The sequence below is a fragment of the Pan paniscus genome, chromosome 6 (genome assembly GCF_029289425.2).
Source record: "Pan paniscus chromosome 6, NHGRI_mPanPan1-v2.0_pri, whole genome shotgun sequence".
NCBI classification, from domain to species: Eukaryota; Metazoa; Chordata; class Mammalia; order Primates; family Hominidae; genus Pan; species Pan paniscus.
This window is the reverse complement of record NC_073255.2, coordinates 60147198-60291376: the sequence shown is the minus strand read 5'-3', so window position 1 is coordinate 60291376 and position 144179 is coordinate 60147198. Positions and strand designations below refer to the sequence as shown.

General features: G+C 43.3%; 1 protein-coding gene across 1 annotated transcript; it reads right to left on the bottom strand.

The window, feature by feature from the left end:
* Window positions 1–27027: 27027 nt before the first annotated feature.
* On the bottom strand, window positions 27028–93340 carry LANCL2 (LanC like glutathione S-transferase 2). The gene is made up of 9 exons (XM_003815820.5): window positions 92247–93340; window positions 66896–67013; window positions 60189–60396; window positions 58711–58858; window positions 57497–57643; window positions 48715–48897; window positions 35341–35517; window positions 32323–32395; window positions 27028–29547 (listed from the first exon to the last, which is right to left on the bottom strand). Exons 1-9 carry the CDS (start codon window positions 92448–92450, stop codon window positions 29453–29455), a joined length of 1353 nt encoding a protein of 450 aa, XP_003815868.2. The 5' UTR covers window positions 92451–93340; the 3' UTR covers window positions 27028–29452.
* Window positions 93341–144179: the final 50839 nt, after the last annotated feature.

The window sequence follows — 144179 nt, the reverse complement described above, 5'->3', positions numbered from 1 at the left end:
AAAAAGATATTCCACACATTTCACACAAATGGAAACCAAAAGTGAGCAGGAATAGCTATAGTTATATCTGATAAAACAGACTTTAAGTCAAAAACTATAAAAAGATAAACAGGTCATTATATATGACAAATGGATCAATTCAGCAAGGGGATATATTAGATTGGTACAAAAGTAATTGTAGTTTTTGACATTAAAAGCAAGAACTGCAATTACTTTTGCACCAACCTATAACAATGCTTGATATACATGTACCCCACACTCGAGCACCCAGCTGTATAAGGCAAATATTACATCTATAGGGAGAGATAGACTTCAATACAATAATAGTTGGGGACTTCAACAGTCTACTCTCAGCATTTTTAACAGATCACCTAGACGGAAGAATCAACATAGAAACATTGGATTTTAACTGGATTTTAGTAAGAACAGAAAATAAATAAGCTGGACTTTAGATCAAATTTGACTTAACATTTACAAAACATTTTATTTTATCCAAAAGCTGCAGAATACACATTCTTCTCATCAGCACATGGAACATTCTCCAGGATAGGCCATATGTTAGGCCACAAAATAAATCTCAACACATTTTAAAATTAAGATCAAGTCAAGCATCTTTTTAAACTACAATGGAATAAAAGTAGAAATAACAGGAGCTTTGGAAACTGTACAAATACATGGAAATTAAACAATATGCTCCTGAATGACCACTGGGTCGATGAAGAAATTGAGAGGAAATTTTTAAAAATATGTTTAAACAAATGAAAATGGAAATGCAACATACCCACACCTATGGGATATGGAAAAGCAGTGCTAAAAGGGAAGTATATAGCACTAAATGCCTACATCACAAAAGCAGAAATATTTTAAATAAACAGCCTAGTGATACACCTCAAGGAACTAGAAAACCAATGACAAACCAAACCCAAAATTAGTAGAAGGAAAAGTATAGTAAATATCAGAACAAAAACAAAATAGAGACTAAAAAACAATACAAAGGATCAAGAGACAAAAAGTGCGTGTTTTAAAAAAAAGATACACAAAATTGATAAACCTCCTAGCTAGACTAACCATGAAAAAAGGAAGAAGAGTCAAATAAAATCAGAAATGAGAAAGAAGATATTATAACTGATACCACAGAAACACAAAGGATCATCGGAGATTACTATGAACAACTATAGCCAACAAAATGGAAAACCTAGAGGAAATGGGTAAATTCCTGGACACATATAACCTTCCAAGATTGAACCTGGAAGAAATAGAAAACCTGAACAGACCAATAACTGGTAATGAGATTGAATCAGTAATAAGTCTCCCAACAAAGAGAAGCCCAGTAGTGGATGACTTTATTGCTGAACCCTACCAAACCTATAGAGAAAAACTAACACCAATTCTTCACAAACTGTTTAAAAACAATTGAAGAGGAGGGAATTTTTCCTAACTCATTCTACAAGGCCAGCACAACCCTGACACCAAAACCAGAGAAGGACACAACAAAAAAGAAAGCTACAGGCCAATATCCCTGATGAACACAGGCATAAAAATCATCAACAAAATGCTAGCAAGCTGAATTCAACAGTACACCAAAAAGGTAATATACTATGGTCAAGTGTGATTTACCCAAAGATGCAAGGATGGTTTAACACATGCAAATCAATAAATGTGATAGATGACATCAGTGGAATGAAGGAAAAAACTTTATGATTATCTCAATAAATGCAGAAAATTGTTTGATAAATTCAGTATCCCTTCATGATAAAAAAAAACTCTCAACAAATTAGACATACAAGGAACATACCTCAACATAATAAAGGCCATATATGACAGATTCACAGCTGACATCATACTAAATGGGGAAAAGCTGAAAGACCTTCTTCTAAAAACTGGAACCAGAGCAGGATGCCCACATTCACCACTCTTATTCAACATAGCACTAGAAGTTCTAGCCAGAGCAATCAGGCAAGAGAAATAAATAAAAAGCATCTAAATTGGAAAAGAGTAAGTCAAATTGTCTCTTTCTGTAGATAGCATGATCTTATATATAGACAACCTAAAGACTTTACCAAAAAAAAACCGTTACAACTGATAAATTCAGTAAAATATCAGAATATAATATTAGTAGTATTTTGATGCATCAATGATGAAAAAGCTGAAAAAGAAATCAGGAAGACAATCCCATTTACAATAATTAAAAGATAAAATACCTCAGATCTAACCAAAAAGGTGAAAGGTCTCTACAAGGGAAACTACAAAACACTAATGAAAGAAATAAACAAATGGAAAGACATTCCATATGCATGAATCAGAAGAATTAATATCATTAAAATGTTTACCCAAAGTAAACTTGATTCAAAGCAATCTCTATCAAAATACTATTGTCATTTGTCACAGAAATTGAAAACAAAAATACCAAAGTTCATATGAAATCAGAAAAGAATCAGAATAGCCAAAGCAACCCTGAGCAAAAAAGAAAAAGCTGGAAGCATCACACTACTTAACTTCAAAACATTACAGGGCTATGGTAACCCAAAGACCATAGTATTGATATAAACAGACACACAGACCAATGGAACAGAATAGAAAACCCAGAAATAAATACATATATTTACCACCAACTGATTTTCACCAAAGGTGCCAAGAATGTGTATCAGGGAAGGGATACCCTCTTCGATAAAGGGTACTGAGAAAACTGAATATTCATCTGCAAAATAATGAAACTAGACCCCTAATGTCTCACCATACACAAAAATTAAAATGATTAAAGACATAAATATAAGACCTGAAATTATGAAACTACTGGAAGAAACCACAGGGGAAATGTTTCAGGACATAGGTCAAGGCAAAAATTTTGTGGCTAAGATCTCAAAAACAAAATTAGACAAATGGGACTATATTAAGCTAAAAAGATTCTGCAAAACAAAGGAAACAGTCAACAGAGTGAAGAGACAATCTGTAGAACAGAGGAAAATATGTGCAAACTATTTATCCAACAAGGGACTAATATTGAGAATATACAAGGAATTCAACAGCAAAAAAAAAATCCCTTTTAAAAAGTAGGCAAAGGACATGAAGAGACATTTCTCAAAAGAAGACATACAAATGGCCAAGTATATGAAAAAATGTTTAACATCACTAGCCATCAGGGAAATGCATATCAAAACCACAATGAGATATCACCTTACCCCACTTAGAATGACTATTATTAAAAAGACCAAAAAAAAAAAAATGCTGGCAACAATATGGAGAAAAGGGAACTCTTACACACTGTTGGTGGATATATAAATCACTACAGTCATTATGAAAAACAGTATAGAGGTTTCTCAAAAAAACTGACTACTAAATCAGACTACTAAATCCCCACTACTGGGTATTTACCCAAAAGACAGGAAATCGGTGTATCACAGGGACACTTGACCTCCATGTTTACTGAAGCACTATTCACAATAGCCAACATACGGAATCATCTAAGTGTCTATCAATGAATGAATGAAGAGAGAAAATGAGACATACTTACACAATGGAATACTGTTTCGCTGTTAAAAAAATGAAATTCCGTCATTTGCAGCAACATTAAAAAATGAAATTCCATCATTTGCAGCAACATGGATTGGAACTCGAGGTCATTATGTTAAGTGAAATAAGCCAGGAAAACAAATATCACATGTTCTCAGCAATATATGGGAGCTAAAAAAGGTGATCTCATGCGAGTAGAAGGAAGATTGATAATTACCAGAGGCTGGGAAGTTGCAGGGGTTGGGGCGACATGGTGTCACGAAGAGAGGTTGGTTGATGGGTACAAAGTTACAGCTCGAAAGAAGGAATAATTTATATTGTTCAACAGCACAGTAGGGTGACTATAGTTAATGATATATTTTATAATAGCTAGAAGAGAATATTATTATACTTTTAAGTTCTGGGGTACATGTGCAGAACGTGCAGGTTTGTTACATAGGTATACAGGTGCCATGGTGGTTTGCTGCACCCATCAACCCATCATCTACATTAGGTGTTTCTCCTAATGCCATCCCTCCCCTAGCCCCCCATCCCCCGACAGGCCCTGGTGTGTGATGTTCCCCTCCCTGTGTCCATGTGTTTTCATTGTTCAACTCCCACTTATGAGTGAGAACATGCGGTGTTCAGTTTTCTGTTCTTGTGTTAGTTTGCTGAGAATGATGGTTTCCAGCTTCATCCAAGTGCCTGCAAAGGACATGAACTCATCCTTTCTTTATGGCTGCATAGTATTACATGGTGTATATGTGCCACATTTTCTTTATCCAGTCTACCATTGATGGGCATTTGGGTTGATTCCAAGTCTTTGCCATTGTGAACAGTGCCGCAATAAACATAGGTGTGCATGAGTCTTTATAGTAGAATGACTTATAATCCTTTGGATATATACCCAGTAATGGGATTGCTGGGTCAAATGGTATTTCTAGTTCTAGATCCTTGCGGAATCACCACACTGTCTTCCACAATGGTTGAACTAATTTACACTTCCACCAACAGTGTAAAAGCATTCCTATTTCTCCACATCCTCTCAAGCATCTGTTGTTTCCTGACTTTTTAATGATCACCATTCTAACTGGCACGAGTTGGTTTCTCAATGTGGTTTTGATTTGCATTTCTCTAATGACCAGTGATGATGAGCTTTTTTTCATGTTTGTTGGCTGCATAAATGTCTTCTTTTGAGAAGTGTCTGTTCATATCCTTTGCCCACTTTTTGATGGGGTTGTTTTTTTCTTATAAATTTGTTTAAGTTCTTTGTAGATTCTGGATATTAGCCCTTTGTCAGATGGATAGATTGTAAAAATTTTCTCCCATTCTGTAGGTTGCCTGTTCACTCTGATGATAGTTTCTTTTGCTGTGCAGAAGCTCTTTAGTTTAATTAGATCCCATTTGTCTATTTTGGCTTTTGTTGCCATTGCTTTTGGAGTTTGAGTCATGAAGTCTTTGCCCATGCCTATGTCCTGAATGGTATTGCCTAGGTTTTCTTCTAGGGTTTTTATGGTTTTAGGTCTTACGTTTAAGTATTTAATCCATCTTGAGTTAATTTTTGTATAAGGTGTAAGGAAAGGACCCAGTTTCAGCTTTCTGCATATGGCTAGCCAGTTTTCCCAACACCATTTATTAAATAGGGAATCCTTTCCCCATTGCTTATTTTTGTCAGATTTGTGAAAGATCAGATGGTTGTAGATGTGTGGTGTTATTTCTGAGGTCTCTGTTCTGTTCCATTTGTCTATATATCTGTTTTGGTACCAGTACCATGCTGTTTTTGTTACTGTAGCCTTGTAGTATAGTTTGAAGTCAGGTAGCATGATGCCTCTACCTTTGTTCTTTTTGCTTAGAATTGTCTTGGCTATGTGGGCTCTTTTTTGGTTCCATATGAAATTGAAAGTAGTTTTTTTCCAATTCTGTGAAGAAAGTCAATGGTAGCTTGATAGGGACTGCATTGAATCTATAAATTACTTTGGGCAGTATGGATTTTCACAATATTTATTCTTCCTATCCATGAGCATGGAATGTTTTTCTATTTGTGTCCTCTCTCGTTTCCTTGAGCAGTGGTTTGTAGTTCTCCTTGAAGAGATCCTTCACTTCCCTTGTAAGTTGTATTCCTAGGTATTTTATTCTCTTTGTAGCAATTGTGAATGGGAGTTCACTCATGATATGGCTCTCTGTTTGTCTGTATTGGTGTATAGGAATGCTTGTGATTTTTGCATGTTGATTTTATATCCTGAGACTTTGCTGAAGTTGCTTATCAGCTTAAGGAGATTGTGGGCTGAGACAATGGGGTTTTCTAAATATACAATCGTGCTGTCTGCAAACAGAGACAATTTGACTTCCTTTTTTCCTAATTGAATACGCTTTATTTCTTTATTTCTTTCTCTTGCCTGATTGCCTTGGCCAGAACTTCCAATACTGTGTTGAATAGGAGTGATGAGAGAGGGCATCCTTGTCTTGTGCTGGTTTTCAAGGGAAATGCTTCCAGCTTTTGCCCATTCAGTATGATATTGGCTGTGGGTTTGTCATAAATAGCTCTTATTGTTTTGAGATATGTTCCATCAATACCTAGTTTATTGAGAGTTTTTATCATGAAGGGCTATTGAATTTTGTCGAAGACCTTTTCTGCATCTATTGAGATAATCATGTGGTTTTTGTCATTGGTTCTCTTTATGTAATGTATTATGTTTATTGATTTGTGTATGTTGAACCAGCGTTGCATCCCAGGGATGAAGCCAACTTGATCATGGTACATAAGCTTTTTGATGTGCTGCTGGATTCGGTTTGCCAGTATTTTATTAAGAATTTTCGCATTGATGTTCATCAGGGATATTGGCCTGAAATTTTCTTTTTTTGTTGTGTCTCTGCCAGGTTTTGGTATCAGGATGATGCTGGCTTCATAAAATGAGTTAGGGAGGATTCCCTCTTTTTCTATTGTTTGGAATAGTTTCAGAAGGAATGTTACCAGCTCCTCTTTGTACCTCTGGTAGAATTCGGCTGTGAATCTCTCTGGTCCTGGACTTTTATTGGTTGGTAGGCTACTAATTGCTGCCTCAGTTTCAGAACTTGTTATAGGTCTATTCAGGGATTTGACCTCTTTCTGGTTTAGTCTTGAGAGGGTGTATGTGTCCAGAAATTTATCCATTTAGAAGAGAAAATTTTTAATGTTCCTAGCACAAGAAAAAGATAAATGACTGAGGTGAGAGCTATCCTAAATACCCTGGTTTGATCATTACACCTTGCATAATTGTCTCAAAATATGACATATACCCCATAAATGCATATAATTGTTATATGTCTATTAACAAAATTTTAAAAATAAGGACTGGATGTGGGTGATGAATAAATGAGGATTCGGTATACTATTTTCTCTACTTCTTATGTTCAAAATATTTTATAATAAGTTAAAATGAATAATAAAATAACCAAAAAAGATCCCCAAAACCACTATATTTTGTACATTCATATTACAGGCACACTTTATTGTACTTCACTTTATTGCTCTTTGTAGGTATTGAGTTTTTTACAAATTGAAGGTTTGTGACAACCCTGTATCAAGGAAGTCTATCAGTGCCATTTTTTTCCAACAGCATGTGCTCACTTTTTATCTCTATGTCTCATGTGGTAATTCACACAATATTTCAAACTTTTTCATTAATAAATAACTGTTATGGTGATCTGTGATCAGTGATATTTGATGTTAGTGTTGTACTATAGGATGCCAATAACTCTGCCTATACAAGATGGTGTACTTAATCAATAAATGTGTATTCTGACTGCCTTACCCTCCATTCCCTCATCTCTTTCCCACTCTCTTCCCTGACACACAACAAACAATAATGAAATTAGGCTAGTTAGTAACCCTACAATGGCCTATAAGTGTTCAAGTGAAAGGAAGAGTTGTATGTCACTCATTTTAAATCAAAAGCTAGAAATGATTAAGTCTAGTAAGGAAGGCATGTCAAAAGCTGAAACAGGCTGAAAGCTAGGCCTCTTGCACCGGGTAGCCAACTTGTGAATGCAAAGGAAAAGTTCTTGAAGGAAATTAAAAGCGCTATTCCAGTGACACACAATGCTGATATAGTCTTCAATTCTATGGAGGCTGAAAGAGGTGAGGAAACTGCAGAAAAAAAGTTTGAAGCTAGCAGAGGTTGGTTTATGTGGTTTAAGAAAAGAAGTCATCTCCATAGCTTGGAAGTACAGGGTGCGGCAGAAAGTGCTGATGTAGAAGCTGCAGCAAGTAATCCAGAAGATCTAGCTAAGACCACTGAGGAGGGTGGCTACACTCGACAACAGAGTTTACATGTAGACAAAACAGCCTTCTACTGGAAGAAGATGCCATCTAGGACTTTGTAGCTTGAGAGGAAAAGTCAGCACTTGTCTTTAAAGCTTCAAAGGACAGACTAACCCTCTAGTTAGGGGCTAATATAGTTGGTGAGCTAAGTTGAAGCCAGTGCTCGTTTATCATTCTAAAAATCCTAGGGCCCTTAAGAATTATGCTAAATCTACTCTGCCTTTATCCTATAAATGGAACAACAAAGCTTGGATGACAACACATCTTTTTACAGCATGGTTAGCTTAGTATTTTAAGCGCACTGCTTCTCAGCAAAAACGATTCCTTTTAAAATATTATTGCTTATTGACAAAAGACCTAATCACCCAGGAGCTCTGATGGAGACATAGAAGATTATTGTTGTTTTCATGCCTGCTAACACACATTCATTCTGCAGCCCATGGATCGAGGAGTCATTTTGACTTTCAAGTCTTATTGTTTATGACATACATTTTGTAAGGCTATAGCTGTCATAGATAGTGATTCCTCTCATGGACCTGGGCAAAGTAAATTGAAAACCTTCTGGAAAGGATTTACTATTCTAGATGCTGTTAAGAACATTTGTGATTCATGGGAGGCAGTCAAAATACCAACATTAACAGGAGCTTGGGAGAAGTTGATTCCAACCTTATGGATGACTTGAACCCCTTCATGGAGGGGTTCAAGACATCAGTGGAGGAAATAACTGTGGATGTGGGGGAAATAGCAAGAGAAATATAATTCGAAGTGGAACCTGAAGTTGTGACTGAATTGCTACAATCTCATGGTAAAACTTTAATGGATGAGGTATTTCTTCCTATGGATGAGTGAAGAAGGTGGTTTCTTGAAATGGAATCTACTCCTACTAAAGATGCTGTGAATATTGTTGAAATTACAACACAGGATTCAGAATATATCATAAACTTAGTTGGTAAAGTAGTGGCAGGGTTTGAGAGGTTTAACTCCAATTTTGAAAGAAGTCCTACTGTTGGTAAATTCTGTCAAACAGCGTCGCATGCTACAGAGAAATCTTTCCTGAAAGAAAGTCAATCAATGCGGCAGACTTCATTGTTGTCTTATTTTAAGAAATTGCCACAGCCAGTCCAACCTTTAGCAACTACCACCCTGATCAGTTAGCAGCCGTCAACACTGGGAAAACACCCTCCACCAGCAAAAAGATTATGACCCACTGAAAGCCCAGATAACCGTTAGCATTTTTAGCAATAAAGCTTTTTTGTTTGTTTTTAGACAGTCTCGCTCTGTCGCCCAGGCTGGAGTGCAGCGGCACGATCTTGGCTCACTGCAATCTCTGCCTCCTGGGTTCAAGTGATTCTCCTACCTCAGCCTCCTGAATAGCTGGGACTACAGGCACCCGCCACCATGCCCAGCTGATTTTTGTATTTTTAGTAGAGACGGGGGTTTCACCATATTGGCCAGGCTGGTCTCAAACTCCTGACCTTGTGATCCGCCCACCTCTGCCTCCCAAAGTGCTGGGATTACAGGCATGAGCCACTACATCCGGCCACAATAAAATATTTTTTAATGAAGCTATGTACATTGTGGCTTTTAGACATAATGCTGTTGTGCACTTCATAGACTACAGTATAATGTAAACAACTTCTATATGTAGTGGGCAACCAAAAATTTGTATGACTCAAACTTTATTGCAATGTTCACTTAATTATGGTGTTCTGGAACTGAACCTGCAACATTTCCCAGGTATTCCTGTACTTCAGGTGCTTCTTTTGGCCCCTACCCCATAACTTTTTATTGTAATGTTCCTGTCTCAGATGGGCTGTGCGGAAGTGTCCAGAAAGGATCTCGTTCCACTCCTGTGCCTGTGTGGAAGGGGCCCAGTGCCCTCCTACAAATGGTGTGGTGGGTGCAAGGATGATTGTCAAGACACCCCCTACCCGCAAGAAGAAGGTGAAGGGAATTAGATTTGAGTCCTGTTGAATCTCCTCCCTAGGAGATCTCCCTCTGATGCCAGCCCTGAAGATCCAGGCTTCACTTTTACAAAAAAAAGACGTTTGTTCTTGTGAGGTCTCAAGAGTATAATGAAGGAGGAGCAACGTGGCTTGGTCTGTTTTCAACAGTGACAGGAATGTTGGAGAGCACTGTCTTTGTCTTTCTCCCTGGACTCCAGAAATCACAAACAGTGCTGATATCATTTGCCACAGACCTAGTATTCAGTGCACATGGGAACAGAAGATTGATAACAAGTGTGTACCTGTGAAAATTGCCTGGGCGCAGCCCTTACTAATGACAATCCTTCATGTTTTTGTAGAAGAAAGGAATTTTGCATCTTACTTTAAAGCTTACGTGGGGAAAAGCTTTTAGATGTATATTCTTTACCAGTGCTGTCCACTAAAGGTATGATGTGAACCAGTGCATTGCTTTAAATTTTCATTACAAAGATTAATAAATCAAAAAAATTATTTTAATGATATTCAGCCTAATATATCAAAGTATTATTTCAACATGTAATGATATAAAAATATGTGAGTGAGAAATGTTACTTTTTTCCATATTCAAAATCCAGTTTGTATAACACATACTCATGCACACTTCCACTTGGAGTGGCCACATTTCAAGGGCTATAAGAGCTGGTAGCGCTGGTGAGTGATTTACTGGACAGTGCAGAACCAGAGTGCATAGGGAAATGCCCAGCTCCTGGGTTCTGGGTGGTTACACAACAAGTTCCAGTGCTGGGTGGTCAGCCCTGAAATGGCATCCAGGTGCCGCTGGGGACACCCAAGAGAAGAGGCGGAGGACTGGTGGGACCTCAGGAACACCCCCAGGTCGGGGAGGTAACACTAGGATCAGCCTGAGGTCTCCTGCCCGAAATGTGCCCCCAGCCACAAGTCGGTGACTCCAACCCCCAAGGGGAAGCTCAGGGTCCCTGGAAGGAGTGAGATGTTCTCAGCAAATGGAAGTAGGTGAAATGCAATCGTTGCTCGTCTTTTTCTTTATTACCATCCTTGTCAGTGTGGGTGCACAGAAATGTAAGATGCGGACAGAGGGCAGAAATCCTGGCTTCTCATCCAACCGCATTTCCAAAGGTCTGCTGACCACCTGGGTGCTACGCCTCAAGGGTGACAGGTTTGTTTCTCCCCTCAAGGGTGACAGGTTTGTACTTAAAGGTCTCTGGGACCTCTGGCACCAGTGACATCCCTGATGCCCAGAAGTAGGCGTGTTGAGGGGGCTGCAGGGGCCGCAGGAGGGTGGCAGGACCTACCGAGGCAGGGGCGGTAGAGGGCACAGTGCGGGGGTGGAGGGCTCCTGTCTCCTCGGGAGGCCAGGCTGCTCGCTGCTCTCCTCTCCCAGGACAGGCTCGGTGGCCAGAACGCCTCTGCAGGAACCTGGTTGGAGCTCAGCTGGCTCCTTCCAGGTGACCCCAGCCAGTCACAGGGAGGGGCAGCTTTTCGTCCAACCTTCAGCTGCCTTCAGGGTTCCCCTGCGCCTGGGGAGGGAAGGCTGGGGCGTCGTCTCCCCCTCTGTCCTGCGCCCGCTGGCCGCGCCGTTCTCCGAGACCGGCCCCCCACCCCGGCGTAGTGCAGGCCTGGGCCTGGCGCTGCAGCTGAACGAGGACGGGGCACCGGCAGGCCCCGAAGCGATGGCAGACGCAGGTGGACGGGTGTCCCTGACCTGCGCGTCCCTGGAGAGGGGTTCGGACGAGGCAGGGCCGCAGTGGCGCCGCGGGAGACTGGGATGGGAGGCCTCCCGGGCCCGGAAGGCCGGCGTCCCGGTCCACCCGGGAGAAGCGCGGGCCCTCCCCGGCCGTCCCCTGTGCCGCGGGATCGGGACCGCCTGAGGCACGGGCGCCGACAGGAGCAGGGGACCCGAGGCGCTCCGGGAGCGGACACCTGCCAAGCACTTCAAGGTCTTTATTCGAAACCAAACCCATGCCTTTATTTTTTATCTAATTATGAAAATAGTTCGTGCTCATAGCAGAGAGAGGCGCAGAGAGAGGAAATGCACGCGGCCTGCCACCCTAGCCAACAGCCCGGGACCCACACGGGAGTCTCTGTTTTACTCCAATATTTTTCATGGTATTTCAACGGTCCCCTCTTCCCTGCTAAGGATTACATCGCATCTCAGTGCGATTAAACTGTTCCAGTTTATTTAACCCTCTCTTCCCATTTTGTTTTTCACTTTTAAATAAAATATGTCATTGAAGAGGGTGGGCATGTCCTGCGTGTGGCTGCGGTGGCAATGCTGCTCCTCGCCAGGGGCGCCGCCTCCCCCTCGTCTGGGCCCACCGTTGCCAGCGCCCTGGCAGCGAGCTGGGGCCGCGCTGGGCACTGGAATAGGATGCGGGAGACCTGAGTCCCCCAGACCTGGTCCTGCAGCGCTGCCAGGCCCCAAGGTCTCTCCCTTCCCTTTCTGGAGCCTGGGTGTGGAGGATCCCGCGGAGGATTCCAGGCTATGCAAGATGACGGAGCCTGAGTCCCTGGCTGACTGCGTGGAGCTGAGATCTCCTGCCAACTTCCAGGACCGGGGCTCGAGCGAAAAATCAACCTTTATTGTGGTGCCCCACAGTTTCTTGGCATAATTGTGGATGATGCAGACCAAATACAATAACATGAACACACTGTACGCCCATCCCACTTCAGAAATAGAAATGAGGTCCCTATGAATCTTTCTCATTGCACTCCCATTATTATCCCATATTTTGTGTTTATAATTTCTTTGCTTTTATAATTTTACCATGTGTTTTCATTTTGAACTTTATGATATTGATACATTTCTCCAATCTGTTTTCTTGCTTGCATTCTTGCTAATTTTTCTCTATTATAAATAATTCTTTGCTGAGCATGCTTGTCACTATGTTTTATGTACATCCACATTTATTTCCTCAGAATAAAATACTGGATTTAAGTTGCTGGGTCCAAGTATATATACATATTTTAGGGCTTTTGACAAATATTACCTTCAGAAGAATTATGAATTCTGCCAGCCTTTGCCAACACTGTGTATTATTGGGAATTATATGTGGAAAATCATTATAATGATTATAATGATTTTGAGTGAATGATAATGAATAATGGTTTTTGAATGAATGACAGTGATTTGCCATAATTACAGTGAGTTGTAATTATAATGATTTAGTTCATATATAATTGCCAATTTGAAGGGAGAAAAATCAGCCCCATTTTCTATTCTTTTATTACAAGAGTTCTTCACCACCTACACAAACCACCTTCTTGAAAGGGTCCATGGTTGGCAAAACCAAGGCTGGCAGGATTAAGCTGTCACAGAGAAGAGAGGATTAGGGAGAAAATATGAAACATAGCATTAAATCTGTATTTACAAAATTTATATGAAATATTGCACTAGAGATACATATGTATATGTACACATATATTTATAGCATACATACTGCATTAAATGCATATGTATATGAAATATGGCATTAAACATATATTGAATGGAGAAAATAGTAGTTCTCTTAGGTATCCACTTCCCAACAAACATTCAGACAGCCCTTCTCTTGAATTGCCTTCAGTTCCTTATTTAGGTGGCGGCATCACTCTGGGGTCAGTCTCTCCCCTGTCCTTTGAGGACATACAGACCTCACCTATTCTTTAAGTGTTTGAACCAGCCCCGAACCCAAGCAACACCAGAGTCCTCCTTACATTTCTTCAGTGAGCAAACCTTACTCACTGTGAACTTGGGAGTCAAACCAGCTGTGCCCCTCACTAGCCGGGTAAGCGCAGGGAGGTATTGTGCCACACTGAGCATCAGTTCCCCAATCCGAATCAGGATAGAACAATTCCACTGTTGCTTGGTTTACCCAAATGCTGTTCCTAATCTGACGCCTTGCCTGATTCTTCTATAGTACCTGGAAAAGCCACCTATCATTTTCATTTGTCCAGTCTCCCTTGCAGCAGGGGCATCACGTGACACAGTTTTGGTCGATGAATTGCACATAGAACTCTACACTGGAGCCCCTGGGGAAGATTTCACTTTTTTCATAAATGGGATAAGGGTTGCTGGCATTGCCACAAGCCCGTTCACCCTGCTTTGATCACTGATGTGATATCTAGAGCTGCAATAACTATCCTGTGACAAAGAGGGAAAGGCCAACATAATCACAGAGACATCAGCTTTTATTGCTGAACTTCTGAAGCAGTGAGCCAATTCTAGGTTTATTATCTGAAAGAATAAATTCCTGTTCATCAGTTGTTTTGTGACTAACCTCCTTATGAGATGGTAGTGAGAATCTTGTGAAGTAATGGTTATAATGGCTAGATACTGTGCCTGGCATTGTTAAATACTCATAATTTTATGATTGTTAATAGTACCAACTGATATCAGTTGCCACAAGTTACTTCAACTCTGATATATGAGTCTGGCCAGGGATAAGAAGATGTTTGTTGAAGATCATCCTTGGCTGCCAATTAGCTATCAGTGACCCTGGGCAAGTTTTGAACCTCTATGGGTGTGGTTTCCTCTGCTGTTTATAAAATAATACCAAAGTTCCCTTGCAGCTCTAAAATTATTTTATTTTCCCTAGAATTTTTTTTCCATCACAGGATGTAGCATCCAGGCTGACAGGACCAGAGAAGAATGTCTACAGCAGGGAAGGGTGTGGTATCTCTAAGTTACATGTGCACAGTTTACAGTAGTCCCTCAGGGCACACAGGACTTCCCAGCCAGCACTTCTCATGTGATGTAATATGAAGTGCCAATATCACTGAAGTAGTACTCATATCAAAAATGTATCACCTCGGCCGGGCGCGGTGGCTCACGCCTGTAATCCCAGCACTTTGGGAGGCCGAGGTGGGCGGATCACGAGGTCAGGAGATTGAGACCATCCTGGCTAACATGGTGAAACTCCGTCTCTACTAAAAATACAAAAAAATTATCTGGGCGTGGTGGTGGGCGCCTGTAGTCCCAGCTACTTGGGAGTCTGAGGCAGGAGAATGGCATGAACACAGGAGGCAGAGCTTGCAGTGAGCCGAGATCGTGCCACTGCACTCCAGGCTGGGCGACAGAGCGAGACTCCGTCTCAAAAAAAAAAAAAAAAAAAGTTTCACCTGGATACCTCCACAACAGTGTTATCCAATAGAACTTTCTATGAGGATGGAAATGTTCTACACGGGCACTGCCCAATACATAGCCACTAGCTACATGTGAACACTGGGCACTTGAAATGAGGCTAGTGAGGCCGATGAACTTAATTCTTAAATTTAAGTTAATCCTCATCAAATTAAATTCATTAATAAATACCCATATGTGGCTAGCGGCTACCATATTGGACAGCACAGCTCTAAAGGGTAGACCTAACTTTCTGTTTATAGGAAGTGGGAGATGGCAGAACAGGTTAAATGACACCAGAGGGAAAGAAGCAGACAAACCCATAAAGGAGAAGCTCCATACAACAGTCCTGGAGTCCTGAGAAAGTCAGCACCATTAAAAACAAAACAAAAACACCAGGTTGAGGGGATTGTCCTAGGTTGACAGAGATGAAAGAAACATAAAAGATGTATTTAGACTGGATCCTGATTGAAAAACAATACAGACCTCAAAGTCAATTGGGGGAACACTGAATATGGCTTGGATGCAACATAGTATTATCAAAATCATTGTTAGCTTTCTCAGGTGCAATACTGGTATTATGATTATGTGGCAGTTTATTATTTTTAGAAGAGGCATATGAAGTGTGTAGGAGTAAGGGGTCCCAATGTCTACAGCTTATTTTCAAATGATGCAGCAGGTATGTGTGTCTGTGTGTGTGTGTGTCTGTGTGTGTATGTCTGTGTGTGTGTGTCTGTGTGTGTGTGTGTGTAGAGAAAGTGAGAGAGAGAGCAAAAGAAAGAGCACACGTGCTAAAGCAGATATGACAAAATGGTTTCACCCCCTCTTCTGTTCTGTTATGCAAGATACATCTTCCAAGAGAGAAAATAGAAAATGTACCTAATAAACCCCGTGACTTATCAGGAAATTTCCAGGCAGAAGGTCAAAGATGTTGTCTGGCTCCTCCTCTTTTTACATAAAGAGCAAGAAGAAATGTCAGAGAAAGAAGCCAAAGAGAGGGCTATTAAACATAAAGCAGTCAGGCTGGTTTGAAAATTCTCAGACCTTCCAGATGGCAAATAATGCCAAATTTAAGAAATGGCTTCCAGGCAAAAATAAAATCCAAGGTACTGTCAGAAAAATATGGTATAAAGAGAAAATCAAGGGTATAGCTTGTAAAATCTCTTGTTAAGAGTTTTGTTAAGAGAAAATTCTGGGGTCATGCCTCAGACAACTGTTTAGATTTAAAAAAAAAAAAGAGTTTCTACGAAGCTGGCAGGCATTGTGCCCCCAGCAACTGAGCAGAGGCTGATGCCACAATGGGATGAACGCATGGGAGCTGGGGAGGGCAGAGTGTATTTTTCAGGTGGAGGGATATGAGTCCTGTATCCAGTTTCCAGAGTGGCCCTCAATCCTCTCTGCCTCCTGATATTTGTGCCCTTGTGCAGTCAATTCTACACTGAATACAATGCGGTAGAGGTGATGGTGTGTGACTTCTGATAAAGTGAGTTGCAATTTCTGCCTTGGACTCTCTTGGATCCTTGCCATGTCATAGGGACTCAAGCAGCCATGTGAACAGGCACACATGAAGAATGTACTGGGTTGGGCAGTGTCTCCTCAAAATTCATGTCCTTCCTGGACTCTTAGAATGCGACTTTATTTGGAAATAGGGTCATTGCAGATGTAACTAGTCAAGGTGAGGACATACTGGAATAAGGTGGGCCTATAACCCAACATGACTCTTGTCCGATGATCTCTAACTTAAGCTGATGACATGGGACAAGCCTCCAAACCATCATCAAAGCTCTAGACTACAGTAGATAAATTATAAAATAAAGAAGTTACGGCCGGGTACGGCAGCTGTCACTTATTGGGGTGATTTATCACACAGCAATAGATAAAGGGCCAGTCTTGTTTTATGGATCTACACTCCTTCTGGCCCTTCCCTGCATCATATTGAAGCAAATCCTGAACATTTCATCTATAAATATTTCAGCAGGCAACATATCAATCTGAATTAAAAATTACAATAGGCCAGGCATGGTGGCTCATGCATGTAATCCCAGCACTTTGGGAGGCCGAGGCGGGTGGATCACCTGAGGTCAGGAGTTTGAGACCAGCCTGGGCAACATGGTGAAACCCAGTCTCTGTGAAAAATACAAAAATTAGCTGAGCGTGGTGATGTGCACCTATAATCTCAGCTACTCAGGAGGCTGAGGGAGGAGAATCACTTGAACCCAGGAGGCAGAGGTTGCAGTGAGCTGAGATTGTGTCACTGCACTCCAGCCTGGGTGATAAGAGCAAAACTCTGTCTCAAAAAAAAAAAAAAAAAAAAGGGACAATAATTCCTTCATATCTTTACAGATCCAACCAGTATTTACATTTATCTTTTTTCTGTTTGTTTGTTTTGTTTTGTTTTGTTTTTTGAGACAGAGTCTCTCTCTGTTGCCCAGGCTGGAGCGCAGTGGCATGATCTCGGCTGCAAGCTCTGCCTCCTGCGTTCATGCCATTCTCCTGCCTCAGCCTCCTGAGTAGCTAGGACTACAGGCGCCCGCTACCACGCCTGGCTTATTTTTTGTATTTTTAGTAGAGATGGGGTTTCACCGTGTTAGCCAGGTTGGTCTCAATCTTCTGACCTTGTGATCCGCCCGCATCAGCCTCCCAAAGTGCTGGGATTACAGGCATGAGCCACTGCGCCCGGCCACATTTATCTGTTTTTTAAAAATTGTTTGTATCTGATCCAAATAAGGTTCACAGTATGAGATTTCTATATCTTTTTGAACCTAAATTTTCCGTCTTTGTCCATTTTTAAATCCATTTGCTTTTTATTTTTTAGTTTATTTATTTTTATTTTTTTGAGACAGAGTCTTGCTCTGTCACCCAGGCTGGAGTTCAGTGGCACGATCTAGGTTCACTGCAAGCTCTGCCTCCTGAGTTCACGCCATTCTCCTGCCTCAGCCTCCCGAGTAGCTGGGACTACAGGCGCCTGCCACCATGCCTGGCTAATTTTTTGTATTTTGTTTAGTAGAGACGGGGTTTCACCGTGTTAGCCAGGATGGTCTCGATCTCCTGACCTCGTGATCCACCCTCCTCGGCCTCCCATAGTGCTGGGATTACAGGCGTGAGCCACCGCACCCGGCCTGCTTTTTATTTTCCAAAGAAACCATGTCGTTTTTCTTGCAGCTTCACCCACTCTCTGGGCCTAGCCTCTTGCATCCATCCTCATGGTATTTTCCAGCATGGTCCTCTGCCCTCTGCCACTGTATTTCTTATAAATTGGTAGATAGAGAACCTTGATCAGATTTAGGTTTTTTTTTTTTTTTTGGTCTACTTCAAAAGTGGTGTGTATTTCCATTAGAAGGTACGCACGTCTGCTTGTCTTCAGAGAGCCACCAACGATCACTGCCTAGACTCATTAACTGATGGGGTACAAAGCAGTACCAGTTGCATTCTATTATTCCTTGAGATCCTTGTCAGGTTGAGACACTGACAACCCACTTGTTTGAACAGGCTATAAGACACGAATATATAGCTTGTGTACACAATTTAATGCTTTGACTTTAGCACGTCTTCTGGCGTTGCTTTGCTCTCTGTCCACAGAGCTCTTGATGCTGTGATGTCACTCTCCAGTCCACTCTCATAGCCTGTCTTCCTCCACCCTTCGGAGAATGTAGATTAGTTCCATTTTTTATCCTTGACTTTGAAATGTCTGGATGCTACTCTCATAAATTAAGGTCTGATGGAACCTCTGCCCCGCAACTCTCTAGCTGTGTGACCCTGGGCAATTCTACCCACCCTCAGCCGCCTCACATGTCATAAACTGTGTCTGAGAAGCCTACGTACAGGCTTATAATAGGGCCAAACAGGATAATTGAATGCAATGATGCTTATCAAGTGCTTTGCACAGTGCCCAGCTCAATAATGGCCGATATTATTATTATACATTAGAAATGAAATGCACTCAAGCAATTAAATGCATTAAACATATCAGAGCTTACAATAAAGAGAATGAGGAATCCCTGTTGCTATATCCCTTGAGTAGGCCACTGGGAACATTACTGATGACTCAAAATGTGCTAATTTTAGATTAAATTCCACATCTCCCCAGAAGAGCCAGCCATGTGTGAGGCATGTGTGTGCTGAAGTTGCTTCATCTGAATGGGAAGAGCAGTTCCCTGAAGGGAGGGACTGCTATTCCCAGAAGAACCAAGGAAGTGGGGCAGGTCTGGCAGAAAGAACCAATGACCTGGGGGGTGAGGGTGGGGGTGCGCTACTGCTCTCTGATGGGGCGCAGCTACAGAAGCAAGCAGTTCCATGATTAACTTTTTTTCCTAGAAAACTGTCTGATGTCCATTACTTAATCCTTAATTTAATCTAAAAGTGGCATGTATTGAACATTTGTACCATGCTAAGTGCGTTACTCAAATTATTTAATCCTCCCAATAACCCCATAAGGCAGTATTGAAGGTGGCAAAGCCCAGATTGGAACCCAGAGGGTCTAATGCCAGAGACCACTCTTGCCATGATGAGTGAATCACACCCTCACCTGCCCAGGCACTTTGTGCGCTTGTCTCTGGGTGTGGAATACAGGAGTTTCAGGCATCAGCAGATGATGTCTGTGACGCCCTCATGCTTTTCAAGTTGGGGGAGGTAAATCGGAGAGAGGGTCAAGGCTTTTTGGTTTTGTAGTTGTACCACAGGCCATGGCAGTTCCCACTTCCTCCCCCTTCCCTCCTCCCCAGCCATGTCCTTGAGGCTGTTCTTCCAGGAAGGCTGTGGAGACACAGCCATCTGCAGAGCGGGCGGCTCTGTGCCGGCAAGCAACCTAGAGGCTACCGGGTCTTAGAAACAGAAAATGGTCCCAATTTGTGAACTTTTCCATTTGACAAGATTGAATATAGGCTTTCCATATAGGATAGAATCACAAAATGAAGATATCAGCAAAATAATTCCATGCGAGAAAATTTCAGAAAAGCAGAGTCATCCGGGTGTGTTCCGTGCCCCTCTCTGATCCCTGAACATGGTTTTGGCACAGGACAAGGAGGAGTGAGGGGCGTGGATGTTCTGCTCCATGTGTGATGACGGTGCCAGCGGCGTATACTCAGTACAGCTCAGGAAGAGTCCCAGGAAAAGTACTGAGATGCAAACCCTCATGGGCTTAAATACATCTGGCCTGTCTCTGGTCCTCGAACCCAGCAGGCTATGGGGGCAGCACGTCTGTGTGCAGGCCCAGGGACAGCCTGTGCCGGGCACACGCTTGTGCTCCCTCCCAGGGTCCATGAGACCAGGCAGGCCTGCCGGTGTACCCCACAGACAGCCTGGGGCAAGAGGGCAGGAGACAGCCGCTCAATTGGGGAAGCTGAAAAGCAGAGGAAGCAAGTGGTGACCAACAGCTGAACAGTGAGGTGGTGGGAGGACGGAGGAATGGGTGAGCCCTGAGCCCAGCCGCTGTCAGTCACTGGAAGCGTGGCCCCAGATCCCATGCCTCTGGCTGGCAGTGAGGAGGCTGACTCAAAGGCAGGCCAGATATCAGTCAGCCCCCAGATGCCCTTTGCTAGAAAAAGTAAAACGGATGGTCTCTTGCCCAGAGTGAAGGTCAGAGTGCCACTGTGAAGGACAGGTGGCTGGGAGCCTGCTCAGCAGGAGCTGCCAACCCCAGAAACTGATGCCAGGGCCCGTCTAAAAGGTCCAGCCAGATCATGCTTCACAGACATGAGCCACCCCGGCCAGCATTTCCACTCAGCTTTTGTCCCCACTCACGAATGTTCTGCAGCTTGTCACTATGTGTACCCTCGAGGGTGGCTGATGAGCCCACATGCAGGAAAAAGCAGGTCGGATAAACTAAATGGCAAGCTGAATGCCTGGCAAGGAACGCACAAACCTGCCACCCGCTCTCACCAGCGGTGACCACGGGAGCCCCTGAGGCTACCACGCAACCTGCCTCCAGACCAGTGTCGTCTGGAAGTGTGGGATCCCCAGCCAGCGGCATTAGTGTCATCCTGGAACTTGTTAGAAATACACATTCTCGAGCCCCACCCAGACCTACTGAATCAGATGCCCGCCCAGCAGTCTGTGTTTGGCAGATCCACTCGGTGCTCTCTGGCAGGATGCAGCTGGAGATCAGCTCATTCATTCTCCTCCTGGGTGCTTTCACACTTTCTCTTCTGCCTTCAATCCCAGCACCTCCGCCTCCTCCATCCTCAGGCAGCAGATGCTGCTGAGCTGGCGCCTACTTCACTGAGAACTGAAGCACTCAGAGGCAGCGCCCACTGCTCCTGTGCCAACCGGTGTCTGTTCACCCACAGCGGTGTTGGCGCTCCTGTCGGATCCCTAGTCCCGGGACACCAGCCCCCAGGCCCTTGCCTCCTTGGAGACATCACTCCAGCACTTCCACTGCGTCCTGTGTTATATCACCCCTTCTTTCCAACTGCCCATTTTATCATTCCTATCAAATTACAAACATCCTGTTATTTTTCTGAACTTAAAGTTTTTCTTGACCCTATTTCGCTCACCAGCTGTGACTCTCTTTGTCCTACCTTTTCGATGAAACTCCTGTCAAGTGCTGCCTGTGCTGCCGAGGAGTTCACCGCAGACCTCCACACTGACTCCAATGACCAGTGCTTGGCTTTTGTCTCATGCGTCAGAAGCCTCTGACACAGGCGACCCCTCCCTTCTCCACACACGGCTTCCAGGGAAACAGACTCTTGTCTCCCTACCTCAGTGACTGCGCCTTCTCCTCTTCTCTGCTGCTGTGGCCCAGGGCTGTGTCCTGGCTCCCTTCCCTCTCTCATCTCCCTCACTTCCCTGGTAACCTCATAGGTCTCCTGCCTTTAAATAACATCGATAAGCAAACAACTCCAAAGTGACGCCTCCATCACAGACTTCCCTCCAAACTCCAGACTCGCCCGCCTCTAATAAACCACCTTGAACTCAATGTGCATACAACCGGGTTCCATCTCAGCCCGGCCCTCCCAGTCCAACCTGCATGCCTCAGCCTGTGGCGCCCTGCCAGATGTCCAGCCACTGTGCCTGAGCCATAGCTGACAACTGTCTTACTCTGCCCCTGACTGCCAGGAAGTCCTGCTGGCTCCAGCTCAAGATCTGTCTAGATTCCGACTGCGCTCACCACCTGCACCTGCGTAGCCACAGCCGTTTCCCTCCCAGACCCGCTGCCTGGGTCTCTGCTCCTGCCTGTGCTCCTACAGTGATCCCTTTACAATGTGGGCCAGATAATGCCTTCCTTCGCTCACAGCCCTCCAGAGCTTTCTGTTTCACCTATGGTCAGAGCCAGACTCCTAAGAATGGCCTTCAAGGCCTCTGTGCCTTCTCCAAGGCCTGCGATTCTGCAGCGAGTGAGAAGTGCTTCCCCGGGGCCTCTGCCTGTCCTGCTCTGTGAGGCGCCCTGTCCACACTTATTCACCTGCCAGCCTCTTCACTTTCTCCGAGTGTTGACTTTGGTGTCATGGTTACTGTTCTATTTCAAAGAGCCTCCTCTGTACCTCCCACCATCAGTCTCCCTGATCCTGCTTGCTTTATCCTTTTTCTGTATCATTTATTACCTTATAACATATAAGAAAATGTACACACTTATGTGTACTGTCTCCAACTGCTAGACTGCAGACGCATTCAGGTGAGTGTCTTTGCCTGTTTTCTTCACTGATGGATTCCAAGTGCCTCCGTAATGTCTGGTGCTGAGTAAGCACTTACTCAGTTGGATACATTAACCAGTTGGATAAATTAACATCCTCGGAGAGATAAGACACCAAAACCAAGAAATACAAAGAAGGGCCAGGCGCGGTGGCTCACACCTGTAATCCTAGCACTTTGGGGGGCCGAGGCAGACGAATCACCTGAGTTCAAGATCAGCCTGGCCAACATAGTGAAACCCTGTCTCTACTAAAAATACAAAAAATTAGCCGGGTGAGGTTGGGGGCGCCTGTAATCTGTAATCCCAGCTACTTGGGAGGCTGAGGCATGAGAATCACTTGAACCTGGGAGGCAGAGGTTACAGTGAGCTGAGATCGTGCCACTGTACTCCAGCCTGGGTGACAAGATAGAAACTCCGTCTCCAAAAAAAAAAAATACAAACAGGATACTATATAAAAGATACACTGATATAAAAAATAAATTCCAGAAAAGAAAAACGAAATGAAACATTCAATAGAAGGACTGGAAGATAAAGTTGAAATCTCTCAGAAAGTAAAGTAAAAAGACAAAGGGGTGTAAAACAGAAGAAAGAAAATCAGGGATTATATTAAGAGGCTTAACATCCAAATAACAGATGTTCAAGAAAAAGAGACAAGGACAGAGGGTGGGTGGGGGCAGTAAAGAAGTAACTCAAGAAAATTTCCTAGAATTGAAAGACATGAATTTACAGATTGGAAGGGCCCATTAAGAACCAGGACTAGGCCTATTATCAGATGAAAATCCTACAACTTGCAAAACAATCATACAAAGCAAGATCAAATACAAAGAAATAAGAATCCCAATGGCTATGAAATCCCCACAGGCAGCAATGGAAGGTTTAGGACAGCAGAGCAATGCCTTGAGATATCAGTAGGATAACCAGTCGAGAATCCTTTAAGCAGTCAAACTATGATTTCAGTGTCAGAGCAGATGAAAGACATCTTTCTGGCACACAAGGACTCAAAATAAGTTCCTCAGCTGCTGTGAGGGAGCAGGTACTGCAGATGCTCCCAGCCCTCCTTACAGCTACGAGGCGGCCTCTGTGGGGACTCCTCGGGAGCCAGGCCACCTCTGGCTTGCCAAGAGGATGTGTGTAGGTCACCCTCTCTTATCCTGGGGATCACACCTAGTTTCCAGCAACTGAGCACAGTGTTTGGTAACTTCCCTGCCACCTCCATTAGGAATGGTCTGAAAGGCTGGCCTTGTCAGTTCTTGGAACTTTAGGAATACTTATACACTTACAGATGAATGTGTGATTATGCTGCTCGGGACACATTTTATTCTCCTAGGGCAATACTTTAAGAGTGGGGTAATATCTTTATCAACGTGAGCAGCAGCGCATCTGCTGGATGATCCTATGAAAGCCACAAGTTTCTCTTGTACAGTAAGGAGGAGGGTGGAGGGGGCCACAGAACCAGGGAAAGCTCCCTGGGATGCCCAAGAAAACACCAAAGCAGCTGACACCCTGGTCTCCCTGAATTCCTGGATTTTGAATAAGCCTGAAACTGTGGTTCAGGACATCTTTGCTCCTGCAGCATCTTTTCCTCTTGAAGGATCCTGGGGCAGTTACCAATTCACATATGCATGCACACACACGCATGCACATGCACACACGCACATGCACGCACACACACCCACGCACGCACACACACGCACGCACACACACTCATGCACAATTGTCTGAAAGCCCAGGGCTGCCAGGCAGAGGACTGACACGGAGTTGTGATGAGGCATGAGACTGAAGTAGGACAGATCTGCATTTCCCTCCACGATGCAGGCAGGTGAGTGCTTCCTCACATGAAAGCCAATCACCGGCACCTTCACCTGCCCCATCAGAGCACTTACGCGGACTAGAGGCTTTTCCCATTTGTCATTTAAATCCGCCCACCAACCAAATAAGGTAGATATTACCATTGTCCTGATTTTATAGAGAAGAAATGGAGGCTCAAGAAATAACTTGACCAAGTTCCCACAGGGAGCAGGTGAGCTCAGAGGTGAACACAAGCTCCCAGGCTCCAGAGTCTCTGCTCTTAACACACACCACCCTGGGTTGGCTGTAAAATGTAAATATGTATTTATTACTTTCTTTGTAGACCATATACTCCTTGACGACAGGGACTACCACCTTCACTTTCATGCCCACAAGGTGTCACACTGCAAGGCTGAGCTGACCCCCACTTTCCTTTGGTCCGCCTCCTGCTATTATCTGGAAGAGGCGTACAACATCCTTCACCCAGAAGCTAGCTGTCCTCACCTCACTGCAGAGGAACACTCCGGGGTCCTTCTGAGGGAGGCCCTCTGAGTCTGAGCTCAGCTCAAGGCTTCTGCCGTGCTGCAGAGGTTCCTCAGGCCTGATGCGATGCTGACTGAGGACAGGAGCCAGGGTGGTTTTTCATCATTCCACTCACAGCACTCAGCACAATGCCTGGCACAGTGTGGATGCTCCGTAAGCATTTGCTGAGCAGAAGAACCGAGCCTCCCACCTCCAAACGGGAGAGGGAGCTGGGAACAGTCAGATTTGTGAAGCTGACTGATCTCAGGATAGCCCCAGGCATCTGAGAGCCCCTGAGCCTCAGCCTCTGGGGAGCTGCAGCCTGGGTAAAACAGGATCATAAAGGAGCCCTGCCTCTGACAGGAGACAATGGATGGAATAGCCTTCCAGAAGCACACTGGCCGGCTCGCTCGGGGCTGCGTACTGTGCTGCCTGGACCACCACTTCCTATGCCCACAGCTGTGTACCAGGAAGCAGAGAAGAGGCTGACAGGCACCAGGGACTTGGTCACGCTGGACTTTGACACTGATGTGGAAAAGTCAGGACCTGCTGGCAGCATCATCTTCCACCACAGGAGGGGTCTTCCTAAATGCGACGGCACCTCCTGATCCAATCCTGCTGCCATGTCCGCCTCCCACAGCACCCCCGGCTCCATGCTTTGAAGCCCGGCTGGCCCACACACACTTCTTTACCCCCCAGCCTGACACTTCACCTTTTTCGGGTCACACACCGCTTTGAAGTGCTAATGAAAACTGGGAACCCTCTCTCCAGGTCAGTAATCATATGCACACAGAATTCTGCATGCAGCGTAGTGGGCTCATGCCTCCTGAGGACCACCAATGGTCCCATCCACATTACACATCCAGTCTCTCACCAGACTATGAGGCTCATGAAAGGTAGGGCCATAGAAGTCACAGCGCAGAGCCTGGGCGGGAGTGGAGATGGTTTGTAAAGATGTCTTAGGGAACCTGGACTTTAAACTTGGACCAATGTGAAAACTGCCTAAGTAAGTTAAAAAGCAGTTTCAATTCCGACAAAGGGCTGTAGGGTCCCTACCCACCTAGAAGGCTGTGGGGGAGTAGATATGACAGGGCCAGAGGAAGCAGCCCTATATGGTCTGTCCTGCTTTTCTGTTCACTAGCCATGTGCTCATGGTCATGTCGCAGGGCCCTCCTGGGTTTCCGTGGCTTTCCTTCTGCATCGAGCACCCAGGGGAAGAGGGAGTGGGTGCAACTTAGCACCATGAGCAGCACCTGAGTCTGACCCGACTGTCCCACACGCGGGCTGTGAGATGCTGGGCAAGTCCGGCACTGTCTCGTCTGTGAGAAAGTGTTAATTACAACAGTCCCCCTTCCCAGTGCTGCTGTGAAAACAAAGGGCCCATCACAAGGAGGGAGCTTGATAGATGTGGCTCTTCTGACCCAGGGTTCCAAAGGTCTTGTTGGAATCAAAAAGAATGTACTTATAGATAGAAACCTGCAACTAGGGCTGGGCGCAGTGGCTCACGCCTGTAATACCAGCACTTTGGGAGGCTGAGGCGGGTGGATCTCCTGAGGTCAGGAGTTCGAGGCCAACCTGGCTGATACGGTGAAACCCCGTCTCTACTAAAAATACAAAATTAGCCAAGCATGGTGGCTCGCGCCTATAATCCCAGGTACTCGGGAGGCTGAGGCAGGAGAATCGCTTGAACCCGGGAGGTGGAGGTTGCAGTGAGCCAAGATTGCGCCATTGCACTCCAGCCTGGGAAACAAGAGTGAAACTCAGTCTCAAAAAAAAAAAAAAAAAAAAAGAAAGAAAAAGAAACCTGCAACTAGAACATCATAAGGCGAGCAACTGCCACTTTTTTTTTTTTTTTTTTTTGAGATGGAGTCTCCTTCTGTCACCAGGCTGGAGTGCAGTGTTGTGATCTCAGCTCAGTGCAACCTCCAACCTCCACCTCCCCAGTTCATGCGATTCTCCTGCCTCAGCCTCCCGAGTAGCTGGGACTACAGTGTCCGCCACCACGCCCAGCTAATTTTTATATTTTTAGTAGAGATGGGGTTGCACCATGTTGGCCAGTATGGTCTCATCATCCGCCCAACTCGGCCTCCCAAAGTGCTGGGATTACAGGCATGAACCACCATGCCCAGCCGCAACTGCCGCATTTTTAAGTGAAGAATCCAACCTTCGGAACAGTCGCCATTGCTCCTAACCAATGTCACTCTCAAACACGGAGAAATGAAAACGAATGACGATTCCATAGGTCATCACCACAGAACTGGCTTTTACTAACAAAACCAAAGAACCTCAAACACTTTTTGTGGACATCAAATTCTTTCCTTCAGATTTTAAAATGACATTATGCATGTACATATTTTTAAAATTTAGACACATTTTAGAGAACACAATTGTGAACACAAATCTAAGAAATGAATGAGATGTACTGAAGTCTGATTCAAACACTTATCTTAAACTGACTTCTGTCAATCCTCTGTCCTGTGAAGTAAGTCCCGTTTCTCCTTTGCCTGAAGGGACTGAGCTGGAATTACTGTCACATGTTACAGACATGAGGCAGGGGTTAATGCAGAACCACGGAACAGCATCTCTGATGACATCTAGTGGGTAAGTAGGAAGGTGTCAACCCAGGTGGCTTTTTAAAAAATCTGTAAATAAAATCTCCTCCTTTATTCCACAGATTTTAATCTTTCCCTCAGTGTGTTAGAAAGACTAATAGTGTTTTTCAAACGTGTGTGGATGGACTCACCTGGGGAGACATCCGCATCCTAGGCCACCTTTGTGGCTGCTCTGCAGACACCTGGCTGCACCCGCTGCCTCCTCGTCTGAGAGGGGCTGCCCTGGAGAGCACCGTGCTGGCTGTGTTGCCTACTGGCTTCCCTTGAGAAACGGGGAGGCAGGACCTCTACTGAGTGCTGTGATGTGTTATGTTTTGATGTGGTGGGTGGGGAGGATGGGAACAATGTTATTTGGATGAGATTGGACATCGTGTGAGGTCTTCAGCAAAGCAGCTACCCTCAGCTCATTGACGACAGCATCCTGCCTGCAGGTGTGGGCTGCTGGACTGCCTGCAAAGCCCATCAACAGGCCCTGGAAGCCAGGTAAAATAGGATCAGGATGATTTCTATTCACAGAAGTCATCAATCTAACAAACATGAAAGAAAATAATCATGACTCAGGAGCAAGGGTGTCTGCAGCAAACAGACTCTCCAGGCATCGTTTAGAAGCTGAATGTCACACATTTCGGGTGCCAGCCCCACACATAACCACACAAGTAAAAAGGAAGCTTTTCTCCTAAACTGACATTCTTTTTTCTCTTTTCTGAGAGGTGTGGACACTGGGGCTGGGAAATGCTCAGGCCTCCCCCTGCAGACAAGGACTGGGCTGTTAAGAGAGGCCTCTTGTCTTTCATGACACAAGCCTTAGCTCACAAGACGAGAAGTACCTAGTCCCAGACCACCTGTTCCATGATGACAGAAACCCTTCTAAAAACTGAAATCTATGTGATAGAATTAATGAAGGTAGGCTAACCCAAATTACTGCTCACATTTTTTCAAATAAAAGTCACACAAATACCATAATGTTGTTGGTTAGAACATTATGTTTCTCATATCTATAAATAAGGGCTAGTACTTTTTATCACCCAAAAGTAGACAAAAAAATAGGAAATGCATTCATTCCAAATTTAGATTTTGATAACTTTCCAAAAGGTTGAAGTAAGTTTAATTGCAGGGACATGAGTCCAGTTGAGTGTCTTTCTGTTAATCTGCAATAACCCATCTGGAACTGTATTTGCTCTTCTTAGAACAGTAACTTATAATGTTGATAAACTGAGGTGGAGCCTGTTTTAGTAACATATACCTGGGTAAATGTTCTGGAACTACCAGTGCTTAGTCACTGCTGCCTACAGTGTGGCCATCAAAGGCTTCTTGGGAAAGCTCCCTTTGGGTCCAGAAGTCTCCCCAACAAAGCTCCGGCTGCCCTGGACTCTACACAAAGCACCTGAAGCCTCTGCTGGGAATGGGGCCCTGACAGAGCTGCAATGCACCCTGAGGCTTCTTTAAAACACGAAGGTGAGTGTAAAATCCAAACAGGAAGCGTTCAGCTGTGCACTCCCAAACCACCCCAGCACGCCCCTGCAGAACTGCTGGTCCTGTCCGTCCTTGGAGTGGTCGCTCCCTCATTCTCATCTGGAAGGTGCCACAGAAAAGGCTGACAATGTATTATCACTAGGATAGACCCTAGATAATCTTTCTGATATACAAGATAGACACCACCTGTTCCCTCATTTGTCAATATGGAAGAAACCCCACTTTATACATTTTATACAGAAAAGTGGACACTGCCATACATTCATGCATGGTCAGCTCTGAGCCCTCAGGAATAGAAGGGCCTTCCATTTAAAACAGCTTACACCTGGAGACAACAAACACCAAGAAACATGCAAACACTACAGAGAATCTGTATGTGAAGAAGTCATATTTTATATTGATGAGGGTGCTGTTAGAAAATGTTGATGGATGGCTTCGGTCACTCATGCTAGTCTAACCAGAGGGGCCTGTGACGGTGTCTGCTTCTCTTTCAGGATTCCCAGTTGTTTCTGTGTCAGGCACTAAGCAATCTGGCGGCTTTTGATCCAAATGGGTATTTTAGTTGTCTTTTTGCACCTTTTAATCCCTCTTCGAAGAGTCAAGTTCAAATGCTGGAAACCGTGATGTCTCTGGTCCCAGGACATCAGAGAGAAAGTGAATAGCGCCAGCCATGCCTGCAATGTAAAATGAGGAGCCTCTTAGGAATGGCATAAGGGTAGTGTCTAAAACAGTGACTTTTAATCATTTCCCTTACCAGGGGCTGCAAGCATGTGGGAAAGGTGCTGAGGACTCTAAAGATGACTTCATTAAAAACCAAAGATATCCTTATATTTAGCACCTGGCAGGTAATATAATAACACCAGTTTTCCTCACTATCTTATATTTAAAAAACTGGTTACTGGGCTTTAATCTTATATCTTGAAACTTTAAGGTGGCATCACAGAATCGCTATGGAAGTTATGGATGCTGCTAATTACGATATTCCTACACACGGAGCTTCCCCTCAGAGCCTGTACATGCTCAAAGTTGCATTTTATATCTTCTTGATATTTGAAGAATGTTATTTTTAACAAACCTCAATTTGGTCAAAATCCCCACCCCAAATCACTGCAGTAATTGAGCAGTGGGTTTTCAACTAGACTCACAGCAGCTTAGGAAGGGTGTGGGGTGGAGAAGGTGCTAGTAGCCCACCAAGGCCTCCAGGTCTCCTGTCCCCACTCAAATCAGAACAATCCTCCCTTATAGGGTTTTTGTTTACAGTTTTTCTTTTGATGTAAAATTCACGTACAATAAAACACATAAATCCAAAATGTACTTCTCTGAGGTTTGTAAAATGCATATACATGTGTAAACAAAACCCGATTAAGACCTGGAATATTTCCATCACCCCAGGAAGTTCCAAGTGCCCCTCTCCAGTCCCTCCCATCCCTGTGGTCCCCCCAGAGGTAACCAGCAGCCTGGTCTTGGTCCACCATGGATTAGTTCTGCCTGCTCTGGCACTCTTATGAGCATGGCCACAGTGTACAGCCCTTGTATCTGGCTCCTTCGTCAGGGTTCCTGCAATTCATTCACGTTCTGTGCCTGTTCATAGTTGGCCCCTTCTTACTGCTGAACAGTACACTACAGATTGTTTACCCATTTTTCCTACTGAAGGTCATCTGGGGTGTTCCCAGCCTTCTCTGTAAGTTTTTAAAGAAAAGTTCCAGAAACTTGTTTAAAAAATTAGAAAACCACTGACCTAGGAGTGCCCATGAGAAGTAAACAGGGACCCATAACAAGCCTAGGAGGCCCTACAGCAGGCCCTGCGGGGATGAGCCTGGCTTTCCTGCTCAGGTGTGTGGGCAGCGGATCCACTGGGCGGTGCACTCCAGCAGGAGTGAGCTCCTTCAGAAGGGGTGCCAGGTCCCAGTGAGCCCTCCCAGTGGCTCCTCCAGCCGGCCAGTTTGCCACAATGGCCTGCATTGCTAGGCACACGGCTTAATAATCCCTCCGTCCCCTGACGGGAATTTGGTGAGTGTCCCCCACAGTTCTGTCTGCCAGGCACTGGCGAGGCACAGGGGAAGGAGGTGACCTATTAACTTCCCGCCTTTAGGGAGCTGTACATCCAAAGCTTTTGACCCACTGGGGCTCTGAAGGTGCTATTATCAAGTTGATAAACTCCATTTAGAGTTCAGGCATTAACTCTGTTATATCTGATGCAAATGCATTGCATTTTTATGACATAGAGGACTACAACTTTTATTCTAGTAAGTACTTTTTCCTTATGAGTTCTCTGAATATTAAAAAAGATCATCTTCTGCAAAAGATGTGACACATGCTCTGTTTTCTGCTTGTATTTCTAAAATATGATTTAAAAATATTACCAGTATGAAAACTAAAACAGGACATACCACTACAGACGATGCAGACAGAGGATGATAAGGAATACCAATAGCTTACATATTTGCATTTCACCACATGTACGCAATTAACCAATTTCCCAAAAATTACAAACTATGACAGCTCACCCAATATGAAATAGATAACTTGAACAGCCCTACAACTATTTTAAAAACTGAATTTATTTTAAAAGTCTAGAAAAATAAATCTCCAGACCTAGAAGTTTGTACTGGAGAATTCTACCAAACATTTAAGTTACACTAATACCAATTCTTCCACCAATTAACACAGTCTGTCCCAGAAAACAGAAGAGAAGAAGATACTTCTCAACATGGTGTATTAGGTCAGTATGACCCTGATACCAAAACCAGAGAAAGACAGCACAAGACAGGAAAACTGTAGGCCAATATCCTTCATGAATAGAGATGCAAAAACCTTTACCAAAATGTTAGCAAACAGAAAGCACGCCCATACCCACATACAAATCTAACGAATATCCGGGCCTGTTTGTGGGGCTTCTGTTTGTGCTCCTGTCTTCCCTTCCCTGCGCCCGTGGTGGACTCTGGAATCCTTGTTGCTTTCACTGCCTGCCTATCAGTGCTCCTCTTTTCAGAACTTTCTTCAATATTCACTCTTGCTATTTTTTCTACTTACTAATATTTCTAATTGCTAATATTAATTATTCATACTTCTTTATATGATATTAAATATATTTAAGTAATTACTCAAGCTTCCCATGAATACACCAATATTAAATATGCAACATTACAGATGAAATGCAGAGGAGTAAACTATTTCTTCCATTGCTAACAGCAAGCCTTCTACGTTCTGTCTGCATAGACACCTCACAAAAAACCTAAGAACACTTGGAAGACATTCACAGGAGCAAAAAACAATAGGTACGGTGAAGAGATTCAACATAATTTTCAGCCATAAGCTACTTTGCTGACTTATTTTACAGTTTGGAAGTATTACTTGAGCCAGGTCAAATATGAACAGTGCCAGTCCACAAGGGCAGGAGAACCAATTTCACCCAAACATTTAATCTATAGCATTTTTCTCATTCTTACCTTCAAAGAGCGAATAGGGTCTGTCAGGAATGCGGCACCCGTGTGCTCCGTAATCTAGACACCACTCTGCAAACTGAAAAGAAAGGGATTTCTTTTTAAGACTGGAGTTTCTACCTGGTGAAAAGGCAATAAATGAGAATGCAATGTCTTCACAGGCATCAGGGAAGTGGACCCCCAGCTGTAGGGCATTCAGCGTGGGCTCCATGGGCTACTGCACCCCCTCTTCCAGGGGTGAGGCCCAGCAAGGCTCTGCTTGCGGCTGCCTCAGCTGTAGAGTGGGGTCTGCCTTACAGCTGCTGGGAAGTCCGAGGTGAAAACCGAACGGCTCAACAACACTCTGTTCTCCCTGGCACCTTCCTCCTGCCGCTTCAGCTGACGATTCCAGAAGCAACTCGAAATGCCTGCTCTATCCTGAACAAAAAACCCTGGCTCTAAAATGGCTCTCAGCAGCAGCTGCTGGCTCCCCTGGCCCCAGCTGGGAAACAGCTTCAGCCCTGCCTGGGGCGCCGCCTCTCACCGCAGCCCCTCCACAGCTGCTGCTGCTGCTTGGCAGCCTCTCCACCTTCCCAGCCCCTGGCCCTCAGCCCTCCCTGTGCTCTCCTCTGAGCTCCTTGACCCTTTCTTCTTAGACCTCTTCAATGGGTGTTTCCATATCGTTTTAATAAACTTCCCTTTTGTGCCTAAGCTAACATAATTTGAAGGGTCATTTGTACACTAAGAATCATAAGTAATAAACATGAGGAGTATCAAGTTCAGCACACGTAAAAAGAAACTCACTCTGCCTTTCCCCTCCCAATCTGCTCACTCTTAGCTTGTTTGATGGCCCATCTACCCAGTTTTCCGAGTCAGACAACAGAAAGACCTTCAGATATTTCCATCTTCTCCACATTTAAAAACATGCGTTAAATTCTGTGGGCTTTACATCATAGGTGTTTCTAAATGTCTCATTTTTTTATCCCAACCTATGCTTTGGTTTATGACTCAACATTTCTTGCATTAATTACTAAACCACTATTTGGGGAAACCCAAGCCCGCCTCATTCTTCCTACTGGGACTACAGCAATCTTTCCAAAAGAGGAGTCTGAATATGGATTCCAAACCCTTCCATGAGCCCCCATCTTCCAAATCAGTATCCAGTGCTAGCTGATTATTAAAATTACTGGGGGAGCTTGAAAAATATTAGTGCTGAGGCTTCCTCATTTAACTGGTCTAGAGTGAGGTCCAGGCATGATTTGAAAGCTTCCCAGTGGTACAAGGTTGAGAACTCCTGGCTACAGGGAAGAACTAACTTTCTTTGGCCTCTACCCACCTGTCTGACTTTTACCTTTGGCCACACATTTCCTTCCCTTTGCATCCCAAAGGCTGAAGTGCTTACGGAGTCAGGAACACACAGAGCTGGTTCGTGCTCTGCAGCTCTGCCCAAGCTATTCTCCTTATCAGAACTGCATTCCACCTCTGCAGGCCACCCCTGCCTGGCCCACCTGAAAAACCCCTCATCTTTAAAAAACTGGCTGCGTCTCACCCCTCCTGCGGTCTTCTCGCATTGCCCATATTTGCATAATCATCTACCATCATCACATCACCAAGGCTGGCCCAGGCCTGCGGAATCTGGCTGCTCCCCGCTCGCTGGCTCCTGTTTTGCCCCATCCCCCGTGCTCCAGCCACAGTGTAGTTCACACAGGCCCTGGGTGCTCACACCTCCGGGCCTTTGGAACAGCAGTTTCTTCTCCTTTTCACATCTTTCCTCATCCCCCTTTGCTTAATTTCGAGCTGTCCCTCAGGTCTTGGCTGAGACATCCCTTGCTGACCTGCCATGCCAAGTTGGGCCCTGCCCTCTTTGTTTCCACAGCCTCCTGCATGCTTCCATCAGTGGGGGAGCCACAGATGTGTGTGCATTTTCCAGCGCACCAACAAGGTAGGGCCCATTCCACTGGGGTTGAGAAGTCTTCAGAAAGTAATAGATGTTCAAAAAGTATAAAGAACATATCAGCCGCAATGCCTCCATCTAACAGGGGTCACTGTAAACACTTTAGTGTATTTTCTTCCAATCTTTTTTCTGTGTGCACACAACTACATTTTGTGAAATGTGTACATAATAAAACTACTAGCAAACATTTACTGAGTCTTGCTCTATGCCATTCATCTTCACATGTCCAGTGCATGTTTACTGAGTTTCTACTCGGTGCTATGCACTGCTCCAAGTACTAGTGTAGAATAGTGACCCAGACAGACAAGATCAAGAAGCTTATGTTCTACCAGCCTACACACTCAAGAAACAAGCCAAAACATACAATGAGCAACTGAGTGATCATCCACTTGGGGGGTCTCAAAGATCCCTCCAAGAATGTCACAATTCAGATCAGCATGGCAAGGAGCTGAAGGAAGAGTGCTCCTGAAGGGAACAGTTAACGACAGGTCCAGCGGAAACAAGAGTGACACACTCCGTTCTTAGAGAGGGCAACATGGCTGTATTATGGCGGGCTAGAGGGCAGGGTAAGGCGAGGAGATCGGGCAGAGACACAGAGAGGGGCCAAGGTGCACAGGGCTCTGTCAACCCAGCGGAGGAGCATAGGCTCCATCTGCAGTCAATGGGAAGCCGTGGAGGGTTTTGGCAGGACGATTACAAACAATCTGCACATTAGCTCAGTTCTGCTTGGAACATCCTTAGGAGGTGGGTAGTATTTTTTTTCTGTCTGTACAAATGAGGAAACTGAGGCTTGAAGAAGAGACATATCCAAACTCATAAAGCCAATAAATGGCACAGGTGGTAATTCTCATCACGTAGTGACTCCAGGACACATATTCTTCAGAAGCCATTGACATTTGTCCTCTCCATTCTATAGACAGGGACACTGTGGCCCAGAGAAACCACGGATAAGGCTGTGCCAGAAGAAAAAGAGGAAGCTACAGAACTGGGAGAAACAGGTTAAAAGAAGGAACAGGAGTTGTACTTCTGGACTCTGGATTCTGTGCACACTCGGGGTTGTTCAGAAGCAGTTCCAACAGAGCCACCCTCACCTTGCAAGCTCGGTAGAGGTACTTCTTATCCTGCGTGAGACGGTAAAGGGACAGGAAGGAATAGCCGTTGCCAGCAGTCCCATGGCATATCCCGTAGCCCTTCCGCAGCAAACCTCGCTGCCAAATCACATCGCTACACTCCATGGCCTCTTTCAAGTACTTCTCCTCCTTAAAGACCTGGGCAAATTAAAAACAAAGCAGTGTTAAAAAGACGGTTTCACGACGAGTTGGCAAAATACTTTCCCTTTCTGGTTAGAATATGGCATGATATTAGGAAAACTGAAATGGCACTGGGGGTGAAAGACAGACAAACAAACAAACACCAGCAACATGGTACACAGAATCTCGCAATCTCAATCCATTAGCCCAGCGGTCTCCAACCTTTTTGGCACCAGCGACTGGTTTTGTGGAACCATTTTTCAATGGCCAGGAAGGTGAGTGGGGGATGGTTTCGGGATGAAACTGTTCCACCTCAGATCATCAGGCATTAGTTAGATTCTCATAAGGAGCGCGCAACCTAGATCCCTCGCATAAGCAGTTCACGATACGGTTCGCTCTCCTGCGAGAATCTAACGTGGCCGCTGATCTGACAGGTGGCAGAGCTCAGACAGTAATGCAAGTGATGGGGAGCGACTGTAAATACAGTTGAAGCTTCGCTTGCTCGCTGCTGCTCACCTCCTGCTGTGCAGCCCAGTCCCTAACAGGCCACGGACCAGTACCAATTCACAGCCTGGGGGTGGGGACCCCTGCATTAGCCTATTCCCCTTGTCCTCCTTCTGTTTCACGGTTTTACTAAAGTAATGCTAAAATTTAGTTTTTAAAATTAAAATTAAAGCTGCCATATCTTTTTGGTAAGATGTTTTCCTTGTTTCTTGGCACATACATCCCATAGCTCTAAAACTTCTGCTCTTGTAGAAGGCAATCGAGAGAGTGAGGCCCTGTTAGCAGGGCAAGAGTATCCAATATACTGATCAGTACACATCAACAGGACCCGAGGACCCTGCACCACCAGGCTAGGAAGATCCATCTTCACCCATCCCAGGGAAGCTGGCACAAAGCTTTCTGGGGTCCAGGAGCAAGCACCACCTCCCTGAGTTGTTTATATGGTCAGCTGCAGAGACAGGCAGGCTCAGTGAAGGCAAGAGACGGCAAGAAGCAGCTGTGGGTTTTCACTTCCTGAGATTCCCTTGTACATTTTCTTCTTTCTCCTCACATGCCATGTACTGTTTTCCTGATCCTTTTCTCAGAGTCTGTTCTTAGTTATCCCTACCTGCTAAACTCATCACATTCCAGTGCAAATGGGTTTTGGACAATGAATCAGAGGCACAAAGGTCATCACTACTTGGGTGGCAGGTCAGGTCCCTCTACTTGTGACTGATGAGCTGGATACTCAGCCGAGAAGGGCTCTGAGGCCTCAGGAAAAAGGCGGAGGTTGGGGGGCAGGGCATGAGAACTGCGACCAGTGTCTACAGAGGGCACAGCGGGAAACAGAGGCACAGCAAATCACCAGGGAGATTAAATGTTCCCAAAGTTAGGCTGTTAGGGAATCAGACGCAGGACACCCTCTATCAGTCACAAAGGCTGCTAAGATGTGGGCTCTGGGGTCAGACAGCCTGAGCTGAGTCCCTACTGTCACCTTTTAACTGTGTGACCTTGGATAAGTCACTGAAAGTCTATGTCTTAGTTTTCTCAACTATAAAGGGATGACATTCCTTCACCTCAGTGGCTTGCTATGAAGATTAAAATGTGATCACATCCATGGAGCTCCTGGAACAGTGCCTGGCACATGGGAAGTGCTAGCTATTTCCTGGCTATGATTAACCATTACTCTTTCTACGGTATTGTGCCGGCACACACACTTCATCCTGTCACTTGCATCTTAAGCCTCTGAAAATGAACTGTAAAGGAAAACATGTTTTCCCATCCTAAGGAAATATTTGGTCAAAGCTAATGGGTGAGAAGATATTGTTTGAGAGGCTGTGTTCTGAAATCACACAGTGAGGCCAGCCCTAAAGTGAGCCGGAGCTGCCCCTGCTGGTGGGAGCCTGGGTGAGTGATGGTCCACAGGGAAACCGAACAGGGTTCCTTTATGCCGTCCCTGCGCCTGCGAGGCTGAGGCTGCTAGAGCCATGCCCACAATGCAGCCTGCACTGCTGCTTCTCAGCACCAGCAGCCTACCATGCCCGCTCCTGCCACCACATACACTCATGCTCTAAGCAAACAGCTACTTCTAACAGCGAGACATCCAAGAATTCAGAACTATAGAAAAAAGCTCCTGGACTTAATCACAGATACATCTTCTCCACATTGTATTACAGCAATCATACATGGGCTACAAAATCCACGTACTTATCCACATTACCTCCCCCAAATGGCAAGTTTCCCTGGGCAGTACAGGACAGAAAGTGTGGAAAGACAGCACAATGCAAAGGAAAACCCGAGGGCTCTGGAGTCAGAGGCAGGGCTAGAGTCCCTGTTCCACCACGGCAGACTGTGACTCCCGGCCAGCTGCCGCACCCGACCTGGGCCTGTGCGCCCATGCTACAAAACAGATGGATCCCAAGATGACCCAAACGTCAGAAATAGGGACAAGGGTTTTAGGCAGTTATTAGAAATATCTTCAAAGATGAAAAGGGAACTATACTCATCATCAGTGAACCCTCAGAAGAGAAAGGGAGAATAAGACAGAAACAAAGGGATATTCTGGACCTAGAAAACATCAATAGGTAAAATTACAAAACTCACTGGGTGGGTTTAAGAGCAGGCTGGACATAACAGAAGAAATCATGAATGAATACAAAACCAGGGAAATAGCAATCATCTGATCCGAATTACAGAGAAGAACGAGAAATCTGGAAAACAAAAGCCTCAGGAACCTGTAGGAAAAGAGTGGCCAGTCACCCCAGTGTACTAAAAGATACACATTTACAAATTCAAGTTCAAAGGATCTTAAGCACGATAAATACAAATACATCTAGGCATGTAACAGTTAAACTATTGAAAACCCAAAATTAAGAGGAAACTGTGAAAGCCTCTAGAGAAAAAGCACATGTTCCATACAAGAGAATAGTGCAAAGAATGACCTTGAAAGAACAGAGGTGGACGACGACGGAACACTGCCTTTAAAGCACCGAAAAGAAAAAAAAGTCAACCCAGAATTCCACACCCAGCAAAACTGTATTTAAGAATAAAGGTGAAATAAAAACAAATTTAAGACAAATGAAAATCAATTTGTTGTCACCAAACCTATGCTAAGTAAAATTCTACAGGATGAAAGAAATAATACCAGATAGAAATCAGGATCTTCAGGAAGAAACAAAGACCACTAAAAATGGGAAATACATAAATAAATATCAAAACTATCTTTTTTGCTTGTATCAATTCAAATAAAATATGCAGGGCTATTTAAAGCAAAATTTCTGGCCAGCCCCTATGGTAGTTCACACCTGTAATCCCAGCACTTTAGGAGGCTGAAGCAGAAGGATCACTTGAGCCCAGGAGTTCGAGACTAGCCTGGGCAACATAGTGAGGACCCTGTCTCTTCAAAAACAATTTTTTAAATTAAAAATAAAGCAAAAATTCTAACATTGTATTAGTGGTTTACAACATTCATAGATTTTACAAATATGGCAGATAGAGTGCAAAGCTCTGGAGTAAGCAGAACCACCTGCCTATGAGTTTCTTACAGTTTATGCGAAGTGGCTCAGTGTTAACTCTAAGGAGATTATGAAAAGCTAAGCATATATATTGCAACCCCTATAGCATTAGTAAAAAAAATATGCAAATAGATACAGTTAAAGAGTTAACAGAGGCCCAGGCACGGTGGCGCTCACACCTGTAATCCCAGCACTTAGGGAGGCCGAGGCTGGCAGATTACCTGAGGTCAGGAGTTTGAGACCAGCCTGGCCAACACGGTGAAACCCTGTCTCTACTAAAAATACAAAAATTAGCCAGCTGGGCATGGTGGCACGTGCCTGTAGTCCCAGCTACTCAGGAGGCTGAGACAGGAGAATTGCTTGAACCCAGGAGGCGGAGGTTGCAGTAAGCTGAGATTGCACCACTGCACTCCAGCCTGGGTGACAAAGCGCCACTCCATCTCAAAAAAAAAAAAAAAAAAAAGAGTCAACAGAAAAAAGAGAATCCTAAAAAATTTCCAACTAATCTCTCTACCTCCCTAAAAAAAAAAAGGCAGGAAAGAAAAAGTAGAGGGAGGAAACACACAAAATGTAATTTTAAAAAATTTAAAATGGCAGAGCTGAATCCAACCACATCAATAATTACATTAAATATATATGAACTAATTCCAACTAAAACACTGAGATTATTAGACTAGCTATAACACAAGTCCCATACAGGTTGAAAGCAAAAAGATGTGTCATGCAAACAGTAATTATAAAATGCTGGAGCAGCTGCATTAATATCAGACAAAGTAGACTTCAAGATAAAGAATATTACCAGAGATAAAAGGAACATTCCATGATGATAAAAGAGTCAATTCATTAGGAAAACATAACCATCATAAACATGTATTAGAACAGAGCCTCAAAATACATGAAGCAAACACTAAGAAAATTAAAGAGAAGAAAATAAACAGTTGGGAGACTGTAAAACTCCTCCTCCCATGACTGAGTAAACAAACAGCCGAAACAAATATGTAAGGCAAATCTGTGAGGGTCAGCACACTACAAGCCCACACAGTCTGATCTGTAAACGAAGTTCCCTGGAGTGTGGTCATGATGGTTCATTCACACACTGGCTGTGGCTGCTTTTGTGCTACAATGATAGAACTGAGTGGTTGCAGAAACTGCATGGACCACAAGCCTAAAATATTTACTATCTGGGTCATTACAGGAAGTTCGCTGACCTCTGTAATTGAAGATCTGAACAATACATCCAACCATTGGCCTAACTGACATTTCTAGCACACTATGCCTGACAACTAGACCATTCAAACGCACGTGGGACATTCGTCAAGACAGACTAAATACTGGGCCATAAAATACATCTAAGTAAATTTTAAAATGTTAAATCGTACATAATATGTTCTGTAACAACAATGGAATTAAATCGGAAATCGATGAAAATATCCACACAATTCTCAAATATCTGAAAAACACACAACCCACTTCTAAATAACCCATGAATCAAAAGAGAAATCATAAGGGTAATTAGGGAATATCTAAAACTAAATGAAAATGAAAACAAGACATAAAATATTTGGGAACAGAGCTAAAATAGTGCTTAGAGGAAAATGTAAAGCTTTAAATGCCTGTATTAGAAAAAAAGAAAGGTACAAAACCTAAGATTCCACTTTAAAAAGTTAGAAAAGAGCAAAGTAAATCTAAAGTCCATAGAAAGAAATTTTATTTATTTTTTATTTTTTATGTTTTTTTTGAGACAGGGTCTGACTCTGTCACCTAGGCTAGAGTGCAGTGGCACCACCATGCCCAGATAATTTTGGATTTTTTGTAGAGATGAGGTCTCACTATGTTGCCCAGGTTGGTCTTGAACTTGTGGCCTCAAGCTATCCTCCACCTTGGCCTCCAAAAGTGCTGGAATTATAGAAGTGAGCCACTGGGCCCAGAACCATAGAAGGAAGTTTTAAAAAGAAAAGAAGAAAAATCAATGAAATAGAAAATAGATAAAGCTACAATTTATGTTTATTTCTTTGAAAGAGCAATACAACTTTGATACAGCTGCTATCTAGACTGATGAAAGAGAGAGAGAAAACATAAATTACTAATATCAAGAATAAAAGAGAGGCCAGAGTGGTGGCTCACACCTGTAATCCCAGCACTTTGGGAGGCCGAAGCAGGCGGATCACCTGAGGTCAGGAGTTCGAGACCAGCCTGGCCTACATGGTGAAACCCTGTCTCTACTAAAAACACAAAAATTAGTCAGGCGTGGTACCTCGTGTCTGTAATCGCGACTACATGGAAGGCTGCAGCAGGAGAATTGCCTGAACCCGGGAGGCGGAGGTTGCAGTGAGCCAAGATCGTGCCACTGCACTCCAGCCTGGGAGAAACAGCAAGATTCTATCTCAAAAAAAAAAAAAAAAAAGGAAAAGAATAAAAGAGAAACTATCACTTCAGACCTTACTAAACATTAAAAAAGAGAGATATGAATAACATTATGCCAATAAATTTGACAACTTAGATAAAATGAGAAAACATATTGAAAAACACAATTAACAAAACTGATGCAAAATGATTCTATTAATGAAATTGAATTCATAATAAAAAATTTTCCCACAAACATTTAAGCAAGTAATAACACCAATTGTACACAAAATCTTTCTGAAAATAAGAGAAAACACTTTCCAACTCATGTACGTGACCAGCATAATCCTGATACCTGATTCCTAATAAAAACAAAGATTTTATAGAAAAAGAAAATATGTACTAAGAAACATAAAAATCTTTAACAAAATATTAGCAGACCAAATGTAGCAATATTAATAAAAAGAAAAGGATAAAAATCATGCCCAAGTGAGGTTTATACTAGGAATGCAAGGTTGACTCAACTTTTAAAAACCAATCAATACAAAATCACCATATTAATAAAACAAAAGAGGAAAACCATAGGAGTGTTTGAATAAATCCAGGAAAAAAAAATGACAAAATTCAACATCCCTTCATGATAACCAGTAATAAAAGGAAACTTCTTCAATCTGATAAAAGCCATCTAAGAAAAACAGTTAAAAGTATATTTGATGGGGAAATATTTAATATTTTTTTCTATGATTGTGAATAAAGCAAAGATGTCCACTCTGACCACTTCTATTCAATATTATACTATAGCTCCTAACCAATGTAATAAAAGAGGTAAAGGAAATAAAAGGCACAGAGGTTGGAAAGGAAGAAGAAAACTCACAGATACAATATGTGTACACAGAAAATCCTAAGTAATGTATAAAAAGCTACCAGAACTGATACGTGAATTTAGCACAGAATATAAAGTCAATATACAAAAAGCAGCTGTGGCCAGTTACAGTGGCTCAAGCCTGTAATCCCAGCACTTTGGGAGGCCGAGGTGGGTAGATCCCTTGAACTTGGGAGTTTGAGACCAGCCTGGTCAATATGGCGAAACCCCATCTCTACAAAAAAATACAAAAATTAGCCAGGCATGGTGGTGCACACCTGTAATCCCAGCTACTCAGCTAAGTCAGGAGGATATCTTGAGCCTGGGGAGGTAGAGGCTGCAGTGAGCCGTGATCACACCACTGCACTTCAGCCTGGGTAACAGAGTGAGACTCTATGTCTCCAAAAAAAAAAACGCAATTGTATTTCTATATACTGGCAATACATAATTGGAAAATGTAAATAAATAACATATCTAGGAATAAGTTTAACAGAAGATGTGTTAAGACCTGTGCAGCAAAAACTATAAAGCACTATTGACAGAAATTAAAGAAAATATAAATGGAGAGATATACCACATTTGCGAGCAGAAGGACTCAACATTATTAAGATGTCAGTTCTGGCCAGGCACAGTGGCTCATGCCTGTAATCCTAGCATTTTGGGAGGCCAAGGTGGGCAGATCACTTGAGCTCAGGAGTTTGACACCAGCCTGGCGAACATGGTGAAATCCCCGTCTCTACTAAAAATACAAAAACTAGCCGGGTATGGTGGTGGGCACCTGTAATCCCAGCTACTCAGGAGGCTGAGGCAGGAGAATTGCTTGAACCTGCGAGGCGGAGGTTGCAGTAAGCCAAGATCACACCTACTCCAGCCTGGGCGACCAAGCAAGACTCCATCTCAAAAAAAAAGATGTCAGTTAGTTCTACCCAAGTGGATCTAGAGATTCAATGATTCAATGCACTCTGACTCATAACTCCAATAGGCTCCATTTTTAGAAGCTGACAAATGGACTCTAAAACTTTTATGAAAATACAAAGGACTTGGAATATTCAAAGTGATTCTGAAAAAGAACAAAGTGAGGTCTTAAGTTACCTGATCTCAAAACTTACAATAAATGCAGAATAAGAAAAACAACGTGGTAATATCATGTAGGTAAACAGGCCAAAGTAACTGAATAGAGTCCAGAAACAGACCCAGGCTTATTAGGTCATTTGATTTTTGATAGAGGAACCAAAATCAATCAAATGGGAAAAATAAATGTCTTTTCCACAAAAGGTATGGGAAAAATCAGATATCCCTATGGTTAAAAAAAAACACCTCAGGCTGGGCACGGTGGCTCACACCTGTAATCCCAGCACTTTGGGAGGCCGAGGTGGGCAGATCATGAGGTTAGGAGATAGAGACCATCCCGGCTAACACAGTGAAACCCCATCTCTACTAAAAATACAAAAAATTAGCCAGGCGTGGTGACAGGCGCCTGTAGTCCCAGCTACTCGGGAGGCTGAAGCAGGACAATGGTGTGAACCTGGGAGGCGGAGCTTGTAGTGAGCAGAGATCGTGCCACTGCACTCCAGCCTGGGCGACAGAGTGAGACTCTGTCTCAAAAAAAAAAAAAAAAAAAAAAAAAACCACCTCGTTTGTTACCTCATGTAATATACAAAACTTAATTTGAGATAAATCACAGGCCTAAAGGTAAAATCTAAAACAATAAAGATTAAAGGAGAGTATTATCTATATAACCTGAGGGTAGATAAGGTTTCTTAGACAAAACACAGACAGTAATTATCATAAAAAGAAAACATTGAAAAATAGATTTTATCAAAATTTAAAACTCTATTAGTCAAAAGATACCATAAAGAATATGATTAGGCAAACTACAGACAGGGAGAAATTATTTGTACGATATATATCTGACAGAGGGACTTTAACCAGAATATATAAAGAATTCTTCCAAAAATAAAATAAAATAAAACAATGTAGGTAAAACACACGAAGAGACAGGCTGGGCACAGTGGCTCACACCTATAATTCCAGCACTTTGGGAGACCAAGACAGGAAGATTGCTTGAGTCCACGAGTTCGAAACCAGCCTGGGCAAAAAACAAGACCCCTACAAAAATAAAAAGATTTAGCCAGGTGTGGTGACACGTGCCTGTAGTCCCCAGCTACTTGGAAGGTTGAAGTGGGAGGATCACCTGAGCCCTGAAGGTCGAGGCTACAGTGAGCCAAGATCCACCACTGCACTCCAGCCTGGGTGACAGTGCAAGACCCTGTCTCAAAAAATAAGAAGAAGAAGAAGAAGAAGATATGAAGAGACAGTCAACAAAGGAAGATACACAATTGGCCCATGAGCACATGCAACATTAATCAACCCTGGTCAATCAGGAAGATACAAATAAAACCACAATGAAATACCCACCAAAATAATTAAAATTAAAAAGACTTTCAACATCAAGTGTTGGCAGATGCAGAACAACCAGAACTTGTGGAAAAAGTGGCAATTTCTAAAACTAAACATACACCTACCCTCCGATCCAGTAATTCTACTCCTAGATATTAACCCAAAAGAAATGAAGACATGTGTCTCTAGACAGACCTGTGCAAGAATGTTCATAGCAGCTTGTTCCTAATAGCCAAAACCTGGAAACCGATGAAAAACAATGATAAACTGGCCGCACACAGTGGCTCATGCCCGTAATCCCAGCAGTTTTGGAGGCCAAGGCAGGCAGATCACCTAAGGTCAGGAGTTCAAGACCAGCCTGGGCAACATGGTGAAACCCCGTCTCTACTAAAAATACAAAAAATTAGCCGGGCATGGTGACGTGTGCCTGTAATCCCAGCTACTTGGGAGGCTAACACATGAGAACCACCTGAACCCAGGAGGCAAAGGTTGTAGTGAGCCAAAACTGCGCCACTGCACACTCCAGCCTGGGGGACAGAGCGACACTGTGTCTCAAAAAAAAAAAAAAAAAAAAGAAAGAAAGAAAGAAAGAAAGAAAAACAATGATAAACTATGGTACATTTATTTAAGTGATGCTTAAAATTAGGAAGGTATCAGAATCTTGAGTAAGGAGGAAAAAAAGTATAGCTTAAAAAAACTTTTCAAGTAATTCTGATACCCCTAGAAAAACATTCCATGTTTCAAATAACCAACTTGCAAACAAGCTTCGGGAACAGAATTTGTATGAAAGCATTTTCTGACATATATACAATAGTTGGCCACCAGGGGGCACTCCCAATGCAGTTCTATCTGGGGCTTCCCAGGGCAGGCGTGTGGGCACAAGCAGTGATGCTGTGGCTGCTGCCAGATTCAGTTCAGCATCTAAGGACTGCACTCGTGTCACCCTGGTGGGGGTATTATATGCTTTTTTTGGACATTGCATTTACCTTTCCAAATACAATCTCATTTAACAAATGTATTTGTTTACAGTGGCTAAACCCACACAAATTCCTAATGCCCTAGAACTCAAAACGTGAATAGAAGGAAGAATTTGCCACCATTACCCATGATTTTTTGTCAGATGTAATTTGTTAGAAAATCATTCACAATTAATAAAATTCCTAATACAATGTAGAATATTGTTAAAACCTTGCCTTTTTCTTTTCTTTTCTTTTTTTTTTTTTTTGAGGTAGGGTCTTGCTGTGTCACCCAGGCTGGAGTGCAGTGGCATGATCATAGCTCACTGCAACCTCCGCCTCCCAGGCTCAAACCATCCTTCCACCTCAGCCTCCTAGGTACCTGGGACTACAGGTGCGTGCCACCACACCCAGATAATTTTTGTATTTTTTTTTAGTAGAGACATGGTTTCGCCATGTTGCCCAGGCTGATCTCCAACTCCTGGGCTCAAGCAACCCTCCTGCCTTGGCCTCCCAAAGTGCTGGGATTACAGGTGTGAGCCACAGTGTCTGGCCAAACCTTTACATTTTAAGGCCATCTAAAATACCACATAACTTTAAATTAACAAGTAATACACGTTCCTACACAGAAGAGTATATACCCTACTAAATACTAACACATGATGAGCATCTACAGGGAGGGAAAATAAATTTTGTGAGTCTGGACTGAACTTACAGTTTTCTTTGTAAAGGATAATTAATAATATTTTTTCAAGTACTTGAACACTTTACACCTTCATAAGCATGCCTGAACAACTTAGGACTTCATATGCCAGGAGAAGAAAATGTTAGAGCTTGTTATTACATAAAACTTGAACATTTCCTACCTAATTTTAAGAGACAGCTTTAATAAATGGAGGCCCTCTCAATTTAACTGTAACTTGAGAGAAAACAGTGTAGAGCTGTACTTCCCTAGTTTTGCCTCCCCGACTGAACCCCCTGCCTTAGTCAAACACAAACCTCGCCCTCTGCTCAGAGACGCAAACAGATGTGCAGACTCCACGGCGCAGGGTCTGTTTCTCCGCTGGCAGAGAGCTTTAGTCTACACTTATTTTCTGTAGTTTATACTATGAAGAAGATGTATTTTTACCCCCAATTCTAAGACCATATTACATATGCTTTTTCCTTTTTAAATTTTTCATTGATATATAATAATTGTACATATTTATGGGTGCATGTGATATACATGCATACAATGTGTAATGATGTATTCAGGATGTCCATTACCTTGAACATTTATATTTATGCTGGGAACATTTCAAATCTTCTCTTCTAGCTATTCTGAAATATAAAATATATATGCTTTTTCAAATTACCACTGATGCCTTCCTACCCCCAGAAGATTCTGATATTCCTCCTCGTTCCTCATGTTCAAGAATCTTAATGTAGAGGACAGAATTAAGTTTTAAAGACTAAGTATGGGATCTTGACATCTTTGGCTCTATGCTTTCTGGAGGAGAGAAATTTGTTTTGGAACCAGCAGGGCAAAGCAAGGTGTCTGAATGGTATTCTGTGCAGAAGCCCTGCTAGGAGGAGCTGGCCGCAGCCACCTGCAGCCCGTCAGTGGCAGAGCCGTGCTGGCTTGCTCCCAAGTGGCCAGCAGTGGTGAAAACAGATGGTGGCCACTGTCTGCAGAACTCATGAAAATGGAACTGCCCAGGAGGAAGGGTCCCCACAGGACAGCCTGGTTCCTGGCACCTGCTTGCTCTCCACAGGGCTCAGTTGAAACACAGTGGAAAAGCACACCTGGCAGCAGAGATCAGCCACCGGGAACACCCAGCTGTGTCGGCTGAGCCTCTTTAAAGTGAAGGGAAAAGGAGTTTGACAAAAAGGAGCTTCCACATTTTAGCAATTATATATTTGTTTTAAAAGTATCAGAGGGCCCCTGTCTGTACAGTCAATATTGTGCTCACACGTTATTGTTGGACATTTGTATCACAGATGTCCCTCTATGACACTGAAGTTATAACTGCTCCAAAACTCTAAAAAAGGGAGGCAGTGATTTGAACAGAATTATGTTTTAATGTAAAAGTGAGGGTACTGTTAGGAAGATGCATCTTATTTTCAAAAAATACATTTCATTGTGTTTCACTGACCAAATGTCGTAACTTTCTGAGTTGTTTTCTTGAATGATCATATCTTATATATGATTTGATATTTTGGTATTGTTGTAGGAGGACTAAAAATTTCTGAGAAATTAGCCTAAATCATGAGAGATAATTCCCCACAATTTTCCTAAGTAATTTATTACAGTAGCTGTAAAGAAAAAATAAAATTGACTCAGGTATCAGTTCTTATTATTTCCGGGTAGAAATATGAGTTCCACTCCATTAATTCCACCTATCTATCCTAAACAAAGAGAACTTGCCAAAATACTGTGTTGAACAGAGCAATCATTGTGTTACAGCTATATACTCTGATGTATGAGCAACAATCTCCAACATCAATTATTACAAACACAGATGTGTTAAATACAAAATAAAATTATAAAAGAAGCATCACTTCAACTTAAATGATAAATCTTAAATGATAAATCTTAGTCCAGGACAGAAATCAATAGCGCTCTTAATATTATGCCCAAATATATTTAAAGCCTACTAGAATTAATCAGTGAAGGTTCAGCCAATTTTCCTATAGTACCCCAGACGTATACAAATTTGAGTACCACTATGTCTTGAGAATAACATAACAATTTTAAACTCAAAAGTTCTTGGACAATCATAATCCAGCAATAAAGGCTTATTCAAGCAAGAAAATAAAATTATGTGAAAATGAACAAAAAAGCACTTTGGTTATAATCCTGTCCACTACCTTACTGGATATCCATACTCATTAGAATGAAAATCATCTCACCACTGCTCTGTCATCTAGGTTTTCTTTTACACATGAATATAAAGCCTGTTAACACACACAATCACACACATACACACACACAGACTTGCAGCACTAATGACAGTGGTGATGAGTGGTAAAATACAGAGACTTTATTTTGTAAAAACAATCATTCTAAAAGGTTTTTAGTGTACAGTCAAATGGCCTTACCAAAGCAAGACCCAAAACCTGACAGGGAAACCTGGCTCCCCACACAGGGGACGGCCGTGACGGCGGAAGCACTGACCTTGTACGCCTGCATGAGCATGTGGATGACCCCCGGGGCGCCGTGGCACCAGTGCACCAGCCGGTCTGTTTCATTGCTTAATGATGATGGGTAATTCCCAGATCGGAATTTTTTGTGGCGCACATAATCAATACTGGGTTTCACCATTTCTGTCAAGGTTTCTTGGTCCACTTTTGCTGCCGGCTTTAAACAAACAAAAATAAAACACAAATTATTTTTTCTGAAGTTATTTCTTTTACATTGTATCATGGCTAACAAAACATCAATTACCTGGAAAACAAAAAAGCACATAAAATTAGAATTAATTCAACTATCTGGTTATTTAAGACTTAGGCAAAACTTGTTTCAACTGTTTGAAATCTTAGTGTTATAGTGTATTTTGTCTCTTCTTTGGTGGATTAGGACTACACTCCTAAGAGAGTAGTAAAGGAAATGATTAAATGGCAAGTGAACCTAGGAGTAGATAGGTTTTGTTTTGTTGCTTTGCTTTGTTAAAATACCAATACTTGATTTCCTTCCATGGGGCTCACACCTCCTAAAAAGCCAGGTACCCCTCTTCTCCCAAATCTATATACTGGCTTTGTTACTTGGCCAAATTATTTAACCTCAGTTTCTTTATCTCTAAAATAGAATAATCATAGCACTCAATTCCTAAGGTGTTTGTAAGGAAAAAAGGAGAAAAAAATGCATGCCTCACCCCTTCATCCAACAATTTGTGGCAATACTGCCTTTTATGAACTGAAAGCACTCATTAAATGTTACCTACTAGAATTTATTACTGAGTTTGTGTGTTAAAGTTTTACTACAGGGACTAAGACTAAAAACATAGTTGGAAAATATTTGCTAATTTTGAGGCACTGTTTTTTTTAAAAGGACTTAAATAAAAACATTCAAAGAGTCTCAAGTTACTGTACAGCTTCCCATGAAAAAACCTGGTGAGAAGAGTCAGATGGCAAGGCTGGGCTAAGTGAGCGTCTTAGGGTGGCATGCCAGCCCACATGCCATCTTAGGGTGACATGTTAATGCCACACAATGTCTTTGGGGTGACATGTTAATGCCACAAAATGACTTTAGGGTGACATGTTAATGCCACACAATGCCTCCAGAGTGACATGTTAACATCACACAACATCTCAGGGTGACATGTCACCACCACATGACATCCTTAGAATGACAGCGCCACAGAACATCTTAGGGTGACATGTTAACACCTCACATCTTTAGGGTGACACGTTAGCACATGACATCCTTAGAGTGACATGTTAATGCCACACAATGTCTTTAGGGTGACACATTCACAACACACGACATCTTTAGAGTGACAGGTTAGCACCACACAAACGTCTTAGGGTGACATATTAGCACCACAGAACGTCTCAGGGTGACATGTTAACACCACACAATGTCTTTAAAGTGACATGTTAGCACCACATAAATCCGCATATTGCTAAAGTCTGAGATAGAGAACCCGCCTCTGGCCACTGATTTTTCACTTGGCTTTAATTGCACATGTCAGGGGTGACGTAAAGTACTCTCAAAACTGAAATAAAATATTGCATTGCTTTAAATTCTCATCATTCCATAAGCACCAAAGTTTACAACATGACATCTCCTACAGAATGAAATAAAAACCTCATTTCTTCAACAAAAAGTTAATTTTATTAAAAACGAAGGAAAGCTAATTTAAGGAATATCAATACTTCTAAATTTCATTGAAATAAAACTATACTTAGTAGAAAATCTTTAGGTGTTTTTCCTGATACACACTTAGAGAATATATTAGCTTTTTAAAAACTATAGGTCATGAAGTTTATTTCCAAAAGACTACATGGTACTTTTAAAGTTACTTTCTTACAGGTAATCAATACAGAACCACTTTAAAATGTCAAAAAATGTTGAGGAGCTTATCTCAAAGACCAACAGATCATGTCGTTCCTAGGACACAACTGAGTTCCTTTTTGTTGTGGTGGTTGTTAGCTGCTTATTCATATTACCACAGTATTTCTAAACAATCAATGCATGGCTGTGCCCTGAGTTACTGATTCTAGGTTTCCCCTTGTGGCAGATGAGGGACACTTTCCTTCCTCTGATCTTCCCAAGAGAATTTCACTCTGGTCACCATTTTTAGTTTCACTCTGGTCACCATCCATAATCCTGTGTTCTTTACAGACTATACTATGCAAATATTGTTTGCTCCTGAAACAGGAAATACACTGAATTACAGATATTCTTTTACACCTTTTAGTTTTTCCTGGAGTAACTTTCTCACGTTTTATTTGCTTAGTTTTCTTTAAACCAATACCTAAGCTTTTTCATACCCACCAACAGCTCTGTAAAAAGTCTCTCGATAAGATTTTCCACATGGTCAAATCTACTATGACTTTGTTTTCCCTGGAGGCGACTCTCCATAATTGGCTGCTTTCCAGGTCTTCTGTGACACTGCTGTCCTGGGACTTGCACCTGTCAACTTCCTGGGGATTCTGCTCCCCTGTCTTGTATGGGAGCCCCTCTTCCCTGGATCTGATCCTCCTTCTTAGAGTACTCCCTTGTTGTGGTAGACACCACACTCCAGTAGCTTCCTGAGATGAAGTACAGGGAAATTAAATTTGGGGGACAGGATGTTTTAAACAGTCTTTGCTCTACTCCACATTTAATTGGTAACTTTCTGGGCAGAACGCAACGTTAGAAATCATTTTTACTCAAAACTTGGAAGTTGGCCGGGCACGGTGGCTCACGCCTGTAATCCCAGCACTTTGGGAGGCCGAGGCGGGCGGATCATGAGGTCAGATCGAGACCGTCCTGGCTAATACGGTGAAACCCCATCTCTACTAAAAAATACAAAAAACAAATTAGCCGGGCATGGTGGCAGGTGCCTGTAGTCCCAGCTACTCAGGAGTTGAGGCAGGAGAATGGCATGAACCCGGGAGGCAGAGCTTGCAGTGAGCCAAGTTCGTGCCACTGCACTCCAGCCTGGGCAACAGAGCAAGACTCCGTCTCAAAAAAAAACTTGGAAATCATTTCCATTTATCTTTTAGCTTCAATGAAACTGTTGCAAAGTCCAATGTCATTTTTGGACTTTGTACATAACCTGTTTTTTTCTTTTCTTTTTGTTTGAGACAGAGTTTCACTGTCGCCCAGGCTGGAGTGCAGTGGCACGATCTCGGCTCACTGCAACCTCCACCTCCTGGGTTCAAGCAATTCTCCTGCCTCAGCCTCCCGAGTAGCTGGGACTACAGGCGCATGCCACTACACCCAGCTATTTCCCGTCTAATGTTTTAAGCATTGTCTCTTTATCCCTTTATCTTAAGCTTTCACAATAACGGGCATGATGTGGATTTGTCTGTCTGCACTCATTGTGTAGGAACCTGGTAGGTCTTTCCAATATGCAACTATGCCCCTCATTTCTTTTTTTTTCTTTTTTTTTGAGACAGGGTCTCACACTGTTACCCAGGCTGGAGTGCAGTGGCGTGATCTCGACTCACTGCAATCTCTGCCTCCCGGGTTCGAGCGATTCTCCTGCCTCAGCCTCCCAAGCAGTTGGGATTGCAGGTGCCCGCTATGAGGCCCAGGTAATTTTTTGTATTTTTTTAGTAGAGACGGGGTTTCACTGTGTTGGCCAGGCTGGTCTCAAACTCCTGACCTCAGTGATCCGCCCGCCTCGGCCTCCCAAAGTGCTGGGATTACAGGCATGAGCCACTGCGCCCAGCCTATGTCCCTCATTTCTAGAGCATATTTTTGTGTTATTTTCCTCCCTCCTATTGTGTGTTCTCCCTCACTAGGTCTCCCACTAGTCACATGCTGAACCTCCTGGATTAATCCTCTTTCTTACGTTTTCCTCCCCCATTGTCTATTTCTGCCTGCTTTCTAAGATATGTGACTTTGCTTCCCATTTTCATGAACTTATTAAAAATTCAGCTATTATATATTTTATTTTCAAGAGCTCTCTTTTTCCCTCAAATGTTTGTTTCTTGGATGCAACAGCTTCTCTTATTTCCCTGAGGATATTAATTATGAATTATTATTTATTCGAAGCTTTCTTCCACTTCCTGCTTTCTCTTTGTTTTTATTTCTACTTGTTCAGGTCTCCATCTTTCAAGCTGGGGCTTTTCTGCCATGTCCGCTCATCGGCTACTGGTCTGTGCTCACGCATAAGGCACAGCTCCTTGCTGTCCTCAGTGCACCGGAAGGGCTGCGGAACGGTGGGAATCACTGTGGAGTGGCTGGATGGGGGATTGCCAGGGGTCTCCAAAGAAGTAGATCAACGGGATGTATAAAAGTAGAGAAAGAGATTCACTCCAAGGAACTGGCTGCAGAGGCTTCATGAGTCCACAAACTGCCTGGGGTGGCCAGCAAGCTGGAGACTCAGGAAGGAGCTGCAGCTGGAGTCTGAAAGCAGAGTGCTGGAGAATCCTCTCTTGCCTGGGGGTCCAGCATTTTGTTCTAGTCAGACTTTCAACTGATCGACAAGGCCCACTCACATCCTATGGGGCAGCTGGCTTCACTCAAAGTCCACCAACTTAAATGTAAATCTCATTCAAAAACACCCTCAAAGAAACATCCAGAATGTCTGACCACATGTCTGGGCACCAGGGCTCAGTCAAGTTGACACATAAAATTAACCATCATGGATGGCAGACTAACTTTTTAATGGGGGCTTTCAAATACCTGTACTTATGAAACTTTTATCTGAGCTACTTGTTTCTTCAGAAATGTGACTTCAAGCCCCGAGTGGGGTGGAGGTGGTGCTGCCCCTTGGGGTGAGGGAGAGGTGACGGTGCCTGAGGCTGGCGGTGACAGAGAGGCAGTCTCACCCTGGACCATGGACACTCACTCTCGCCCCCTATTTTTAGTTCTGTGCTTCACTCCAACTCTCTTCTACATCTGGCTTTCCTGAATTGAAAAGAGCCTAGTCAGTTTTTCCAGACCTAACTCCTTTTGTCTCCAGCACGAGTTGAAGGATAGGCAGTTCCCTCCCTGTGCTGGGTGCAGGTGCTCACAGAGGTCCAACCACTGCACATGCTCAAAGAAGCCTCCTGTGCCAGAGAGTCCCCCAAGCCCACGTATGGCAATGCCTACTGGGGACATGGCACTTTCCCCTCCTGAGTTCTGGGGTTCTGTAGAACAAACTGACTTGCTTCTCGTGGGCACCCTCCCCCTCGGGCACTGACGCCATCTTTCATCCCAGCAGGTCAGCTGTCATTCTTTTGCCTGCTTCAGTTCACAGGTTTGCAGCTGGAGCTCCAGATGTCCCCTAGCTTCATCAAAGAACTTCGGTTTCTGTTTTGTTGTTTTTCTGGTTGTTCTGAGATTATTTTCAAGAGGCGAACTGTTTTTATTCTGCTATCATGAAAGTGGAGTTCTTTTTAAGTGATATTTTAAGAGTTTTTGCATATATTGTTCTGATAGCCTTCCAACGACACCCTCCAGTTGAAACTACCACTTTTACATGACTAAACTACTAGACAATGAGAAATAAGAACCAAATTCTAAGCCCCCAACTCACTGAGCAGACCCTTTCTTGGCCAAGGAAGCCTGAGGCAACCTTGAAGCTAAGCTCCCAGTCATGACAGGCTAAGAGGTGGGGCTCACCCTGCTCTGCCCGTCCCCTGCTGACCCCATGAGGCTTTCTGCCCTAAGGGCTAAGCGGGAACCAGATCTTTCAGCCGACTCTGCACTGCCAGCGACAACCACCTGACTGCTCCCCCATCTTCTGTGGCTTCAACAACCCAAGCAGCCAGCACTTGTTCCTGAGAAGGCACCAGGGACGCTCTGGCCAGCCTATGAAGGACATGCAGGGAGGGGTTTTGTTCCTCTGCTTCACCTTTTGACTCAGAGGGTGGAAAATGCTACCCTTGGATCCCGCTCGTGCCACCATTTTCTGAACATGGATCTCAAGAAGGAGCACGAAGTCCAAGTCTGCAGGCACACACTTCTCTAGCAACTACTCCACTCCTCCTGCAGCTCACCGACACATACATTCGGCCACCTGGCTTGGCATATGTTCCTGCTCCCTTTCCACTCCCTCAGAATATTTCTGGCTTCTAGCCCAAGGCTACGTATGATTAGCTGCAGGCTGTAACCCTGTATGAGAAACAAAGCCCTCCTTTCCACATTTCTGAACCGTCGTTCTGCACTGACAACAGCCACGAACCGTGCAGCAGGGAAGAGATGCGGGCAGCTCCCCAGCAGGCTCTACCACGCCACTGCCTAAGAATCTTGAAAGAAAACCTGGCTCAATCTCTAAGTCAAGTACTTACTACATAGTGTTCCAAGTTCCTCACTTTAAAAGAAGATCAATGGAGTATTTTATGATCTGTATTCCTCCCAAGGAAGTCCATAATATACAGCAAAATCAGCCTAAACACATGAAAGACACTGGCATGGTTCTCACATTACTATGTTCCCCTAAGGGAATTAGCATTAAAAAAAAAAAGTTCCGGCCAGGCATGGTGGTGGACGCCTGTAATCCCAGCACACTCGTGGGGCTGAGGCAGGAGAATCACTTAAACCCAGGAGATGGAGTTTGCAGTAGGCAGAGATTGTGTCACTGTACTCTAGCTTGGGCAAGAGTGAGACCCTGTCCCAAAAAAAAAAAAAAAAAAAAAAAAAGTTCCTGAACCACTGTTAAAACATTTTCCCGGGAAAATACGGAATACACTATGATAGATAATTTTATGTGTCAAATTAAACATGGTGTCTGGGTGTGTCTCTAAAGGTGTTTCCAGTTGAGATTAGCATTGAACGGTGTGGACTCAGTCAGGCAGATGGCCCTCCCCAAAGTGGGTGCACCTCATCCAGTCCCTCCAAGGCCTGAACAGAACCAAAGGCAGAGAAAGAAAACATCTGTTCCTTCCTGCCTGCCGGCTTCAACCAGGGCAACAGTCTCCTCCTGCCCTTGGACTGGGATTTGGCTCCCCTGGGTCTCAGTCTTCTGACTCGGAGTGGAGTTACAGCCCTGGCATTCCCAGGTCTTAGGACTGTAGATGACAGATGATGGGGCTTCTGGGACTCCATGGTTGCGTGAGCCAATTCCTTTAAGAAATCCCATCTCATATATAATATTTATCTCCTATTGGTTGTTTCTCTGGAGAACCCTAACACATACACAAAATCTAACTGTTCAAAATAACAGTGCCATTTTTAAATGAGGTATGGAATTCTGGTTACTTTGAAAGCGTGTACCTGCATCATGAAGAAAATTCACAAGCCTGTAATCCCAGTACTTTGGGAGGCTGAGGTGGGTGGATCACCAGAGGTCAGGAGTTCGAGACCAACCTGGCCAACATGGCGAAACTCCATCTCTACTAAAAATACAAAAATTAGCCAGGTGTGGCAGTGCATGCCTGTAATCCCAGCTACTCAGGAGGCTAAGGCAGAAGAATGGCTTGAACCCAGGAGGCGGAGGTTGCAGTGGGCTGAGATGGCGCCACTGCACTCCAGCCTGGGCGACAAAGCAAGATTCCATCTCAAAAAAAAAGGAAAAAAAAAGAAAGAAAATTCACAAAATGAACTATATGCATATATGCATGTTTTACTTTCAACAACAATAAACAAAGACAATAACTAGAAAAAGTTTTAATCCTGTGTAGGTATGAATTTCCTGGTTTCCTTTAGTGAGTGAGAACATGAGGCAGTAGGTTAGATATAAAAAGAATCTGAAGTAAAATTTTAAAAAGTAATATATAGGTTTTCCAGTCTAAGATATCTAAATTCTAATCCATATCCTTTGACTTACTAGTTTTGTAGTTTTGCAGAATAAAGAAAGCTTAAATTTAAAAGAAGAAGAAAGAAGGAGAAGGAGGAGAACAGTGGGCAGGAAGAAAGGTAGAGGAGGGAGGAGGAGGAGAAGAAGGAGGAGGAGGCGGTGGCAGAGGCGGCTGTGCACTTGGCAGGGAAGAGAACTTAGGCCACAGGCTAGGCTGAAGCCCTAGGCTTATGCTCAAGCCAAGCACAGCCTGAAGCAATGTTTAGTTGTGGGGTCTCTACTGGCCTGATAGAAGAGTCAGTACTCTATAGTTGTCAGGGATGTTTGAGAGACAAGATCATAACCACAGCAATAAACTCATCAAAAACACAGAAGACAACTGACAGCAAGCAAAGTTATCAGGACATGACAAAGTCTCTGCCTCAGTTGGGTTCTGCAGGCCCTGTTGCTCCCTGAAGATTTTTCCCCATTAAGAGTTCCTACTGCAATGAGCAGGAAGACAAGCACAGAGGAAAAGGGTGGGCAAGCCAGGCACGGTGGCTCATGCCTATAATCCTAGCATTTTGCGAGGCCGATGTGGGCGGATCATGAGGTCAGGAGTTTGAGACCAGCCTGGCCGATATGGTGAAACCCCGTCTCTACTAAAAATACAAAAATTAGCTGGAGGTGGTAGTGCGCGCCTGTAGTCCCAGCTGCTCGGGTGGCTGAGGCAGGAGAATCACTTGAACCCGGAAGGTGGAGGTTGCAGTGAGCCAAGATCACGCCACTGCACTCCAGCCTGGGCGACAGAGTGAGACTCTGTCTCAAAAAAAAAAAAAAAGCAACAAACAAACAAACAAAAACCCAGAAAAGTGTGGGGAACAGATAACTAATCTGCTTTAAGACTCCATACCAAATGTACTCAGGAACTCACTGGACTCTTAGAAATCCACTGCCTGTGGTTTATGTGGCAGGGTTACGCATCAGCGATTCAAAGTAGGGTATTTCAATCCAGACTGCTTTGTTTATATGCAGGATTCATTTCCCATTTCATGTTTGATCAAATATACTGTAGTGTGTAAGAGTATTCTTACCTACCTGCATTAACATATAGTAAATTCCAGCCATGCCATGGGCTGCTCCAACGTACTGCTTCCGGTGCCACTGGTACAACAGCGGGCAGCGCTCCGTTTTTCTTTCTTCCCTTGACAAAGTCTTACCCGATTCAATAATAGCATTGACTACCTACAGAGATAACAAGACAGCATAAATCTAAAACTGCATATGTACCCTGTTGTAGTCTAATTAACAGTATGTCATATATATATATGACATATATATATAGAGAGGCAGAAGCCTTAATCTAAAAGTCTTTAAGCAGTTAGCAGCTAATATAGTTATATTTATTTTATAAATTAATAAATGCAGGCAAAAAGAAATCAGGAGCCAATGTCAGAGTAGGAAAAGATACTGTCTAAGAAATAAAAAATTCTTTGCATAAAAAGTCAACGAAAAATCTAGAAAAACTTCTTATAAAACTGTTTTGGATTTCTTAGTTGCTTCATAGCTGCAGTATTTTTCCCAAAAGAGCAGCACATACACCTATCAGGAAAGGCTGGAGGAACTGGCTTTATTTATAAAAGGCTAATGATATGAGGTCTGCTGTGGCATGAAGGATTTCAGTTAGATCAACAGAATATCATGTCTGGGATGACTGTTTCCTCACGTCTATCTCCTCTCATCCTTTTTGGGAAAGTATTCCAAGTTTTAGCTGGGCATCTGGCTCCCTAGTTAGAGACAGCTGAACACAGACACTTGATGAAGTTCTGGCACTGGGATGGGAGCAGAAGTAAAGAGGGCAACTTGGAGACTGAGTCCCTAACAAGGAAGCTGTGTTGCCTCCACCTCCTCTTTTCCCTTCATAGGCTGAGGGGCTAAACTAGCCTTGGTCCTGCAAATAAGGGTATGCCCCTAGGATAAGGCAGAATGAGACAGAAGAAGCTGGTCCCCACTCATACCAGCCTGAAATGCTTACCAGCTGAGACATCTCACGAAAGATAAATCAACATTCTAACTTTCTGAAGCTGCTGCTGTTTAGCTCCAGTAAAAACCGATAAATTAATACAAGATGAAAGAGAGTACAGATTTTTTTGTTAATGTTCCTAGAAAAAAGCAGGGACTATTTCTTACTTTTGATGAGTTGCTTTAAAAAAGTAATGCTACCTAGAAAAGTCCAGCTGTTAATACAACTCAATGCTAGCAAATAGGTTTGAATGGTAGAGACGCCCACAGTTGCCCATACCCCATAGTACCTCTTTAATAGCTGACTCACACACGGTGCCTGGACCTATCTCTGTGTTCAGGTACAGTAAGGCATACAGATAACCTGCCCGTCCATAAAGCAGCTCATCAGGAAGGTCTGATTCTTGGCAGACAACCGATCTCTGGAGCTGCAAAAGTCTAACCAATAAGAAAAATTAATTTTTTCCCAGTGGAAGTCTAAAGTACTTCTTCCTGAAACACTAACCCTGTTGCTTTAGGAATTACCTATTATTTATTTTACATTTAAAACAATTATTTTTAAAAATACTCCCAAATCCAGAACACAACAAAAACGTCTCCAGTTTACTAGTCCCCTTTTGAATGTCAAAATTAAAAACAAAACATCTTTCTGTTAATTTCTACCTTTACATCTATTTTAAACCATAAAATTTTATTTTGAAATCCAGAAGTAAAAGAAAGTGATTTAAAATTTAAATAAAAATGGTACTGCAGGCCGGGCATGGTGGCTCACGCCTATAACCCCAGCACTTTGGGAGGCCGAGGTAGGTGGATCACCTGAGGTCAGGAGTTCAAGACCAGCCTGACCAACATGGTGAAACCCCGTCTCTACTAAAAATGCAAAACTAGCTGGGTGTGGTGGCACATGCCTGTAATCCCAGCTACTTTGGAGGCTGAGGCAGGAGAATCCCTTGAACCCAGGAGGCGGACGTTGTAGTGAGCTGAGATCACGCCATTGCACTCCAGCCTGGGCAACAAGAGCGAAATTCCATCTCGGGAAAAAAAAAAAAAGGACTGCAATGTCACCAATGCTTGGGAATTAGACTGTCATTCTGTCTTTTTTTTTTTTTTTCTTTCTTTTTCTTTAGAGACAGGGTCTTGCTCTGTTGCCCTGGCTGGTGTGCAGTGACAGGATGATGGCTCACCGCAGCCTTGAACTCCTGAGCTCAAGTGATCCTCCTGCCTCAGCCTCCCAAGTTAATGGAACTACAAGCACATGCCACTATACCCAGCATCATCCTATCTTTCAACAAACATTAACTGACTAGCACGTGCCAGATACTCTACCAGACCCTAGGAATGAACCGTGATTTCTGCTTCTTCAAGGAAGAACATAAACCAATAGGTGCAATAAAAGCTTACATTCCCTAATTGTTCCATCATTAGCATATCTAATCAGTTACTTAAGGGTTGAACCTAACATCAGTTTAGTTATTATGGTGAATCTAAAGCAGGTAAGCTAATTTTCATGCATTAAAGAAAACAAAAAATTGCTTAGGAAACATGGTTAAAATAAAGAAATATATTTATTCTTCCCAAAATTAAGGCACACACATGCTTGGATAAAAAGAGGGCATATGATCCCACCACTATGCTCAAGATTAACATTTTGGAGTGATCTGTTTACAACAATGGATGAATGGAAAAATAGTTTCCTTTCTGAATATCTTTCTACAGCAAGAGCTTCCACTGGGAATTGGGAGAAAATGTTTCCAGTTCTAAAACTCACTTTGTGACGCATTCCTGGGACTCACAGTCACTTCTGAGTTTGTGATAAATCACAGCTCCAACAGCCAGGGGGCCAGCATCCCCACAGAGGAAGGTGACCCTGCGGCCATTCAGATTCCGAAGTGTTCTTTTTACATAATCCAGGGATCGGAGCAGGTAGGTTTGGTCACATGTGACCCGGTACAACTGCAGGTACAAAAGGGCTATGCCTGGAATAATTTCCCACCCCAAAAGAAAAGCATTATTATCTTTTCCTTTTACCTTCAGGACATTATTTATAATTACATGAAATACCTTCCTCTACATAAATCTATGTTTCCAAACGGGTAACACCAAAACAATACATTTCATATATTTCTTAAAAATGAATAAACAAAATAAAACCAAGACAGAGAAATCAGGGAGGAAAGAACAGAAACCAAGTTTGTACATGTTATCTTGGTGCTTGTCCTGGCACAGTGATTTAATACCTCTTATTCACAGACAACAGAAGATACATCACTTCCTACTCATCCTCAGTTAATTTTCATTCATTCCAAGGTTGTATTCATTCTCCCTTGTAGATCCTAACTTGGATCTTCTTCTTTTTACTTATTGTAAAATCATTTCTCCTATGTTATCCCAAATGATTGCTTTTCTGAACTTTATACTCCCTTCTTCCTATTTTTTTTTCTATTTTTCCCAATTTTTCAATGTTCTTTAGTGAACAACCCTACAACTGACCAACGAACTGGTGAGTGAACTCGCCATTTCTGGAGCAGCCACACAGTACAGAGTAAGGTGACCAGTACAAAGGGCGTGTGTGGTTCACCACCCACCAACCTTTCCATTCTGGATAAAGAACAGACTCAGGTCTTCAAATGAATCTGAGACTCTCCAAAGAAGGGCCTATATGGTTTCTTAAAGAAGCATGTCCTTACATCTGGGTTCGAGAAGACAATATGACAGCTAAGTAAAAAAAAAAAAAAAAAGAATCAGTATAAATATGTATTTACTGAAGTCTTTTATAGGAACCAACATTGACAGAGATGACATGCTGGTGAAAAGGGCAAATGAAATATTTCTTTCATGTTTAAGTTGAGGTTCTTCAATATTCTAGTCTTTGTCTAATATCCTACTCTGACTTTTACTATTTTTCATTTTGCTTTTTTTTTTTTTTTTTTTTTTTGAGACAGAGTCTTGCTCTGTTGCCCAGGCTGTAGTGCAGCAGCACGATCTCGGCTCACTGCAACCTCTGCCTCCCGGGTTCAAGTGATTCTCCTGCCTCAGCCTCCTGAGTAGCTGGGATTACAGGCATGTGCCACCATGCCTGGCTACTTTTTGTATTTTCAGTAGAGACGGGTTTTCACCATGTTGGTCAGGCTGGTCTCGAACTCCTGACTTCGTGATCCGCCCACCTTGGCCTCCCAAAGTGCTGGGATTAACAGGCGTGAACCACTGCACCCGGCCTCATTTTGCTTTTTAAATTTCTCCAAATATCTAGCTTCTTCTTTCTTCAATTCTTCTATTCAGGGTATATAACTTCTCTTTCAAATTAATCCTTAACACTTTTTGAAGTCTTTCATCATTATCCATTTCTTTAAAGATGTTGAGTCAAACGGATATGAAAGTAGAATATTTGGAAGCTCTGAAAAAAAAATTCTTCAGCATGAGTTGCTTATCATCTCCCTGAGAGTATGTTTTCTGTATTCAAAAAATATAAGCTACAGGAAACAGTAAAAGTTAAATACCTACAAATTTCAAACATAATAATCACTATAAAGGCTTACAAATGAGTATTCCCTGATTTACTCAGAAATCTCTAAAAATAGGATGTTGATCTGATTAACCTATGAACCTAAAAACTTACAGTTATATATACTTAATGCTTCAGTATTTTAAAGCAAATGGTAACAGGTAAAGTAAAAAAAAAAGGTCATCATGCTTTGTCGTTTTTTGTTGGCAGGTGGACACGTTGCACTAGGTAAAAGGAGCTGGAATGAACAGGCCCTTAGGGATGTGGTGGGAGGTGCTGGGGAGCACGCGCCTGTGAGCAGGCTCAACCTTCTGGCCAGCCTGTGCCTTTGGACTGTGAACTGCACCAGTGCCTCCCATCCCCACGCCCTCAGTTGGCCAGGATGGCCAGCAGAAGCTGCAGCTGATTATCTCCCTTCCCCAATGCTGAAAGCTAGAACCAGCTGGAGCTAGGCATCTCCCTTGCTCCGGGTAGGCGGGGCTGCGATAAACCCTTTGCAGGAGAGGCTCCGGTAAAGCAATTTCTCCAGAGGGCAGGCTTTGTCAAGAACTGAAGGCTCTGATGGACTTCAGTATGGTTCCTTCCCCCGAACCTATGAGAAGCATGAGGGGAGTTGTCTCTGATACTCACCATGAAGACCTGGTGGAGCTCCTAGAGGTAAAGTTCACAAAAGTGTGAGAGCCCCCTATGACTGGGTCCCCATTGAGTTTTTAGTCTCTCTGGCTTGCCCACACTGAGCCCCCACAATTCATATTTAAAGTTTAGGTCAACAACAAACTGCATAGGCATAGTCCCATAAGATCATAATCATAATACCATATTTTTACTGTACCTTTTCTATATCTATGTTTAGATACAAAAACACCATTGTGTTACAATTGCTACAGTATTCAGTGCAGTAATGCTGTACAGCTTTGCAGCCTAGGAGCAACAGGCTATCTCACAGAGCACAGGGGTGTAGTTGGCTACACAATCTAGGTGTGTGTGAGCACCTCTATATCTGCACAATGAAACTGCTCAATGATGCGTTTCTCAGAACTCATCCATGATGTGAAGCGATGCACGACTGTAATTCTCGGCATCCACCTGTTTCGCCAGATTTTGGTGGAGCAGTTTGCCCCTGTGACCTCACTTCTCTGATGGAGCTAAGAAGAGCTGTTTAGTTTTCACTTTGTTCAGCTTTTTAGTTGCTAGGATGCAATGGTGACTTGTAAACTCTTTATATGCTAGACTGGAAAACTGAAGTCTCTCTTTATCTTTCTTTCTCTTTGATTTTTTTCCTTGATAGTTTCATTTAGTCACTTATTTATTAAGCAAACATTTATGACACCCTTCCTAGACACAAGGACACTCTGCCCCGGTGCTCTCTGTGGGATCAGCTCTTTCTTTGGCTCCTTGCACTTTGGTTTCATTTCTGAAATGATTTTTTATCTTTTCTTTAAATTTCTTTTCTTAGTCTGTCAATTCTTATTTCACATGCTCTTACTGTCTAGCCATCTCTGCTCTGAGTGTCTTTACCTCCGCTTTGTGAACTCACTGCTTAACTAAGTTACAAAATGAATGTTGAAAGTACTGCCAATTTTTCTCCACTTTGTAGTGACATTTTCCTGGTGCGTTTTTCTCCCTCCATTGAGAAATTTTTATTTTTCTTCTTTATATTATGGATAAAATAATTATATTTTTTCTTAAAATTGAATTTTTCTATATCAACTATTAATAGGACAAATCCCTGGAAGGGGAAAATGGTTAATGTAGCTTTCCCAACTTTTATCCCAACGGTGTCCTCTTGCTAAGTGAAGAACAGTGTATGTTACATACAGGGAGTCTGGTGGCCAGATTTCCTGACTCTCAGACCCTTCCTTGTATCAGGAGTGCCCACTGCTACTGCTTCCTTCCTTCCCTACACTGTCAGCGGGGGCCAGCAAGGATGCCGCTCCACCTTGCAAGCTAAACCTGCTTCTCCGCAAGCCATGCCTGTTCTACAGCTCCCCAACCCCATTCCCTGTGCACTTTCCATGCCTTTATTCCCAGCTTCTCCTGGCACCGCCTGCCCGCTCTGCACTCAGATGTGCCCACAGAAGTTCCCACTGAGGCTGTGGCCCACTCTGCCTGGAATAGCTATTTGCTGATTCTGGGAGGGTGGGTGGGGTCGGAGTGATTCAGCCATGCCTGGACCCTGGGCTTCCTCCTTGCACACCATGGCTCTCCACACTTGTTCTGGATGCTGCTTGTTTTTTACCCAACATGACTTGTGTGTTTTCTGTCTCAAAGTTTTGCTAAAGGGATAAGTTGTGGGTGCTTCATTCATTCTTCTTCTTTTGTTGAGACAGGGTCTCACTCTGTCACCCAGGCTGGAGTGGAGCAGTGTAATCATGGCTCACTGCAGCCTTGACCTCCTGGGCTTGAGCCATCCTCCTGCCTCAGCCTCCTGAGTAGTTGGGACTACAGGTGTTTACCACTGTGCCCAGCTAATTTTAGAGATGGGGTCTTGTTATGTTGCCCAGGCTGGTCTCAAACTCCTGGCCTCAAACCATCCTCCCACCTCCATCTCCCAAAGTGCTGGGATTACAGGTGTGAGCCACTGTGCCCAGCCTTCTTCCTATATCGTATACACAGTTTAGGGGAGGTATGGATCTAGGTGGATTCCATACATCTACCTGAACCCCTAAACCCTATTATTTTAAATCACTGAAACCAAATACTTCCATGATGATTCCTAAAGACAGCAACAGCTAGGGATTTTTAAGCAATACTGATTTCTGGAACCCACCTCTAGAGTTCCTAATGTAACTCTTCTGGGCTGGAGGCTGAGAACTGTGGTTTCTTACAAAGCTCTCTTGGTAATTGTGATGCATAGCCAGTTTGGAACCTAACGATCAGGGGTTTAGAAACCCTTTCTCAACAAGCGAAAAAGCTGTAAATAAAAGGCTTGTTAGGGGAAACCTGTTGAGACTAATAGCTATGTTATTTTCCTTCCAAAATATCCTTATTCTTTGTATTTTACTTCAGGTTAGCCACAATTATCTAATTTTATTACATATAAGATATCTTTGGTCCTGTAAGTGAACTGGCTCCATGTCTGTCTGGGTTTATAAGTGTGAAGTTTGAAGTAAGTTTATAAGTTTGAAATATGTAATGTCACTATGTAAATGTTGCATGCATAATAGGCAAATAATAAGCATCACAAAAACGAATGTAAATATAAATACAATATTCACAAAAATGAATGTAAATATAAATACAAATACAATATTATCAAGGGCCCATGTTTGGTTCATGGTGGCTCTAACATGTATATCTCTGTCTATGCTGTTTTTTTTGGTTTTTGGTTTGCTTGTTTTTTTCTTTTTGAGACAGGGTCTCACTCCTGTTGCCCAGACTGGAGTGTAATGATGTGATCTCAGCTCACTACAACCTCCACCTCTGGGCTCAATTGATTCTCCCGCTTCAGCGTTCCCAGTAGCTGGGACTATAGGCCCATGCCACTATGCCCAGCTAATTTTCATATTTTTAGTAGAGACAGGTTTTGCCATGTTGCCCAGGCTGGTCTTGAACTCCTGAGCTCAAGTGATCTGCCGTCTTTGGCCTCCCAAAGTGCTTTGGATTACAGGCTTGAGCCACCGCACCTGGCCTATGCTGTTTATTAATTAAGCTACAAGAATTCAGCAAGAAATCACTCTAAATCTGTATATAAATTGTCATTAGCAATTTGGACTTCAGTCTAATCCCTGAGAACAAGGTTATCTTTTATATCCTTTATATTCCCCGAATAATTATTAGAATGTTCTGAATACTGGGTAAAATAATAAGAATGCAAAGATTAGTTAAGGCAAGTTAATTTTTCAATTACATTTTTTGATGTGAAGTGTATTATTGGTTGTTATCATTAAAATAAAAATAAAAACATTTATGTGCACAAATGAGTCAAATGAGTACAGGCAGTAGGGTAGTTAGTTTATATCACAGAACAGAGAGACCACTCACCACAGCCTGTCACAATGACCAGAGCAGCAAAGAATCCTTTAAAACTGACCCTAGGGAAAGTTTGCTCTTAATAGTTACACATTTTCATAGACAGCTATATATTAGGTTAAATAAATAATGTTATAAAAAAAAAGACACACTAGATATTAAAGTTCAAACTTCAGGAAGAAAGCATTTCTTTAGAAATAAAATTCCAAATCATCTCATCATTGAAGACATAGAGCAAGACCTCAATTAAAAGGTATAAAATCAGCCAGGCATAGTGGCTCACGCCTGTAATCCCAGCACTTTGGGAGGCTGAAGCAGGAGGATCGCTTGAGCCCAGGAATTTGAGACCAACCTCAGCAACACAGTGAGACTCCGTCTTTACAAAAAATAAAAAAATTAGCCAGGTGTGGTGGCATGTGCCTGTGGTCCCAGCTACACAGGAGGCTGAGGCAAGAGGATGGTTTGAACCCAGGAGGTCAAGGCTGCAGAGAGCTGTGATTGCACCACTGTACTCTAGCCCAGGCAACAGACACTGTACTCTAACCCAGGCAACAGAGACTCCGTCTCAAAAAAAAAAAAGAAAAAAAAAGATATAAAATCTTTACCATTTTATTTTTTTCAGATGGAGTCTCACTCTGTGGCTCAGGCTGGAGTGAAGTGGCACAATCTCGGCTCACTGCAACCTCCGCTTCCCAGGTTCAAGCAATTCTCCTGCCTCAGTCTCCCAAGTAGCTGGGATTAGAGGTGCCCGACACCACACCTGGCTAATTTTTGTATTTTTAGTAGAAACGGGGTTTCACCATGTTGGCCAAGCTGGTCTCGAATTCCTAAGCTCAGGTGATCCACCTGCCTCAGCCTCCAAATGTGCTGGGATTACAGGCGTCAGCCACCGTGCCTGGCCAAATCTTTACCATTTTAAAAGAGAAGAAAATTTCAGTCAAGTCTTACATCTCATAATCTAAGAATAAAATGTATCAGTGATTTAGACCCCACAGCCTCACCTGTCCAGCCAGTATAAGCAGAGCAGTCATGGGGATCAGCTGTCTTCAGCCCTTCTTCCATTTGCTGCAGAAGATCTTTAATTTTGGTCTGGATCCGTCTTATGAAATTATGAATGATCTGAGATCCAAAAGAAGAGATAACTTTAACTTCACAAGAATGGGACAATGTTGCAATAAATACTTTAAAGTCTAAGTTGTACAAACATAACAGACAGAAGTTACTTTCCTTGGACCATCTCAGTGCATCATTGGTTGGAGTCTATCTTGGTTTTTATAAGGTTACTTTTTTTAATGAGATAATACCCTATTTAGACTATAACTCATAAGTAGAATCACAAAAAACAACAAACAACTTGCAGAAATCAAAGAATTAAAAAAAAAGGAAAAATGGATGGATTTAACTATATAAACATTTCAACTTCTGTAAGATCAAGAACATCAGAAAGATGGTTTAAAAGTTAATGACAAAGGGGAAATACATGGAATATAAGATATAAATCAACAATAAACATAATACATAACTAGACCCCAAATTATTAACATCTTCATACAAAAGAAAAAACAAATGATAAGCATACACAAAAAAAGTTCAATCACTCAGTAACTAATGAAATGCAAATAAAAACAAGTACCATGGATTTCTTACCAGATTAAAAAATATATATATATAAAAAGAATTAAGTCCCAAGACTAAGAGCAAACAAAATAGGTATTCTTATTCATTGTTGGCAGTCTCTCCAAAGAGAAATACGCAATATTCTTAAATAATGTAGCTTAACAGTGTTGTTAAGATCTTTCCTACCTTTGCTGATTTTTTTTTTTTTTTTGAGACAGTTTTGCTCTGTCGCTCAGGCTGGAGTGCTGTGGTGTGATCTCAGTTCACTGCAACCTCCACCTCCTGGGTTCAAGAGATTCTTCTGCCTCAGCCTCCCGAGTAGCTGGGACTACAGGCGCTTGCCACCACGCCCAGCTAATTTTTGTATTTTTAGTAGAGATGGGGTGAGACAGAGTTTTGCTCGTCACCCAGGCTGGAGTGCAATGGTGCGATCTTGGCTCACTGCAACCTCTGCCTCCCGGCTTCAAGCGATTCTCCTGCCTCAGCCTCCTGAGTAACTGGGATTACAAGCACCCGCCACCACACCCGACTAATTTTTGTATTTTTAGTAGAGCTGGGGTTTCACCATGTTGGCCAGGCTGGTCTTGAACACCTGACCTCAAGTGATCCACCCACCTCGGCCTCTCAAAGTGCTGGGATTATAGGCATGAGCCACTGCACCTGGCCCACCTTTGCTGATTTTTACAAATCTACTTGCTCTATTAATTGGGAGGTTTCCCATTATGATTATGGAATTATTTCTCCCTTTAACTCTCTCTCTCTTTTTGCTTTCATATATTTTGAAGTTCTGTTATTAAGCATAGGCAAATTAATGGCTAGTATGTCTTCCTGACAAACCGACTCAGTTTCATAATGAAATGTTCTTCCGTGAGATTGTAAAGAAAATACTTTTAGGTTTCTGCACAATTAGGGCTTTGAGGGCAAATTCTACTGAAATTTGGGATTCTGGACTAAAAGTAAACCTTAGGAACTAAGGCTTGCAGCGTGTGAACTCCAGAGAAGTTTCCTCAATCCTGGATGTGCATGTTTACATTTCAAAGTGCATGAGGCCCCAGAACCAGGAGACATTTCTGACTTGTAAAACTGAAGACAATGGGCTCATCTTTTCCATACAGATATTTATGTACATTCTGAAAAGATTAAACAAAGATGATGCTAATGAGACTCTCTCAGAAAGGGAAGGGGAGACAACTGCCTTTTCCCCTTTTATAAAAAAGCACAGACAATTTACTTTCCTTCTTTCCTTATCTACAATACTGGCTTTGCCGATGAAGGCCATCATACCCTACCTGCACTGCATTGTACCACAGATAAGAACTGGGACCCGGGAACTGCCCACTGGTTATTTGTTGTCAGGTAAATAGGAAGAAATTCCTGATTCAAAAACCTTTTGCTACACTCTGGACAAAATTAATTAACGTAAGTATCAAAACCGAACACCCTCTTTACCTGCTCGCCCTAAGAGCTATTTTATGGGACATTTCACACAGTCACTAAGTTTTCAGATGCCCACTGCTTGCTTACTTGGCCATCCATTCACTTTCAACCTTTTTCTTTATATTTAAAGTCCATCTCTTGTGTAACATACAGTTAGGTCTTTGTTAATTTATTCTGATAGTCTTAGAGTCCCTCAGTGGACATAAGCGGAACCCTCTTCATTGGCAGGATGACCTAAGAGAAACTGCAGTTCAGTCAACCCCGAACTGCAGTTCCAGTCCCACTGTGGGACAGACCCCATTTATTCCTGCAGACTCACCTCTAGGCTGTATTTTTTAAAAACTGGAATGAATTCAACCCCCAGATCCTCAAAAACAAATGTCTAACTTTCTTGTGTAACACAGCATGGCTCCTATGCAGAAAAACATCAAATTCGCTTCCTTAGTCTTTTATAACCAAAAGCAGCATAAGGAGGACAGGGCAAAGAAAAGAAAAAGGAAGAAAAAGAAAAACATAGAAACAAGAAGCACAGGCAGGCTCAACTGTTGGCTGTTCTAAAGCCCCCAGCCCCCTCCAGGTTTCCCTAAGGATACTCCTCCAAATGACTGCTACCAGTGGAGAGGGTCAGGCCACTCAAAGGCAAACGGCCCTCAATGAGATAAACGGGAAAAGCCCCACTCGACTTGTGCCCTCTGCCACAAGCTCAGCCACTGTAAACGAGGCCTGAGGACCAAAGGGCTCCCAGGACAGAATCCCAACCCCTGAAAGCCTTGAGCTGAAGGGGCTCTCTGCTCCAGTTGAAAACAGCTCACCTTAAGTGGTGACTTGAAGAGATGGGAAAAATTTGTCCTATACCATGTAGGTCTGAGATGTCAAAGCTCTCCCTGACTGATGGAGATAAAGGATAAAGGAAAGTAGTAAAGGGACTGGCCCTGCACCTTGCAATGGCTGGATGGTTCACAAGTCCTCCTGTAAAGCTTAACTCTTTCCTCTGCATTCCTTTCTTTAACAGAGTCTCTCTGTTGCCCAGGCTGGAATGCAGTGGCACCATCTTGGCTCACTGCAGCCTCTGCCTCCCAGGTTCAAGCCATTCTCGTGCCTCAGCCTCCCAAGTAGCTGGGATTACAGGCATGCACCACCACACCTGGCTAATTTTTGTATTTTTAGTAGAGACAGAGTTTTACCCTGTTGGCCAGCCTGGTCTCAAACTCATGGCCTCAAGTGATCCATCTGCCTCCACCTCCCAAAGGGCTGGGATTACAGATGTGAGCCACAGTGCCCGGCCCATTCCTTTCTTCTATTTTCTTCTTTTTCTGTTCAATCCAGGGGTCGAGCCTTAAAAGAGAAAAAGTCTCTAACATCCTAACCCCTGATTTTGTCATTTTCTTTAAAACTCCAGCTGGTTACATATTATGGCCCGTTTTTGTGCACATTTTAAACTGATAAGACAAGCTACAAGAGAAATTCAGAGCTCAAATGGTTAACCTACAATGTAGAGTTATGTAGAGTTTTCTAAAGCTCTCTTCCCCTCTTTCTTCCTAACTGCTTTAAATCTGTTGTTACCAAGTTGCTGGTGCTAAGACTCATTATTTATGGTGCAACTAATATGCAAACGTTGAAAACTCATTTAAAGTTAAAGAAGAAAAGGAAAAGAGGTATTTTTAGTAAGGAAGGGTATAATAAGAAATTTTATAGAAAAAAATCTTCTATGGTAAATTATTATCTTAAAGTAAGGTTGTTTTTTAAAAAGGATATTTAGAACAAGTCAAAGTCCAAGTATGTCGTAAATGGTCTGTGTAAGTCATGAAAAGGTTCATGAAGGAGAATTTATAAAAGGAATTTTGTATGTAATTAAGTTGGTTATAATTTTAAAAAATTATTTAGGATAGTCTTTGTAACATTAATCCTCTATGTTAAAACAAGGTTTTCTTAAGGTATTAATCTGCTCTTAATAAAACTGCAAAAAGTTTTACTCAGAATTTTATAAAAGTTTCTAAAAAAAAAAAAAACCAAAAAAAACTCAGAAGCATATATCAGAAGTTCAACGTTTGCTGTGTCCCAGTTTGCTGTGTCCCACTGCGTTCAGCTTTTTCTCCCCTGGAGGAGGCCTAGGATAGTAACTCTCTTCTGCAGTCTTTGTCAGTTCCTGTAACTTTTTCCTCCAGTTCTGTTATTGTGGCCTAGTGCTAAAACGTTTCTTTTTGAAGGTCAACATTAACCAATGTTTTCCTCTAACATAACTTAAATCTGTACTCCTGGATTTTCTTGACATTTATCTAAATTCTCAATGTAATCAAAAACGTCTCACACTGTTCCTATGAGTCATGTGTTCCCCTGCTATACTCATAACCTCCTAACCCTAAACACACTCTTCCTGTGTCTAATTAAATTCAAACACTTTTTCATCAAGTTTAACTTCCAGGTTAACTAAATGGACACCCCTCCGAAAAAAGTCACACTGCAAAAGGTTTTTCTTTGCCTTTTTGGTAACTGGCTTTAAAAAAACCCAAACTTTTATCTTCTAGAGTTCATCAGTTTCACCTTCAAATGATGCTGCAAATTGCATAACAATCTCTCCCCAATAATGCCTGCTACCTTTACGAATTTCCCTGGGATTCAGCTGAACACCAGTTTCACCCTAACATAATCCCCATCTCTAACAAGTCCCTTTCTCCAGCAAGGTCCAATATCCTACATTCCACAATCCAAAACAGTAACCCACGTAACTTCTCAACCAACTAACAATCCTAGTAGGGCCAGCTCTATGACCTAATCAGCAGGAAGCAGCTGGAAGATGATACCTTCACCCACATGCCAAAGATCTGTCACTGTTGCTCTGTCGTGGGGGAAATGTGGAGTCCTAATTGGGGAAAAGAAGTCATGCTGGTAGGAGCAGTGGGAAGCAAAAAAAACCCGGATAAGCTAAAGTCCGTCTTTCTTCAGGGTCCAGAACATGTAGCCCTCCTGTGCCCAACTTACGACCAGACACCTACAACTTAGCTCACAGCAGCCTTGGCATTACTGGTACTGCACAAAGCTCTCCAGCACACCCCGCACCACCATTCTGTAAAACCAATCCCAGCAAGCCTTTGTTTCCATACAGTCATGTTGCGGGAAGTCAGGGACCCCAAACAGAGGGACCGGCTGAAGCCATGAGAGAAGAATGTGGATTGTGAAGATTTAATGGACATTTATTAGTTCCCCAAATTAATATTTTTCTAATTTCTTATGCCTGTCTTTACTGCAACCTCTAAACATAAATTGTAAAGATTTCATGGACACTTATCACTTCCCCAATCAATATCCTTGTGATTTCCTATGCCTGTTTTTGCTTTAATCTCTTAATCCAGTCAGCCGAGAAGGATGTATATCATCTCTGGACCCTGTAATAATTGCGTTAACTACATAAATTGTACAGCATGTGTGTTTGAGCAATATGAAATGTGGGCACCCTGAAAAAAGAACAGGATAACAGCAATTGTTCAGGGAATAAGAGAGATAACCTTAAACTCTGACCGCCAGTGAGCCGGGCAGAACAGAGCCATATTTCTCTTTTTTCAAAAGCAAATGGGAGAAATATCGCTGAATTCTTTTTCTCAGCATGGAATGTCCCTGAGAAAGAGAATGCGCACCTAGGGGTAGGTCTCTGAACTGGCCCCCCCAAGGCGTACCTGTCTCTTATGGTCGAGATTGCAGAGGTGAAATAAACTCCAGTCTCCCATAGCGCTCCCAGGCTTATTAGGAACAGGAAATTCCCACCTAATAAACTTTGGTCAGACCGGTTGATCTCAAAACCCTGTCTCCTGATAAGATGTTATCAATGACAATGGTGCCCGAAACTTCATTAGCAATTTTAATTTCGCCTCCATCCTGTGGTCCTGTGATTTCGCCCTGCCTCCACTTGCCTTGTGATATTCTATTACCTTGTTAAGTACTTGATGTCTGTCACCCACACCTATTCATATACCCCCTCCCCTTTTGAAACTCCCTAATAAAAACTTGCTGGTTTTTGTGGCTTGTGGGGCATCACAGATCCTACCAATGTGTGATGTCTCCCCCGGATGCCCAGCTTTAAAATTTCTTTTGTACTCTGTCCTTTTATTTCTCAAGCCAGTCGACGCTTAGGAAAATAGAAAAGAACCTACGTGATTATCGGGGCAGGTCCCCTGATACAGTCAGCTTCTCTTCCACTGGCCTGTCACCTCCTTGCAACATCTTTTCCTTCTTTCTCTAATAAATCTGCCTTTCTGCACTCAACAACTGTCTTGGTAAATTCTTGCACCCCCACACCACCAGCCCAGAAAGTCGCCACTCACCCATGACAGTTTTCATCAGATATCACCTCTGTTGCTTTTTTTTTCAGACGGGGTTTCACTCCTGTCACCCAGGCTGGAGTGCAATGGCATGATCTTGGCTCACTGCAACGTCTGCCTCACAGAGTCAAGCGATTCTCCTGCCTTAGCGTCCCAAGTAACTGGGACTACAGGTGTGCACCACCACAACTGGCTAATTTTTGTATTTTGTGTAGAGACAGGGTTTTGCTATGTTGCCCAGGCTGGTCTCAAACTCCTGGGCTCAAGCAATCCTCCCACCTCTGCCCCACAAAGTGCTGGGATTACAAGCATGAGCCATCATGCCCAGTCTGCTGTAACAAATTATTTTACATGGTGGTGGTGATGGTGGTAGTGTTTTAATCTTAAAATGTCTTAATTTGCCTTCATTCTTGAAGGATATTTTCACTGAAAAAAGAATTCTGGATACTAGTTTCTTTCAGGACTTACATGTTATTTCATTCTCCTCTGTCTCCATGATTTCTAACGAAAAATCAGCTGTCAGTAAAATTCCCTATATATAATGTGTTGTTTTCCTCTGCTCCTACCAAGATGTGCTCTTTACCTTTGTCTTGATTTGGGCTTCTTTGTGTTTATTCCTCTTGGTGTTTTGAGGGGCATTCTGCATCTATAAATTTCTTTTTTTTTAATTAATTATTTTTTTAGAGACGGAGTCTCGCTCTGTCGTCCAGGCTGGAGTGCAGTGGCGTGATCTTGACTCACTGCAAGCTCCGCCTCCCAGGTTCACGCCATTCTCCTGCTTCAGCCCCCCAAGTAGCTGAGACTACAGGTGCCCGCCACCACATCCGGCTAATTTTTGTATATTTAGTAGAGACAGGGTTTCACCGTGTTAGCCAGGATGGTCTCGATCTCCTGACCTTGTGATCCGCCCGCCTCGGCCTCCCAAAGTGCTGGGATTACAGGTGTGAGCCACTGCACCCGGCCCTGCATCTATAAATTTCTATCTTTCATTGAATGTGCAAAATTCTCAACTATTATTTGTTCAAATACTTTTTCTGTCCCACTCTTCCTCTGCTTCCCGTCTATGATTCCAATTACCAACAGCTGGATGGTTTGATGTAATTTAACAGGTCCCTAAATCCCTGCCTTTCTTTTTCCCTTCATTTTTTTTTCTGTTTTGCACACTGGATAATTTCTATTGATCTATTTTCAAGTTCACTAATAACTAATTCTCTTCCCTCTGTCTTGAAACCACTCCTGCAAAAATTATAACAGTGAAAAAATCATGACAGTGAAAGAGATCTGACCTAAGGGACTCTATCTTGCTTCTAACCTCCAAGCTGTCCTTGTTCATTCCTGGGTGTTGGCTGAATTAACTTTGAGAGGAATTTATTTTATTACACATATATATAGAGAGAGAGACGAAGTCTCACTCTCTTGCCCAGGATGGAGTGCAGTGGCACTATCTGGGCTTACTGCACACTCTGCCTCCCAGGTTCAAGCGATTCTCCTGCCTCAGCTTCCCCAGTAGCTGGGATTACAGGTGCATGCCCCTATTACAGGAGTTATTCAGAAATTATTTTAGGTGATAGGATAAGGGGTCTTTGGTAAGCTGTTTTTTTCTTGTAATAAAAGCAGCTCCAGAAATGTTTATTTTCTAGCAGAAAAACGGCTTGAAGGGCTAGGCTAGCAAGTACTGATATGCTAATGTGGATTAAAAACTAGATCTGCCCAACATGGCCACCCCCAGATATCTCCACCTGTGCAGGACATCATAGTGGCCCACATTTGCATATTAAAAGGCTAGGGTGGGAGGGCCAATTACTTTGAGGGCTATGTGAATGACATACATGGTCAAACCAATCCCCTGGGCCCTATGTAAATCAGATACTGCCTCCTCCAGCCTCCCAATATAACTGACCATTCCTCCTCATCCACCACACATGGGGTTTTCTCTCTCTGCTTGGAGCCTCCCTCCCTCTGCCTCTGTAAGGAGGAGCTTCTTTCTTCCTTCTTGCCTATTAAACTCTCCGCTCCTTAAAACCACTCCACATATGTCTGTGTCATGTTATCTAAATCAGCGTGAGACAAAGGACCCTGGTGTTCCTCCAGTCATCAGAGCTGTATCACCATCACGTCCCACTAATTTTTTGTATTTTTAGTAGAGACGGGGTTTTGCCATGTTGGCCAGGCTGGTCTGGAACTCCTGACCTCAAGTGATCCACCCACCTTGGCCTCCCAAAGTGCTGGGATTACAGGCGTGAGCCACCATGCTGGCCAAGAGGAATTTAATTTACGGTTTAACTTTGAAACAAAGATAACAGCCCTTTCCCAAAACAAACTCCCTTCTTGCCTGGGGACCAGAATGCCTTTTAAGACTAACAAATTAGCCACAAGATTAGAAATTATGGTGTAGGAGTCATGCAACCAGAGGCCACAAGATTCCAAACCTCCCCAATTGCTCTTCAGGATAACATCACTACTGTAAAACCTAAGAATGGTGCTCGAGATGTATTTTCAGACCCTGCCTTCTGATGCACCAGCTGGTGCCATCCAGCCTGGTAACAGGGCTCAACCAGTTCTGTGATCCCACCCAGGAACAGAAGACAGCAAGAAGAACCCACTGTGACCCCTAAGATTTCATCTAGGATCCGACCAATCAGCACTCCCACTCCCTTGTCCCCTCCCACCAAATTATCCTTTAAAAACCTCATTCCAAGTTTTCAGAGACACTGATTTGAGCAAAAAACTCCGGTCTCCAGTTCAGCTGGCTTTGTGTGAATACAAATTGTGATTCCCGTCTTGATAAGGCAGCTCTGTGTGGGCAGCGGGCAAGCAGAACTCACAGGACACTGACAGTCTTCTCCACTCCCCTGCTAAGGCCATGCAGTAACTTTTAAATGCCATATATTGTATTTATCAGTTCTAAAATATCCATGAGACTCTTTTTTTAATGGTTTTTACTTCCCTACTGAGATTTCCTCATTTTTCATGAATTGAAAGCATATTTTGTTTTATTTCATGGAGGAGGGTTATAGCAGTCAGTTTAAAATCCTTGCATACTAGTTTCACTATCTGGTTCTTTTCAGGATTGGACCCAGTTAATGTTCTTTTCTTTTGAAAATGTGTCTTTTATGTAGAAAAGCAGAATATGCCTCCTCAAAATCATTCATTTTTGACATAAGGATGAATTTGAACTGAGAAGTAGATGCCAGAATAGCTCTCTCCCCTCCCGCACCTACCTAAAAGCAGGACTTAAAAACGGTGTCCCTCCTTCCCTCCCAACCAGCAAAGAAATCTCTGGAAGGCATCAGCCTGGAGAAGGCACCAGAGAAATCTACATCACAAACCTCATTTGTTTGCCATTCTATGATTTGCATCCCAGACACTCAAAGTCCCTGTCCTTTGTCTTGTCACTGCTCTAAAAACGCATTGCTCTTTGCTGAAGATGAGATATAAGCTGGGTTTGTTAAGCCATCTCTGTGAGATACACTCATTCCCTGGGTACGTCCCACGTATATATGAAATACACACATTAAAACACTTATTTGTTTTTCTCTTGTTAATTTGTCTTTTGTTACAGGGGTCTGTCCCAGCTAAAAACTCCGAGGGGTAAGAGGAAAACCTATTTTTCTCTCTTACACTATGTTCCTGGTTCTACAGATAGCAGGTAACTTTGCCCTGCATCTGGAATGTTAATTTGTACACTGTTTTCTTGCTTGTATTGAATTGCAAATTCTGTTTCTGGGGCAGCAGCTCTCCTCTCAATTTCTATCTTTCGTCTTTAGCTAAGCTTCTTTGGGTCTGTTCCAGACACGCATTGTTCAGAATTTGATTGGATACGTACACAGACAAGATTTTTGGATCCCTCCTCTGGCTCATCCCTTTTCCTCATTATCTTATCAGCCTGTTATCCCATCTTAGATTTCTGGTTCCCGGAAAATGTGATTTTGCCATAGGCAACCCCTGCCGCCACTGAGTGCACCATGTAAATGAAACTTAGCTCCAGGATAAAAGATGTGGACACAGAAACTTCCTTCACAGGGAATGCACTATAACATACCCTACAGAAATTCACTCCTCCGCCCAGGTATGGTGGCTCATGCCTGTAATCCCAGCACTTTGGGAAACCAGGGTGGGTGGAACACCTGAGGTCAGGAGTTCAGGACCAGCCTGGCCAACATGGTGAAACCCCATCTCCACTAAAAACACAAAATTAGCCAGGCGTGGTGGCGCACGCGTGTAATCCCAGCCACTGGGGAGGCTGAGGCAGGAGAATCGCTTGAACCCAGGAGGCAGAGCTTGCAGTGAGCTGAGATGGCACCACTGCAATCCAGCCTGGGCGAAAAAGAGCAAAACATCATCTCAAAAAAAAAAAAAGAAATTCACTCCTCCTCTGATCATGCACTGTAACATACTCTATAGAACCTCCCTCCTCCTCCAATCATACACTGTAACACGCTCTACAGAACCTCCCTCCTTCTCCAATCACGCACTGTAACACGCTCTACAGAACCTCCCTCTTCCTCCAATCACACACTGTAATGCACTCTACAGAACCTCCCTCCTCCTCCAATCACTCACTGTAACGCACTCTATAGAACCTCCCTCCTCCTCCAATCACGCACTGTAACATATTCTATAGAATCTGGGCATAATACAAAAAACCAATTACACTGCAGTCTGCTTAGTCTCTCCAGTGCCTTTGAGTAGTTGCTTTTTATATTATATACAAGTTTTATAGTTGTTTTATACAGGGAGTCCTCCACCAGGGTCTTAGCCCATCATTAAAGTATAAATCCCCTAAAACACCTTTTAAGTTAAAAAAAGAAAAACAACGCAGTATATGTACCTTCTTTTGTTGCACTCCAGCTGCATATTATATACCATAAAACCTCCATCCTTGTCTACATTTTTAAGTCATTGAAAGTAATAGCTAAGCATTCAGAGATGGGCAAATCTATTTTGAGACCAACCAATTGTGCCAAAGAGGATTTAAACGTGCATATTTACAAGCATATATTTTTGCTAAAAGTACTGAATACAACTTTCCCCTTTGACATTATATTTATTAGTTGCCCAAGACTAAAATAGGTAGGCAAGACAACGAATTCTATTAAGTGACTAAAATATACCATTAGCTTTCAAAATTGTATCTTTTCATTAAATGTTATTCAAGGTAATAAGTAAATTACGATAATTCCTACTCAACCATGGTGGTAAAATACCTTCCCTTATAGCGAAAGCTGAGTTAGAAATCTAAGGCCAAGGAGAGCTTCATGAAAATCTTCATAATTATGCTCACTTAAATAAAATGATAAAGATGGCACACCAAAAAACACAGTATCAATATTTCACCCACCTTAAAGGTGATATTATGAGTTAACTGGACAAACACATTCACTTAACAATCTTTACTTACTAGCAATGCTTTCTGGATTTGCCATTCCCTATCGTTTTGGTGATGTGCTTGTAAATGTATTTAACTTTGCTTCTGTTACTGAATGCACCAAAAAGAGTAACTGTCTGGTTCTCCATCCAACTTCTTAAAAACTTTTTGACTCCATGTTAGTAACTTAGGCCTCCTGTGTCTTGACCTTTGGTTTCTACTGTAATCAAAGAGATGCAGAATCATTTGCATGAGAAGGAATAAATAGGGGATACCTCTTTAATACCTGCAGTGGCAGAACCCATAAGGTAGTTCCTAGCCCGTATCTAGTCCCCACACCCTTCCTGCTTGTTAACAGAAATCTGATTATATCCAGAATAGTAGGGCATCCAGCCCCAGAAGAGACACTTGATTTTCCAGGCCCTGTTATGCACAAGGGTGGCCACATGACACAGTTATGACCCATGAGACCTAAATGAAAGTCTTCTAGGAGGTTCTGGGAGGTTCTTATTTTTCATGATAAAAAAGACAGAACTTCCCTAATTTTTCTCCCCTTCTGCCTGCTGATTAAAGTACGTGTAAGTTGAGTTTTCCAGGCCTAATGCACACTCACATGCCGTCTTAGCTCTATCATGGTAACCTAATTCCAAAGCATATGCTACTAACCCTTCATTCCTCATAAATGATACTGGAGTTTTGTTTTGTTTTGTGTTTTTTGAGATGTAGTCTCGCTCTGTCGCCCAGGCTGGAGTGCAGTGGCGTGATCTTGGTTCACTGCAAGCTCCACCTCCTGGCTTCACACCATTCTCCTGCCTTCACACCATTCTCCTGCCTCAGCTTCCCGAGTAGCTGGGACTACAGGTGCCTGCAACCAGGCTGGCTAATTTTTTGTATTTTTAGTAGAGACAGGGTTTCACCGTGTTAGCCAGGATGGTCTCGATCTCCTGACCTCGTGATCCACCTGCCTCCGCCTCCCAAAGTCCTGGGATTACAGGCGTGAGCCACCGTGCCCAGCCTACTGGAGTATATTTTTAAGACTTGTGATTGCTTCCTCCAGTTCCCTTTAATATTTGCCAGAATTTAATTGCAAAAACCTTTCATTTCTCTGCTCTTTGCCATAAGGTACTTTTTATGGTTCCCCTTTTCCTATTTCTCATAAAAGAGGATTCTAATTTGTTTATACTGGAACCAAATTCTCATGTACAAAGAAAATTTATTATGCTGTAATTCCATTTACATTTGATGGAGATTACTGTACCAGGAGAAATTTTAACTGGTTTGTCTCACTAAATAATGGTATTTTATTTACATACACACACACACACGTATACATATATATACACATATACATATATACATATACATATATATACGCACACACACTTTTTCCTTTTTTTTGAGACTGAGTCTCACTCTGTCGCCCAGACTAGAGTGCAGTGGTGTGATCTCAGCTCACTGCAACCTCCTACCTCCTGGGTTCAAGTGATTCTCATGCCTCAGCCTCCCGGGTAGCTAGGATTATAGGCATGCGCCACCATGTCCGGCTAATTTTTGTATTTTTAGTAGAGACAGGGTTTCCCCATGTTGGCCAGAATGGTCTTGAACTCCTGGCCTCAAGTGATCCACCCACCTCAGCCTCCTAAAGTGCTAGGGTTATAGGCATGAGCCACTGCACCTGGCAATAATGGTATTATAAAGATAACTAACAATTACTGAGCACTTACTATGTATCTGGCACTAAGTGCTTTACGTATTTCAATTAATCGTCAAATCATTCAGTTTTTTAGGTAAGAAAACCACGGCTTACTTGAGGTCTTATGACAATTGAGAGATAAAGCTCTTGAAACTCTGACTAGACTGTCTACTTCTAAAGTTCCTGGGCTGTGCATTCTCTGCTTACTGCAAAATTTTTTGCTTGATTCTATATTTACATTTTACCTTTGGATGTTCAGGACTTACAGCCTTCACTCAGTCATACCATATGAATAGAAATATCTACCTGCCACATAGCCCAGAAACAGCAGGAGCAGTTAAATAATTTTGGAGGTTTTATCTCTTGATTCTGAGATTGATTTTTAGCAATTACATTGCAATCGGGAAGAAAATGTTCTTTTCCTACATGGTGAGTAGGCAATTTTCCCAAACAAGAATGCCCAAGTGTATTATAAAGCAGAAATATATTGGAGTAGATATTAATCACTGGTTGTAAAACCCCTTGTGAGGTGTCACTGCATCTATTATTCCAAATGATACACAAGGCACATTTATGGCAAGATTTATTTCTCTTCCTCACAATGTTTTCATGGTAATAAATCTTAGAATCAAATAAAAAAGCTTTTTTCCTGGGGACGGGAGGTTGGGAAGACAAGACAGAAGAGGAGGGGGAAGGGGGAATAGGGGAAGGAGACAGAAAGAAGAAGAAAAAGATAAACAGATGGCAGACAGACACTGGGTGATACTGAAGCATACAAATTACACCAGTTATATTCTTGAAAAACGTTTCAAGAAATTAAATTCCTTTTTATTCATGATATTTTTTCCATGGACATCACAGGAATAATTGAGGGGAATAATTTATTTCCTAATGTGTCATTTGCTAGAACATATACACATATTCTGTACCTCTCTGCCTCAACTCTAGATTTTAGAGAAGGTATGGGTTCAGTATGTTCATAAGCTACATTGCATATTGCATATGGAAAAAATAAAGGGTAGATTTTATAAATTTTTACAATTTTACAAATATTTTAGATGATATAATCAACACTCTAACAACTGTTACTGAAGATAACGGATGAAATTTCTTTATCTTGGCATGAAGCGTAGCAAACATAATATAATTGGCATATTAACGACTTCATATATGATAAAATACCCAGCACTATATATATTTTTGTAACTTTCAGATACCTTTGAAATAGGTGAGGAAGAAATAAAATGTAGATGATTAGCAAATGTTGAGTATAATATTAGTTATTCTTTTGAAAAACAAATAATGCTTTCCATGTGCCAGGCACTGTTATTGGGACACAAAGCTGAATAAGACTGGGTACTCCCCAAAATGTTCCTGGTCTAATGAGACAAACGTAAAAATAATTATGATTGCATATAATAAATGCCTGACTAGCAATATCAAATATGGTATACTCAAGAAAATATATAAATGTATGTAGACTGATATCCGAAGACAATCTTACTTCACCCTTGTGGAAGGCATTCAGGAGTTTACTGGGATTGTTATCAGATGCCCACTCACAGAGGCAGGCAAGTGTGTAGCTGGGGCATTCAGAAGGGTGGAGAGGGGATGGAAGGGCATCCATGACCACTGTGAGCCCGTCAGGGGGCTTCCTGGTGGACCTAGGAGACCCTTTCTTTGATGAGGGAGTACCGTCAGTGGGGCAATGTGTGGACTAGAAGGCCCTGAAAGCTTGCTCCTCAATGGGCTAAAAGCTGAGGAGCTTGCTTTGCAGGGCTGTCCATGTGGAGTCTGGTGGATCCTGAGCCCCATGAAAGGAATGCACTGACTCTGTCTAAGACTGTTGCTGCCCTTCACTACTATCATAAAAACTCTACAGTAAAGCTACAACTATTACCCCCATTTTACAAATGAGAACTATGAAGCACAGGAGAGAGGTAAAGTAACTTACCAAAAGTGATATCAACAGTAAGGGGCAGACTGGAGTTTAAACCCAGGCAGCCACTCCAGACTACAAGCACTAGAAACCTTTATGGTAGGCAGAATGGCCCCCAAAGATGTCCTGGAACCTGAAACAGGTCACAGACCACAAAATAGGGAGAGGATGCTGGATTATCCAAGCGGGGCCCATCTAATCCCATGAGCCCATAAAAGGAGAGAAACTTCTCCTATTGAAGTCAGAAATATAGGGCAGAAGGTGAAATCAGAGAGATGTGAAGTGTGAGAGTGACTTGATCTGTGGCTGCTGGAAGGACCATGTGGAAAGCATGGGCAGGGCTCAGGTGGCATTGAGGAGCTAAGGCCAGCCAGCAGGGAAGTGGGGAACACTCCTGCAGCCACAGTGAACTGGATTTGGCCAACAGCTTCAATGAGCTGGGAAACAGATTCACCCTCAGGGCCTCCAGGAGAGAAGGCAGCCTTGAAGATGCTTTGACTTTGGCCTTATGAAATTCTAAGCAGAGAAGCCAGCAGAGCCAGACTGTACCTGGACTTCTGACTTCATTTTAAAGATGATAAATAAATAGGTGCTGCTTTAAACTGCAAAATTGGTGGTATTTATGGCAACAACAGAAAAAGAATACAACTTTCTTAGCTAATCCTTCAAGTGGCTTTGGAATGGCCAAGCAACAGAGTCTGCCTGGGCAGCTCTGAGGAAGACCCTGGAGGAAGAAGCCTCTCACAGGCGTCTCAGAGAAAGACAGGAGCTCGCTGTGTGAAAAGCAGGGGGGCATTCTGTGCTGAAGGACAGAGATGGTATTTAAAATGCATTTAGGAGAACGCCATGGGCATTCCTGAGGAAACAAGTCATTCCATCTGAAAACTACGGAATATGCAATCATTCTCTTTCTAAAATACTTGTGTTCTTCTGTATTTTTTATGATAAATTTAGTGCTAGTTTGAGGAAATACAACTGCTATACATAAAAATACAGAAAACCTTAAAGATTGACAATTAACTTGTAAAAAATTATGATGATCTTAACTACAAATAGAGGAGAGTGAAAAGTCTAAAAACAAGTGTTCAACATGCACATAATAAATAGCTCCTAAAAAGAAAAAGGTACGTTTTGAATAGTTATGCATAAATTGAACATTTAGGTATGAATAATACTTGAAATGCATCAGGAGAGCTTAATAAAATCATCTACTACACTCCTAATAAATGGGGTATTTGAGACACTTAATCTAACTTAATCCTCTTGATAATCCTAAAGCAGCATTATCATCATGGTACACATGCAGAAACTGAAGCTAAGAGAAAATAACTTGCCCACATTTTAAAGATGATAAAAATAGCTTTTTGACTCACATTTTACATATGTGATGATGTGCAAACTTTGCAAACTGTATACCATAAAGTAATTATTTTCTTAGGAAAGATTTTAACAAACCCTACTGCTGAGGGGTATGGGTTAGGGAAGTGCATTTCCTAATTCAGCTCTCCTAGGCTAATTCACTTGTAATGTTAGACACATGAAGATGTGATGTGATGTTACATACCTAGCAAGAGTGTGGGCTTGCTTTGTTCCATTTTGCAAACAAAATGAATAAAACAAAAGTCCCCCAATCCTTACCTCAAAGCTAATTACTACATGGGAAAAGCAGGCAGGGGTGGAGAAGCTATATCTTCTGACAGTAAAGAATTAGATGGTAGTGAAAACATCTACCTTCACTAGTGGTATTTTCAATAAACAGGTCCTTACCTAAACTGACTCTATCAAGATAATGCTATTTTGCAGAGGTGTGTGAAAATAGTTCATTCTGCTAAAAATAGTCATAGATTTACATAATCTGGTCTGCTTCTGTTTTCTTATTTCAAACTCAGTAATATAACAGAAAATATTCTAGATTACATATCCTAAGCACACACACCTCAATCCAATTTTGATGTGTATCATAAAAATTCATCTGCTATGTATGCTTCGTAGGGGATATATGGCATAACCACAAGGAAGTTTACAATTGCAATAAAGAACCAAGGACAAACTGTTAAGTGACAATGTATTAATAAACTGCAAACAAGGGCTCAAAACATATGTAATTGCAGTTCAAGAGACAAGGAACCCATGGAGATAGTAGGATTTTGTGGTCAAATTATCTTTAATTATGGAAAGCTCTCAGTGAAAAGTTAGGTTTCATTTTGATTGAACAATTGCTGCATGGTACTAACTAAAATCTATAAAAGACAGGAATATTTTCTGAAAAAGAAACTCGGTTTGTTATATTCAATTCTATTCAAGCAAAATTTGCTCAAAACCTAGTCTGGCCCTAGCCAACTGCTAGTTGTCCTTACAAAGCACACTCCTCACCCAGAACTCCCAAAGCATATTACATAGTTCTTGACTTACAGTAGCCTGGAATGTCATCTAAGAGTCCAAGATGTAACATTCTAGATACAGAATAGCTTTTAAAATACAAAATTGTATCATTAAATAAAATGCAAAAAATGCCTCTCATAAAAAAATTTTTTTAATTTCCATAGATTTATTCAGTCAACAAACATTTACTACCTACTGCGTTCTTATTTCAGTATCAAGCAGTGAGGATGTTTAAAAATAACTCCCTGGGTGCAATGGCTTGCACCTGTAATCCCAACACTTAGGGAAGCTGAGGCAGGACAGGAGAATTGCTTGGGCCCAGGAATTCAGGACTAGCCTGGGCAACATGGCAGGACCCCATCTCCACAAAAAAAAAATTTAAAAATTAGCTGGGTGTGGTGGAATACACCTGCAGTCCCAGCTACTTGGGAGGCTGAGGTGGGAGGATCTCTTGAGTCTGGGAGGTCAAGGCTGCAGTGAGCTATGATTGTGCCAGTGCGGTCCAGTCTGGGAAACAGAATGAGACCCTGTCTCAAATAAATAAATAAATAAATAAATAAGTATTTAAAAAATTAAAAAATAATAACTCAAGTATGTTCAAGAAAAAATTCCTGTTCTCAGAAAGCAGTAAAGTGGGAAAAAGAAATAGAAATGAATTATAGTAAGCCCTTGGTAATCATGAATTAAGTGTTCAGAGCTCCTGTTTGAAGTTTCAAGCATAAACTTACGAATCTGGAGACCCAGGCTATGATAGATGACAATTTTCAATCTTGCTGAGGCCCAAAGGTGCACAGCATGAGCTGGTAGGTTCTACTGTGGGTAGAATTCCCAACCTCCATATTTCCAAGTGGTTTGGTTATTCCTTATCATCTCACCACCATCAACAGGAGTTCCATGCCCTTTCAGAGATGATGAGAGGAAGAATGTATGTGTATGGAATTCAGAAATCTGGAAACTATTGGCAATCTGAGGATATAGCCATATAAATATTGTACATCTAACCATATTTTCCTTAGGAAAAAAAGGAGACAATAAGCATTTCTTTAAAGAGCAAAAAAAGTAGGCTTTTTTTCTGCATTCCACTGAAAATATAAAATGTAAACAAATTTTTCATTATCACATTTTATACTCTAATACAAATAAGCTATGTCTATAATAATGTTAATAGCTATCATTAACTGAACTCTTACTATTCACCTATGTATCAGTAACTATGTGTACCTAGGTACTAACTGTACTCAGCACCGTTCTGAATGTTTTAAATGTATTAACCTAATTAGCCATTATAACAACCCAGTGAGGAGGGGGTGGTTATATTACATCTACATTATTAAAAGCTTTAGCAAATACGTTATATTACAACTATGTTATATTAAGAACCTCAGTTAGCCTTTCAATTTAACCATTTACATCAAGTTGATGAGGTAAGAAAACCAAGGTTCAGTGTGTGGTTAAATAACTTGCTCAAAGTCTACAAGTCATAAATGGCAGAAAAGTAGGAGTCAAACACAAGACTATTAAAACTGTTACCTGCTCTATGCTACAATTTATTTCCAAAAGATGGAAAATGCTCATGTATAATATCTTCTTAGTTCCCTCTCCATAATCTTACCATTACCCTTCCACGTCAATATCTTTCCACATCAGGAACTGAAAACTGGCTGGAGGTTAATTAAGTTCATATTAAAAGAAAATTTAATAAAGCTACATGTAGAACAGTTTTCCTCAATGCTTCTCAAATTTATGAGTACTCTGGCATGAGGATCTTGTTAAAATGCAGACTGTGGTTCCTTGGGTTTGGAGTGGGATCTGCATTTCTAACAATCTTTGAGGAACTGCTTATGATTTAGGTCCACAAACCTCACTCTGAGAAGTTGTAGAGTATATTCCCCCACCTTCCACCTGACACACACACACACAATTTAGTTCATTTTGAATAAAGAGAAAAAAATTACATTTCTCTGGGTATTAGGGTAGTACTGATTTCCTTATGCTTCCATGATATATTATGAGGTTAAACAAATTTTAAAGCTTCAAAACAAAAATATGGAAAATTAAATAATTATAAACTGAAGCATTTCCAATAGCTTAAGATTGTATCAAATTATAGACAAGTTTTCCTGATTTTTTTCTGTGGAAAAAGTTGTAAAGTCCTTTGGATTGACCAGAAACTATAAAACTCCTAGAAGAGAACATGGGGAAAAGCTCCTGGACACCGGCCATAGCAATAATTTTTTGGTATGACACCAAAAACTCATGGCACAAAAGCAGAAATAAACAAATATTACTATATCAAATTAAAAAGCTTCTGCACAGCAAAGGAAACAATTCTTAAAATGAAACAGCAGCATATGAGCTGGGAAAAATTCCTTGAGCCCAGAAGTTTGAGACCAGCCTGGGCAACATGGTAAAACCCTGTCTCTACAAAAAATACAAAAACTAGTTGGGCATGGTGGTACCTGCCTGTGGTCCCAGCTACTCAGGCAGCTGTGGTGGGAGGATAATTTGAACTCGGGAGGGAGCCACAATCATGCCACTGCATTCCAGCCTACAACAGAGTGAGACCCTGTCTCGAAAAAAAACAAAACAAAACCCAAAACTATACAGAGATAGAGAACAAAACAGTTATTACTGGAGGCAGTGGGTTGAAGGAAGGAGAGGAAATGGTCAGAGGATACAAAATGGCAGATATGCAGGACAAACAAGTCTAGAGCTCTAATGCACAACATGAAAACTACAGGTAATAAAAATGCACTGGATGTGGGATTCACGCTAAGTGAATAGATTTCAGCAGCTCTGGCCACAGAAAAAACAATGGGTAATTATGTGACATTGGGAATATATTAATTTGCCTCTCTATAGAAACCATTTTACTACCTATATGTATCACATAACACCATGTGGTATACCTTAAATATACAATTTTAAATTTCATTTTAAAAGAATCCTTCCAATCCATCAAGTCCTTCAGCATCAACTCCAATCACCGTCTTCGGCCTCAATACCCCCCAGTGCCATTCACGCTCCCTCTTCTCCAGTCATGCCGTACTCCTTGATATTCTCATAATGTGGTATCCCTTAAGTCCTTGCTCATGGAGTTCCCTAACTGAGCCTGGAAAACCCCCACTTAATCTTTCAAGGACCATGAAAGTATCATTTTAGTCTAAAATGCCTTCCCTGATGCGAATGGGCAGAATTAACATGTCTTCTTTCTTCTCTTGTGCCCCCAAGATATTCTTTACATATTGTCACTTACTGTAATACTCACTGCAAGGTTCTGGAGGCTACACCTAGCAATGGTGCAGTATCACAGCAATTTCTCTGCCAACCAGTGAGGTATGGCCATGACCTCTCTGACAAGTTCAAGATTTCAGCCCTGGCTGAGGACTCTACGGTTCATGGTATTTATGCTCCTGTATAACCCCTCCACTTGAGCGTGGGCGGGATTTACTGTCTTGCTTCTAATAGAATACAATATGGCAGGCGTGATGGTATGTCACTTCTGAGATTACATAATAAATACAATGACTGCAGCTTCCATCTTGGGTGCTCTTGCATACTTTTCTCTTTGATCACTCAGTCTCACGGAAGACAGCCACTATGTCATGAGGCAGCCCTAAGGAGCAGCCCATGTGGTTAGACACTGAAGCCTCCAGAAAACACCTAGCAAGGCCGACTAACCACCATGTGAATGAGCTTGGAGCAGATTCTCTCTCCCAGTTAAGCCTCAAAATGACAGCAGCCCTGGTTCAGAGCTTGAGTGCAGCTTCTCCAGAGACCGTGAGCCAGAACCACCCAGCTAACCTGCAGCTGGATTCCTGACTCTCAGATACTGCACGAGATCATAAGTGTTTATAAAGATGCTAAGTGTTGGGATAATTATTACACAGCAACAGAGCTAATCACAGGGGCCTTTACTCGAGTGCCCTCTCAGCCCTAGGGGTGGGGCTGCTCCTTCTGTCTGCTATTCCTATACTCTTCAGAGTTCTCTTTCCTTCTCATGAGACAATCTCTCGTTACTCCAGTCTCACAGTTCATAACAATTCTTTAAGTTAAACTTTCCCTATTAAACTCTGCATGGTATCCATCTCCTGGTTGGACTTGAACATCAGTTGAAGCTGCTGCTGCTGCTGGTCAAAGACATTAATCATGATTCAGCTCCTAGAGCTGGGCTCAATTCCCCTTAAGTCCACGGCCACAACAAAATCAAGTAAAAAGGAGGAAATGGCTGTTAGATGAGTAACTAAGAGTGTCTGCGTCACAGGCTTTCCATAATTAAAAACAACTGCTACTACACTGGTTCACTGCTTTTCATAATATTGGCCCAATATTGTAAAAAATGTTATAAATACCAATTTATGGAAATATGGCTCAGAGAAGCCGACTTGAGTGGTTTTAGAATCAGAGGATAATTTTATTGACTGATCACACCACACACCTAGGCAGCCAAACTAAAATGAGATAGAGTGAATGACTTAAAGAATACTTAGTAATAAAATGTTATTGTGTTGGTAGATTTTTGTAATCATTACTCGGTAACATCATGGAGAGAAAATTATTCAATGCTTAACTTACAAATTAACAAGTTACCCTAGGGATACCACAAAGTTCAACAAACTGGGTGGCTTAAAACCACATAAATTTATTTTCTCATAGTTCTGGAGCCTACAGCCCCAAAATCAACGTATCAACAGGGCCATGCTCTCTGTCAAACTTACAGAGAATCCTTCCTTGCCTCTCCTAGTTTCTGGTGTTGGCTGGCAATTCCAATCTCTGCCTCCATCATCACATGGCCATCTTCTTTCTCCCTATGTCTCTTTCTTCTCTTTTACAGTTCTTTTTAAAAAAGAGACAGGGTCTCACTATGTTGCCCAGGCTAGTTTTGAACTCCTTGCCCTCAAGTGATCCTCCTGCCTCAACCTCCCAAAGTGCTGGTATTACAGGCATGAGCCATCATACCTGCTTCTCTTTTCTTCATATAAGAACACCCGTCATATTGGATTAGGGGCCCATCATATTCCAGTATGACATCATCTTAACTAATTACATCTGCCATGACCTTATTTCCAAATGTCACATTCTGAGGTTCCAATGGGTTAGGACTTCAACCTTCAATACGTTTTTTTCTGGTGGGGGACACAATTCAACCCATAACACCCTCATTTTCATGAAATTTCATGTCTATCAAAAACAGTGCATAGTGTGATATCCTCAAATTGCATTCTTAACAGATTTTTAAAACCAAAAATTTAATGTCAATCATAAAAAATATTAATAGGGAGGACAGTGTTCAACTCATATTCATTTTATCTGATGACTTTCCAATAATCAAGAAGCAATCTTTCCACCTTTTAAAATCACTATCCATCTCTCCCTTCAACGTGCTCTCATTTTCATATTCAAGAATAATATGATGTCCATTTCTTTCTTTAGCATATACTCACAACCACTGGCATAGGTCCCCACCCCAACTTACATTTCATTGCAGAGATATCACAAGCCCCATTAGTTACTTGTAGTCTAATTTTCTTCTCAACATAAATCAGGTATATAGCTGAGGTCAAAAATCACATTTATCCAGATACAAAGGCTAAAAAGAAAAATACCCAATTTCAAAACTTTGAGTTGAATTAGTGTTTATCTCCTGTGAGGTTGCAAATGAAACTCACCTGCTTCCCATGTCTCTAACATTATTTTTATTATTCTCATGTCAAGAGTTCATTTCATTCATCTTTCACTAAGCATTGCTGTAACCTACCTACTCCAAGGATAGTACTGAGATGGCCACTGGTAATAAGAATGAATGATGCAGTTTTTTCAATGCTTGCCAGATTTTTATTTTTGTTATTAAAAAATGAAACACTAAGTCACAAATGAAACACATATTTGTATGTAAAAATAGAAGAAATCTAGAGAAAAACCAATATTGAATATGAATCTAAACCGTGTAACTTAAATCATCAAGGGGAAGAGATTAACATTTATTGAGGCCTTTCTTAAGGTACATCAGGCAGTTTGCTAGGCAATTTATATGCTTCATCTAATTCAGACACATCCCCATCAGTTAGGACTTGTTCCCACAGGTTTGCCTGCTTTTGGTTTTTGAGACTGCGTCTAGCTCTGTCGCCCAGGCTGGAGTGCAATGGCGCAATCTCCACTCACTGCAACCTCGACCTCCGAGGCTCAAGCGATTCTCACACCTCGGCCTCCCGAGTAGCTGAACAACAGGCGTCCACCACCACGCTCGGCTAATTTTTGTATTTTTTTTTTTGTAGAGACGGTGTTTTGCCATGTTGGCCAGGCTGGTCTCGAACTGCTGGGCTCAAGCAATCAGCCCGCTTCGGCCTCCCAAAGTGCTGGGATTACTGGCGTGAGCCACCGCGCCCGGCCTGTTTCGAGTTTTTAACCACATTCAAGAAGAGAGAGGTTTACAGAAGTCACTTGCCTTAGATTCCATATTCAGACCAATGGCTCTTTCAAAATTACCTTCTTACTTTTAGCCAAATATGAAATACATGGAGATCCAAGGAGGTGAAGTGGACATTGGAACACGTACCTCAGTGGAAAAAGAAAACCTGGTAAAGGTACGGTTTTACCAAGCATGAAAACAGTTGTGCTGATATTCAATCTTCTGTTTTATTCCCACTTTTTGCCTCCCACGTTAGATTCTGTTCAGATAGCCCGTGAAGGGTGACAGGGTATGCCATCCCAAAAACATGTCTCTGGCATAAGGATTATTTTAAGCTAAAAGCACTTGAAAAACAGAAGAGTGCTCTAAACTGCCCCCTTTTCTTCCTGAAACAAGAGAACACTCCTGTAAAAGATGGCCTCCCTACGCCAGGAACAAAGAAACACTCGGCACCAGAGCCGAGCAAGGCGGAGATTTCTACCTAGACGTGGTTCAAGCAGTTCCATCTTCCATTAGCCTCCCCGCACACTTTACTCTCCCACAGCTGCCGCTCTTGGTTCTGCCTAGCATAAAAGTATTTGGGTTTTGCCATTTCTTTGTGTCTTTTTCACGTAAAACATATTCAAGAGATGTATGTTTTTCTGTTGTTAATCTGTTTTATGTCAATGTAACGCTCTGACCCACCTCGCGACACTAAGAAAGTCAAGTCTGGCCTCCCCTTACACCCGCTTCCCATTCCTGGGCACACAGACAGTACGGACAATGCTTCTTTGTCGGCGGGAGCCCAGGGACCAGATATGGCCAAGGAAATCCAGCCTCCAGGCCACTTCTGAGGAGCAGGTAGCGGGCGGAGCGCTCCGCCGCGCAGGGGCGGGAGGTGTCCGCGGGCCTCACGGGTGCACAAGCCCGCATTGCGAAGCACCGCTCGGGCCAAGAAGGAAAGCGCACTGTCCGCGTATTTCAAAGGCGCGTTGGGGCCAGGAGGGCCGAACTGCTGGAACGTGGCTCATGCAGCTGAAGCCCACGGACCCTAAGCGCGGCTCATCGGGAAGGCCCGGAGACAGGTGCCAGGCGCTATCATTCCGCGTCCTCCCAAGCCCGGCGCGCGCCTGTGACGTCACGCCTGGCGGAGGGTGGACGCTACCACCGCCGCGCTCCCCCTCCGGCGCCCCTGCGGCCAGGCCGCCGACTCACCTTCCCGTCCTGATGAAAAGGGAGGCCGGGCTCATCCGTGGTGGCCGGGGGACGAACACAGCCTGTCTCTTCGGCCGCTCCGGAGGCGAGCAGCGCCCCGGCGGCGGCCTCGTAGTCCGGGAAGGGGTTGGCGAACGCCCGTTCCTCCATTTCTGCCTCCCCTCCCAGGTGGAGCTTCAGCCTCTTTGACATGGTCTCGCCCATCTCCGCCGCGGTACGGCGCGCGGGCGGGGACAAACCTCCTGTCCCGGCGCTGCAGCTCGCCCCGCCGCCGCCTCCTCCGGGGGCCCGCGCAGAGAGCGTCCTCTAGGAGGAGCGAGGCCGCGCGCTGGCGGGAGGAGCGGGGCGTCTGAGCGTGCACTGCCTCGTCGCGGGCTGCTCGCACATCAGGCGGCCGCAGAGGCGGTGGGCGCGGTGCCTCTGCCCTGCTCCTGGCGCCTTTGCCCTGCTCCTGACGGAGAAGAGCGGGCTCGCGGGAGCGCCCAGCGGCTCACAGCCTGCTCGTGCCTCCTCGCACCTTCCCCGTGGCCCGCAGAGCCCGTCCGCGGCGACGCGCACGGCCGGGGCTGGAGTCCCGGGGTGGGGATCGCTGCGCCCGGCCAGCCCCCTCCGCGATTTCCAAAGAAAACCGAACGCCCGCTAGGGCCACGCTCCCGCGGGGAAAACCTGTAGAGAAGAGGTCGCTGTCACTCAAGGTGTGTGCGCGTCGCCGACCGGGGCGAGCGCAGCCCCTGGCGCGCCGTCGTCAGCCTGCATTTCACCGGCCCCTGCTGCGCCAGCCCAAAGGAATAGCAGCAGTTCTTTGTTTGATATTAAGAAGAAAAAAAAATCTCTTCTAAAGAACAGAATTTCAAAACAGTCTAAAACACTGCAAGGCTAGTCTCCGATGGATGGGGGAGGGAGACAGTCCCTCCTATTCATCACTGTTGGAGGGGGGTGTCTGGGAGGAGGAGCCACAGGCCTTTTTTTTTTCTTTTTATGTTTTATGTTCACTCCCTTTGTTTTGAATAAATGGACATCTTTGATACCGGGACATAAAATGAAAGCATACTTAATTATCCAAATATTTTATCGACCAGAAAGAGTCCTCCAGTGTTAATTGGCAAAGATCATAGTATGTATTATAAAAAGGACACAAGCAACCAGATCTTTACATTTATGTAATCGTGATGTGGTTTACTTCAGTCTTCATTGGTTCTCTTTATTTTTATTTGTTTCAACCAAATACGTGTAATGATTTCTGCTCCTTGAGGAAAATGTCTTATTTCCGTTTTCTTCCGCTCAGTAAACGTTGATTGAGCACCAAATGGTACTAGGTGATGAAGAAATAAGAGATTAAAAAGATAGTTTTGGCTCTCTGGGGATTCCCAGTTATTGGGTGAGAAAAGCAAGGATTACAGCATAGCTGATGTAGGTGCTTTTCTGGAAGCAAGCAAAAATACACGTTAATGTAAAAAGTGACATGATGAAGAAAAACACAGTGCCGAGCACAGGGAAGGCTCGGTCCCTCCTGCCTCCGTGGCCTCAGTGGAATGATGTGGGAAAGTCTGGCTTCCCACTACCTCTTCTAGTGTCCCCCCAACCCCACAGGGCTGGACATGTGAAACACACCCCACCAAGAACATGACCATGGGAAGGTACAGTGTAGAAGAAAATCATTTTAAAGGGGGTACTCAGCATAACTCTTCAAAGTTCAGGGAAACAGAACAGATACAACAGGATGACTGTTATAGCAGCATCCCTTAGCTCCACTTTCCTGCTTTCCCCTTTCCTGGGGTCTTTTCTCCCACCAAATTTTCATACCTAGACGATGTAGGAAAATCCACTCCAGGAACTACTGATGCCGACATGCTCTAGGAGCCATCCTTATCCCACCACAGGGACTTAACTAGACAAAATAACCCACGGTGATATTCCCCAAAGTCTGGGGAACTATCATGCCTTGGACAGGTACAGCAGAAACGTCCACTGCGGGCTTTGTTAGGCTAAGCCTAGTGAATTCTGAGCTCTCCCTACCCAGGAGGGAGGTGAAGATTGTCTCTTCTTCCTGCAGTCTGCTGGTGGATAACTGGCAACTGTTGGCAAGTACAGAAACCTGTCCTAAAGAAAACCAATATTTTCAAAAGCTGAAAAATCGAAACCCAATCTAAGGAGTCGGCATATTTTCCTAAATGCTCTCTTATTGGCAGATCCCCTGCCCTCCTGGACAGCTCACTGACACTATTTTATGGAGAAGTGGTAGGTTCCCTTTCTTCAGCCTCCTGTCCCCTGGGGATTTTTTAATGCAGAGCACAGGGGATTCCCTTCTGCGGCCCTTTTACACCCAGGGCTATCTTCCCCCGTGGCCACTCTTGAGCTCTTGAGTAGTACAGAGACCTTGGTCAGTGCCTTGAAATTACAACTTTATTTTCCTTAGGACAAGCCAAATTCTTAGGACACCCTCCCCACTCTTCTGTGTAAGAGAAGGGCAAGAGGACATACATGCCGGCCCAAAGCACACCCGAGGAGTCGTGAGGACCCCTGGCAACTGACCTTTCAAAGGAAGACAGAGTCCAAGGACACGATGTGGGAGAGGGCGGCATTGTGGCACCACGTTGAGATCTGGGGGGGCACTGGGCAGAGCAGCACCTGGGGAAGCCGCCGGGTGCGGTGCTTGGGTCACGGCCCTCCGGGGAGGCCACCGGGTGCGGTGCGGGGCAGGGCCGCGGGTGCGGAAGTTGCTACCAGGGGAGGGTGTGCTCATCCTTGAAGATCTGAGTCAAAATAGGCAGTGTCATCCTCTTCCATTCCCCAGCACCTAACCTGGCTGCCCCAAAAGCCGCTGAGCTTGAGCTCCCTTCTAAAGCCAAAGCAGGCAGCAAGGCGGAGAGGAACCCCGGAGGTGGGAGGTCACTGGGGGGCGGGGAGGGGGGTTTCGGGGCACAGGGCAGCGGTGACTGCCCGCAGGGGCAAGCCCCGGCTCCCCGCCTGCGGCGGCTCCCCACCAAGTGGGGCCTGAGACAGGAGGAGCTGAGGTGGGGGCGCCTCCCTGAGAAACGCCACCTCTTATCTGGAGCGCCCCAAAGGTGAGAGGAAGACGATGGAAAACCTGGGGCACGAGGGCTCTCACTGTGGGGTTCAGCCATCGCCGAGCCCTGAGGCCCCGCAGACAGCCCGCGCTCTCCTCTTTACCCCAGAGTCAGATACCAGCCTCTGGCCCGGGAACCAAGCCTCAGGTGCTTGCAGGGCTAGAATGTATGGTTCTGAGAACTGCGTGGTGCTGGGTCAGAACCACGTGGGGCCTGTATTATGTATTTCAAAACTTCACGCTTCCCTGCAGCCTCAGCAGGGAAAACAGGCAGTGAGCCCCCCTCTCCCCAACTCCGCCCAGGTGACCAGATGCCCCAGTGTGGTGAGCTGGCCCTGCCACAGTTCCCCTTCCTGCCCTCCCGGACTGTGACCTAGTGACAGAGATTCTTTGTTCTACCAAACTAGTCAGGTTCCTGAATCTCCTCCAAGGCCCATCTGCACACTTCCTTATAAAATCCAGTTTTAGCAAAGAGCCTTGCTAAGTCACTTTAGGAAGAACCACCCCCTAATATGTGATCACCCCCATTATTTGACCAGATTCCCCATCCCTCACTATCCCCTAGGTGATGTTGGATCAACCTGGCCTGTGTTCAGCAAGCCTGTTAGGTAAAATTAGTCAGTACCCACCTTCCCCTTCATGTTATCTCTTAGTAATTTTCCATCCAGTCACCCCCACCTTGCTTCTTGGCTATCCATTTCCACTTGTATTGGGAATTAAGCTCAATCTTTCTCCCCACACTGCAAAATCCCATCGTGGTGGTCCCCATACCGTTAAGGTCCTTAATAAAGTCAGCCTTACCCTGTGCTGTGAATGGTGTTGAATGTTTTTCCTCTCTAAAAGTCATGTTGAGACTTAATCCCCAGTGTGACAGTAATCCATTCGTGGATGAAGGGATTAGCAGGTTGTCTCGGAGTGGGACTGTGGCTCTATATGAAGAAGAGAGACCTGAGCTGGCACACTCAACCCCTTACCATGGGGTGCTCTGTGCTGCCTGGAAACTCTGCAGAGACTCCCCATCAACAAGAAGGCCCTCGCCATGTGTGGCCCTTTGACCTTGGACTTCTCCAACTCCAAAACTGTAAAAAATAAATTCCCTTTCTTTATAAATTACCTAGTTTCAGGTATTATGTTATAAGCAACAGAAAACAAATTAAGACCCTGTGCTTTAACAGTTGACATTGAATAGTTTTCCTGTAATATTGAGACGCTCAACACACCGATGAAGCCCCGCCTGCTTTTTGCTTGTGTCCACCCTGACCCCCAGTGACAGCATTGGCCCACAGGTCCCCACTCCCTCTGCTCTCCTTCCACGTGGTGGAGCCCCTCCCTTTGCAGGGTGGCCCCTTCATGGTGCACAGTGACTGCCTCTCTAGGACCTGGAAGCACAGTCAACTTTTCTGTGCCTCCCCTGTGTCCCCATTGTGGCCGCACCTGACTGATCATGAAAGAATAGAAAACAGGGTCTCTGTCCACAGTACCACCTGTGGAAGGGTGGTAGCAGAATAGAAGGTAGTCATGCTGAGTGAAGGAACTGCTCTGCCAATAACTGCATTTTCCCCACCTCACTGCAGACCACATGTGTGGGGACTCTGAGGGTTCTGGTGCTGCGGCCATCATGCCTGTCAGCATGACAGAGACAGGATGGCACCCTGAAGAGCAGTGGCAGCACTCAGGGAGTAGACCTGTTCATGAACATAAGACACATACCAGGACAACTCTTAAGATTTGGGAGGAGACTGGTTTGCAGGCAATGAGCCCGTGCAATATGAGTTACTATGCTACTGTTCACATGACAGTATTCATAGGTTAGTGGGATCTGCTTTACCTGGCACAAAGAGCAGCTGCAGCGGTCAGATCTTTTCTCTAAAACATACAAAAGTATTTTTCCTTAACAAGTGCCATAAGGTACTACCTCAGGTCTCAGGTTGCTGTTTCTGCCTTTACCTATATGATTCTTTTCTTTTCTTTTGAGGCGGAGTCTCGCTCTGTTGCCCAGGCTGGAGTGCAGTGGCACGATCTCGGCTCACCGCAAGCTCCGTCTCCCAGGTTCACACCATTCTCCTGCCTCAACCTCCTGAGTAGCTGGGACTACAGGCGCCCACCACCACGCCCAGCTAATTTTTTTGTATTTTTGGTAGAGACGGGGTTTCACCGTGTTAGCCAGGATGATCTCGATCTCCTGACCTCGTGATCCACCCATCTCGGCCTCCCAAAGTGCTGGGATTACAGGCGTGAGCCACCGCGCCCCACCTACGTGATTATTTTCTTACTTCTCCATGCAAAGAAATAGGCTTCTTTTGACACAGCCTGGACTTCATTTGATGCAGCTTCTCCTCTTATAAAGAATGTGCTGGCCAGCTACTTCACTATCTGGTGTCCCAAGCAGATAATAGCACAGAAACCATCCCCCTGTCTGGCATGTGTCCATCTCTCATGGGATGTTGGGCTTAGTGTGAGGCATTTTGACATTGTTGAAACTATGGGTAAGGCTGCCCTCTAAGAATGGGTGAGAATTCCTCTTAAGTGAGTGGATGTCAGTCTTACTCGTCTTCCAGCTGGACCATATAGACAGGAGTGAGGACTCCTGCCCCACTCAGAGCCCCACCCTCTTGGTCCAGACATGGAGGAATCCAGTTATGTCTGGTGGGACACTTGGATGGCTCCTGCCTCATGGAGGCAAGTCTGCAGCTAGGCTGGAAAGGGATTATGACAGGACCCCTGTTTAAGGGGAATACATTGTACATTTTAAACCACATTATTATGTATGCGCTATCTTGATCTGTTCCCATTTTTCTTTGGAGCCTGATAGAGTTTGAATCCACGTCCCTGCCCAATTCTCTTATTGAAATGTAATCCCCATTGTTGGAAGTGGGACCTGGTGGAAGGTGATTGGATCGTGGGAGTGGATTTCTCACGAACAGTTTAGCAGCATTTCATTGGTGATGTCCTTATGATAGTGAGTGATTTCATGAGATCTGGTTGTTCAAAAGTGTGCACCACCCCACCCCCCCTTCACTATCTTACTCCTCCCCTGGCCATATGACATGCCTGCTCCCCCTTTGCCTTCTGCCATGATTGTGAGCTTCCCAGGGCCTCCCCAGAAGCCAAGCAGATCATCATGCTTCCTGTACAACCTGCGGAACCGAGAACCAATTAAACCTCTTTTCTTCATAAATTACCCAATCTCAGGTATTTCTCTATAGCATATGAATGCAGACTAATACAAGCCTTACTAAAGTCTTGTTTTAGCAATTTCAGTTTGCGCTCACTCATATCACAGGAATGGAGCCCATCTGGGGTCAGAGCATCAAAGGGAGGGAGCTGTGCCCAGTCTGCCATCAGCAGGGGGCAGCCATGGAAGTTAAGAAAACCCTAGAGGGTGTAAATCTTGGGGAACAGGAGTTGGAGACACACGATCCAGTTACCCTCCCCATCTGGTGCTTCTCCATTTATTTTCATGTTTGGAGGATCTGTCCTGGTTATTTCAAGGATACAGTGAGTTCCTTAAACTTCCTAAGAAGCTGTCCTGTGAGTGTAGGTCCTAAATTGTTCTCTTCTCATAAAGACCCAGTAAGCCACCTAGGAGAAGAATATAAAAGGTAGAGGCTCCATGTCTGGGTATATGCCCAAGAGAAATTAAAACATAAGTCTACGGGAAGACTTGTACATGAATGTTCATAGCAGCATTACTAATAGCAGCCAAAAAGTGTAAACAATACATACATTCTTCAACTGATGAATGGAAAAATAAAATGTGGCACTGTATGTCTCTACAAGAGAATATTATTCAACACTGAAAAGGAATGAAGTATTGATACTTGCTATGACATGGATGAATCTTGAAAACATACTAGACCAGGAAGCCAGTCACAAAATGGCAAATATTGTCTGATCCTGTTTATATGAAATGTCCAGAATAAGCAAATTCATAGAGACAGAAAGCAGCTTAGGAGTTACCAGGGGCTGCGAGGAGGAAGAGATGGGGAGTGACTTCTTAACAAGTCAGGGTTTTGCTTTAGGAATGACCACAATGTTCCGGAACTAGGTAGTAGTGATGATTGCATAATATTGTGAACAAACTGAATGCCACTGAATTGTACACCATAAAATATTTAAAATGGTGAATTTTATGTTATGTTTATTTTACCACACAAAAGGGAATGCAGTATCAATACATGTGATAACATCGATGAACCTTGAAAACATTGTGTTAAGTGAAAGAAGCCAGTCATGGAAGATCACACATTGCATGATTCCATTTCTATGAAATGTCCAGAATAGGCTAATCTATTAAGACAGAAAAATTAGTCAATATCAGGAGCTGATGGGAGGAGGATGGGAACCGATGGCTAAGAGGTATGGGGTTTCTTTTTGTAGTGATGAAAATGATCTAAAATGAATTATGGTGATAGTTGCACAACTCTGTGAATACACTGAAAGCCACTGAATTGTACACTGTAAAGAAATGAATTATATGGTATGTGAGTTATATCTTAATAAAGCTGTTACACACACACAAATTAAGGGACTGATGACCAGTACCTAGATCGTAGGGTGCCATGAGTTGCCTATGAAATAATACAGGTAGAAAAAATGGCTGATCTAGCTTGTATAATACTAGGTGAGGTGGAGAAACTCAAAACACCTGGGCTCCACACTAGGACATTTTTTACTAATTAGAGGACGAAAAGAAGGCTTTGGATGTGAGCATTAGATGCTTCCTTCAAATGTGCTATGACTTGGCCCCATGAGACTTAGTGTGCTGGGCAGAGGAAGAAAGAAGGATAAAGAGAAACAGACATGGATGGCATAATGTCACTCTAGGCTCTTCCTCAACAATGTCCAAGTTCTTGTCCCATCCCTGGGATTGGCCACGCCTGGCAATGCCAACTGGATGGGGTGCCCCAAGCCCTATGGGACATACAAGGGTTTGTTCCCATTTCTTCCCTTTGGAAAACTCTCCGTCCCTCTACATCCTGCCCTGCAGATACCCCAGAAGCTCTAGGACTTGTATCTCTGGAGTTTTCCTGGGGTATCTGTAGCTGGAACTTGTGGGGTTTTCCAGGAGAGTAGCCCGGAGAGAGATTAAGCCACAAGAATGGTGCTGTTACAATGACTTGGGGTGATTCAAGTTGTTTATGTAAACAGCCGCCCTTCAAAACATTATTTGTCCTAGGCCCTACACAGCCCAGTGTGTGCTTTCCCCAACTTCAGAAATAATGCCAGTGGGGAAGGAAGAAGAGCATGTTTACCCCCGTTGCTGTGTCACAGTCAAAGCCCTGCTGGTTCTAAACCCCTCAGTAACTGTTTGCCTCCCTCCTATGTGATGCCTGGCATTAGGAGCATCAAAGGCGCTTACTGTGTGGGAGTTGATGAGCCCCCATCAGTGATGAGGATGCTTTGAGGGGAAGCAGCAAGTGGGCAGCCACTGCTGTGATTTAAATAAGGTGGATTTAATTATCTTCAGCAAGTCAAAACATTTGCTTGCTTGCCTACTATTTATTTATATTTTTTCTAACTATAAGTGTTTCTGTGTTTATAGAGAAGTATTTGAAAAAGATAGAAAGGCACAGGAAGCAAATAGAAGATATCCATAATTCTACCAATTCGACACAACCTCCTGTTGACACTTGGATGTTCAGCTGATTCACAATATCAAAGAGAATTCCTACTGGAAAAAGGCCACCAAAAATAAATTCAGTTATATTGGGATGGAAATCTCACCATCTCTAAAAAAAAATACACTGTTGTTTTCCATTTTCTTTGTAAACATACTGAAAATAAGTGGTGGGCAGATTATAAAGGATCTAACATGGCATACTAAGAAATTTATACTTTATTATGTATTGTATGAAATAAACCACTGAAAATTATCAAAAAATAAAAGTGTGTCACTTATACGCCTTGCTGTTTTATCCATTCTCAACCATTTAATTGGAATGTTTAGTCCATTTAGGTTTAGTATAATTATTGAGATAAATGGATTTAGGTATACAATTTTGTTGTTTTTATTTGTCTTATCTGCTTTTTGTTATTCTGCTCCTCCTTTTCTGCCTTCTTTTGGGTTAACTGAATTTTTTTTGGTATTCCATTTTAATTTCCCCCATAGGCTTTTTAGCTATGCCTCCATGGGTTTTTTGTTAGCTTATTTTTTGACAGAGTTTCTCACCTTGGCATCATTGGCCTTTTAGACTAGATAATTCCTTACTGTGAGGAGCTGTGCCGTGCCCTGTAGGATAGTTGGCAGCATTACTGGCTTTTACCCTCTAGATGCTGGTAACAATTCCTCCCCACTAAGTCCCCCACCCAACAGTTGTGACAATAATAAAAAAAAAAGTCTTCAGATATTTTTTGCCAAATGTTGCCCTGGAGAGAAAAATCACCATCAGATGAAAACCAACGCCTGAGGATCACAGCATGCATCTTTTTCCTTTTCTTTTCTTTTCTTTTTTTTTTTGAGATGGAGTCTGGCTCTGTCGCCCAGGCTGGAGTGCAGTAGCGCAATCTCGGCTTACTGCAAGCTCCGCCTCCTGGGTTCACGCCATTCTCCTGCCTCAGCCTCCCAAGTAGCTGGGACTACAGGTGCTGGCCACCATGCCCAGCTAATTTTTTGTATTTTTAGTAGTGACGGGGTTTCACCGTGTTAGCCAGGATGGTCTTGATCTGACCTCATGATCTGCCCGCCTTGGCCTCCCAAAGTGCTAGGATTACAGGCAGGAGCCACCACGCCCGGCCTACAGCATGCATCTTTAGTTTAACATGGTCTACTTAAGTTAATGTTGTCCTCCTTCACATAAAATAAAGGCATATAGGCTGGGCGTGGTGGCTCACGCCTGTAATCCCAGCACTTTGGGAGGCCAAGGCGGGTAGATCACAAGGTCAGGAGTTTGAGACCAGCCTCGCAACATGGTGAAACCCTGTCTCTACTAAAAATACAAAAATTAGCTGGGCGCCGTGGTAGGTGCCTGTAATCCCAGCTATTTGGGAGGCTGAGGCAGGAGAATCACTTTAACCCAGGAGGTGGAGGTTGCAGTGAGCCAAGGTCGTGCCACTGCACTCCAGCCTGGGCAACAGAGCAAGACTCCATCTTAAATAAATAAATAAATATATATATATATATATAAAATAATGGCATATAGCTCAATATACACCTCCTGTAAATTGCATTATTGTTAGCATATACCTAACACCTACCTGTTATAAACATCACAATGCACTGTTATAATCTTTAAACATGTCTTTTTTTTCTTTTTTTTAAGATGGAGTTTCCCTCTTGTTGCCCAGGCTGGAGTGCAATGGAGCGATCTTGGCTCACTGCAACCTCCGCCTCCTGGGTTCAAGGAATTCTCTTGCCTCAGTCTCCCGAGTAGCTGGGATTACAGGCATGCACTATCATGCCCGGCTAATTTTTGTATTTTTAGTAGAGACAGGGTTTCTCAATATTGGTCAGGCTGGTCTCAAACTCCCGACCTCAGGTGATCCACCTGCCTTGGCCTCCCAAAGTGCTGAGATTACAGGCATGCTGGGATTACCTCATTCAGCCTAAACATGTCTTCTAAAGAAATTAATAAAATAAAAAAGAATTCCAAACCTGGGTGTCTCCTTGACAGAGATCCTGTCTTTGACCAAACTCTAGATAGGCTCCTCTGAGTTCTTTTTGGACTAAGACCCGTCCTTAGGCCTTGTCCTCAAGAGCCCAGTTGTAGCAAGAATCTCAAGTCAGTTTACTGTCACCTTCAATAGCTGATCAAATTCCTCATTCTCCACCAACTTCCCGGTGACCTCTGATCACCCTGGCCTGCCTTCAGTAGGAGTCCTGTTAGACCTCTGTAACCAGAACCCCCTTGCCCCTGATGTTTCTTCTTAATACTTTTCCATCCACTGACCTCCACCCTGCTCCTTGGCTATGTAAACCAAAAGGTATCAGAGACAAGGCTCAATCAATTTAAAAGTTTATTCTGCCAAGTTTAAGGATATGCCTGTGACACAGCCTCAGGAGGTCCTGACAGTATGTGCCAAGGTGGTTTGGCTAACACTTGGTTTGATACATTTTAGGGAGACATAAGACATCAGTCAATACATGGAAGATGTACACTGGTTCTATCTGGAAAGGCAGGACAACTCAAAGTAGAGAAGTGTGTTGCTTCTAGGTTACAGGTGGATTCAAAGAAGATTTCCTGATTGGCAATTGGTTGAAACAGTTTATCTAAAGACTTGGAGTGTCTGGGTTAAGAGAAGGGATGTGGAGACCACGGTTCTTATTATGCAGATGAAGGATTCTGGTAGCAGGCTTCAGAGAATAGCTTATAAATGTTTCTTATCAGACTAAAAAAGCCGCCAGACTCTGTTAATTCTCTCCTGGATCAGGACCAAGACCTGGAAATGGAAGGGGATTCCCTACAGAATGTAGATTTTTTTCCCTACAAGAGACAGCTTTGCAGGGCCATTTCAAGATATGTCGAAGAAATACATTTTAGGGTAAAATACTCTGATTTCTTTCAGGGCCTGCTGTCGGTCAGGTGATGCTATACTAGAGTCAGGCTGGAATTTGGTATCTTATTGCTACAAAAAGTATTAAGATCTCTGTTTTTATGTTAATGCTGGTCAGTTGTGCCTGAATTCCAAAGGGAGGAAGGTAATCAGGCACGTCAAACCCCCACTTCCCATCATGGCCTGAACTACATTTTCAGGTTAACTTTGGAATGCCCTTGGCTAAGAAGAGCGGTTCATTCAGATGGTTGGGGGGCTTAGAATTTTAATTTTTAGTTCACAGCTGTAAATTCCCACTTGTCTTTGCTGTATTCAGACTTGAGCCCAGTTGTATTCTGAGGCTCCTTTCCCCTATTGCAATAGTTCCTGAATGAAATCTTTACTGCTGTAACAACTGTCCAACTCTAGTTTTTCTTTAACAACCTGCAGTGGGAAGTAGATGAAATATCTATTCTTTTAGTTTTCATTTGTTACTTTTTTGCTGGCCCCACGGGGATCTTCCCCGTGTTTTTGTAGTGAGGACTAAGCTCTGATTTTTTATCTTGCCCAACTTCCTACCTAAGGGGTCTAGGGAGTCATGCCCTGCAAACCATAAATTCTCATCTGACGGGTTTTGACCCTATATATTGTAACTTACTTTTTAATCTGACTCTGGCATAACATTATGAGACAAGAAAAAAACATTTAACCCCAAAATATATTTCCCTGCCATACCTTAAAATTGCCCTGCAATGTCTCTTGTGGGAAAAATCCACATCCTATAGAGAATCCTCTTTTCCCTTTGTTTTCCTTCCTTTCTTTCCAGATCCAGGAGATAATCAACTAAGAGCCAGGCTCCCTTTTAGGTCTAATAAGAAACATTTTACAACCTGCAGTCTCTCTGAAATCCTCTATCTGAGAGATTTCTCTGTGCTGTAGAACTTGGTCTCCACAATCCTGTACCTTTTTTTTTTTTTTTTTAGATGGAGTGTCACTCTGTCACCCAGGCTGAGGTACAGTGGCGCAATCTCGGCTCACTGCAACCTCTGCCTCCCGGGTTCAAGCAATTCTGCTTCAGCCTCCTGAGTAGCTGGAATTACAAGCATGTGTCACCATGCCCGGCTAATTTTTTTTTTTTTTGAGACAGAGTCTTGCTCTGTCACCCAGGCTGGAGCGCAGTGGCGCAATCTCAGCTCACTCAAACTCCACCTCCCGGGTTCAAGCGATTCTCCTGCCTTAGCCTCCCGAGTAGCTGAGATTACAGGTGTACGCCACCACGTCTGGCTAATTGTTGTATTTTTAGTAGAGACGGGGTTTCACTGGCCAGGCTGGTCTCAAACTCCTGACCTCAGGTGATCTTCCCTCCTCGGCCTCCCAAAGTGCTGGGATTACAGGCATGAGCCACTGCACCCAGCCAATTTTTGTATTTTTAGTAGAGACAGAGTATCACCATGTTGGCCAGGCTGGTCTCAAATTCCTGGCCTCAAGTGATCTGCCTGCCTCGGTCTCCCAAAGCACTGGGATTATGGGCATGAACCACTGTGCCTGGCCCACAATTTTTTTTTTTTTTTTTTTTTTGAGACGGAGTCTTGCTTTGTCACCCAGACTGGAGTGCAGTGGCGCAATCTAAGTTCACTGCAAGCTCCGCCTCCTGGGTTCACACCATTCTCCTGCCTCAGCCTCCCGAATAGCTGGGACTACAGATGCCCACCACCACGCCCGGCTAATTTTTTGTATTTTCAGTAGAGATGGGGTTTCACCGTGTTAGCCAGGATGATCTTGATCTCCTGACCTCGTGATCTGCCTGCCTCTGCCTCCCAAAGTGCTGGGATTACAGGCGTGAGTCACCGCGCCTGGCCAGAACCAAACCAATGTATTTCTTAAATGTATTTGATTGATGTCTCATGCCTCCCTAAAACTATGTAAAACCAAGCTGTACCGCGACCACCTTGGGCACACGATGTCAGGACCTCCTGAGGGCTGTGTCACGGGCCATGGTCACTCATATTTGGCTCAGAATAAATCTCTTCAAATATTTTACACAGTTTGACTCTTTTCATTGACTATAGTTTATCAAGTCAGCCCAGAATTTAGGCGGAGCTTATAATCAGATGTAAGGGTTTCTTTCCTCTGTGGTTTTCTCCTTTCCAGGATTTCTTCATAACTTTCCAGCTGTTCTGCCAGTCTAAATTTTGTCATCTGACACATCAAGCCAGTAAGACTGAGGTTTCCAGCTGCACTGAGCTCCGTGTGAACTGGGGAGGACCTGGAGGCCAAATGCTGCATATGGCAAATCTTACACACTGTGGTTCCTGATTCTCATGGCCTGACTCCACTCTAGTTACTGCCTGCTTTTGGTCATGTTCCAGTGCCTGTAATCAACCTAAAATAATAATAATAATAATAAAAAGGTCAGACTCTAGTTTAAAGCAAGTTTATTCAAGTGCAAAGATTGAGGACAGGCCACCCAGGAAGCCCAGATTTCAAAGAACGGAAGTCAGTGCTCCAGAGTGTAGAAGTTTGGGATCGTTTACATGGACAAAGCTTAGGGCGCTTTAACAGAATTTCAGTGTCTTTCTATGGAAGACTTAATGTGTAGTTAAAATACAATGATATGATTAGTCCAGATGGTACGTTTCTTTCAGGGAAAGGTATATTTAACATTCCACCCTGAAGATGTAACTGTCATGGGGTCTTGGGCGCCATTGGTCTGGGTTAGGAACTGGACAATAAAGACAGTTAATCTATAACAAAGATCAGTGATTGGAAGGGGGAATATCTGGTCTCTGGTCTCTCCTAGGCATTTACAGGAAAAGAGCAATGAGGAAGAGGGTTAAGCTATAATCTAAAAACGAAATTGCAAACATGCTACTGTCTCCAGAGCTTAACTTCCTTCCTTGGCAAAATAAATTTAGAGGCTCCTGAAATTTTATTTTATACTACACATTTTTGTCTTTTTACCTATTATGTTCAAATTTTATCATGTTATCTAGCAATAAATCATGAATGTTTTTCTGTCATTAAATACTCTTCTATAACATAATTTTATTGGCTTCATATGCCATTGTATGATCTACAAGAATTTATTTTACCTATTATTAGACATATAAGTGTTTGTTTGTTTTAGTAAATAATGAAAAACAAGAAGATCTCAATAGCTACCACGTGGCTGCCAGCTGCCCGTGTGGAGCAACACTGCCCTTCTTGGCTCTGGGCAGCTGTTCACACCGGACTGTGCAGGAGGCATCCCTGGGAGCACAGCTGAGGATGTGTGTGGTGCTCCCTGTGCTGCACTGTGCTAGGCCATGGCTAGCAGCCCCTGGGACCCTACAAGGGAAAAGGAGGACATGAAGTGCTTGTGTGACCAGAAAAATGTCCCAATCCAGACCCCAAGAGAGGGTTCTTGGATCTCTGCAAGAAAGAATTCCAGGCGAGTCTATAGAGTAATGGGAAAGCAAGCTTATTAAGAAAGTAAAAGAATAAAATAATGGCTACTTCATAGGCAGAGCAGCCCTGAGGGCTTTTGATTGGCCCTTTTTTTTTTTTTTTGATCCACAGTCTCACTCTGTCACTCAGGTTGGAGTGCAGTGGCGCGATCTCAGCTCACTGCAACTGCCGCCTCCTGGGTTCAAGTGATTCTCCTGCCTCAACCACCTGAGTAGTTGGGTCTACAGGCATGTGCCACCATGCCCAGCTGGCTGATTTTGTATTTTTAGTAGAGAAAGAGTTTTACCATGTTGGCCAGGGTGGTCTCAAACTCCTGGCCTCAGGTGATCTGCCTGCCTCGGATTCCCAAGATGCTGGGATTACAGGTGTGACCCACTGGGCCTGGCCTGACTAGCCATTTTTATGGTTATTTCTTGATTATATGCTAAACGAGGGGTGGATTATTCATGAGTTTTCCGGGAAAGGGGTGGGAAACTCCTGGAACTGAGGACTCCTCACCTTTTCAGACCATATAGGGTGACTTCCAGATGTTGCCTTGGCATCTGTAAACTTTCATGGCACTGAAGACAGTGTCTTGTAGCATGCTAATACATTATAATTAGCATGTAATGAGCAGTGAGGAACGACCAGAAGTCACTCTTGGTTTTGGTGGGTTTTGGGCGGCTTCTTTACCACAACCTGTTTTATAAGCAAGGTCTTTGTGACCCGTATCTTGTGGCGATCTCCTGTTTAATCCTGTGACTTGGAATGCCTAAATTCCTGGGAATGCAGCCTAGTAGGTCTCAGCCTTATTTTACTCAGCCCTGTTCAAGATGGAGTCGCTGTGGTTCAAACACCTCTGATACTTGTAGGATTCCAGTGAAAATGTGAGTTGAAGACTCAGAACTAAATAATTTCCTGTTAATACGGAAATTATTAGTCATGCCCTAATTATTTGTCACAGACAAATTAGTCTATCTAAAGCTGCTGTTGCTGAGGGAAGCGTGGATTACACGCATTTCTTTTTCTATTCATTTCTGCTTTGTGCCTAGGTGCTATTGATGAAAAGAGTCAAACTCTGTAAAATATTTTAAGAGATTTATTCTGAGACAAGTATGAGTGACCATGGCCCATGACACAGCCCTCAGGAGGTCCTGAGAACATGTGCCCAAGGTGGCTGGGGTACAGATTGGTTTTATGTATTTTAGGAAGGCGTGAGACATCAATCAAATACATTTAAGAAATACATTGGTTTGGTTTAGAAAGGTGGGACAAAAGCGAGGGCTTCCAGGCTATAGGTAAATTTAAACATTTTCTGGTTGACAATTGGTTGAAGTTGTCTGAAGACGTGGGATAGATAGAAAGGAATGTTCAGGTTAAAGATAAAGGTTTGTGGAGACCAAGTTTTATTGTGCAGAGAAAGCTCTTAGGTAGCCAACTTTAGAGAGAGCGGTTTGTAAATTGTTTTTTATAGAACTTAAAAGGGTGCCTGGCTCTTAGTTGATTATCTCCCGGATCTGGAAAGGAAGGAAGAAAAACAAAGGGGGAAGGGGATTTTGTATAGAATGTGGATTCTTCCCACAAGACATTTTGCAAGGCAATTTTAAGGTATGGCAAGGAAATATATTTCTGTGGTTAAATATTTTTTTTCCTTGTCTCACAATGTTATGCCAGAGTCAGATTGAAAAGTAAGTCACAATATATAGGGTCCAATAAAACCCATCTGATGAGAATTTATGGTTTGCAAGGCATGACTCCCTAGACCCCTTAGGTAGGAATTTGGGCAAGACAAAAAATCAGAGCTTAGTGCTCAGTGCTTTTCTCCCTTTGATCCCCTTCCCTTGTCCGATCATACTGGCCCCTTCTTCCTCCACTGCTCTCAGTACTTGCTGCAGTCAATTGGCAGATATTGTGTAAGTCTCCCTGCTCAGAGATGGCAGCTTGGCAACAGGGTGTTTGCAAAAACTTGCCTAGCGAAGAGGAGAACATGCTTTACTGCTGATTTAAATTTAGGAAAACCCTCCTGCTGGGTAGAGCTTGTGTTAGAAGAGAAGGCATCTTCACAATAAATTACATAGTTACAGTTTCTTTGCTGACCTGGATATTTTAGAGATTCTTAGTTTGCTTGAAAACCCGTTAGATATAATGAGACAAAAAAATTATTTATACTCCTTTCTAGGATAATATTTTGACAGAAATTTTATACATAAGTCTATAAAAATAAAAATAAAATCCCATCTGTTGGAAGGAAAGAAATAGAAAGAAAGAAAACAAAACAGAAAAAGAAATAGAAATAAAAGAGAGAAGGGAGGAAGGAATGAGGGGAAAGGAGACAAAGAAAAGAAGGCCTGAAAAGAAGGGAAGGAAAAAATGAAGGGAGGGAAGTAACTCCCATGGAGTCCTGGAGTCACTGAGCTCTGTCTTCTGGGTGGGGCCAGCTGGGATCCCATAAGAAAAACCCTCGATGTGCTGCTGTCTTTTCGAATGACTGTTAATATTGCATTCTTATGAGTGACCACAATTTTAGAACGCTAATCCCTCATAGACACAGTTTTAGATCTTTTATCTCTCCATCTGTCAGCAAAAGAACTGGCAAGGGTAGTGGTGAGTCATATGATGATAATTTCTTCTAGAGTTGTGTCATTTCCCTGGCAATATGAATATCACAGACATTCTATCTGCTTGGGCAAAAAGTTTCTCTTTATGGACTTTTATTATTATTTTAGTAAATGTTACATATCCAGAATGAGTTTTTAGGAAGAACTGAGGTTTAACTGACATTGGCTTCATCTATATTGGGTCCTGTCAACTGTGGATTTTCCCTCCTCCTGGGTAACAAAATCAAAGATAGTGAAATAGCTTGAAACAACCGATCAGATTAATAAAGTAACATGCAAAAGAAAAATGATAGGTTGGCCACCATGGATCTCACTAATGTAAAATTTATTGTGGCCGGGTGCGGTGGCTCACACCTGTAATCCCAATACTTTGGAAAGCTGAAGCGGGCAGATCACCTGTGGTCAGGAGTTCGAGACCAGCCTGGCCAACATGGCGAAACCCTGTCTCTACTAAAAATACAAAAATTAGCTGGGCATGGTGGCGGGCACCTGTAATCCCAGCTACTTGGGAGGCTGAGGCAGAAGAATAGCTTGAACCTGGGAAGTGGAGGTTGCAGTGAGCCGAGATTGCACCACTGCACTCCAGCCTGGATGACAAAGTGAGACTCCGTCTCAAAAAAATAAATAAATAACATTTATTGTTACCACCACCAAGGGGGTACCCATGGCTTTTTTGGGTTCACAGATTCTTCAGACATTTTACCAGCTAACACCAACATAATACCTTCTCGTATCACTGAAGTGGGCAGCACAGAGGAGCAAGGCTAGCTAAGGTTGTACATCATGACAAGGCATTATTTAAATCTGAAAAAAATACTCCCATAAGTTAAGTTTGCAAAACCTTTTCCCATCACCATAACAACCTACACCTTTGGACAAGCTCTGGGAACATAATTAAAAGATACGAAGATTGAGCCTACTCGTTTGACTTTGTCTTGATTCCTGAGATATTTATCCTTAGGAACTTCAGCCATAACTACTTCTTGTTATCTTTTGCATCTTGCGATATGTAGCACTGAGAAACATACCAGGGGCTCCTGGTATGTTTTCAAAAAGCCATCCTACATGCCCTCTTCAGGTTTGGTATCAGTCTATAAGTTAAATGCCCTCATTATATGAAATCCAGTGCCTCCAATGGGGGTCAGGTGGAGTCATTAAGAGTGTTGGCTCTGGAGCCAGACTGCCTGGTCTGCAGAGCAGCTCTGTCACTTACTAGCGGTGTGAATAACTTTAGGCAAGTTACTTCAACAGTCTGTACCTCAGCTTCCTCATCTGTAAAATAATAATATTAGTAATGGCTAAATGAGATAAGACATTTGAAACTCAGTAGGGTGCTCAGTATATCACAAATGCTCAATAAATTATAGTTAGTGATATTATTAGTATATTATCATGCAACCTATTTCCCGTAACTTTTTTTTTAACCACCTTCAGACATTAAAGCAATCCAAATCTTTTTTTTTTTTCTGAGGCAGAGTTTCGCTCTTGTTGCTTAGGCTGGAGTGCAATGACGCCATCTTGGCTCACTGCAACCTCCGCCTCCCCGGTTCAAGTGATTCTCCTGCCTCAGCCTCATGAGTAGCTGGGATTACAGGCACCCACCACCATGTTCGGCTAATTTTTGTATTTTTAGTAGAGTCGAGGTTTCGACATATTGGCAAGGCTGGTCTCGAACTCCTGACCTCAGGTGATCCGCCCGCCTTGGCCTCCCAAAAAGCAATCCAAATCTTAATGTAGTCCCATTATGGTTAGTGCTATTTAATAATGAGGAATTGTTGCCTAGCTCAAAGCCATAAAAATATTTTCATATGCTATCATCTGGAAGCTTTATTATTTTACCTTTCACATTTACATCTATAACCCACCAGGAATTATTTATGTGCACAGCATGAAGAGGGGAAAATTTTCATTTTCTCCAGTTGACTATTCAACTGGCCCAGCATTATTGCCTTTACTCATCATTCTGCACTGCCAGCTTTGTCATAAGTCAAGTACGTGTGCCCAGGGGAGTCTTGTTTCTGTTCTGTATTGTTTCCTTTGGTCCATTTATCTATACTCACCCCAATACTGTTTCAATTGTTGTACTTTTAAACTGAGTCTTGAAGTTGGATGGAAAATTCCCACAATTTGGTTCTTCTCCTTCAAGATTGTCTTGGCTATACTAGGTCATTTGCAATTCCACATACATGTCCAAATCCACTTGTCAGTTTCCAAAAAAAATGGGGAAACAAAAAACCCTTCTTGGATTCTGATTGGGATTGTTTTGACTCTATAGATCATTTTTGGGAAAACTGACATTCTTATAATACTAAGTCTTCCAATTACATGTTTATTTAGGACTTTTAAGTTTTGTTTCAATACTGCTTTGTGGCTTTCTGTGTAGTGGTTTTGCATATCTTGCATTAGATTTACTCACAGCCATTTGAATTTTTGAGGCTGTTTGTAATTGTTTGTTGCTGGCGAATAAAAATACAACTTGTTTATGGACTAAAAAAGACACCACTTCTGAGTGTAAAGATGAGCCATAGGCTGGGAGGAGATATTGGCAGCACCTTATACTGACCAAGGCTTTTATCTAGAATGTATAGAGCTCCTATTAAAGAGAAAAAAACAACACAGTGGAAAAAATGGGGAAGAGTCCTGAAGTGATTCTTCACCAAAAAGGATGCTGAAGTGGCTAAACAGCCATATGAAAATTGTTCGACATCATAAATTCTCAGATAAATGCAAATCAAAATTATACAGTGAGATTCCACTGCAAATCCATCAGAAAGGTAAATTTCAAAAGAATTTCAATACTAAGTGTTGGCAAGAATATGGAGTAGCAGTGTAAACTGGTATAATTTTTATTTTGTGGTTTCTTTTTTTTAACCAGCATTTATTTATACTACCATTTATTCTGTCCATGCTGGGGGTGAGGGGGAAGGGGTACAGAGAACCCCACAGATGAGGAGCGTGCTCCTGCAGGAAGACTGCATTTGGAGGCCAGTGGGCCCTGGGGGCTGGCGAGGGGCTTCTTTGGTTCTCAGAGGTAACGGAGTCCAGGGCAGGGGGCGGTAGGTAGGTTGCGGAAGCCGGCTCCCACCAAGCAGGCCAGCCCCGAGAGCCCGGGAGGCGTGTCCAACCTACGCTAGGCCGCGTGTGGCCGCGGCCCCGGCTCCTGTTCGGTTCTGTCCCGCCCCTATGCCCCAGGAGGGAAGCCAGCGCTGGGCCCCTGCTCTTCTCAGTGGGGAAGGTACCGTGCAATTCATCAGGTTTACATTAAAAACAATACAAATAACAATATAGAATTTAAAAACCTGTCTCAAACCTGAGACCAGCCCACCCGGCGCCCCGTGTGAGAAGCAGAGACGCCTGCCGCAGCCCGGAGCGGAAGTCAGGGCTTGGTTGGAGCCGCGGGCGGGTGCGAGGGTCTCTTGGCGGCTCGGGCCGTGGGGCTGAGGGGCGGAGACGGCCGAGGGCTGCGGGACTGGGGGCTGCAGAGAGCGGGGCGGGGACGCGCGCCAGAGGCCAGGGCGGGGCGCGGGCTGGGCTGGGCGGGTCTGCTGGGCGTCGCGTTCTCGGCGTCCGCTCATCCCGCTGCTCTGAGCTGCCTGGCGCTGTGGCCTCGTGGAGATGTATGGCGCTGTTTTGGAAGAGGCCTAGGGCGGCAGGAGAGGCGGGCGGGCGCCAGCGCTTGGTCTTCTCGGACCTTCCAGATAGCCGGATGCACGCAGGCGCCGCGCCCCCGCGGGAGCTGTGCTGTACACGCGGCTCTGGGTGAGATGTCCCACATGGTCGGCCGTGAGGCTCCGCAGAGAGCACTTATAGGGGAGGCCCAGGCGCTGGGGAGAGCGCGGACTCGTCCACCTCCGTGCTGTGGATACCCTAAGAGGTCACAGGCCGCTCTCCAGGCGGTGCGGGTGACGATGGTGTTGGTGCCAAGCGGAACACGTTCAGCAGGACTGCCTGCAGCTGAAGCTAATGTCGGCGAGAAAGCCGTCGGTCTTGACGAAGGCGTCGCGCACCACGTTCCTGTGGCCGCGTTACCGGGCCAGCTCCAGGCCGTGCGTGGTGCAGGGCGCCCAACAGTCCAAGGCATCTCCCCGGGCTGCCCTCAGCCCTTGTCCTTGGTCTTGTCCTCCTCCTGGGCACCATCTTTGCGGCTGGGGTCCCGCTTTTCTTACTCGGGTTTCCCCTCTTAGAGGCAGCTACCATCCTGCCAGGCCAGGCCTGGGGAACCGGGTGTGGCCGGGGACTCCCCAGCAGCCCGAGGTCCCCCACGTGGCGCTGCATGGCTATCTCCTTGGTCACCCGCAGGCCGCCCCCCCTCAGCCTCCAGACCCTCCCTGGAGGAAGGCTGCCTGGCGGCTTGGCTCCCGGGGCTGGCCCTGGCTTTGAGCAGGGCTGCGCATGGCGGGCTCCTTGGCGGCATCAGTTTTTGAGAGCAGAGTAGAGGGCTCACTGCCACGGGAGCCCGGGGCCGCTTGGTGGCCTGTTGCTTCCGGGAGCTGGCCGGGCTGAGGTGCCAGGCCAAGCAGCTGGAGAGCGGCCTGGACTTGGCCATCACCTAGATGCCGCTGGGGACAGGGCGGCTGTGCCGCTGGGGCTGGCTCACGGCCATGGGGACCAACTCCGTGGCGTCGCACCACCTGCGCCTCTGCGCTGACCCCTGGACTCCTATACAGAAGATAGAAAATATTTAGGTTGATAGGGTGCAAGAGTCCCCGGCAAAAACTTTCCTTTTAACAAAAAGCAGCTTAGAAATTACTTTCTTTGGCTGGGCGCAGTGGCTCACGCCTGTAATCCCAGCACTTTGGGATGCCGAGGCGGGCGGATCACGAGGTGAGGAGATCAAGACCAACCTGGCTAACACGGTGAAACCCCGTCTCTACTAAAATTAAAAAAAAACAGCGGGGCGTGGTGGCGGGCGCCTGTAGTCCCAGTTACTCGGGAGGCTGAGGCAGGAGAATGGCGTGAACCCGGGAGGCGGAGCTTGCAGTGAGCCAAGATTGTGCCACTGCACTCCAGCCTGGGCGACAGAGCCAGACTCCGTCTCAAAAAAAAAAAAAAAAAAAAGAAATTACTTTCTTTTTAACCACACACAGTTTAAAGAAATTACTTTTTTTCTAACAAAGAGCAGTCTGGAAGATTGGGCTATAAAACATAAATAAGCACTTCGACAACAGAGGAGGAGCTTCCTGAATAATCACCAAACTCCACATAAATACAATGAGTCCCAGTAAAAACAGTGGGCGTTAATGAGCATATTCCTTTCCCTATTTTGGGCGCACTAAGATACGGAAGCAGAAAGCTTGCATGGATAAAGGCTAGCAGCTTGCCAATAGACTTGGGGGCTGGGTGTGTTCAACATGGAGGCTCCATTCCCCCCCCCCCGCCTTTTTTTTGTTTGTTACCACAAAAACTAGGCAACAGCCAGGCGCCGTGGCTCATGCCTGTAATCCCAGCACTTTGGGAGGTCGAGGCGGGTAGATCACCTGAGGTTGGGAGTTTAAGACCAGCCTGACCAACATGGAGAAAGCCCGTCTCTACTAAAAATACAAAATTAGCCGGGCGTGGTGGCACTTGCCTGTAATCCCCCAGCTACTCAGGAGGCTGAGGCAGGAGAATTGCTTGAACCCGGGAGGCGGAGGTTGCGATGAGCCTAGATCGTGCCATTGCACTTCATCGTGGGCAACAAGAGCGAAACTGTGTCTCAAAAAAACAAAACAAAAACCAGGCAACATGGCACCAGCCATGTTAAAAAACCCATGTGCATAATAAAATATTGGGGTGGGGCAGCCAACTTCTTCACGGACTATGCAAATGGCACACCTGGTTCAACCAATCTTTCATGCCCTATGTAAATTAAACACGCCTTCTCAAGCTCATCTATAAAGTCTGCATTTCACCATGGAAGTGGCAACACATTTCTCCAGGACCTCTCTCTCTGCAGCAGGGAGAGCTTTTTTTCTTTGGCCTGTTAAACTTTCACTCTAAATCTCAGTCATAGGGTCTTTACAGCTGTGATTGAGCCAAAGATCCTGAGAGAAGGAGACGACCAGAGGGGCCCTGAATGCCCTAAATGCAATCACGTGTCCTTATAAGAGGGAGCCGGAAGGAGATTTAATACAGAAGAGGAGGTGGCAATGTGGCCAAGGAAGCAGAGGTTGAGTGGCCACAAGACAAGGGCTGCTGGCAGCTCCCAGAAGTTCCTGGAGGTGAGGACTCTCTCTTAAAGCCTCTGGACAACTGTGGCCCTGCTGGGACCCTGGTTAGGGCCCAGTGATACTGACTAAGCATTTCTGGCCTCCAGAACTGTGAGAAAATAAATCTCCATTGTTTTAAGCAGGTAAGGTTGTAGTAATATGTTATAGCAGATAATAGAAAGCATACACCATGCAATGGTGTGTAAATAATAAATAGGCCAGGCATGGTGGCTCACGGCTGTAACCCCAGCCCTTTGGGAGGCGGAGGTGGGTGGATCAGCAGGTCAGGAGATTGAGACCATCCTGGCTAACATGGTGAAACCCCATCTCTACTAAAAATACAAAAAATTAGCCGGGTGTGGTGGTGCACGCCTGTAGTCCCAGCTACTTGGGAGGCTGAGGCAGGAGAATCGCTTGAACCCGGGAGACAGAGGTTGCAGTGATCTGAGATCGCACCACTGCACTGCAGCCTGGGTGACAGAGCGAGACTCCATCTCAAAAAAAAATTAAAATTAAAAAATAAAAATAAAAAACAACTAAAAATAAATGAAGTACTCTACACACAGCACAGATGAATCTGAAAACAGTCACATTGAATGAAAGAAGGGAGAGTCAAAAGAGAACCTACCATATGATTCCAGTCATGCAAGGTTCGAAGTAGTCCAAACTCATCTTTGTTATTAGAAGTCAGGATAGTGGTCACCTTCCAGAGAGGAGCAGTGACTGGGAGGGGCATGAGGGGTGTCTGGGGCTTTGGTAACATTCAGTCATTTATGTGCAGGGCTGTGCTCACTTTGTGATGGTTCGTTGGACTGTGATCTTACCATTTATGCACTTTCTGTATGTGTTTCCCTTCAACAAAAATTTATTTAAAAAGAAAAGCCTGAAGGAAATCTGCTGCAGTCATATTTGATGCAATCGCTGGAGTAGGAACAGGGCTACCATCTGTTCCTTTATTACCCTCTGCCCTCCCCTTCTGGGCCTACTCTTGCTTGGATTGTTTCAGTTTGGTGCTGGTTGGTGGCTTCTCTGTTATGCTGTGTATATGTAGATGGCGTATGTGTTTTGGTGGGAGGGACAGTGTTCAGCTTCCCCCTGACCTACACTTTATCACAGAGAATCCCCTCAAAAAGGGGCTGCTGTGTCTCCCTTTAGGCACACAGCAATCCACATCTACAACATCTCTTCAGTGTGGGGCTTGCCCTGTCTGGCCCTGTGTCTTCCTCCAGCATCTGCTCTTCACACTGCGGTGGCTTATGCCCTCAGAGCTTCCAAGACCTGGGACAGATGAAGAAGCAAATCCCTCCTGCTCTTGGGCACACCCCACAGCGGGCCCTTCTCATCATGCTGGCCTGGATTCCTCTAGTGAACTTATCGCTTGCAGAAAGGATCATCCAGGTAGAGAGAGGCCAGTCTTTCTTCCAGGCACCTACAGTCTCCGTAAATGATTCCTCTAGCTCTCCTCTCCTCTCTTGGCCTTGAGTTAGTGGGTGAGAGAAGCACCTCTTTCTTTTTCATAGAAGGAGAAAAGAGAAGTCTCTTACTACCAAACTGGGCAAAACCACAGGATAACTCAGTGACCCCCCACCCCCACCCTTCCTCATTCTACTCCTTCTGGTGATGCAGGTGGAGGGGTGTGGTTGAGCCTCTTTCTTCAATCCAAGGCTTTGGGGCTGCTATCTTTCTCTAATTGTAGTGGGGGTACTGAGTGTCTTTCCGTCCACGGCTTTGGACTTTGTCACTAACTCTGGGACACATGGAAAAGCCCCGCTCAATGATTTGTCATCTCAAGGTGCCTACACCAATCTCTGCAGACAGAAGAATACTCTAGAGATGGACCCAAACAAAGCATGCAGACAAGCATCCCTGGTCTGAAGTATGCAAGGATGCCTGGCAGGTTGGCTCTAACTGTATTTTCTAAGCTTGTATACTTTTTTTTTTTTTTGAGTCGGAGTCTCTCTCTTTTGCCCAGGCTGGAGTGCAGTGGTGCGATCTAGGCTCACTGCAACCTCCACCTCCTGGGTTCAAGTGATTCTCCTGCCTCAGCCTCCTGAGTAGCTGGGACTACAGGCGCGCACCACCACGCCCAGCTAATTTTTGTATTTTTAGTAGAGACGGGGTTTTGCCTCATTAGCCAGGCTGGTCTCGAACTCATGACTTCAGATGATCCACCCGCCTTGGCCTCCCAAAGTGCTAAGATTACAGGTGTGAGTCACCGAGCCCGGCCAGTTTGTATAGTTTTGTCTGGTTGGGCCCCACTGATAGTTTTGTAAGTGGAGGAAGAAACTATCTTTATATTTCCTTAATCCCTGGTAGTTTGCTTGTAATTGAAGACAATAAATACCCATTCTACCTGTCTTTATCCATATTCTTACCCTGAAAAGGTGAAACTTTTTTCTCTTATTTTTTGATCATTTGTAATTTTTTCTTCATGCCAAGGCAGTTCCTTCTCTCTAATGAGTGGGTGATATCCCATCACCACCCGCTAGTTTGATATTTTGCTGCAAGTACTCACCCAACTCAGCAATCTGCCTAACAACGTGACTTGGCCCGAGGCATGCACAATTATCACAGAAGATAGCTGGATTTGTTCTCTCAACCTTCATTGCATCCTCTTTATATTGGATATAGTTGCCAAGCTCAGATTACATCCCTTCAGACCCCTTGCTGTGTAGGAAGTGGTACAGTGGCACACGCTCTGGGTGGAGACAGCGAGGTGGAGGGCACCATGTTTTCAGGTGCTGGTGGTCAGAGTTGGAAATGAGAGACTTCTGTGCAGCACACCCTGTGTCCCTTCTTCAGCTGTGGGAAGGCAAAAGGCAGTGGCTGAATTGGCATTTTCTTGTCTTTTTTCTTTCTTTCTTTTTAAATTGACATAGAATTTATCTAGAGTGATATACACAAAGGTTAAAGAAGTTTTACATACGTTCATACTCGTAACCACCGCCTAGCTTAAGATACAGACATTTCCAGTACTGAGGAAATGGAATTGAAAACAAATTCTCCTGCTAACCCAGAAAGCCTCTCCACAAGTTTAGAAGAGAAAGAAAACAGTTTTATCATTGAATACACACTAAGCTCATGTGACACATATCACAGGCAATCCATGAAAGAGATTGCAAAGATAGAAAAAAAACAACCATGTATATAACCTGGCAGATACAACTCATTGCATACTTGTTCTCAAGAAAAATAACTAGTCCTTAAGTAAGAGAACTTGGCAGCACCGTTTGTCACATATAGTTCATACTACATTTGATATGGACAGGAGGCAGGGAAATGCTGGGTAGAAGAGGGAGGTTCCCCAGCAAGGGCCCCATCCTCAAACCTGGAAACTCAAAGCCCTAAATGGGAACAGGCATTCCTGTTTTCATGCCCAAATATTGCCTTTTGGCCTACCACACCCTCCTATCCTGTATCCATATAAACCCAAAACACCAGGCTCCATAAGCAGAAGAGCAGGGGAACAGAAGAGTGGTAGAGTTGCAGAGAAGGGGCGTCTGAACGTTGAGAGGAGTTCACCTGGTGACGGTTGGAGAGATCAGTTGCAGGATGGATGAACTCCAGGGGAAGATCAGTTTCCCACCTCATCCCCTTTCCAGTTCCCCATTCATCCCACTGAGAGACACCTCCATCTGGCAACAAAATCCTCCTCATTTAGCATCCTTCAATTTGTCCATGTGACCTGACTCTTCCTGGATGCCGGACAAGGACCCGGGTACCATGAGGGCACTGAGCTGGTTAACATGTAAGCCATCTGTGAATGGCAGAGCTAAAGTAGCACTGTCACATGCCCATTGGAACTTCGGGAGTTGCAGGCACCCACCCCTAGACACTACCGTGGGGCTGGAGCCCAAAAGCACTCTCCCTGGCTCTTGCACCTGCCTGTCTGTGGGCTCCCCCTCCTAAAAGGGATTTGAGGGTGTGGTAGCCTAACAGATGAGCCACACCCCTGCTGCAGGTCTTGCGAGGGGGGTCAGGAAACTCTCCTGTTTCATATTCACCTGGTAATTGGAGTGGTCACTTGGGCTTGCTAATTGCCTTTATCCAAAAGAAAATAAAATGTCGAGCCAGGTGCCTGCTGAAGTTGGACTCTTACCCTCCCCTGGAATCTGGGGATAGGGAGTTCTCTTCCTTGATGTTTGCATTGCAAAGAGATAGCTCCCAGGTACTTGAGAAAAGCATCCCTGGATTGTGAAACTGGCAAGAAGCTTATTTAGCTTTTAGAAAGATTTGCATAAATCTATCTGAAAAGGAGAGAGAAAGAACTTATGATGAGGCATTTTCTAAAATAAATCCTCTAAGCTGGAGGCCATTATTCTGAGAGAAGTAACTCAGGAATGGAAAACCAAATACCATATGTTCCCACTTCCAAGTGGAAGCTAAGCTATGAGGACACAAAGGAATACAGTGATACAATGGACTTTGGAGACTCAATGAGGAAGGTGGGGGATGAGGCATCAAACACTACATATTGGGTACAGTGAATACAACTTGGTTGCCCTTTACACTAAAATCTCAGATTTCACCACTATAGAATTCATTTATGTAACTGAAAGGAAAATATCTTGGTCCCCCAAAATCACTAAGGAAAACTCAAGCTGGAAATGACTTAGGGCAAACCTGCCTCCCGTTCTACTCAAAGTCAACCCCTCTGCTCACTGAGACAGATGCATATCTGATTTCCCCCTTTGGAAAGGCCAATCAGAAACTCAAAAGAATGTTTGTGCATCACCTATCTGTGACCTGGAAGCTCCCTCCCTGCTTCCAGTCTTCCTGCCTTTGCTTCAAGATGTCCCGCCTTTCCAGACCGAACCAGTGTACTTCTTACATGTACTGATTGATGTCTCATATCTCCCTAAAATGTACAAAACTAAGCTGTGCCCCAACCAGCTTGGGCACATGTCATCAGGTCTTCCTGAGGCTGTGTCACATGCGTGTCCTCAACCTTGACAAAATAAACTTTCTAAATTAACTGAGACTTGTCTCAGATTTTCTGGGTTCACATAACCAAAAACCACTTATACCCCAAAAGCTATTGAAGTAAAAAAATTACAAAATTAAGTAAATCCTCTAAAGAAAGAAATGGGGAGTCTCTTTTGCTTCTTGTACTGGAGAAAATTCAAGTTTTCTTTTTTTACATTTGTCTTTGCCGTTACACCAGAACCCGAGAAGGCTCCCATAGGCCCTTTTGTTTTGGGGTCCCATCCCTAGCTGGATGCCTTGCTGAAGGTCAGATGAATCTGACCCAAGAGAAAGTTATATTGTTGGTTAAAATGGGTTGCGGCACAGCTTCCAGTGCAGGAAGGCTAGGGAAGGCCGGCACAGGCTTCTAAATCCTCCCTCTGCTGCTTGCTCTCCAGAGGCAAACCACAGACACCTGTGTCCACCAGGCACACCCACTTGAATCCTGCAGTCCAGAGTCCTCATAGGAAGCTAGTTGCATGGACACGAGCCTGCTGTGTGACAGGCTGTGATTGAAGTTGAGGGCATCAAGTCTTCATGTTTATGTGAGACACTGCTGACTGAACATTCTGCCCCCGCTGCTGTGGGACTAGTTATATTTCCCAGTAGTGCTCAAAACATAAATGTTCTCTAACTAGCATCGGACATCTAAATAAGTTACCTAACTTCACCTGCTGTTAATATTTTGCCACCTTTTCACTAGCAGAAAGTATGTATATTTGTATGTATTGTTAACCCAAAATATCTGAGATAGGTCTCAGTTAATTTATAAAGTTTATTTTGCCAAGGTTAAGGACATGCCTGTGACACAGCCTCAGGAGGTCTGACAGCATATGCCGAAGGTGGTCAGGCCATAGCTTGGTTTTACATGTTTCAAGGTGACATGAGACATCAGTCAATATATGTAAGATATTGGTTCGGTCTGGAAAGGTGGGACAACTTGAAGCTGGGTTGGGGCTTCCAGAACATAAGTAGATAAGAGACTAATGGTTGCATTCTTTCGAGTTTCTGAATAGCCTTTCCAAAGGAAGCAGATATGCATTTATCTCAGTATGCTGAGGGGTGACTTTGAATAGAATAAGAGGCAGATTTGCCCTAACCAGTTCCCATTTTGACTTTTCCCTTTAGCTTAGTGATTTGGGGGTCCCAAGATTTATTTTTATTTCAAAGTGTGTTTGTTTATATGCATATATGTGTCTATATTATATGTTAAAAACTGCTAACAATGTGTAAGTCATATTACTTCACATGCTTGTCTTAAGAATTATGTTCTGTATAACCACAACACCGTATTCAAGTTCCCCAATTGTCTCAAATATATCATTTAAAGCTTTTTTTAAAAAAAAAAATCCTGGATCTAATCATGTTCATACATTGAAACTGGTTTAATGACTGTAAATCTCTTGAAATTTTTCCTCCTAACTGAAGCCTTACATCCTTGGACTGACATCTTTCCAGCCCATCTCCCTCAACCGCCCATCCCCCTCAACAGCTCAACCCCTGGTATCCATCATTCTATTTTTCACTTCTGTGAGTTCAACTTTTTAGATTCTACGTATGAATGAGACCATACAGTGTTTGTCTTTCTGTGCCAGGCTTATTTCACTTAATATAATGTCCTCCATGTTCATCTATGTTGTCTTGGATGACAGGATTCCCTTATTTTTTTATATGTCAATTAGCTAGATTTAGTTATTCCACAATGTATATATACTTCAAAACATCATGTTGTACACAAGAAATACATGCAGTTCAAAGTGTCAATCTAAAAAGTAAAAAAAAAAAAAAAAAAAAATTGTGTTGTTCAATGTGATGTTTACACAAATTTTTTAATGGTTTAAGTGACAGTTTTGTACATCAGCTTTAAACATTTTTCTTTTCCTTTTTTTTTTTTTTTTTTTTTGAGGCAGAGTCTCGCTTTGTCGTCCAGGCTGGAGTGCAGTGGCTCCATCTCGGCTCACGGCGAGCTCTGCCTCCCGGGTTCATGCCATTCTCCTGCCTCAGCCTCCCGAGTACCTGGGACTACAGGCGCCCGCCACCACGCCTGGCTAATTTTTTGTATATTTAGTAGAGATGGGGTTTCACCGTGTTAGCCAGGATGGTGTCGATCTCCTGACCTTGTGATCCGCCTGCCTCAGCCTCCCAAAGTGCTGGGATTACAGGTTTGAGCCACCGCGCCCGGCCTAAACATTTTTCAAGCTACAAATCTTATGGTAGAACTTTGGGTATTTTTTCTCCCTTTATTTCTGTGTTTGAGCAGAAGCGTAATTATATCTTGAGGAAAATCTTCTGTAAAAACGATTCAAGAACCTTTTTTTTGAGACAGAGTTTCACTCTTTTTGCCCAGGCTGGAGTGCACTGGTGCAATCTCGACTCACTGCAACCTCTGCTCACTGCAACCTCCGCCTCCCAGTTCAAGCGATTCTCCTGTCTCAGCCTCCTGAGTAGCTGGGATTACAGGCGCCTGCCACCACGCCCAGCTAATTTTTTGTATTTTTAGTAGAGACGGAGTTTCGCCATGTTGGGCAGGCTGATCTCCGACTCCTGGCCTCAGGTGATCCGCCTGCCTCAGCCCCGCAAAGTGCTGGGATTACAGATGTAAGCCACCATGCCCGGCTCAAGAGCCTTTAAAATTTCATGTTATTTGATCTACTGATTGTACTTATAGGAAGACTTATAGAGGAAAAATTAGACATGCAAAGAGTTACAAATAAGAATGTTTTCCAAGTTTTAGTAGTAACATGAAAAATAAATATAACTTAGAGTCCAAAAATTGGGAATTACTTTTTTTTTTTGAGACTGAGTTTCACTCTTGTTGCCCAGGCTGGAGTGCAGTGGTGCCATCTTGGCTCAGTGCAACCTCTGCCTCTCAGGTTCAAGCGATTCTCCTGCCTCAGCCTCCCAAGTTGCTGGGATTACAGGCGTCCACCACCACACCCAGCTCATTTTTGTATTTTTAGTAGAGATGGGGTTTCACCATGTTGGCTAGGCCGGTCTTGAACTCCTGACTTCAGGTGATCTGCCCACCTTGGCCTCCCAAAGTATTGGGATTACAGGCATGAGCCACTGTGCCTGGCCCAAAAATTGGGAAATTCTTATGAAGTGTTTGCATTAGAAGGAATATGACACAATGACTAAAGTCACATTTCGGCAGACTATAGCCCAGCTTGGGAAAATGCTTACGATGACATGTTTACGAATAAAAGTCAGGATATACATCTATATTCATTTTTATAAAAGCAGATAATAGCTGCACAACAATGGTAAAAGCTAAATATTTGATGAAGGAACAAAAGACTTGGTGAAGCAAAAGCAAAAAGTAAGCATTGTGCCTCCTTGGGCTTTTTGGATAGATAATTAGAACGTTGCCATATGTTATAATATGTTCTTTTAGAAGAGAAGAATATGTAAGAATTAAACTAGCAAAAAAATAGACGAATAATTAGTAATATTGCAGTTCTGGAATTCTTGGGCAAAACCATGAACAATTTCTCACAGATTATTGAATAAATAAATAAATATGAAGTATTAGTCTTAAATCCAAATTACAAATGTCACCAGCAGAAAAAATCAACACCAGATACTGGCAAATATTAAAATTGCACATAAAAAATTTTTGTTAGAGATTTTCTGAAACTGAGGGAGGGGGGAAGAAAAAAAAAGAGATTTTCCAGAACTGAAGGAAGAATTGTGATTTTTCTGTAAGTCTTGACTTTGTAGAAATTGGCAACAAAAGGTGAACTCTGAATTTCTAGAGTTTTCCACAAAGACTCAGTTTCTTTTAAAATGTGTCTTCAGTTTTCTGTTGATGTAAGAGAATACTACAAACTACATAATTTATAAAGAACAGGAGTGTATTTGGCTCACGTTTCTGGAGGCTGAGAAGTCCAAGAGAATGGCACCAGCATCTGGCAAGAGTCATGCCATGGTATAAGGGCATCCCACTGTGAGAGAGAGAGAAAACGGGGGCCAAACTTATCCTTTTGTCAGGAGCCCACTCCTGTGATAACAGCATTAGTCCATTCATGAGAGTGGAGATTTCATGGCCTAGTCATCTCTTAAAGGCCTTACCTCTTAATCGTGTTACAATGGCAATTAAGTTTCAAAACAGAAATTTTTGGGGGATACATTCAAACAACAGCAGGTGGGAAATAAACTTTTTCATGATCAGGTTTTAAAAAAGTTTATCCCCCAAATAACTGGAAGGATTAGTTTTATTTTATTTGTAGACCCTTAAATAGCAGGGCCAGTCTTCCAAGCCTTTTCTTTCCCTGAACAGTGGGCAGGAGCTCAGAGGGGAGCATTCACAGGGTGCACGTGGGGAGAATGGATGTGGGAGAGCTGTCAAGGTGCCCCACCTGAGCAAAAACTCCATAGCACGGGAGAAAGCAGAGGAAACGCCCACCTTCTCAGAGCCAGAGTGACAGGAGCAGACTGTAAACCAATGGACTCTTCTGGAATGATCTGGGTCATCTGTGCTATCTGAGTAGAGGGGATGCTACCTGTGCTGGTGATACTCTGTTCTTCCCCACCCGACCTCTCAGTCCACTCTCCACCCTCTGTTTTTCTGCTCTGTGCTTTGGGATGCCGCCTCCTGCGGACATTGCCCTCCTGCTCTCATGCCCTTGGACTTCCCAAAGGGTTGGTCAAGGGGAAGCACTGACTGATAGGGAGTCAGAGAGTGGGAGGGGAGGGAAGTTGGGTATGTATTTTTCTTTCTCCCTGCTTTGGCATGGTTCTGGCAGGGAATGCACCCTCTATGCGTAGATTCTTCTAGAACTCTAGCTTTCACCCAGGCTCTGGTAACACCATTGCCTGGGATGATAAAGCTTCCCACGGTACCTCAGTATACCCTCTGTGTCCCTTAACTCTGCCCAGTCTGTGTAATCATTCCCTTCATTTAAAAGTGTCTTCAAAAATCCCACATGACTGTGAATCACTGGCGTAAACCCCGAGTGAAAGCATTTGGTTCCATCTGAAGAGACTTCTAAAGGGCATGATCACATCACTCACAAGTGGATCAGCTTGCATTGATGGCACCACTTCTATGCTAGAAAGAAACTCGGCCATTAAGGAAAAAATCTTCAAAGCATGATTGTTCTTTGTATGCTTGGCTGTTGTCTACCTGCCTTTGCCTGCTTTAAAACTAAAGGATATTCTGGGAAACTGTGGGAGCTGTCATATCACAGGGCTTGCTCTAAACCAATGATCCTTTGTGCTTTCTCTTTAGAAATTGGTACCAAGCAAGCAATCTTTCTTTCTTATAGAGAAGCAATGGAGCTTCTCCATGCAGCAATGCTGCCTCTCAACTAAGCAAAAATGGAAATTATGTCTTCAAAAATAGGGCATTTATTCCTTCTCTACAGCATGCAGCACATTCATTTAGACACCTAAAATAAACTCAATGTATCTATGCAGAGCTAAGATGACCAGAGTGAAAAACAGCGAGAAGCTGTTTTTATTGGAAAACATTCTGATTTCTATGAAGCATATTGAAAAGAAATTTTATTAACTGCTTCTCTAGGAAAAAAAAATGTTATTTCAGGAAAGGAAGTAATGAGAAACTAGCTTAATTGCAGTGGAATGATGTTTGGACCTCTGAATGCCTCTTTATGTAGGAATCTTAATTTAGCCAAAATTCCCACAAACAAAATTTTACCATTACTATCAATGACAACAAATACTGGACGTATTAATTTAACCATGGATTCTCTAAGGACAGTGATTTGATAAAAGGGTAGCTCACTGAATTTTGAGCCAACAGTCAAATTTAAATGGAGTTTGAAATAACAAAACTGGAGATTTTTTCATGTATTTAATTACACTTTTATTGACTATAAAGGAAAAGGCTAGAGATTTTGGTGACATTTGAGATAATAAAAAAGATTTTTCATGATCGCTATAGTTTGAGTGTGTCCCCCAAAATTGAAGTGTTGGACACAATTCCATAAAACAGTATTGAGAGGTGGGACCATTTAGAGGTGATTAGGCCATGAGGGACCTGCCTTCATGAAAGGATTAATGTTATTATTGAGGGAGTGGATTCACTGTTGCCAGAGTGGGCTTGTGATGGATGTGAATTGAGCTTGCCATCACCCTCTCTGGCCCTTCTGCCTTCCACCATGGGATGACACAGCAGGAAGGCCTTTGACAAATGCCAGCAGCATGCTCTTGGACTTCCCGACCTCCAGAACTGTAAACCAAATACATACCTGTTCATTATAGATTATCCAGTCTGTGTGTTCTGTTATAGCCACCCAAATGAACTAAGACAACCACTTTTAAGTGTCAAAGGTCAGAAACTACTAAAATTCAAGTAATGATGTGTAACTTTAGTTTGTTTTTTGAATAATATATAATAAAAGCCAAAACAGCAATCTCTTAAGCTAAAAAGGAAAATATCTCAGCTGAGTGGGCAATGTGTGTCCTCTCAGGACCCTGACTCATACAGCCCTCAATTGATACTTCCATTTTGGCTGCACGAGGCACTGAAGCAGATTCAATATGATGTACAGAAGAAAAACAAATGTACTATTCACAATAATCCATTCCAAATAAAATATTTTCCATGAAATAAAAATGAAAACAAAGAGATGGAAACACTTTATGTGTTACATAAATTATCAATGAAAATAGATCAATGGATTTTGCTTTGGTAAATGTTTTCTGAAGTAAAATTTATCAATAGTTATATAATTTTCAATAAGATGTTTGTGTTCATAATCACAGAGTCAAAAATTCATCAGGCTGGAAAATAGTGGTATCAAAATGTCCTGTATCTATACAGAGGTTAACATAAATCCTTACTTTTCTGAACTCCGTGCCATCCTACCGTTTCTACCATTAGAAATGTGAATAAAGCCAAGAGCAGCGCATACAGAGATACTGGGCTCACCCGGTGTATTAGCCCATTTTGTGTTGCCATAAAGGAACACCTGAGGCTGGCTAATTTATAAGAAAACAGGTTTATTTGGCTCACGGTTCTGCAGGTTATACAAGAAGCATGGAAGGCCAGGCACGGTGGCTCATGCCTGTAATCTCAGCGCTTTGGGAGGCTGAGGCAGGTGGATTACTTGAGGTAAAGAGTTTCAGACCTGCCTGGTCAACGTAGGTGAAACCCAGTCCCTGCAAAAAATACAAAAATAGCCGGGCATGGTGGTGTGTGCCTGTGATTCCAGCTACTTGGGAGGCTGAGACATGAGAATTACTTAAACCTGGCAGGGAGAGGTTGCAGTGAGCTGAGATCAGGCTACTGCACCCTAGCCTAGGTGACAGAGTGAGACTCTGTATCAAAAACAAACACAAAAACAAAAACAGCAACAACGAAGAAAGAAGAAGCATGGCACCAGCATCTGCTTCTGGTGAGGCCTCAGGTAGCTTCCAGTCATGGGAGAAGGCAAATGGGGAGTAAGTATGTCACATGGTGAGGAGGGAGCAAGAGAGAGAGGAAGAGGTGACAGGATCCTTTAAACAACAGCTCTCGTGTGAACTAACAGAGCCCAAACTCACTTGCTATCATAGGGAGGGAGGATACCAAGCCATTCATGAGAGATCTGCCCTCATGGCCCAAACACCTCCCACCAGGCCCCACCTCCAACATTGGGGATCATATTTCAATATGAGATTTGGAAGGGACAACTATCCAAACTGTATCACCCATTGGTAAAGATTTTAGAATGGGCCACCATTAGTACACAAATAGGTACAGAGTATGGAGGAAAAGATGAGCTATGTTGTACTGAATTGAACTCTAACGTGGGCAAAGAGTGTAGCAAGGAGGTTGGTTAAGTATGTGTTAAGAAAATGTGTTAAAATGTATTTAAATTTTTACAAAATGTGTTAAGAGTGTTAACACTAAGTGGAAAACTTGGGTAGAAAATACTAGAAATAAAGTTGCATCTGTTTTATAGTGGCAAAGAAAGAAGGTTGCCCTGTCACATTAAAGACAAAGTGCCAGATTTGAGCAGTCTGAGGCTCTGTATACCAACCAGTCCGTGTCCTGTCTGAGGGAGGCTATTCTTCGAGAGCCACAGGACCAGCTGATGAGGTCAGGGTATATAATGGCCTCCAGGACCATCCTTCCAAAGCCTGGCTAGCAGTCCTTGGCCTGGCAATCAACGATGAGCCATGCCAATCTGATTATATCCCAGTGATGTTGAAATTCAGACTGAGAAACTCAGTTTCTTGGGGAAATTGGACTAAGATTCATTTATTCTTGGGTGCTGAAATGGCCAATTTTAGGCATTTGAAAGTGGAAGAAGCAGAGATAACTGAGGTGGAAGGCACAGAAAGCAGCAAGTAGAGGCGAGGAAATCCCTCAGGCAGGGAAGAGAGCGTTGCCCTGGTCTGCCTCCCTGGTTTTCCTTTCTACTCCTTGTGTGTTCCATATGTATTTCCCTTTGTTTCCACTCACATCTATGGATAGCCTGTTTATTAACTCCACCCACTTCCTCTACATGCTCAGCATGAACGGGTCTCTGTCACTATCGGTGGGATTTTCAGATAAATCTATTGAGATGGATTGGATTCAAATCTGCTTGTGCATTATCCATGACATCCAGAGATCTAGGCATCATGGTAGGAACTTCTGCAGGATTGCTCATTAGCTTAGCAATATTCTCCCACACACCAGATTGAGATTTGTGCCTTGCAGGGGTGCAAACTGGAGTTACTGAGGAAGAGCTGAAATTGCAAATGTTTACCCCATGAATGCCAAGATTTCAGCGTGCATGTGTGCGTGTGTATATTTATGTACATATGTATTATACTCAGTGTTATAATACAGTAGGTTTCACTAGTGGTAGGATTGTTGTCAATTTGAATTTTTTATTTCTTAAGCTTTTGATAGTCAGCATGTATTATTATTATATTTTAAGAAACAACTGCTACCTTATTCAAGAAAAAAGTAGGTGAGCCTGAATTGGAAGATCTATGCAATTAATGTATAGAGCCTGGGTTGATTAAGAAAATGTGCATCTGTAATTTATACAAGCTGTGCCAATAATTTTACCATGAGGTCTGCATACAATGTCACATAATAGCTCTGCTTGTCAATGCCTGTGTGTATGTTCTCCTGGGGAGAAATCGTGGGAGAGTAGAAATGGAAGAGAAGGCAACAGCAGGAGCTGACTTCTTGGAGGAGTCCTTCCCTCTAACTGTGGCGGAGCCAAATGTCAAGGGCCTCTGTTCGTGGAGGACAGGTGCTTGCTGGCTCACTTTCCTCTAGTGAGCGCCTTTCTTTAGACTGATGTTGGAATGCTACGTATTTCAGAGTTAGCATAAAATAATGAAAATTACCATCACAGCGAATGCTCCCTGATCTTGGGGACCAGGAACTCTCCTGTATGAGCTCCATGTTTAAAATAACATGACCTCCCCCTATGCCGGGTTGTTTATCCTGGAAAAACTCCCTCTTCCCCAGCTTGTGTTATGCTTTGTAAATCAGGTCCAGAGGAAAATAATATTTGGAAATATTTTATTCTCAGATCTGACTTTCTTGGCTCACACTCGGTGGCAGACCCAGAACAGATGTCCTGTGGGCCCTTGGCCAATGGCTTCATGGCTGGCCGTCTGTGAGTCCTTACATCTTGGCTGAGGTGACGGCCACCTGACGTTTGTTTTAGCAGGACAGTTTGGCATGAAGGAAAACTCACTAACTACTGTTTCACATTAAAATTTCAAACAACTTGGAGTTTCATACGTGACTATTGTTTCTTGGCCACCAGTCTAAGAAAAGACAATAACGGAAAGAGGAATGAATTGCTTTTCTTAGCAACAAAACCAATCATTATTGGAAGCCCAGGCCACCCTCCTTCCATTTTGTTTCCTGGTAAAGTGAGAGGAGAGGGATCTGGGTTTGTGGGTATAGGACCCACAAACTATTCTTATTGCTCAAAGAGTGCCTTAGCGTCCTTAGATGCCTACTGATGATGGGTCTCTGGAATTTGCTGCCAATACTGTGGGGAGCCAGAGTCTGCATCCTGCTGCGGGTGCTGAATTCCTGCCACTGCCCCCCAGTAGTGCCCTGTATGTACCTCCTACTCTGGCAAGACCACCGGCCTTAGCAAAACACCAGGCCAGGATGCTCCTGCTGCATTTCCCTGCAGCATCACTTGACTGGAGCTCTGTTCAGCAACTGTACACAGGCTGAGTCAGCTTGACCCGTTTCCCTCAGAAATAGCTCATACTTTGGAATTCTGGAGAGTACAGTATCACAGTCACTAATATAGCAGAGTTGGATGTGTCCCAGGGGCCAGAGAGGGCCAAGTACGTGTGGTTTCCTCAGCTTGCCAAGTGCCGGCCAATCTGTTTACTCCATAACTGTGCTCCTGCTTTCTGCCAATCATGGCAGAAAATAGTATGTTCTGCTGGCAGTTTTGATCCACATTGGCTGACAGAAAGCATTGCAGTGATGTTGCCAAAGGTACTACAGGGTGAAAATGCTGGGGCGACTTGAAATGCAGGTTTTGTGTGATCTTAACAAGCTGATGTGAAATCAGAAATTTGGATGACTAGAAGTCCTTTAACATTTGAGAGGGATTCTTATCCATCATTCAGCTGGTGGAGTGACCATCAATTGGTGGACGTAAATGGAAGGAGCAGTGGGAATGTGCTTCACTGCTGCAGGGATCTGATGCAAAGGAGGTTTTGGGGATGCACCCGTGTTCTCATGACCGAGGGGGCTCCTAGCACCGAGTCATGAGGCCTCTCACTCCCAGCAGAAAAGCTTTTCACCCTAATGGACAGTGCCAGGACTCACAGCATGGCCATTGTTCTGAAACTCCAGATCTGCCACGTGTCACCTCTCCCTGCTGCCCACCTGGCCGCAGGTAAGCACCATCTCCTTGAGCATGGCCAGCCCCAGCAGCCTTCTCAAGGACTCTTTAGACCAGTGGCCCTCCTTCCTTTCTTCCTCTCTTCCTTTCACACTCCATAACAGGATTTTAAAATGCTCTTGAATACCTTCAAGTTGCCATTTAATATTTTAAAATTTAGGTTTAAATAGATATACAAAGGAGGGAATATCTTACATAGTATAGATATCGGCATTATGATCCATGGTCTCTAATCCATGAGTCAAATAAATGTATTGTTCATCTTCCAATGTGGTATTATTTTATTGTTTTGTGGCATAATTTTATTTGTTATTTGTTTTAGATTTATTTGTATTTTTGTCAAATAATGTGAATGATATAATATCAATCCTTTGAATGTTGTTGGAATTTGCTTTCTGGCTTTTATTTCCTTTACATTTAAAGAAACAGACTTAGTTTACATTTTCTCAGATGTTACAAATGTACTTAAAAAGAATGTATTTTTTAGGCAAATCCATAGAAACAGAAAGTATTAATAGATCGGTGATTGCCAGGGACAGGGTGCGGGTGGGATGAGAAGGGAACAGAGAATGACTGCTAATGGGTATGGGTTTCTTTTGGGAGTTGCAAAATGTTCTGGAATTGGATAGCACAACTTTCTGAATACATAAAAAACATTTTTAAAAGCATGAATTTTATGGTATGTGAATTATTTTTCAATTAAAAATGTATTTTCTTCAATTATTGATGCAAGCTTGTTAATTATGTTTTTTTCCTCTGTCCCAAGAAACAGGAGAAAATGTTAATTAAGTTTTAAGTATTCTATATCTTTCTAATTTTATGTCTCCTTCATCTATTAAATATGTTTAAATTGATGGTCTTGACAACATTGAAAAAGAAACTGGCTGGGTGCGGTGGCTCACCCCTGTAATCCCAGCACTTTGGGAGGCCGAGGCAGGCGGATCACCTGAGGTCAGAAGTTGGATAGCAGGCTGGCCAACATGGTGAAACCCCATCTCTACTAAAAATACAAAAAAAAGAAAAAAAATGCTGAGCATCGTGGCGGATGCCTGTAATCCCAGCTACTCGGGAGGCTGAGGCAGGAGAATTGCTTGAACCCAGGAGGCAGAGGTTGCAGTGAGCCGAGATCGCAAGATGCTGTCTCAAAAAACAAAAACAAACAAACAAACAAAAAACTTAATTACTATTGGAGAATGCTAGTGAATCAACTCGTTTTTTTGAAAAGTGGCACGTTAAAAAGTGGTACATAAATGAAAGAATCAAACCTTTAACTTAACTTCGTTCTGTGTACTACAGCAATGGGCAACCCAGACAGCAAAAGATAACATTTTCTTTTTGTGGATGTATGTCAGCTAATAGATGAAAAATGAGGCCAGGCACGGTGGCTCACTCCTATGATCCCAACACTTTGGGAGGCTGAGGTAGGTGGGTCACCTGAGGTCAGGAGTTCGAGACCAACCTGGACAACATGGTAAAACCCTGTCCCTACTAAAAATACAAAAATTAGCTGGGTGTGGTGGCACATGTACCTGTAATCCCAGCTACTTGGGAGGCTGAGGTGGGAGAATCGCCTGAACCTGGGAAGCGGAGTTTGTAGTGAGCCGAGATCATGCCACTGCACTCCAGCCTGGGTGACAGAGAAAGAAAAAGGAAAGACTGGATTAGAATGTTACCTTTTCATGACCAGTAATGCCAGTAATGAATTAAGATAGCTAGGCTTTGGATATTAATGGTAGATAACTTCATATATATATATATATATAGAAAGAGGAAGAGAGAGTCCTACATTATATGTTCCTCCTGGAAGTACACAGCAACACCTATGAAGAAGTTTGCAAAAAGGTGGATCAAGTCTTCAATTACCAATTTGCAGAAAATAACAGAAGACAGAGAAATATGTTAAATGACACCTCAGTGATTCAATCAGATAAATCCATACTAAGGTGAACATGACACCATGAAAGACTTGGTTTCTTCAATAAGTAGATGTCAAAGAAAAACAATATGAAGGGGAACCTTATAGATTTAATAGACATATTAACCAATCTGAACATGTGAACCTTATTTGGACCCTAATTCAAACAAATTTAAAAATATTTATGACATTTATAGATAATTGGTCACCTAAATACTGATTGGATATTTGATGCTACTGAGGAAATTAATTCTTTCTAAGGTATGATATTGGTAACATGACTACATTGTAAAAAAGTTCCCTTATCTTTTTATTTTATTTTATTTTTTAATGCTTTAAAAATTTATTTACTTATTTATTGTAAGTTCAGAGGTACATGTGTAGGATGTGCAAGTTCGTACATAGGTAAACATGTGCCATGGTGGTTTGCTGCACAGATCATCCCATTGCCTAGGTATTAAGCCTGGCATCCATTAGCTATTCTTCCTGATGCTCTCCCTCCTCCCACCCCCCACTCTCCAACAGGCTTCAGTGTGTGTTTTTCCCCTCCATGTATCCATGTGTTCTCATCTTTCAGCTCTCACTTATAAGTAAGAACATGGGGTATTTGATTTTCTGTTCCTGCATTAGTTTGCTGAGGATAATGGCCTCCAGCTCCAGTCATATCCCTGCAAAGGACATGATCTCATTCCTTTTAATGGCTGCATAGTATTGCATGGTATATATGTACTACATTTTTTTAATCCAGTCTATCATTGATGGGTATTTGGGTTGATTCCATGTCTTTGCTATTGTGAATAGTGCTGCAATAAACATACATATATCTTTATAATAAAATGATTTATACTTCTTTGGGTATATACCCAGTAATGGGATTATTGGGTCAAATGGTATTTCTGTCTCTAGGTCTTTGAGGAATCACCACACTGTCTTCCACATAGGTTGAAATAATTTACACGCCACCAAGAGTGTAAAAGCATCCCTTTTTCTCTACAACCTTGTCAGTATCTGTGTTGTTTTTTTTTTTTGGCTTTTTAATAATAGCCATTTTGGCTGGCGTGAGATGGTATCTCGTTGTGGTTTTGATTTTCATTTCTTGAATTATCAGTGATGTTCAGCTTTTTTTTTATGTTTGTTGGCTGCATGAATATCTTCTTTTGAGAAGTGTCTGTTCATGTCCTTTGCCCACTTTTTAATGGAGCTGTTTGTTTTTTTCTTATACGTTTAAGTTCCTTGTAGACTCTGAATATTAGACCTTTGTCAGATGGATAGATTGCAAAAATTTTCTCCCACTCTGTAGGTTGTCTGTTCACTCTGATGATAGTTTCTTTTGCTGTGCAGAAGCTCTTTAGTTTAATTAGATCCCATTTGTCAATTTTTGCTTTCATTTAATTGCTTTTGGCATTTTCGTCATGAAATCTTTGCCTGAGCCTATGTCCCAAATGGTATTGCCTAGATTTTCTTCTAGGATTTTTATAGTCTTGGGTTTTGCACGTAAGTCTTTAATCCATCTTGAGTTAATTTTTGTATATAGTGTAAGGAAGGGATCCAGTTTCAATTTTCTGCATATGGCTAGCCAATTCTGCCAGCACCACTTACTGAATAGGGAATCCTTTCCCCATTGCTTGTTTTTGTCAGGTTTGTTGAAGATCAGCTGGTTGTAGGTATGTGGTCTTATTTCTGGGTTCTCTATTCTGTTCCATTGGTCTATGTGTCTGTTCTTGTACCAGTACTATGCTGTTTTGGTTACTGGAGCCTTGTAGTATAGTTTGAAGTCAGGTAGTGTGATGCCTCCAGCTTTGTTCTTTTTGCTTAGGATTGTCTTCACTATTCAGGCTCTTTTTTTTAGGTCCATATGGATTTTAAAATAGTTTTCTTCTAATTCTGTGAAGAATGTCAATGGTAGTTTAATGGGGATAGCATTGAATCTATAAATTGCTTTGGGCAGTATGGCCATTTTCACCATATTGATTCTTCCTATCCATGAACATGGAATGTTTTTCCATTTGTTTGTGTCCTCTCTGATTTCTTTGAGCAGTGGTTTGTAGTTCTCCTTGAAGAGATCCTTCACTTCCCTTGTTAGCTGTATTCCTAGGTATTGTATTTTTTTTTGTCAAAAGTGCCCTTAATCTTTCAGAGTTCATACTAAACCGTTTCTGGACGAAGTGACATAATGGTTGGGATTTGCTTTAAGACAATATGGAAGAGGGTAGAATGAGTGATGAAATAAGCTTGGCTATGGGTTGCTAATTGTAGTTCAGTGATGGGTGCGTGAGGGCTCACTATACTCTTTTCTCTATTTGTGTTTAAGCTTTTTTTTTTTTTTTTTTGAGATGGAGTCTCACTCTGTCACCCAGGCTGGAGTGCAGTGGCACGATCTCGGCTCACTGCAACCTCTGCCTCCTGCCTCAGCCTCGCGAGTAGCTGGGATTACAGGTGCCCACCACCAAACCCAGGTAATTTTTGTATTTTTAGTAGAGATGACGTTTCACCATGTTGGCCAGGCTAGTCCCAAACTCCTCACCTCAGGTGATCCACCTGTCTTGGCCTCCCAAAGTGCTGGGATTACAGGTGTGAGCCACTGCAGCCGGCATGTTTAAGCTTTTTAATAATCCTTATTTGAAATGGGAAATGGAAAGCATTTGATAGGGATCTTTTTTTTGAGACGGAGCCTCGCTGTGTCACCCAGGCTGGAGTGCAGTGGCAGAATTGTGGCTCGCTGCAATCTCCACCTCCAAGGTTCACATGATTCTCCTGCCTCAGCCTCCTGAGTAGCTGGGACTACAGGTGTGGGCCACCACCCCTAGCTAGTTTTTGTATTTTTAGTAGAGATGGGGTTTCACCATGTTAGCCAGGCTGGTCTCAAACTCCTGACATCAAGTGATCTGCCTACCTTGGCCTCCCAAAATGCTGGTATTACAGGCATGAGCCACCACGCCTGGCCACTGTTAGGGATCTTACTACTATTCTTTGGCTTGATCTTCAGTATCCTTGGTACCTCTGTTTCTATATTATAAAAAGAGGGATAATAGTTAACCCACTTATCATGCATTGCTGCTTCGAGTCATGTGCTTTATTTATGTGATAATGGCCTGTAAGAGCCCTGAGCCATCTGCAGCAGGGCAGCAGGTAATTTCCATGCCTATTCAGACTTTTCTTTCTTTCTCTCTTTTTTTTTTTTTTTTTTTTGAGACAGAGTTTCACTCTTGTTGCCTAGGCTGGAGTGCAATGGTGCACTCTTGGCTCATTGCAACATCTGCCTCCCGGGTTCAAGTGATTCTCCTGCCTCAGCCTCCCAAGTAGCTGGGATTACAGGCACATGCCACCATGCCTGGCTAATTTTGTATTTTTAGTAGAGACGGGGTTTCTCCATGTTTGTCAGGCTAGTCTCGATCTCCCGACTTCAGGTGATCCGCCTGCCTCGGCCTTCCAAAGTGCTGGGATTACAGGCATGAGCCACCACGCTCGGCCCCTATTCAGACTTTTCTAGGGAGTGACTGAAGAGGACGTCCTATGGAGGGTGCCTGGCTAGGGTCTGGATGCCAGCTTTTGGGACGGACTCTTCAGGGGCAGCTCTGATGATCCTGCCCATGTCTGCTTTTCACATCCCTGCCTCTCTCCCCTCCCAGGAAGACCAAATGTAGTTGAGAAAAGCTTCCCTTTTAGGGGATATCACCACCAATCCCACAGAAATACAAACTACCATCAGAGAATACTATAAACACCTCTATACAAATAAACTAAAAATCTAGAAGAAATGGATAAATTCCTGGACACATATACCTTCCCAAGACTAAACCAGGAAGAAGTTGAATCTCTGAATAGACTAATAACAGGCTCTAAAATTGAGGCAATAATTAATAGCCTACCAACCAAAAAAAGTCCAGGACCAGACAGATTCACAGCCGAATTCTACCAGAGGTACAAAGAGGAGCTGGTACCATTCCTTCTGAAACTATTCCAATCAATAAAAAAAGAGGGAATCCTCCCTAACTCATTTTATGAGGCCAACATCATCCTGATACCAAAGCCTGGCAGAGACAGAATAAAAAAAGAGAATTTTAGACCAATATCCCTGATGAACATTGATGCAAAAATCCTCAACAAAATACTAGCAAACCGAATCCAGCAGCACATCAAAAAGTTTATCCACCATAATCAAGTGTCAGCTTCATCCCTGGGATGCAAGGCTGGTTCAACATATGCAAATCAATAAACGTAATCCATCACATAAACAGAACCAATGACAAAAACCACATGATTATCTCAATAGATGCAGAAAAGGCCTTTGATAAAATTCAACAGTGCTTCATGCTAAAAACTCTCAATAAACTAGGTATTGATGGAACATATCTCAAAATAATAAGAGCTATTTATGACAAACCCACAGCCAATATCATACGGAATGGGCAAAAACTGGAAGCATTCCCTTTAAAAACCAGCACAAGACAAGGATGCCCTCTCTTACCACTCCTATTCAACATAGTGTTGGAAGTTCTGGCCAGGGCAATCAGGCAAGAGAAAGAAATAAAGGGTATTCAAATAGGAAATGAGGAAGTCAAATTGTCCCTGTTTGCAGATTACATGATTGTATATTTAGAAAACCCCATTGTCTCAGCCCAAAATCTCCGTAAGGTGATAAGCGACTTTAGCAAAGTCTCAGGATACAAAATCAATGTGCAAAAATCACAAGCATTCCTATACACCAATACAGACAGAGAGCCAAATCATGAGTGAACTCCCATTCACAATTGCTACAAAGAGAATAAAATACCCAGGAATACAACTTACAAGGGATGTGAAGGACCTCTTCAAGGAGAACTACAGACCACTGCTCAACGAAATAAAAGAGGACACAAACAAATGGAAGAATATTCCATGCTCATGGATAGGAAGAATCAATATTGTGAAAATTGCCATACTCCCCAAAGTAATTTATAGATTCAGTGCCATCCCCATCAAGCTACCAATGACTTTCTTCACAGAATGGGAAAAAACTACTTTATAAGTTCATATGGAACCAAAAAAGAGCCCGCATTGCCAAGTCCATCCTAAGCAAAAAGAACAAAGGTGGAGGCATCATGCTACCTGACTTCAAGCTGTACTACAAGGCTACAGTAACCAAAACAGCATGGTACTTGTACCAAAACAGAGATATAGATCAATGGAACAGAACAGAGGCCTCAGAAGTAACGCCACACATCTACAACCATCTGATCTTTGACAAACCTGGCAAAAACAAGAAATGGGGAAAGGATTCCCTATTTAATAAATGGTGCTGGGAAAACTGGCTGGCCATACGTAGAAAGCTGAAACTGGATCCCTTCCTTACACCTTGTACAAAAATTAATTCAAGATGGATTAAAGACTTAAATGTTAGACCTAAAACCATAAAAACCCTAGAAGAAAACCTAGGCAATAATATTCAGGGCATAGGCATGGGCAAGGACTTCATGACTAAAACACCAAAGCAATGGCAACAAAAGCCACAATAGACAAATGGGATCTAATTAAACTAAAGAGCTTCTGCACAGCAAAAGAAGCCACCAGCAGAGTGAACAGGCAACCTACAGAATGGGAGAAAATTTTTACAATCTACCCATCTGACAAAGGGCTAATATCCAGAATCTATAAAGAACTCAAACAAATTTACAAGAAAAAGAAACCCATCAAAAAGTGGGCAAAGGATATGAACAGACACTTCTCAAAAGAAGACATCTATACAGCCAACAGACACATGAAAAAATGCTCATCATCACTGGTCATCAGAGAAATGCAAATCAGAACCACAATGAGACACCATCTCACACCAGTTAGAATGGCGATCATTAAAAAGTCAGGAAACAACAGGTGCTGGAGAGGATGTGGAGAAATAGGAATGATTTTACACTGTTGGTGGGACTGTAAACTAGTTCAACCATTGTGGAAGACAATGTGGCGATTCCTCAAGGATCTAGAACTAGAATTACCATTGACCCAGCCATCCCATTACTGGGTATATACCCAAAGGATTATAAATCATGCTACTATAAAGACACATGCACACATATGTTTATTGAGGCACTATTCACAATAGCAAAGACGTGGCACCAACCCAAATGTCCATCAATGATAGACTGGATTAAGAAAATGTGGCACACATACACCATGGAATACTATGCAGCCATAAAAAAGGATGAGTTCATGTCCTTTGCAGGGACATGGATGAAGCTGGAAACCATCATTCTCAGAAAACTATCACAAGGACAGAAACCAAACACTGCATGTTCTCACTCATAGATAGGAATTGAACAATGAGATCACTTGGGCACAGGGCAGGGAACATCACACACCAGGGCCTGTCAGAGCAGGGTTCAGGGCCTGGGGGAGGGATAGCATTAGGAGAAATATCTAATATAAATGATGAGTTGATAGGTGCAGCAAACCAACATGGCACATGTATACCTGTGTAACAAACCTGCACGTTGTGCACATGTACCCTAGAACTTAAAGTGTGTGTATATATATATATATATATATATATATATATATATATATATAGTGGGACTGATTGAAATCAAGAGCCTCCTGATATGATGCACTGAAAACACAGCATCATCTACTTAGTATGATTGTCAAAAATATTGCACCTAAATCTAATCATGAGAAAACAATCCAGTTTAACTTGGGGGACATTCAACAAAAAAATCGGCCTCAATTTTTGAAAAATGTCAATGTCATAGAATACAAACACAAAGCTGTAGAACTGTTCTGGATTAAAGGAGACTAAAAGAACATTAAAAACTAAGTGCAATTGATTAGATTTTTGGATAAACAGCAACAAAAAAAGCTATGAAGGACATTACTTGGACAACAGGGTAATCTGAATATGGACTTAATTAGATAATCATATTAAACTTCTTTGGTATGATAATTTTACTGTGGTTATGTAGAAGAATATTTTTGTTCTTAGGAGGTTTATGCTGTATTATTTAGGAATATCTTGATATCTGTTATATATCTCTATTCAGGAGAAAAAACAAATGTGGCAATATAAAAAACTAATGTGCACAAGTATATATATAATATACATATATATAAAAAACATATTAAAAAATTCCCTTTTAGTTGCAGTGGCACTTCTTACCTGGGGTCCAGCCAGTTTCTGAGGCCTGAAAGGCTGAGGCAAGGGTCATCTGGTGGTTGGCTCAGCTCAGCACCTGAGCACATTTCAAAAAGCACCATGCTCCCTCAACTGCTTTCTGGTTTCTCCAGCGCCTTTGTGATCGCTGACCCTACTGTTGTGATGATGTCACTTTAAAAAAGATGCCCTCACTGGGCGCAGTGGCTCATGTCTGTAATCCCAGCACTTTGGGAGGCTGAGGTGGGCGGATCACGAGGTCAGGAGATCGAGACCATCCTGGACAACATGGTGAAACTCCATCTCTACTAAAAATACAAAAATTAGCTGGGTGTGGTGGCGGGTACCTGTAATCCCAGCTACTCAGGAGGCTGGGGTAGGAGAACTGCTTGAATCCAGGAGTTGGAGATTGCTGTGTGCTGAGATTGCGTCACTGCACTCCAACCTGGCAACAGAGTGAGACTACATCTCAAAATAAATAAAATAAAATAAATAAAAAGGATGCCTTTTTTATTTGGTCCCAGGGGCCACTTCAGGTTGAACTGGCATTGGCTCAGGACATAGTCTCCACACTATATTTGATGCATGTGGCAGGACAGCAGGGCTCCCAAAGGACAGCTCTTTGTGAGCAGCTGGACAGCCATCGGGGATCCGAATGAGCTGGAGGCGTGTGTATAAGTAAGGGGCTTGGCTTTTTCCTTAGGATTCAAGAATGGGGCAAGCGGGTAAGCTACAAGGTGAGACAAACCTCCCTGCCCTCATCCTGTTTGCGTAAATTCCCCTCCAGCTGTGATAGGAAAGGCGATGCCCTGAGGACACCCTGTGGCGTGAGCCGGGGGAGGACGCTCAGGTGGAGGTGGCGTGGTACCCAGGGCCTGACAATAGGAGCTGTCTTGCGCTTTCCTGCCAGGGCTCTGCTTCTGGCTGAGGAGGGCCCTTCATCACTGTCTGAGGACCACCTTCAGTGATACAGAATAAATGAGCCCAAAGTGGCAACTGAGTCAATACATGAGCCAAAATTGAGCGCAACTTTATTCAGCTACTTCAAATGCCTCATGGAACAAGGAAGGACCTGTTAAATACATGAATAAACACATTTAAAATATCCCTTTTAGGAAGCTGAAGGTCAAACTTCAGGCTGTTCTATACGAGGGTTGTTCTATACAAGATTTAGTAAATAAAAATACTGGACACCCAGTTGAATTTCTGATAAACAGTGGGTAAGTTTTTTGTGTAAGTAGGTTGCATGCAATATTTGGAACATATTTATATTAAAAACTTATTTGCTGCTTATCTGATATTTAAACGTAACTGGATGGACTGTATTTTATCTGACACCCTACTTCTTATGTAATTTTTCAGCTTTTTCAACTTTCCAATTAAATTGTGACCAAGAGACAAGACAGGCAGCCTGTGAGCTGTGCGGTCTTTCAGGCTGATGAAAGGAATGGGATACACTTTTGCTAAGTAATGGCAGAGAGGAAGTTGCATTTTCTTCTTAGAAATTTTTTTTTTTTTTAGATGGAGTCTTGCTCTGACCCCAGGCTGGAGTGCAGTGGTGCGATCTCGGCTCATTGCAAGCTCCGCCTTCCGGGTTCACGCCGTTCTTCTGCCTCAGCCTCCCGAGTAGCTGGGACTACAGGTGCCCACCACCACGCCCGGCTAATTTTTTGTATTTTTAGTAGAGATGGGGTTTCACCGTGTTAGCCAGGATGGTCTTGATCTCCTGACTGCGTGATCTGCCTGCCTTGGCCTCCCAAAGTGCTGGGATTACAGGCGTGAGCCACTACCCTCAGCCTCTTCTTAGAAGTTTTTATATTTTTTATTAATTTTTTTTTTTAATTGAGACAGAGTCTTACTCCATGGCCCAGGCTGGAGTGCAGTGCGTGATCTCTGCTCACTGCAATCTCTGCCTCCCTGCTCAAGTGATTCTCCTGCTTCAGTCTCCCCAGTAGCTGGGATTACAAGTGTGCACCACCATGACGGGCTAATTTTTGTGTTTTCAGTAGAAACGGGGTTTCACCATGTTGGCCATGCTGGTCTTGAATTCCTGACCTCAAATGATCTGCACTTCTTGCCTCCCAAAGTGCTGGGATTACAGGCATGAGCCACCATGCTGGGCCTCTTCTTAGAAGTTTTTTTTTTTTTTTTTGAGATGGTATCATGCTCTGTCATCTAGGCTGGAGTGCAATGGCGCGATCTTGGCTCACAGCAACCTCTGCCTCCTGGGTTCAAGCACTTCTCCTGCCTTAGCCTCCTGAATAGCTGGGATTACAGGAGTGCACCACCATACCCGGCTAATTTTTGTATTTTTGGAAGAGATGGGGTTTCACCATGTTGGTCAAGCTAGTCTTGAACTCATGACTTTGTGATCTGCCTGCCTCGGCCTCCCATAGTGCTGGGATTACAGGCATGAGCCACCTTGCCTGGCCTTCTTAGAAGTTTTATAAGTTTTCCAATTGACCCGTTCCCTCTCCATTTCACACATGGCCAGCTTGTGCCATTTTACCAATTTATTTGGTCCCTGGAAACACAGTGAGCAGTGTCTACAACATTAAGAGGTTCCCGGGAGCCTCAGAGTAGCACTGGCACCTAGATCCAGCTGCAGATGCTCTGACACCTGCACTAAATGGGCACAGAGAGAAATTGCAGCACCTCTGGAAGGCCCAGCAGGCACCTTTGACAACATGGTATGTGAGGCTCACCTGGAATAAGACCTCGTGGGCATGATGCTGTTGTGTGGCACCAGGCTGGGGAGCTGCTCAAACTGCTCCACTGCAGACAGGCAGATGAGATTTCTTGCCCCGCACCCAGGAAGGCTGCTGTCATCTCCAGGACTGTGCTACAAAGGGGTGGGCCAGACCCTCCATCCCATTTCTGGAGCTTGGCTAGCTAGTTTCACAAGGAGATGTCAAGCCCCTGCCTGAAGGAAGTGACATTCCAGTCAGTAGTGTACCAGGGTGAGGTGTGGACGTATCTGGAAAATCTGAAATGTATTAAAGATCAGCACGAAATGCAGAACCCAGAGGATGGAAGAGGAAGATGTTCAAAGGATCGTGGCTGGGCCACACTTCCCTCCCTAACAAACAAGTGTTCCAGGAACTCAGGGTTTGCAGATGAGAGGCCGCTTCCTCCTGTTCCTCCAACTCTCCTTTCCTAACCTCGAATCAGTTGTATCTTGCCACCAAATCTAGACCTCACTTTGAATTCTCCGTTTCAGTGAATGATCCCATATTTGCTTGAACAAATGTTTATGTAAAACTCAGCCATGTCCTGGCACCGCATTACCTGCTGCTTACGCCAGAGATCATCCTAGAGTGCCCCTCC

Coding starts and splice junctions, on each gene's coding strand:
- LANCL2 (XM_003815820.5), bottom strand. CDS start 92,450: ATGGGCGAGACCATGTCAAAGAGGCTGAAGCTCCACCTGGGAGGGGAG. Junction 35,518..48,714: donor TGCTCATGCAGGCGTACAAG/GTCAGTGCTTCC, acceptor TAATTTGCCCAG/GTCTTTAAGGAGGAGAAGTA. Junction 29,548..32,322: donor ACCCTATTCGCTCTTTGAAG/GTAAGAATGAGA, acceptor TTTACATTGCAG/GCATGGCTGGCGCTATTCAC.